Source organism: Pteronotus mesoamericanus, unplaced genomic scaffold, assembly GCF_021234165.1.
Source record: "Pteronotus mesoamericanus isolate MK-2021 breed Mesoamerican mustached bat unplaced genomic scaffold, CSHL_Meso_final contig_74, whole genome shotgun sequence".
Lineage (NCBI taxonomy): Eukaryota > Metazoa > Chordata > Mammalia > Chiroptera > Mormoopidae > Pteronotus > Pteronotus mesoamericanus.
Window position 1 is genome coordinate 13,667,456 of NW_026555247.1, and position 144,179 is coordinate 13,811,634.

Consider the following 144,179-nt stretch of genomic DNA (forward strand, 5'->3'; position numbering starts at 1 on the left):
TGTTACTCTTGTGAATTTGAATAACATGAGTTATTTCCACTACAAACTAAGTATCTCTGGGGCAGTCATAATCAAGTTGCTAACTCTATAAACTGGAAAACCAACCCTGGACTGTATTAATCTCACATGAAGCTTAAAAAACTTTAAAAAACCAACCTGAGCTGGGTTTTAAAGTGCCATCTCTTATCACATTATAACAGCTTTTTTTTTTTTTTAATAGCCAAACAGAGAAACTGGGCCCATATATTAAACTTAGAGTTTAATTTTAAAGAGTCCTTTTGTTTAAGTGGTTTTTATGTGGATTTATAATTCTCTACAGAAAAACCCCACTGAGGCAGAAAAAGGTAAGAGGCTGCCAATTGCAGATCAGTCAGAAATAAAAAATAATCATCCTTGAAATTTTTGTATAATAAATCAACAAATACTACCTCATTTAAGTGGAAACTCATTTATCACATAAAGCAACATGAAGCCTCTAGCACCAAATCACATTATATGATTTACGACCATTAAAAAAATTTTTTACGAAGTGTTCTTTAGATCTTGAACTTGTGAGAAAACAGAAGGTTAAGAAAGATCTCAGAATTACTCAGAAATACTATAGACTCTGGACCTCCACCTGGCAGTTCTGGAATCTCAATGTTCTGTCCATTCCGGGGTGATTAGGCCCATGCAAAACTGGGTCACAACATTATTGGCTCACAACATGATTGGGTCACAACATTCAGACTCAAACAGGACTAATTTGATACAGAAAGCCCATTTCAACATTACAATGAGAAATATATCTTTTCACTGGGAAACCTACTTGGAAAATGGAATTGCGACTTTAAAAGATACAGGGAATCAAAACTCAGAATGAGAGTCTAAAAGTGTGTTTTAACCCCTGGCTCATCTGGACATGCCCTCCCCATCCCCCATATTTGTGCGAAGCAATGTCAGAAAATATGCCCAGTTTCTGTCAACCTCTTTCAGTACTTTAACTTGCTATTTCTATTTCCCTGATCCTGTTTCACAGTGATAGTGCTTCACACAATACCCACTATCCTCTTGTCACTGAGAGAAGAAGGACTGCTGTCCCTACGCTGGGAACACACAGTTTAATACTAACAGAAACTTCCAGGCCCTATTTATCAATTTCTCTTAAAGCCCAAATCCTGTTGCCAGTATTTCCTTCTTTCTGTTCTACCCAGTCGTCTTCTCACAAAAGGCACTGAAGTCCCAGACTTTCCACATTAAATGCGCTTCACTCTAAAGCATGGGGGAAGGGAAGTGATCTGAAAGAGAGACAGTACACTCCTAATCTGAAGATTCCAGAGAAAAATAGAAAGGAGAGGGATCTGCCCCCTCCAGCTCAAGCTCGACATGATGAGAGTGGAGACAATAGCCCCCGGCCCCCATCCCAGCCGTACTGGCCAATTCTCTCTTCTCTCTCTTTTCCCTCCTGTCCTCTCTGATGACTGTCATTCCCATTATTAAGTTGTCCTTTGCAGCATTATTTCCATGACAGGACTGCACTCTACTCTAAGGTAAGCAATTCTTTAAAATCTCTGTGCCTCCAGGAAGAAACCATCACTGAACATCCAACATAATAAGAGGGCCTCATGGCTGCCTAATACCATCACCACCACCTCCAACAGGGCACTTCCACCGGGGCCTGTGGAACACAGCCGCTGTGGGGGAGTTCACTGCCGCTCCCGATGCAGTAACCCGCTGCCTGCTCGTAGCATCAGGGCGCCTCGGCTCCCTGGCCACCGGGCCCCACACAATTTGGTTTGCCCTTTACTAAATTACAATCACATTCAATCCTTTGTTCCAGAGTACTCTAGATTGGAGGACTGGATACTTGGAAATTTTTCAGATACATTATTCATTTACAGTTTATCCCCAAATTTTCTATCGAAGATATATCATCTTCAAAGAGATCGAGATAGGTCAATGCCATTGAAGATGAAAACCAAAAAATTCCCTTTGCTCTGATTTGACACTCTTCAAACAATATTTGGATTATAATTTGGCTTCTTTTGCAGCAAAAGAAGCCAAAGAACAGATCTGACGATGTGAGCATTCTAATCCGCTTGTTGCTGCTATTGCTTTTTGTAAACCGATAAATGGGTTTACATTGTACCTTCACCTCAATGTGTGTGTGTGTGTGTGTGCGCGCGCATACCTGTCTATACAAGTAATGAATCTCTTCCTAGTTTCTGTCAAAGGCCAATTTCTGAGACATCAAGGCTTGGGGACAGTGCCTTGAAGGCAGTGGACTGGCTGAGGTAAATGTCACCTTGGGAAGGCCCATGGGGCTGGCAGCCAGCCTTGGTGGGCAACAGACACCCTCCTGCTACTCCTAGGCTTAGAGTGAACACTCAAAATGGCAATGGTATAAGATCATACGCTTTCAGAAAAGAGAGCAGGTGATGGCGCTGGCTACATAGCTCAGTTGGATAAAGCATGGTCCCAATACACCAAGGCTGTGGGTTCGGTCCCCAAGTCAGGGCATGTACAAGAGTCAACCAGTGAGTGCATAAATGGAACAACAAATTTCTCTCTCTCTAAAATCAATTTAAAACAACTTTTTAAAAATACACAGATTAATAGGTGAAAATTTGACCTTACCTTAAATCAACAAATTAAGAGGGCTTCCTTTTGTAAAACCTCATCATCAGTTCCAACCAAATAGGGACATTGTTTTGATTTTTGCAAATAATTCTAATTTTCAAAACAGCTATTTTTATGAATCACTAACCAAATATACACATACATGTATCTTAATGTTACAAACTAGAAAGCTTCTCTCTCACGCTCACACATGATTTTCTAATTCACAAACTGGGGGATATAGAATTTTAATTTCCAAAGCCACAAACAGTTAAAAGTTAACATAAGATTTAGGGTTTAATTTGTTAAATTAGGGTAAGCTTCCCTCTTTCTATTTAAAAGCTTATCATTTTTTATTACATAAAAAATGAGTATAAAATGCTACAAAATATGAGAGCTGTGATATTTCTGTCATAAATAAGAAATTGAAGGTAAAACTACTTTACCTGGCAAGAATTAAAAATCCTCTAGAACACCATCTCATACAGGGGAAGTGTTCCGCTAAATATAGAACATCTGAATGCATGCAAAGCCAAAATGGTGAATAAGAAGGAAATAACAAGCTGTGGACCAGGTGTCAGCCTCCCCAAATAGAAAAGTTTGTGTGAATATTGGGAGCCCTGGATTTGTTAGTAGTCATCTGAGGACAAAGAGACTGCATAACAATTGTCTTTATCTGCAAAGAATTTCCAATTATCATCAAGGTGTAATACCAAGAAATAAATATCTAGCACAGGCTTTCTGTTTATGATTCACACTAGACCGTAGCCCTCGGTTTTTGGCTAGCAATCCTAACAATTTCTCAATACCACACTTCCTTTTTCCTTTAAGATTACAAGATAAAGTTCATGTTCCAGGTATAGTGAATTCTAAAAGTGTTTTGCTACACAACATTACTCAAGAAAGCACCTTAAATGTTTAAAGGTACCATCCCCTAGGGACATAACGGCCGCCTTCTATTGGGAGACAGTCCTCCACGGCGCCCTTGCATTTCTGCATGTCCTGTGAGCCTGAGCATGAACTTGGCCTTTGGTCAGACTACCTTTTCCAGGATGTGTATGTTGTGAAGAGCCTCATCTGCAGTGAAGGTCAGGCAGGTTTGCTTACATCCCATTATAAAAGACACCTTGTAAATATTTAATAAACGGCAATTTGAATCTGTGATTGCCCTCGCAGTCAGTGAAAGCCTACTGAGACAAATGGACCGATGAAGCCTGGACTTCAACCTTTTGTTTAAATCAGGAAATTTTTACCCTGTATCAAAAACAGACTCTGGTTAACAGCAAGCCTCCGGTTAACTCTTATTTCAGTGATACAGCTTAGTATCAGCTATGCTTTGGGGTGTTAAGAAAGGGCCTGGCTAGTACCAAGCAGCATGGGAGGAGCTGTAGCTACACAGAAGCCTGTCACCTGCCCAGTGGCCACAGGTGGCCCCAGAAGGCAGAGCAGCAGCTGTCCAGACAAGCACAGCCAGGATGGACTTATAGTAGGCAAGTATCCTTGGGGATGAGGAGGAGGGAACCTGGTAAAGGGACCCTTTTTTAAAGACTAGACTATAAAAAGATGGAAGGTGGAGAATTTGGGCGGGGGGTGGGGGGTTTGGTCAATTCAAGCAATGCTAAACTCAATCAAATTAACTGCTGTACTCAAAATTGATTTTAAATAACAGAATATGGCACACCAAACCAGCCTGCCTCCATAAAAATATCAAGTTGCTCCACTCATTAAACAAACATTTTTAAGCAAATATTATTGCCCTGGCCACACTGGCTGGTGTGGCTCAGTGGATTGAGCGCCTACCTGCAGATCAAAGGGTTGCTGGTTCAATTCCCAGTCAGAGCACATGCCTGGATTGCCACCAGGTCCCTACTTGGGGGTGTGCAAGGGGTAAGCACACATTAATGTTTCTCTCCCTCTCTTTCTCCCTCCTTTCCTCTCTAACAATAAATAAAAATCTTTAAAAAAAACCAAAACCCCAAATATTCTTGGCCTGTAACATGTCGCCAGCACTGTTCTAAGATCCGCGGGTATAGTGGTGAACAAGACACCTGCCCTCAAGAATGTTAACGCTTGGAGACAACGCACTTTACTGGCAATGACTATAGTTTTATTAGTTAGGGTTATGTTCAGTACAAGTACTAATAGTTTAAATAAAATCAAAGGGTTCCCCCGCCCCCACCGCCCACACAAAAGCGCAGGCAAACAGAACTCCACAGTCATTAGGACCAAGGGCTTTTATTGACTTGTTGCTCCATTCCCAACACATGGCTTCCACTTTGTGGCCAAAGGTGGCCACTCCAGTTCCAGCCACCCCCTTCTCTGCATTCTGGGCTTCAGAAAAAAAGGGAAGAAGCAAGGCCTACTCCTGCCCTTTAAGGACACTTCCCAGAAGTCACACATGACAATTCAGTTACATGCCATAGGCTGGAATTTAGACATGCGACCACCTTTACTCACTAGAGTTCCTTATCCTGACAAGGCATGTGCCAGACAATATATGGGGTTCTACTATGTGAAAGAAGGGGAGGATAGATATTGTGGGGTGACCAGCAATCACCACTGTGGCATGTATGACAGGATACAGTAGGCAATGCATTGGGAGCTGACACTTAGGCTCCAATCCTGAAGGAGAGCTAGGATAGCCCTAGGGGCATGTGTGGGAGAGTCCATTCCTGGAAGAGGGAAGAGTTTACGCAAAGACCCAGAAGTGAGAGAAAGCATGATGCACTGAAGGAACCCAAAGCTGTTTTGAAACACAGCCTGGATGACAAGGTAGAGCACGGGGAAAGACGAGTCTAAAATGAGTCTCAGGACAAAGGCTGCTGGGAGCTTAGATTTTCTAAGGAACATCAAACAAGGAAATAGTTATCAGATTTGTGCTCTACAAGGAAGGGTAAGTCGGCTGTAATTTGAGAAGCAGATTGGAGAAGGGGGTAGCTTGAGAGTTAGGCCCACTAGGTAATTGGTAGTATGGTTTGTTCATCACAGAAGGCTGGAGTCACAGAGGCGTAATGAAAAGGAGAAAAGCAAATTCATGTGACAGGAGAAAGTATGTACAGGACAGGGAAGTTCATGGGATGTGGAGGATAAGAATGAGGAGGGAGTTAGAGACAAGTCTCTGTGTATGGCTCAAGGGTAGTACAAGACAAGGAAGTTGGTAGAAGCATCACGTTGGGTAGGATGGGGCAGCTAAGAACATGCTGAGTTCAAGTGTCTGTGGGACGTGAGAGTGATGATGTCGGGGTTAAAGCTCAATGAGAAATTTTGGTTGAAAAATAGTGGATCTAAGCTTACACTGAAAAATAATTATAATTAACAAATGTGTGTCTGTGAGAAGCATCCAAGTTCCTATGTGGAAAACCTAAATTTATGTTTTAAAATAATTATAATAGGCACGAGTGTTTATATAAAGTAGTAACTTCCAAGTCCCTGTATAAAAGAACATAAGACTTATTATAGTATTACTATAGCAACAATCATTTTTTTACAAATTGTATCTGCACTGCAGCTAATCATTTTCTGGTTGATTTAATACATTAATGTAAAATATGCAGCATAAAAATTTAACTGCCAGGGAGATAGTCCTAATTTTTTAAATATTAAACTTAATAAGGAGTGTTGAATCTCCCCAAACTACCAAACTACAATTCATTTTAGACTAACAGACATTTCCTAGATTTTAATGAACTTTCCTTAAGTGTACAATTCTGTTTTTTATAATAGAAGAGCAGCTCTAAACAACAGCATTAAACTTAGCTTTTATTTATTATATAAGAATATTTCAAAGAATCATTTTATCTTATTCTGGACTGTTTTTTCTGTGGTACAGCTATTTCTTTGTTGTCTTTATTAATTCTTCTAGTCCTTGAATGCAATTAATTTTTAAATGCATAAGTATGCACCCTAAAAAGCTCGGGAGAAAAGGTACTTTCCCTATGATTTTCTGATTGTTAGCCCAGGATTCCATGGAAGCGTGGAAAGAAAAAAGAAGAGTAGAGCCAAGATCCCCCTTCTAAAGGGCACCTCCCACTGTGTGAAAACCAGTACACCCTTCAACAAACAATCCGGCCTGGCTGCGGATGGTTGAATAAAGAAAAATGAGCTTAAAAAGGAGACTCAGAAGGAGCATCAGAGGTGTTGGGTGAAAAGCAGAAGGCTGTTCTGTCCTGAAAGTCCAGATGAGAATCTCTCTTGTCTGAGTTTGAATCTGAAGAAAAGCAGAGAAGGCGGGGCTGAACAAGAAATTATACTGACAAGCAATTTTGTAAGAAAAAATCTTGCAATGAGGCAAAGTGGAGGAGACACATTCAGCAGCAACTTTTATGGCTATTAATCTTGGTTGGCTGAAAAAGAGCAAAGGCTAAAATTACTCAATAGACAGACCCATCAATCATAAGGAAAATTGCTGGAACATAACATTATCAAACATACATAACCCTCCTTACCATGAACCGCTTGTAAAAAGTTCTCCATGGAACTCATTATTTTAAAAGATGAGTTTATAAACCAGACTAGAATATACATATGTATACAAATATTACAAGAAAAACTATCTTGTAATATTGTTAAGAGCAAACAGAATACGTGGTCAAAGATATACCCATTACGCTAAAAAACCAACACTTAATGAACCAATCCTCCCTGTATAACAAGAGCACAAGGCAGAGAGAGAACATCACTAGGACACATGAATGACTTGAAAGAAGTGGAAAAAAAAAACTATAGCCAGGGTACAAATGAAATCTATATTGGAAGCAGCATGAACAGCAGACACTGCTAAAAATGCAGAAATACTGAGATCAGAACTGAGAAAATAGAGAAAACTAAAAAGGGAAATGGGTAATAGAGTGAAAATATGTAGACTAGAGAAAATAGAGAATAAAATTCCTCAAGAACCACCACAAACACTTCCATAGGTCAGTTTGGTTGTATTACCTTTTGGTATTGACACAAGGAAACCCAATTGTTCTGTCAAATAAATGGAATGAGTTGTTAAAATGGAACTCTTTTGTTTTTTCACCCTTAGTGATGCCCCAAAATCCCGAATAGTAAAACAAAAGGTGGAAAGTACTCCCCTATTCCAAAGTCAGGTGCTAATCAGCCTTCGCAGGATTCACAAAGGAGGCAGCCAGCTTCCAGGTGACTCAGCAGCCACCTCCAGGGTACAAAGAGGATTAAGTCTAGAGGCCTAGAGAGGACTTCAAAAAGGAACTTCTCCACAGTTGGAACTGCATCTCCTGGAGACTGGAGGGAAGAGAGGGAGACCCCGGCCCATGGCAGAAAAGGCCCAGAGGCAATAAGCTGTGCTTGGCTAGTTCCTCTGGTAGAAGAGTAAGGAGTATTAGCTGCATCGAGAATAGTCTGTACTTGCAGTTTGTTGGACCATGAACAAGAGAAAGCCATCTACAGCTGGATTTGAAAGGGGTTCACCCAAAGGGAACTGGCGGGAGGAAGGGAGGGGATAGAGAGGGCGCCATAAATAGCCACCCAAGGAGGTTTCGCCCACATTGGAGGAACTTCAGATGAGAAGGGATGGAAGGTCTCCCAAGAACCCACGAAGCATTCCCTGATAGCCACTTTAAAGAGCTACACAACCAGAGTGCCCAGAGAACACCAAGGCCAGATGACCACAGCACCAGCGAGGTAAAGACCTTTCTTAACCTTTGCTTCTCTTATTTGGTTTTCTTACCACATTCTGGAAGGTTTGGAAGTAGCCAGGTGGACGGGGACAGAAAAGGAGAGGGACACAATATAAAATAAAAGGTTGGCCACCTTCCTCCCCAATTTAAGGCTTCCCAGGAGAGAAGCAAAACTTCATAAAATTCAGAATTCTGGTTGTTAAAATGCTTGGCGTTTTTACACATTGACATTGAGGCTGCTCTTGGACACTGACTGGAAGTGACGGTACCCAGCCTTCCCTGCAGTGGGGCTGCGTGGTGTGCTGGGCAGGGAGAGGGGAGAGAACTGCTTCCTGCTGCACCCTACACAGTCCTGCTCTTTCCACATAATAGCTACCTGAGCCCCAACTATGAAGAAGGTCCAAAAGGGAGGGGAGAGGGAGCTTTGGGCACCAGATGATGAGAGGGAAACTAGTACAGCAGGTCAGTGGGAAATGACGCCCAGGGGCAGGGTCATCAAAGGACTTTTACCTGGACGTGTGGTTTTGTCTTCAGGTGGTGCTGGGCTATGCTTCCTTGCCACAAATCTTCACAAATCTGTTACACATGAGGTTTGGATCCTTGGTACTTCAGAGTAAAACAATTAGGCATTATATGAGGAAATGGGGACATATCGTGTCCATGAATTTTATGACTGATGGAAAATAATTCCTGGGAAACTCTATAAAAATACGCCAGTTCCTAACAAGCAAAAGAGACAAACTCATAGATGCAGAGCAGGATGACAGCTAAAGGAGGGGGTGGTGTGGGGGGCTGGCGGGTGGAAGGTACGAGCAAAAAGGAAAAAGGACTCATGGACATGGACAACGGCGTGGTGATTGCTGAGTGGCAGGGGCTAAATGGTAAGAGAAGAACAACTTTTGGGAGGAAATAAAAGAATATGCCAGTTTCTTATTATCAAGGGGGACTGAACAAAAAATGTCACTTAAAGGCAAAAATTAGATCATTATTACTATAGTTAATGTGAAAACTACAGTAATTACCAACTGGTAAATATGGACACTACGCATTCATTCAGGAGATAATTTTCAATTGTTACATTCATACACATGCCAAATTCCTGAGGAAACCTAAAGTGAGAGTTTTTGTTGTTGAATATGTAAATTAAAAACTCCCAACTGAGATCTGCTTAACTAAAATAGGGGTTAAAAATTAGCTTTTAAGTTTTTTGTTTTTAATTAATTAAAAAAATAAAGATATTTGCATAGTTTGAAATGTAAATGATGACAAAGAATGTAGAATAAAAAGGAGGGTCCCTCCTACTCCTATCCCATTATCAACTTTGCAGGCCAGAGACAATCTATTAGGTTCTCATGGAACCTTCCAGAAATATGGTCTAAAAAGCACAGTTTTCAAAATATGTAGTTAAATAATGGCAACAATCAATTCATGCTTGCTGGGAGAGTATAATCCATTCAAATTTTAGAGACTATATTATAGCCTAATTTTTTAATTGCTAGTGACATTTGCAATGCTTCAGGGAACCACTTTTTTGGGACAAAAAAAGTTTTTGAGTTGTTTTAAGATAAAACACTATATTTCAATGCAAGAAACTAAGAAATAAGAAAGCAGCATCAAACTGAGTCTGTAACGGCATAATTAGAAAATTATCTTACATGCCCCATAATATATTGCAAGACTTAAACCTCTGATAAAAATGATTTTCCTTTTAAGTAAAAAACATACAAAGAGAGCCTTCAAATATCAAGAGATGACTGGATTTACACAGCACAAGTACATTACTGACAGTGTACCCCCCAAAACATTAACAAAAATTTTCAATGTAAAAAACTTACAAATAAATTCTATGCATGCAAGTGTGTGAATTAGTTTAAAAAATTCATTTTTATTAAATACCAGGATTATGAATATTTGTAATTTATAAAGCATTAAAATCTTTTAAGAGCTGTTGTGTTAATCACAAAATTCACTCAGCTTTTAATTTACAAAATGTGATTTAATCAATTCAGTTCTTCTATTTAACTCAAGTATTTCTAGTCTGTGACCTGCACTACATTAAGTACTAAGAGATGCTATGAAGGAAGCGAATCTCACTGTCAATGTACATGCGGCCCAAGACTGCAATAAAAATCAAGTCTATAATCTTGAACAAAATTGGAAACTAAAAATAGCACAATGGTTGCTATAAGACAGAACTGATTATAGGTTTATGTTTGATACAGCCATTTGAATTACATGTAATAGAGAGGCTTATGAAAAGCATTTTCAAATGGAATTTAAGCGAACTAAGCTAAAAAATAATAGCTTTATTATTTATCACCTGTCAGTCACTGAACTAAGAAATTAATGGAATTAAGTCACTTGCTCCACACAATGTCCCTGTGGGTGGGAAACTACTGTAGCCACTCCATACAGATGAGAAAACCAAAGTGAGAGATTATTTTTTACTTTCCCAAAGTCTCATATTTGGTAAGAAGTAAAGCTGTGGTTCTAAACCTCAGTAGGAGCCACTCACACTAGATCTTCCAATACAGCCTTGTTTCCAGAGATTATAGTCTAATTGTCCACAAGTGAACTCATCAACTCCAAATCATACACCCTTACTTTATTACTTAGAAAATATCACAACCTTCCTTTAAATACCTGAAGTATTTAAGTATTACACTTGTTATCTCAACCCTGGTGTTGATTTTGAAATCAATATTTCAGTTTAAAACTGTAACTTTTATTTTAAAATATGAAAGGTTATTTTTGTCAAACTTCTAAACACTGCCCAGATTTTGACTTTTGGGTAACTGTGAGATAGTTAGAAAGCTGCCCAAATGACTGAATCAAGCTGGTAAGCTTTCCTGTTCTCCAGAACGGCCTGGAGGTCCTTCCAATTTCAACCATCTTGCTCAATAATAGCATATACCACTAGCAAGAATTCTCCAGGTACTTTGAAACATGCAGCTCACCAACACATCATTTAGCCATGATTTACTATGTATTAAGCACCATGTTCCAAGCACTTTAAAACCCATTATCTCATTTAAATACCATAAAAGAATCCTATGTTATAAAGAGATTTGTCTACAACCATCAAGTAGGGATGTAGGATCTCTTACCCATGTTTTATCACAGGTTTTATTGATTTAACAATTTTCTATTTTAGCCTCCATTTTAGACCATACTGTGACAAATTAAATGACTTTCTAATCAATAAAAATTTGTCTTAAATTATTAAAAATTTCAAGAAAACCCATCCATCTTGATTCTCTGGATGAGGTAAAGACTATTTAAAAGCCAGCAACTGTTTTAATTAAGAAGTATTTCCTCGGTTAATACCTTTAGTACCTTAGGCTGGTAATTATCATTAATTTGCCTGATTCTAATCCTCCTTAGCTTAAAAAAAAAGTTTAATGCTAACTCCAACTCCACTAAGTGCTACCTTTTGAATGTTAATTTCAACATTTTAAAGGCAAATCATAAGACAGCATTGATGCAACATTGTACTCCCGGCGCCCTCTAGTGGATGTAATTGGGTTCAGGAATCAGTTGCACGGTTTTTCTGAAACCTGCCTTAGGAAGGAATGAGGTATCACTTCACCCAATGCTCTGTCCCCTCTAGTTTCTCCTCCTTTCCTCTCTGGTCTTGTCCAGCTTGCCAAGATATGAGGACAAGGTCACTCAATGTTAAAGTGAATAAAACTTTACTTATAGGAACAGGTGTTTATTTACAAAAACAGCCATACCCACTTCTTTACGTATTGTTTGTTGGCTTTTGTGCTATAATGGAAGAGCCGAGTAGTTGCAATAGACTAAAATATTATCTGCCACTTTGCAAAAAGTTTGCCAAGCTCTAGTCTATTAGCGTATTAACACCAGTTCTGGAAAACACTTTGGCTTGGAAGGACTGGAGTCTACCAAAGGTGCTTGGGGAGACTGCATAAATGCACAGGAGCAATAAAGAAACCTCTTTTAATTCCATATTTCCCTCATTCGTTTAGGCAGGGAACTCATTTTCCACTAATACCTTTCACATCCTATTCAGCAGAACACATTTTGGGAAATATTGTTATATAATATTGTGCTTAAAGACATATGTGTTCTTACAGTTCTTATCAATCTAAGAAAAACTGTCTTAACCTACTTACATTGTGATCAAATATTATAGTGAGTATAATTTTAAGGTATTTTAGTTCCAACTCTAAAGAGCAATCATGATAGGCACCAGTGTCTGTTCTTCCTACACCCTGGTAAGAATCACCTCAGAGCTCTGAAGTACAGTAACTTGTTTCCAGACACTAATTAAAACTGCCTGGTATCAGGGGCACAGCAACACAACCTTATCTTTTCTATACATTGATTCCATTTGATGTAAAGCTGTTCCTCGTTGGATTTTATGTGCCCTACTTATAATTTCTAAGGTACCAGGTGTACCTTGGGCTTATTCCTCGGCCTATATACAGACTCCCCTCCCCCCTACTTGTTGCAAGGCTTCTTGAAGCTCGGCCCTAGGGCTGTATAGCCCCCATTCCTGCTAGTCTCACCAGCACTCCTCACCTCCCTTCTAGATACTGTTCCCGTGTCCCATTCCATTTAAAGCCTTGCTTTTACAAGCTGCTTGGCAAACCTTACATTTTAAAGATACCATAGTTTTGGGTATGCTGTTAGGGTTACCTACGTGCATTTGCAGTTTCCTGGAATGTCCTGGGTTCAGACCTAAGGGTCTGATTTTTTAATGGAAGAATTTCAGTTGGAAGTTATTTGCGCTGCACAAGCCTCAAAATACTCAATAGTCTTATAAGTAGCTGATTTATAAGGTAGCTCCTGTGAGGAGGCATTTCCTTAGCGGTGTGATGAATGGTCCCTATTCCTTGCTGCTCCTACAGGGCCCCACAGCAGAGTCTCAGATGCCTTGCCTATCATCAGAGCTCTGCTCTGTCAGCTCTCATGTTGAATACTTTTACAGGTAGGGTCAATTTTCTGTTTACAGTGATTTCAACTCACCCTTAAGCCCTCTGTTCTATCCACAATCTTGCTGAGTTCCCTTCTTCCCCTCCTCCTCTCACCACAAAAACTTAACAGTAGAGGCTTGGGATAGTCAGAATATAGTGCTAAATTTCCCATTTAGAGATAATTTGAGGTTAGTAGTAGTCTCTGTCTAGTTATGCTAAAAGCATGAGTTAGGTATGATTTCACTTGCTCTTCTTTACATAGTTACCTGGAGAATGAATGGGAATATTTCCATTTACACAGGCACCATTATCTTACCGCAACCTGAAAGAAGTAAACTCTCAGGTTTTGTCTTTAAATATCTTAGTTTCACTTCCATCCCTCAAAGGTATTATTGCTGAGCTTACAATTCTGGCTTAGCCAGTTAAGTTTCTTTGAACCCTTTGAAGCTACCCCACTATCTTTTGGCTTCCATTATCTATGATAAGAAGTCAGCTATTTGTTGAGTGCTTGTTACCATTCAAGTAAGTTTTGTCTTCCGTATTCAAGACTATTTCCTCATGTCTTTAATTTCCATCAATTTCACTATGATGCATCTGGATACACAGGTTTCTTTTTATGTTGTTTGGAATTTACTGACCTCCTTGAATCTCTAACTTGATGCCCATCTTGGAAAATTCTCAGAGATTCTCCTCAAATACTTTTGCCCTATCCTCTCTTCTCTTTTGAGGACTCCAAACAGATAGGACTTTCCCACTGAACCCAGAAGGTCTCTGACCCTTTTTTCACCTATTTTCTATCCTTTTCCACTCCTTGCTTCAGATTAGATTATTTCTTCTACCTATACTTCTTGCTTCAAAGTATGTCAAATATAAGGCTCTGCCTCTCAGCTGCTGCTGCTTAAGTGGTCAAACGCTGCAAGGCAAAGTAGTCCCAAATGCTGGTTTCATCTCTCTCAATTTCTAGATTTTGGTCCTTTAATAACTGACTATATTGGTAGCACTTTGTTTTTAGTAAGATGTTTTCTCCTATTTTGTTTCAATTTTTTACTTTTCTTCAGCATAAAAGCTAAATTACCTGGTCTTCCATAACCAGGACCAGAGGCTTCAATGTGGTCATTTTTAATAGATTCAATAAGCATTGATCTTCCTTTCTCCCAGGATATACAAGGATGTCCAAATTTGTAACTGGGCATCAGACACGACACATTTAAAGACAATATTCATTTGCTCATGTATAACAAGGCCACAAGGACTGTCCGAGCAAAGACTACTTCACTTTTGGAAACAAAGACAATAATGCTTTCTCAGGAAATTGGTCAGGTACCTGCCATAATATGATTGGCACTCATTTTAAATAAAGGATGTATTAGTCATCAGAATAAAAAAAAGAGCATCTAATAATTCTATACAGTGAATAGCATGTCTTTATTCTATTTACAGTACATTTGTTATAAATATAATACACTTTTGAAAAGCTTATTTTTAACTTGAGATTTATATTTTAAACAGATCAACTCAATTGTTAAAGTTACATAATAAAGAATGATAATTTAAATGACAAAAATCTTATACTGTGAATAGTGCACACTATGCTGAAGTGAAGAAAAAAAGTCAAACTCCTTTCAAAACTATATTCAAAGCATTGGAAAAATTTTTTTCTTTTTACAAAGTTATGTATAAGCCATAAGAACCACCAGATACTGACATATGATGATTCTATAACCAAAGTTCAAAACTGATTTTAGAGAACTGTGTGAAGCAAGATACGAAAATTTTTATTTAATACTCTATTAAACTTCACAGTAAAGCTGGAATTTGACTAATGGCTTAACCGGAGTATTGCCAACAAGGCCTCTCCTTCAAAATCATCTCCTAATATTCGTATACCATTGGTAAGTTGTAACAGCAGACTCAGACACTGGTTTTTAAGATGGGGCTTAATAAGGTGCATGGGTATGTTGAAATTCTGTATTATGAGCATGTATATTATTACCAGGTTTAAAGAAATACAAAAAAAGAATATAAGTGTTCTCAGTCCGACGTGCTTTTGAATCATCAACAAACTGACAAGTATTTTGCAGTGATTTGATACCAATCTCCAGAACAAGTTAGGTATTTCAAATACCGCTGTAAAACCCAGTCAGTAAAATAAAACTAATTCTTGTGGATTGCAGTACAACTTTACAGTTGTCACACATTGTTAATGATGATGAGGGCAGGCATGGAGTTCTGCTGGCTTGTTTCAAACACTGTAACTTGGTCCGATAACTTGGCAAATACCCTGAAAGTTCCAAGGTTATAAACACCTGTATGGACAAAGCATGCTTTCAGCTGCAAACTGTGAATCTCCTCACTTTTGAGTTGAAGTTTATATTGTGTTTGCCCAAGCCATGTAAATGATCCGTGGATTTCCAATGATTCTGGACTAGGGAAGGAGGAAAAGGGTAAATTGGAGGGGGTTTTTCTTTAAAATGTTTCCCCAAAGTCCCAATAACACATCCCTTTCATCTAGCAATTTTATTTTTAGAAATCATTTTATGAAGCTAACTGCTTATTAATGGTAACAATAATGGCAATGCTATTACTATTGCTATAATAGCTAACATTTATTAACAGTTACTATGTTCTTGGTATAAGGCTAGGAGTAAATTATTTAACCCTCAAAACCAGCAGCTGGTAAATGATGGAACCTGATTTCAAACCTGAGCTTTTAACTACTGCTTGGTTATCCATACATACAAATAAATGTTTATACAAGAATGCTTGTAATATTAAAACTGTTTATAATACTGAAAAATGGAAAGCAACCCAGTATCTACAATAAGGCATTAGTTACTTAATTTATAATACACAGAATGTGTTTGGATTTCAGGGAGTTGCTTCAGATTCTCTTTGGGGTGTTACACAATAACCAGTATACATTTCACATTACTTTTCTAAAAACCCAAAAATTTCTGAATTCCAAAAACCATCTGGCTCTTAGACTATCAGATATGGGAGAATGGACCTGCATTTTAAAAAATTAAATATTATTCATAATCAAGAAAATAAAGACTAAAAAATTAACCCTTCTATCACAAACTTGCTGGTTTTCAAATTTTGAATTCTCTCTCACAAAGTTTTATAAGAACTTTCGGCTATGGCCAAATCGGTTTGTTGCTTTTGGAAATGCTTTCCATTTTGTCACTATTATAATATTACTCCATATCTCTTCTCCAACACATCTGTAATACCAAATACCACCACCACCACCACCACCAAAAAAAAAAAAAAAAATCAGGCCTGAATAAATTTTCTCTGTTAGCAATTATTTGCATAATTTCCAAATATTCAATTCTTCCCAAATCAATCTTAAACTATAAATAATCTTGTACTAAATAAATCTTTACCTTGTTGTTTTATGCCGAAGATCAACTATTACATCGACATCAGCCTTAGAACAATTGGAAAGTAAAAGGGTGACTGGTACTACACAAAGACTATGGAAGAAAAATAAACAAGCAAAAAAATTAGCCATGTGTTTTTAAAAACCCCCAAGAAGCAACCTTCAGGAAAGTAATACTTAACATTACCCAATAGTGCACAAGTCCCCTGAAAACAGATTCAAAGAAAGAAAAAAAAATTGAGTTCCAAAATCAATGAAGACAACGTGTGTAAATAAAAAGCAAAACATTAATACAATGCTGAATAAATATCAGAGTACATACATCCACAAAACCATTCTAGTTCAATTTATTATAGCTGATCTTAAAAATCTAAAATATTTCTTGGTGGTTATATCCCAAAATGAAAAACAAAAGTAAATAATCTCAACTACAAAAGGTCAATGGAGAAAAAAAAATAAATCATGAAAATGCCAACAACTAACCCTCTTCTCTCTTCAAAATTATTTTAAGAACTTAGCCCAGAATGATACTTGATTTTCTATCCAATTTGCCTAAAAGTCATCACATTTTGGAGAATGTGAGAATTGTTTCTAAGTTATAAGAAAAGTCCCTTTCGAATAGACACATCTGAGCAGGTAAAGTAGTTTCTCGTATCACTTAATATTAAACAAATTACCAAAGCATAAGAGAAAGATCATGCACTGTCAGAAGAGGGCATATGAACAAACTGGTGTAGATTTCCAAACAAGAACATAATAAACGAACATAACCTGTGAATAAATGAAGCTGGGTTACCTACTATTATTTACAGTTTATCTTATAAACACAAAGGACAAAGAGCAAAAAATAAAAAATAGTAACCTTATAAGCACTCACAAAAATAACTAAAATTCTGCTCCCATGTTTCATGCTCTCAAAAATTTAAATAACAGCTTTCCCTAAACAAAACCTTAGATAATTCAAAAACATATCCTTAGGTTATTCTGGTGCTATGCTCGTACCTCCCCCACAAACTTCACACAAGGAGAAAAAGACAGCAAGGCTACTGAGTACATTTCCGGTCTGAAGGCACCTCATTAAAAAATTATGTAATTTGGAACTCAAAGCATAACCTCAGGAACTTTTACTCTTTTATTCCCATTTGATCTTCAAATATCAGGTTCTCCATGCCTTACCTAAATGCTTCTAGTGAAAGAAGAAACGTGAACATGTGGATGTTTCCTAGCTCCAAACCAAACATTATCTTCGTTCCTCCTCTTCCTCCATTCATAGCGTTAGTGAACAGCACCCCTATTCACCCCAGCAGGCCTTAGGCAAGATACTAAGTGCTCTGCATTGCGACTGGGGGCTACTGCCTTGCTAGCCCCCATCCCCATTCCTTATTTTCTGTTATTCTTCATTAATTCCTGTCCATTTTCTCTCCCACACATCTCCAGAACCTGGTTACTTCACTCCATCTTCATTTTCCTCACAAATTCGAGCCACCATGCCTCTTGGTTTATTGTAACAGACTGTGAATTAGTCCCCTGACACAATTCATTCTTCACACCATGTAGTTCTCATATCTGACTTGTTTCTCACACTTGAGCATGCTCCAGAATCACCTGTAGGGCTTGCTAAAAACACTTCTGGGCCCTGCTCCTAGAGTTTCTGATTCACTAGGTCTAGAGTGTGGCCCTAGATCTGCATTTCTAACAAGTTCCCATATGATAATGATGACGTTGGTTTGCGACCACATTTTGAAAACCACTGCGTTATACAACAGCCTTTCTAAAATCTCAGGAGCCACAAACAGTGGCTAGGGATGAAACTGCTGACAACTATTCCCCCATCACTAAAATCTGGCATTATTAAGGGCATGAGGTCTAGAGTCAGGCTGCTAATGGTCAAGTATCAGCTCAACTCTACCTCAGTTTTCTCAACTGTAAACTGGGAATAGCTGTGCCTACCTTTTAGGTTGTGGTGCTTAGGTAAGATCAAATATGTTAAGTGCTGAGGATAAGGCTTAGCACATTCCAAACCTCCATAAACATTATCTAATATAACTTTGTATTCTGAAAATCTGTGGCAGCTAAACCCAGTATGCTTCATATCTTAGTTATCTCTGGTCACCTATTCTATTTCAAAGTCTCATCTTCCACTGCTCTGTGGGCCACTGCCATGTCGAAACCTCCTACTGGCCCATTCCACGCCACTCCATTTCTACATTACATTACGAACACTTCTCTAGATCCTCAATCTCTTCATGTATGTCTGTTTCTTTAACTGAAACTTGGTGGAGTATGCAGCTTCTTCAATAGCCTTCTCAATAACAGATGATGTTTTCCTTCTTTTACATTTCGGGTCAGAATATATCATTAATGTAGTTCTCAATGCTACTTCTTGATTTCTTCTTCCTCTCTTTTCCATAAAAACAACTCCATCATTGTCATGAAGTACTCCAAGGTTTTCATTATTTCTTTTTTTAGTCCCATACCGACAAACTAAAGCCAGTGACAGGAACTCAGTACAGGCAAGGATCCTTTGAAGGGGGGGGAGGGGGTGTAAGTATTTTGAAATAGCTGAGGTAATGATGAGGGAAACACTCATGTATTATGTCTGTCAAGCAAAGGCATACCACCGAGAGGGGAAACATCGCTGTAGGCTTCTCTTGCCCATCAGCCATTGGCTTCATTTATTTAAAGCTTCAGCATGAGTTTGCTTTCTTCCTTGCAATCCCAAATCTTGTCATCCTTTTGTACAATTTCATTTGTCTAGGTGGACAGTTTATTTAACTCTTTCTTAAGTCCTTGACCTGTCACCTCCATAACCATAAGTAGGATTCCAAATTCGGCCATTTAACTGCCATGACCATGCTGTGCACCTTTTGTCACCTAGAAGAGCTTCCTTCTAAGTAACAGTCACTCACTCTCTGACCACTACCTCTCCTCTCTCTAGCTCTCTCACTAAATTACACATCTGTTCTTTAGTTTCTCAAAAATGCCAGTCACTCAGTGATTCTCTATCTTGGTCACCATGGTAACTGTAGTTATTGTTTAGCCATTACTTACTCCCCTCATCTTCCCACTGTGGGACTGTGGATCATCCTTGTTGATTGTGAAGGTGAGGCTATCTGGCTGATGGATTATTAATCGCTTTGATGCAAACAGAAGCCTTAAATGTGCTATGCGATATAGCTTACTTTTTGTACCACAGAGATATGCCATTTGAATATATCCCAGGTAGTTGCTGTCCATTTGGACAGAGCCCCAAATATGTGTGGTTGCAGACATGAACCCAACCCACCCACAGCCTGAAGTAAAGCTTCAGCCAAATCGTAACTGTGAGCGGGGAATAGATGCTTTGCAAGCGACTGAATTTTGGACTGGTTTGTTATGAAGCATTACTGTAGCAACCATGAATGGTACAGACACATTCTGGTGTCACCTGAGGGCATTTTTAAAAATACAAATGCCTGGGTCCTACTCCCAGACACTCTGATTCAAATGGCCTGAGCATCAGGATTTTCAAAAATTACCCAGATGATTCTACTGTGCAGCCAATTTTGTGGGTAGGGGGTGGGGGTGTGGGGGGCAAATGGGACTGATAAATTTTAACCTTATTGAACCCGTCTTGTTTTCACATACTTGATGCAATTTTGATTCTGTGATACTTAATGTTAACCTACTGCTCTACTTTAGTTTGATCAAACTTGTCCTGCTTCAATACTTCCTGCACTGCCTAGAATCTATGACACTTTTAAACCCTAACAGAATCACGTGGAGAATGCTTAAATATTCTAGCCTCTAAAGTGCAGCCAAGGATTTAACCACTAAATCCTAAGATATTCATGAAGTGAAGAACAAAGTAAACAAGGGGTTAAAATGAAACATCTTGAAATCAAAACTCATGCAACTATATGAAATAAAGACAGGTTCAATAGGGATAAAACATAATCTCCCTCCCCTCAACGCTGGCTGCACGCTAGAATCACCTGGAGACCTTCAGGAACTCTGGATGTCCAGCCCGCACCCCAGGCCAACCAAACTGGAATCTCTGGGAGGAGGCCTAAAGCGCAACTCCCCAGGTGACCAGTGTGCATCTGTTAGTCAAAGGCACACAGAATGAGGACTGAGCAGCATTACGATCTAGAAAAAAATTTAAAACCAAAAGTATTTCTAAAACAACTTAAATAGCTAACATTTTAAAAAATCCAAAAGGAATTAAGTGTTGATGAAAATATAGAGCAGAGGGAATTCCCACATACTACTAGTGGGCTATACAAATTGGTAAAAACTACTTTGGGAAAATTCCTAGATAAATAAGCACACATGCACCAGGAGATAGATACAAGAATGTTCACAGTAGTAGAATTAAAAATAGTTCAAATATGAAAACAAAAAGTCCCTCAGCAGCAGAGTAGATAAACTAATCCTGGTATGTTCAAGCATATTCATATGGCAATGAGAATTCTACAGCTTCAAGCAATGATTGATAATTACTAACATACTATTACATGAAAGAGGCTGGGCAGAAAAACTCACAAAAATCAAAATATCAGATGTATACTTAGTTGTAAAAATTATAAGGGCAAGCAAAGATATGACTACCAATTTGGACGTGGAGTAGGAGGGGAATTCTGAGATGCTGGCAATATTCTGTTTCCTGAATAGAGATGATTATGTGGCGGTTAGTTTTGTGGGGGGAAGAAATCACTGCAGCCATCCATTTTTGTTTTTGAGCAGTTTTCACAATGAAAGTGTTTAAAAATGGGTCGCACAATCAAGTTACTTTTCAAGTATTTCTGAAGTTAGGTCTCTGTCAAGGTTTCAATTTGCCCAGCACTCTCTCCTTGTGCCCTTAGCCAGCTTCTTATTCCCCTCAGAAGTTATCCTCAAATTTCACTTTTTAAAAATTCTCTACCCTGTATTCTCTTATCTCCTAATTACTTTGAGTAGTTAACCTTGCGCCTATGGACACTCCAAAACGTGTCAAGTAGTTCAAGTTTCTCCCTTTTTTCTGTCTCAACAGTGAGGAGGACACTCCTTCAGCCCAAAGCTGACCCCATCATTCTCTGGTGTGTGTACCTTACCATCTACGAAAGATTCTACTGCTCTCCTTGTAACCCATCATTTCCTCAAGACCATGCACACATCCATATATTAACTAGTAAGAAAACAACAATATTGAATGGATACTTCCTGATCACTGCTAACAGACCAGCTTCTTGGAAGGGTGGTCTACACCAAGGATCTTTACTTACTTAACTTCCTCTTCTCTCCTCAACCTACTATATCATGCTTCCACCCCTACTACCTGTCTAATAACATTCTTCTCAAAAATCATCGGCGACCTCTTTATTGTCAGATCCAACGAACAACTTTTTGGTCCATTTACTATTTGACATTTCTGCAGCATTATCAATCGCTAAGCACTTCTCTCTCCTTGAACTGTTTCTACTTAACCTTTGAGATACCACTTTCTCCCTCACTGGTCTCTTTTTTTCCCTAATTATTTGACTGCTACTTCTCAACCAGTCTTCTTCATGGACCCCTTCTTTTTCCTATGTCCTCTCTCAGATGCCATTGTTCCACAGGTCACTGTTCTCTTTTTGTTCTATCCCACCCATCCCCACGCTTACCCAGAGGGACCTCCAAAATTCATACCTTCAATTATCCCTTATAGGCTGGTCTTACCAGACGTCTCTCCACATTTTCTTATACCTGTAAACCAGCAACTGTTTCAAGTGTCATCTGATTTAGAAATTTTTTATTTTCAGAATCTTAAGTTTATGTAATTAAGCTATTTACCAAAATTATAAATATATCATTCCTCAGGAAGTTTACCACTTAATAAACCTTAAGTAAAGAATGCTGACAAAATTTGAACTGTTTGATGTGTCTTTGTGTAATCTTGTCTTACGTATACTTTCTGGGTCTAAAACAAACAAAATGATAGAATAATTTCTCCTTGTTTTTCATTTAATGATAAACCTGCTCAACAGAAGGAAGAGCTTGGCAACTGAGGTGGCTGAGGCAATATCCATCTTTAATCACAGCAGCAGCATATAATAATTGTAGTGAAGGATAAATTACTTAAGATCAATATCTATACACGGTATTATTCTAAATTTCTTCTTCAATATTTGGGTTAATGCCATTGTCTAAATAAATAAGAGAGAGAGACAGAGAGAGAGAGAGAGAGAGAGAGAGAGTGTGTCTACTGTATAAAAATTTTTAACAAAAAACCCTTCAAACCTTTTTTGATGAAATGGATGATTAAATGATTCTGGATAATGAAGACTTGTTTTAATGAGATTAGAAAGCTGCTCTACTGATGGTCTAGAAGAAACTGTAGTGTTTTCTGGCCTGAAAAATTTTAATAGTTCCATTTCTGGCGGCTCCTGAGAAAAGAATAGAAAAAAAAAATATGATAATTAAAAACACTGTCTTGTTATAACAAAATATAATGTATACTTTAATAAAACAAGTTAAAAATCAGTAAAGCATGAACAATATTATTTCTGCTGTTATTTAAACAAACAGTTGGAATCATTTGCAATACAATCTAGGATAAAGAAATTATGATCTGGCCCTGGCTGAGTGGCTCAGTCCTTTGGAGCATCACCCCATGCACCAAGAAGATTGTGGGTTCAGTTCCTGGTCAGGGCACACACTTAGGTGGTAAGTTCAAACCCCGGTCAGGGCACATACAGAGGTGGGGAGTGGGCAACCAACGTCTTTCTCTGTCTCTCTCCTTTCCTCTCTCTCTAAAATCAATAAACATAGTTGGGTAAGGATTAAAATAAAATAGGAACAAGGATCTGGAATTACTTATTCATTCCCTATGTGCAGGAGTTAGACATGAATTCCAGCAACTTCATGTATTAGCTCTATGATCTAATATAAGTTATTTAATACATTAAGACAATTTCCTCATATGTAAAAAGGGGTTCTTAATAATTTCAAAAGCTGCTGTGGTTCTCATCTAGTAAAACTACTAGTACTTAGTCTATAGCTATTCAACTATATTGCATCTGTTTTAATAGTTGAAATAAAATTGCCTTAAAATTTTACTTTGAAAATATATTGCTGTGTCATATATTACAGTGCTTCAACTATTAACTAAAGAATAATATGCATGTAAAAGTATTAACACTGATGGTGTTAGGCACATTGTATACATTTCAATAAATATGATTATCATCTAAATGAAAATATAGAATGATATTCCATTTCTAGTATTTTTTCCCTTGGTTACTTCTTCTCCATTTTCATTCACCATCCATGAACATTTTGATTTTTAACTTCCTGCTAGCCAAGTTGAACTCTGATCTATACCAGGGATTGGCAAACTGCAGCTCATGGGTCAAATCCAGCTTCCTCCTGTTTTTGTGAAGAACTTTTTGTTGAAACATAGCCAACAGCCTATCTATGTTTGCTTTTGTTGCTTTTGGTCCCCAACAACAGAGAAGAGTAATTATGATAAAGACCTTTATTATCAGGCTTTTTTTCAGAAAAAGTCTGCAGGTCCCTGATCTATACAGTAGCAAAATCAAGAACTAAATTTGCTTTTTCCATATAAGTCAGAAAAAAGTGACTAGAGTTCTGACTGGAAGAAAGCAGGAGCATACTTCTGGGGTGCTGATTATATTTTATTTCTTAAGTTGGGTCCTAGCTATATTGGAGTGTTCTTCAATTTGTAAAATTCAGTGAGCCATATTCATTATTGTCTGTTTATGTTACACTTTACTAAAAGTTCAAAACATGTATTATTGTTTAATGTATTCTAATCATCAAAGAAAACAATCTATTGTTTGATACTCTAAAATTATACTGAAGAAATTCCCATATAATACCTATCAGGAGAACAACACGTGAACAACAGCCATAAAGAGAGACTAAAAACCAGAAGCTAATTTACTGACAGGACATTCTCAGTTTATCTCTCTTAACAGCTTAAGAGAGGCAAGGAGTATATTTACAATCAATGCTAAAGAATTTGTACCAGTAGTTTCATAATACGGATTTGATTCTACCTTATGACAGTTCAGCCACAAGAGAGGAGGCTGTGAAAGTATTATAATCCTTGTTTTCTAAGTGTGTAGTAAGCTAAAATTCATCAAGTTATGCAAGTAATTTACACTAGATCATCAATCTGAAAATCTTTGAGCTTCAAATCTATTATTCATAGCATAATGAAACCATCGTATCACCTAAACTCAAGTTATATAAAGAAACTATAAAACACTTCAAAGGTGAAATGCAAAGAAATAAAAAGGATATATTATATGTAGTATATAAAATGGGAATATAACAAGGTTAAATTTTATAGAAATCACTTTGTTTCATTTTCTAAGTGGCAATCTTACCATTGTTTGAGATGTTCCAAATTATCAAAAGTTTATGGCATCTACACCTAAAACTCAGGATTTTTGAATTAATCAAAAGGGGAGAAATTATTTTCTTAAAATTAGGAATAGATTTGGGGTTAAATTCGATATATTCATTAAACCTAATGGAAAATTACCATTAATAATTATCAAAATAAAAAATGATTCAAATTATAGAACCACCAATGGGAGCTAAAACTGGTGGATCCATGCTTGATGAGAAATCAGACATTTACAGTCTTAAATTATCTCTCTACAAATTACTTATTATTACAAAAGGAAAAATAGTAACTTTACTGTGGAGAAACACAGTAAACACTATTTTAATCAACTGATCCATCACTGATAATGGGATAAACTAATATCATGTGCTTTCTAAGGTAATACACTGACCAGGCTGTAACATCACTTATGTAGTATTTCTGCCATAAAATTCATAACTTTAATATAATCATGAGGAAGCACAAAAGAAAAAATACAAAGAGGTATTATTGTGCATTAAAATAACTGGCCCATGTTCTTAAAAGAATTTTTAAAGTCAAAAGCGACAAAGACACAAGAAATTATTCCAGATTTTAAAAGAGGCCGAAGAGACAAGACAACTAGATACAATGCCCGATCATGAACTGGACCCTGGATAGGAAAAAACAAACAGCTATAAAAACATTGAGAACTTTGATGACATTTGAATATGGGCTGTGTATTAAAGAGTATTGCATCAATATTAAACTTCCTGATTTTAATCATGGTCTTTGTGCTTTTGTGTAAGAAATTATCTTTGTTCTTAGGAATACTGGAGGAACAGGCTGCCTGCATTTTCCTAGGAAGTACATAATCAAGAAAAAGAATTAGTATGTATGTATATACATACAAATGACAAAGCAAATGAGGTAAAATGCTAACCATTTGAGAACTTGGGTGAAAGGTATAGAGTCCCTTCTACTATTCTTGCATCTTTTCTGTAAGTTAGAAAATTATTTCAAAATAAAAGTAGTCAAAAGTAATGGGAAGAAAACCTTGAAAATAAATATCTATTCCTTATAAATATAATGTAAGGTAAGTATTTGAATTACTGAACCAAATGTGCTTAAATTTTGTTCACAGCAGTATGAGAACTTTTTGGTAAGAGTAAACAGTATTTGAAGAGAAATGAGAAAGCATATTAAACACTATCGCCAGCTGCTGCACAACTCCGTCCTTAATTTTAGGGTAGGCCCCCTGGAATTCTGCAACAGTCTGGGCCTGTTAGAGCAAATAATATAGAGAACACTGTTCTCTCAAGCAAGTCAATTCTTTATATAATATGAATTCTAGATTCAATAGGAGTGTAGCTTAGGAAACCTCAAGATCACAAATGCATCTCAATACCCTTATAAGTGCTAATGAATTTTAAAAGCAATTTATGTTCATTTTTTATTTTAATCAGTCTTATGCCACCAACCCCCAACTCAGGTCCCAATATAAAAGGTCATACAAACCAGATCTCATCAAAAATACAAAACGAAACAAACAAAACCCCCCACAGGTTTACAGGAAACCCCAAAGCAAACTGTTTATTACCTGTTTCTGAGGATATGAAAAGGCTTCTTTTCCAATAGTGTGAAGAATAACATGATGCTGACCTTCCAAAATAAGCTGCTTACTGTCTTCCACTACGTAAGCCTACAAATCACAAAAATATTATCCTGCTTAGCAGTGGCCTCAAAAGCAACCAACAGGCTCTTTACCAGCCACAGTGGAGTTGTGTGAAGGTGGAAGCTGAAGGTTGGGAGCATTCAACATTTGGCTCCACCAGTAACCCACCATTATAGCCAAGGAAGGCACTGCTGCTGGAGATGTAATGGACATTAATACTGCTTTTATAAGAGGTGCTAAACACCCCCCTCATCCACAATGGCTTAGCATGTGAATTTGTGAAGCTGCCAAAGCAATAGGCAAGTGCCAAGACCATCTTCGCGTGCTTGCATCCAACTGCGATGAGCCTGCGTATGTTATGTTGGCAGAAGCCCTTCATACTGAACACCAAGTCAACCCAATTATGGCTGATGACAAGGAGAAACTAGGGGCATGGACTAGCCAATGTTGAACTGATGGAGAAGCAAGGCCCCATAAAGTGGTTGGTTGCAACTGTGTAGTGGTTAGGGACTATGGCAGAACCTCAAGCCAAGGATGACATCAAGGAGTACTTCAAATGCAAGAAATGAACAAATAAACCTGGCTTTTGTTTCTTTAAAAAAAAAAAAAAGGTTAAGAAAGAAATGCTTGGGGGGGAAAAAAAAAGGTAACCAACACAGTATCCTATGGAAGGCAGACATATTATGGCTAGTATCTATCAATTACCAAATCTCATGGTCGTGGCAGCATTTCTACTTTTGTGTATTTGCTGAATCTATAAAGTATTTGTCAAAATCTGTTTTGCATCAATACAACACAGTGTTGGCTTGGATATTTCAGAGATATATCTTGAATTCTTTTCCAATTTTCTCTAGAGCTCTTAAGAAACTAGTCAAAAATAACAGTGTCCAACACAAACTTTTTTCTTTACTGGAATGTCAACATAAAGACAAAAGTTTCTTATATGCTTGCTTCTGAAACACCCCAGGGTTTAATCACACAGTAGAGTAAAATCTGTGAGTACAAACATAAATACAGAAATGGAAATGTCATACCCTTAGAGATCTTAAATGTAAGTACATGTGCTTTTAAAAGAGGCTTTTTATTTCCTGTAAAATAAACTGATTTCATCTGTATCAAAGTATTTGTTACAGCATATAACTCTTCTCCTACCTGAATTGCTTCTGTCCCAGAAAAAATATAATCTGTAAATGGCTGGTACATCATTATCATCACATTATGCAAAGACAAAGGCTTAATTTTTTTGACAAACTCAACTTTTTTACTATTAGATTCAACAGAAGAATTACTCACTCAACCAAAATGCTACAAAAGTTCTAAATGTTTGTTTTCAATTTCTGTACTTAGAGTCATGCTGCACAAAGGCACAGCACAGCCCAGTATCTGCTCAGAATTTGTCCATGCTCAACCCAGAAATGCAGGAGGGGTTAGTCACCTGATGGGGTGACCTTTAATCAAGTCAAGAGAGGTTGACAGCTGACAGACAAGGTCTTCAAACATGTCATACTTCTTCTCCAATAGTCCGATGAGATTGAGTAAAAATGACCCACAGACACGTTAATTCTGAAATGTATTCTCCCTGCACAAAGGCTTAACTTTTTAAAACAAACCTTTATTTTTAGTTAAGATTGGTTAGGAGTTGTAACATACTGCATTTTCAATTTTTTTCCACAAAAATGTTGTCCGAGCTCTGAAGTATTCTCCTAAATCATGTTTTATTGAAGAATCCTATGCTTTCTCTGCATCCCACTCCGCAACTTAGAACTCTTCAAGTTTTTTTCCATTCAATGGTCATTTTTGCATAATCTAGTGGCCTCATAAAGAAAACCTACCACTTTTTCAAATGAGTAAGTAATAAACATATCACAGATACTAGCCACTACCAAACTTCACATCTCCTTCTTTAATCTCTTCAAACTTCCATTTTCTATAGGCATAGAGCATCACAATCTTCAATAGGTTTCTTCTTCATGTGATCAGCAATACTAATAGTGGGCTTTTATTCAGGGCCATTTTTAAAAAGGTAACAATTTTCCCCCCGGCCAAGGTTACTATGGACTTAACAATGAGTATAGAGTACAAAGAATACATTACTCAGAATGCCATCTCAGAAATACTACAAACTGTTAAATGGCAGCAATCTGTGGAATGACAGCCACAAATGCCAACGGTCTATTATACATTCATTTAATGATGGGCAGTTGATTTACATTAGGGATAATACTGCTGAGACTGAAAATAGGATTTTCTTGATTCTAAACTTCAAGAACATCTGATTTCAAGCTAATAATGTGTAACTAATACTGTTAATATCAACACCTTCTATAATCAATAAAAGCACTGATTTACTTAAAAGTAGATTAATTGAAACATGAAAATAAAAACACTCATGCCAGCTTGGTTTCAAAAATGGTTACCAAACGTGTGATTTAGTAAAAAGAACACTCTAGAACATCTAAATCCATTTAAAATACATGTATTGATCATCTACTATGGGCATATCTTTATGTGAGACCTTTTATCAAACAGCACAAAATCAAACCTCACACAGTTCAGGTGAATACCACTGGTCAGGATCCTTCATTTCACTGTAAAATCATTATATATACATACATATGGCAAACTGTGATGTAACACGACAACAGATAAGGTGGATATTACATTCACCTCCTCCTAGAACCAAACTGGAATTGCAACTAAAATACAGAACAATCAACCTGAAAAACCAAGTGAAGAATAGCTGAACAGAAGTCTTAAAATATAGGATTTACAGAAGCCACATCAAGACTGGAAGGAAGGGCAGACATGTGAAAGGGGCCGGCCTCACTCCCGTGGGCTGCGGCTGAGATTTCAGCAGGCCACCTCAGATGCTAAGGTGCCCCTCTCCGCCAGCCGGCCCCCACAGGAGCCAGCCGCGGTTGAGACCCCATGCCGGGCTACTCAGCCCAGAGAAACAGAGTTGGGAGGGGGTGCCCACATAATACCTGGCTGTAAATCAGCGGGGGTTCTGTCTGCCAGAGAGGGACATGAGTCTGCTAGAGACACAAGTGCCCCCCTACAGGGCCAACACACAAAATCTCTTTTGCAGCCACACATCTGCTATCTGGCAGAGGGAAGGTATAGGGGAATGAAGTGTGTGAGGAGAGGCTGGGGTTTGAGGCTCTAGAGAGAGAGCTCAGAGGACAGCCACCAGGACCCCTGTGCTGAGTCACTCTGCACCACAGAGGCCATCTTCCTTAGCTGGAGCAATCTCATACTTATGGCACCCCTCTGGGGGAAGAGAAAAGCTCCCACCCTTTAGACTCCCTGTCACACCATCCTGCAGCGCACACCCTGCTGAGGAATCACCTGCCTGTGCTGGAGCATACAGGTCTGGACATACTCAGGGGGTGTCAGTGACTGAGAGATGTGGCTTTGGGGCAAGGGCCATTCCACCTACCTTCCCATGAATGTGACTAGCGTCATCTCCCCCTTACAGAGTTCTGCTAACCCTACACCCCAGGCTCCTGGTGGCCAACACTCTCTGCTTGTGGGCCCACCCTGCCAAGGGGCAGGGCAGAATCTGGGACAGGCTGAGTTGTGTAGCTCTGGGGCAGGGACCACTCTTCCCACCTCCCCCTACAGGAAATCCACTAGTCCCACCTCACAACTCGCAGTGGCCCCGCCCTGCTGAGATCAGGCTCCTGAGAGAATCTTAAATAGACTGGGTTGGGTGGCTCTAGGTCAGGGACCATTTTTTCCCTCAGACCCTGACCAGTGCAGAGCCCTCCCTTCAGGTGGACAAATCTTGGTAAACTCTGCTGGGCCTCACCCTGATGACTCCCTGAGATCCCACCCCATGATAAAGGTCTGTGGGGACCCAACAGGTGGCAGCTTGACTTTGCATACCAGGGACATTTGCCAAGTGGCCTCAGACCTAGCACTGGTACTGTGTTTGAACCTGTATCAATCTGGTTAACACCACTCACCACTAACTGGTAACTCACTAAGAGCCAACCTCATACAACTAGAGTACCACCAGAGGCTCTTTCAGTGATTGAGCCTATCACAGGACACTGAGAGGTAGAGGCAAGCAGAGGCAGACTTTAGGGTGCCCTGGGATGTTTTCTTAACCTGCCCCTGGACCTGGTGCTACTAAAAACCAGCCTTGGTGAGCACTCTGGTCCTTCCCACATGCACCCAGGCACAGTGAAGGAAGCCACAAACTATGGATTACTTTGTAGCTCCAAACAGACCAGTCACAGGCAGCATTTGATATTAGTCTGCACCAGAGTGCCTCCCAAGGGGCCTCAGAACCAACACATCTCACTGCCAGCTTCAGACAGCATCAGAGCAGGATCCCATTAGCTTCACAAGCAGCATACTCAAAGGGAGATCTCGGCAGGCACCAGACCCTGCTGAGGTGAATACCACTGTGTATGGACAGTACCTGCACAGCAGCTTGTACACTATGGTTGGGGTAGATCCTGGGAGTCAACCAGCCTGAAGGTTGACCCTACACACAAACAAGCTAAAAGCAATCAAGACTCAATTACAACAGGAGGACCCTCGTAACATACACAAGATCTATTCCAGGAGTGCCCAGATCAAGTGATCAAGAAAACTGTACCACTGGGTCCTACAGAGTACCTACTATATAAGGCCATGCTACCAAAACTGGGAGTCACAGCAGACTGACTTAATACATAGAAACAAACACAAAGAGGCAGCCAAAATGTGAAGACAAAGAAACATGCCCCAAATGAAAGAACAGGAAAAATTTCCAGAAAAAGAACTAAAGAAATGAAGGCAAGCAACTTACCAGATATACAGTTCAAATCAATGATTATAAAGATGCTTAAGGAACTTAGTGAGAACTTCAACAAAGAGATAGCAAGCATAAAAAGACCACAAAAACCATAAAAAAGAACCAGTCAGAAATAAAGAATATAATACAGTGGTACCTCAGTACTCATTCATCCTGGGACTCATGAGAAGTGCTGAAACCAGTGAGTACGGAATGCAATGGATGATGGAAGCATTTTCTCTTGCAGGGTGGTATTGTGACTCATACAAGTTCTAGCAAGTATAATGAGTCCATAGCAAGCACTGAGTGCTGAAACATTTTTTTCCTGTCCAAATGTGATGAGTACAGGGTTTGATGAGTTCTAAAGCCAATAAGTACTAAGGTATGACTGTATCTGAAATAAATACACTAAAGCGAATAAACAGTAGTTGGATGAAGCAGATGATCCACCAGAGCTCTGGAAGACAAGGTAGCAAAAAATACCCAATCAGAGTACCGTACTCTCCTCCAAAAAAAGGAGTTAAAAAAAATGGGGATAGTACAAGGGACCTTTAGGATAATATGAAGCATAACAGTGTCTTCATCATAGGGGTATCAGAAGAAGCAGAGAGAGAAAAAAGGATCAAGAAAAAATAATGGTGCAAAACTTCCCTAACCTAGTGGAATAAAAAGTCACACAAGTTCAGGAATGGCAGAGTCCCAAACTATATTACAAGGCCATAGTAGTTAAAACAGCATGGTATTGGCAGAAAAAGAGACATACAGAGCCCTTTATGGTCAATTAATATTTGACAAAGGGGCAATAACATACAGTGGGGTAAAGACAGTCTATTCGATAAGTGGTGTTTGGAAAATTGGACAGATATATGCAAAAAATAAATAAATAAAACAAACCAGACTACCTTCTTACACCATACACAAGAATAAACTGAAAATGGATTAAAGACTTAAATGTAAGGTTCAAAACCATAAAAATCCCTTAAGAAAGTATAAGCAGTAAACTCTCGGACATTTCTCATAGCAATATTTTTCTGATCTTAGGCAAGGGGAAATAAATAAACAAACAAACAAATGGGACCTCATCAAACTAAAAAGTTTTTGCACAGCAAAGGAAACCATCAACAAAATAGAAAAAAAATAACCCACTGAAATGGAAAAACATTCGCCAGTGATACATCTGACAAGGGGTTTTTAATATCCAAAATTTTTATAAATTTTATAAAGAATTTATACAACACCAAAAACACCCCAAACAATTCAATTTAAAAAATGAGCAAAGGACCTGAAGAGGCATTTCTCCAAAGAGGGTGCACATGGCCAAAGACATGAAAAGATGCTCAAGGTTACTGTAATCAGAGAAATACAAATTAAAACCACAATGAGATGTCACCTCACACCTGTCAAAAATGGTTATCATCAATAAATCAACAAACAGCAAGTGTTGGCAAGGATATGGAGAAAAGGGAACCCTAAGTGCACTGTTGGTGGGAATGCAGACTGGTGCAGCCACTGTGGAAAACAGTGTGGAATTACCTCAAAAAACTAAAAATGGAACTGCCTTATGACCCAGCAATTCCACTTTTAGGAATATATCCAAAGAAACCCCAACCACTGACTTAAAAGAATGCAGGCACCCTTATGTTCACTGTAGCATTATCTGCAATAGCCAAGATCTGGAAGTAGCTCAAGTGCCCATTTGTAAATGAATGGATAAAAAAGATGTGGTACATTTACACAATGCAATATGCCTATGCTATAAAAAAAGGAAATCTTACCTTTTGTGACACCGTGGATGTACCTAGAGAGTACTATGCTAAGTGACATAAGCCAGTCAGAGAAAGACAAATAGCATATAATTTCACTTACATGTGCAATCTAATGAACAAAATAAACAAATAGAAACAGACTTATAGATACAGAAAACAGACTGACAACTGTTACAGGGGAGGGGCATTTGGAGACTGAGTGAAAAGGAAAGGGGTTGGGTGGAGGCTGAAGAGGGTTAAGGGGGGACAAATAGTGATAGAAGGAGACTTGATTTTGGGTTGTAAACACACGATATAGAGATGATGCATTATAGAATTGTACCCTGAAATCTATACAATTTTATTAACCAATGTCACCTGAATAAATTTAATAAAAGTAAAACATGCATACACAACATATATGTAGTGTATGTTGCACCCACATGTATACATACATACCATATATAGTCATAAATTTAATCAAAGTAACACATGCATACACGTGTATAATGCATATGTTGTGCACATGTGCACACATGTATACATATATGCCATATATAGGCATAGGTGTGTCTATATATACATATATGTATGTGCCTAGATACAATAGGGTATACCATGAAAAGCAAGCCTCCTCTGTATTACAGTTCAGGTAACTTTAGGGAAGACTAATGCCTAAACAATCTCATTCTGATCTGCCATGAATAAATTTTATTTGGACATGATTTTCGAAAAAATTAAAATATTTTCAAATAATCTGGAAAACCTGAATACAGACCAACAATTAGATAATTATTAAGAATTATTGTTCTTTTGGTTCAGATAATAATATTGTGATACTGAATTAAACAAGAAATACCTCATGTGCTAGAAATACATACAGAAGCATTTACAGATAAAATGTCATTTTAAAAAAACATGCTACAGAGCAAAAAATAAAAGGTGATAAAAATAAAACAAAGGAGAGAGGGAAATGGAATAGATGAAAAATGAATAGCAGCAAATGAGTAATGTGTACCAAGAGGTACCATGGTGCAACGTTTCCTTTTTCAGTGCTTGAAAATGCCCATAATAAAGAGTTTAATAATACTTGCTTTCCCAAAGCTTATCATGTCTACAGTATTCTCAGCACCACTTAGAACTAACAAGAACAGAGAGAAAAGTGATCTAATTTGAATGAATTCTTCCTTTATGCAAAAAAGTCAATATAGGACTGTTAAACTATAAAACAACTTTAATACTGAAACTGTAACATTTAAGCAGGAAAACATAAAGGGCAAGTTATGTTTGTTCTTCAGTTTAAGAGTCAAGTATCTATAAGTAAGGTTTGCTCAAATAATGTAATAACACATACCTTCCATAATATGACCACATTCAAATCCACCTCACTGCACTTCTGAATTAATCTCACAGCATCCTCTATTGACTGTTTTTCGGTATGCACTGACGGCTGGGCTTGTGATTTTCTTAATTCAGAGGATAAACTTCGATAAAAGAAATCTGCACACGGGCTTGCTGAACTTACTATCTGTTAAAAGAAAAATCACTTGTCTACACAATTGTTTTCCATTAAATACACCCTACGAAGTTTGTATTTCTATAACTTACACACATAAAGCCTTATTCAATAATTTCTTGTCTATTTGTTGAATATAGGGGGGTCACGCTAAGACTTCACCACCTAAAATATCTCTTACAAATTACCCTGAATCTTAAAGACATTACTTCAAAATAATCTACACTGCTATGACATTAGGTCTGGCCTTTAAGCATCCAGGAAGGATGAATGGGTAGCTCTAAGAAAAGGAATAAAAAATAAACTGTAGAAAATAAAGTTGTTTTTTTTTCCCACTATTAAAATAACAGAAATATTTATCATTCAAACATTTAGAACACCAGGCAACATCCAATCAAACAGAATGCATATGGAGTCACTGGTATTAATTGGCTTTTATACTTGAAGGGAGAGAATATGAGAAAAGAATTTTAAATGGGCTCAGAACTATGGGATTTTGTGTTTCATCATAATTAAGGGAATATTGTGTTTCATCATGAAATCTGTGACTTATGATTTTCCTGCATTATAGGCTATGTTATGTAGATGTTATGCTTTGAGTTAATTATTAATAAATATATACATTTTCCGCATTAAGAGTAATTTTTTCCCCACAGTTTTCTCATTTGTCTATATTGCTTGGTTAAGTTTTATTTACTCATCCAGATTCATCAAAAGGGAGAAATGCTTTTGTTTCTGTCTTCAAAAGTATTTAGCAACAAATACAATAAAAATTACAACCTGAATATAATTTAAGGTTCTGATGATGTTTCCAGGGATGTTAAATTTAGAAATATATGAACAAAACAAACAAATGAAATCCTGAAAACTAAATTCAACCATTCAAGAAGGACAGTATGCACAAAAGTCATATTTGTTTTGGAATTAATGGACTTTTGGTCCTCTGAGCTATTTCTGAATAGCTGCTTCCCCAAAATATCAAAAAACAGTCACAGAGAGTAAGTCAGATGAAGGCAAATGATAACAGAAATACGAAAGTATAAGGATGTTTGGAATTATCAAGAAAAAGAACAGGAGGAAGAAATAACAATAATAGTGCACAACTACATGGAATTTTACTACCCTAGTCCAGTTTTTTTCTAAGCAGATCCCCAAATCACCCCTTCAGGCTATCTGTAGGGCTAGTTGAAATGCAAATTCCCAACTCCACCCAAGATGTAATGATAAGAGGTTTTGCATATTTCTGAAAGTTTGAAAACCACTGCTCTACGGGATTCTTATAAATAATGAAGTTGAGAGTATCGCTGCTCTAGACAGTAATACATTTAAAATAACACAACAGCTTATTATTTGGGTCTCAGAAGCATATAATATACCAAAATTCAAAGGATTATCACCTATATGTGCCACTGTGGCCACTTTCTCTAACAGTTTCCTTCATATAATGCTGCCGCTTTTTTTTTAATCCCAAGGATTATACTTATTTCAAGTGATCAAAAGAAAGTTAACTTTAACTAATGAAAATGGTCTAAATCTTTTTTTTTAATATTTTAATTTTTAGAGAGAGGAGAAAGGAAGGAAAAAGAGAGGAAAACATCAACATGTGGTTCCCTCCTGTGTACCCCCAACTGGGGACCTAGTCCACAAGCCAGGCCTGTGCCCTGACTGGGAATCGAACTGGTGACCCTTTGGTTCACAGTCCAGCACTAAATCCATTGAGCCACACCAGCCAGGGCAAAACAGTATAAATCTATGAAGCATTTTTGGTCTGTTTTGGGGCATGAAGTCAAGTGTCAAAACCCAACAAAGTTCATCCACCAAATAATCTGGGGATTACTAAAGCAACGGTTTTGCCAAAATAGATATTCCAAAACTGTGACTTTTAAAATCAAATGCTACTGTGCTTATTTGCATACCTGTTCATTTCCAAAGATGATATCTGCAAAGGTGTATTTTTCTGAGGACTGTGTGGCAACTAAAAAAAGGGGAAAACACACTAATCATATCACTGGCATGAAATATAAAATGACCATTAAGAAAGTGTTAAAGTAAAATAAATTTACCTTCTTTTTCCTTACATCGTATTGCCTTGAAGCAAAATTTTCCCTTTTCCCTACTGCCAAGTTTGGCATCTAGGAAAAAAAGAGAAAATTTCAAAAACCTTTCTTAGCTTATAATATGGTAAAAGCAACTCAGAATTACTCAGAATTCCTCAAACTGGAAAATAATTCATAATTATAAATAATTAATGAAAAACACCTTTGTTTTCATTACAATGAAATAAATCTGTTCTTAAAAAGGATAAAATTAAATTTTCTTAAAATACATGTTCATATGTATCTTATGTATCTATCTGACAGTACAAATAAACAGAAAGTGTTGAAAGGTAAGAACTAGGAGGCAGAGTCCCATCATTCTACTATTTCTTCATTTCTTTTCACCATTTCTTCATAATATGCATGATTTTACCAATACTGTTATATGCATATACTGTGCTATGATGTATTTTTCCACCATTGTAAATGCCTCTAAAATGTTAACATATTTTAATGACCACAAAATAGTCTTGGTTAAAGCGAAACTTACATTAAAGCCACACTAATTTTTCCCTAGTAAGCATAATCTTGCAATAATTCCTTTGACTACATGGATTTTCCCATATTTAAGTTAATTCCTTTGTATAAATTCCAAAAATAAGAATAGCCACAAGGCTAAGGATTTAAACATTTTTATATCTTTTTGAATATATATCATACTTTTCCAGAAAGAGCAAATACCATTTTGCTGGCTTCACTTCACTCTACATTACTAAATAATTTCTTATTACTGGCAGGATAATAAACTGATAGAAATATTCTGGAAAACAATTTGTCAACATATATCACAAGTATGCATATTTTTTTTTCCAGTATGGAAACACAGAGAAGAGCCAGTGAATACATAGGTATGGTTATACACAAAAAATTCAGCTTTCTAATGTCAAAGGAAACAAAGAGAAACTTCCGTATTTTAGTCTATATGTTCCTGCACTGTTTGAAATTTTGAAAGTGATCATCTATTCAGGCACCAATTTTACAACTGAATAAAAAAAGAAAAAATGAAAATAGGGAGATGTGGAAAGGAGTAAAAAAATAGAAAAGAATCAATTAAAATAAGTAATTTGATTTAGTCACATCAACTAACGAAGGCACAATTTAATGCTTAATAATGCTAATTTTAAGAAAGGCACCAATAATCTTGGATTATGGAACTACTCTGAAAAAAAAATCAAGCAATAAAGGTATGTCAGAATTACTATGAGGAGGGAAAAAGATACAAACCTTTGTTTTCAGAGAGATTTACAGACTTCTGTAACTTCCAGTGTTTGCTACTGCTTGATACTTGTACTATATGGAATTCCTTTACACCTGCTTCACTCTATCAAAAAGAAATGAAAGAATCACTCAGGATTTAGGAACATCAACAGAGTACTCCAATTAAAACAATATTCAGACACTGGTACTGAAGTCAGTATCGATTAACATAAGAGGAAAATTTTATTTTAAAATAAATTAACAATGTACATTTCCTAAAATTTAAGTTATTTAAATCTCCCTTTTAATATTCTTAAAACAGCGAAGCCAACATTTCATCTGAGAAATATGTTTGGCCCTGGCTGGTATAGCTCAATTGGTTAGAGTGTCATCCATGGACTGAAAGGTCACAGGTTCGATCCCCTGTCGGAGCACATGCAAGAGGGTGACCAATCAGTTTCTCTCTCACACTGATGTTTCTCCCCCCACATCCCCCACTTCCCCTTTCTCTAAAAGCAATGAAAAAATATCCTCAGGCAAGGATAAAAAAAATTAAGAAATATGTTTATAATGCATTCCTGGTGGCAAACTTTAAAACAGTAAAAGTATTCAGTTATTAGATCTACCACAAGTTACTGGCAGCGTTTAATAGATGAAAAATTATTTGTCGTCAATTTTAATCAAAACTGTATCATTTTCTTTTTATATCTTCTAATCTTTCTGAGATATCCCATTCCCATTAAGGCAAAAAAAAAAAAAAAAAAAACCCTCACAATACAGAATCCTAATACACTGCCAATACACACACTAAAAAGTTATTTAAACTGCATATAATTTTTTATTCTTCTGAATAAGAGAAAATTTGAAATTAAAACTTTCTTACTCTTACAAATAATGATTATTTTGGAAAGATTATCAAAGTATTAGTGCATTAATCCTAAATATCCTAAAAAGTAACCTTATATTATCTATGAAGCTAAAAGCAAAGTACATTATAGAATTAATAACATTTCAAATCAGTATCTGAACCAAAACAATCTGAAGTTAAGATTCTATTTTAATTATGAGATTACATTCCCTTCGTCAAGAATTTTTTTTTTGTTTCAAAGACATAAACAGGGATGGTAAAATGTTTGAAATATTTTATATAAAGAAAACAGTACTCTCAGAAATGTATGTGAAGGGTTATCAAATTAATACTGAATGTGAAATCCTAATAGAACTCCATAAATTTAATTACAAGAGATTCTCAATGGTAAGACTAGAAAATACTTTATGAGATCTCTTTTGGGATAAATTACTGGCATATGGGGCTATATATCATATGAATACGTACCGTATTTATGCCACCAGGTCCTTTCACTTAAAAGAGATATTTCAAATTACAAAGCTAATAGAAAATTAGAATGGTTTCACACGCTATTCTACAAAAACATTCATAAATTCCTAGCTTATGCCATATTGTGAACAAAGAAAAAAAATCCATTAGTAAAAACAAATACTTCTTATAGAATTTAAAACAAAATTTAGTTTTAAACCCAACTTACAGTATTGATATTTTCCACATCCACAAAGACTAGCATATTGCCTCCTCTGCCCTCTTCATCCTCGAGAGAATTACTTCTGCAGACAGTGGCTCGGACATTCAAAGATCGACTGGTACAAATAACTGCTGTGTGTCTTAATATTCTGTGACTGAAAAAATAAAGGACTGCAAATTTAATCTAAAAACCTCTCCCTGTGTTACGATTCTCTAATTTCAAACAAAGCTTTTAAAATCTCATCACTCTCAGGATCAAACAAACCAACAAACAAAAAGAATACAGTAAAGTAAAATTATCTTGTTGGCTTAAGTTCAATTAATTCTTCTCAATTTGGAAGGATACTTACTATTAGTCTCCCTGACTCTAGGCACTTTTTCTGCTCATCACATTCGCCTGTACAGCACATGAAAGTAATCTTCATGCAGTAATGTCCAGATTATGCCTCTTCTCTGACAGTGGTTCCAAAGTAACTGAACATCTAAGTTAACTACAAACTTTCTCCTGGCATTCAAGGCTCTCCACAATACTTTACACATTTCAAGGTTCATTCTCCTTTACTTCCTTTACATATATTTTACACTGTGGCCAAACTAACTCATTCAGGTTGGGAATCTTGTAAATCTTCATTCATATATACAGCTTCATGAAGACTCACTATTCTCTTGTCTGAAGCTTATCTCACCTCGAATACATTCTATACAGCCTTTCCTAATTACCTTGGCCAGAGTACTATCTATAATCTTGAGGAAAACTAGCACCTACTGATGATGTAAAATGTACTTACACTTAGAAATACTATATCATTTCTCTTCAAAGTCTGAAGAAAATTTGAACATTCCATTATATAAAAGTGTAGCACAATCACTTCATTAATTTTGTAAAAATGACAATGTCATTATCACAACTAAAATATTCTGCTATGTAATATAATAGTCTACAGTCCTTGTGAGAGCCAGTTAGGTTTGATTTCTTCAGTGATCCCTATTATAACACCACCCTAGTTATCTATCTGTTCAGCAAATACATACTTTTCTTTTTCATGCATTCTCATGCGGCAGGGGAGGGCACAAGGGAAAAAGAAAGGTAAAATAATTTTCTTAAAACAGGATGACTGTAGGCAGGTTGTCTTCATATACAAATGATACTAGTGAATTTCATTATCATGTAGTTAACTCTTTCCAGAATATTCAGTTGTATGAGAGAGTCACGAAGTTTATAGATAGAGAATCCGCTAATAAAAGATTATTGTAGCTTTTTTTCACTTTTGGCCTCTTAGAACTTACAGCTATCTATATTAGGAACAACTTCAAATATAAACATCATGTAAAATTTGGGAGTAATTTCTTAATGAACAATGACATGTTAACAAATATCCAAATGTTTATTTGAATTTGTGCACATATATTAAACATAGAAGTTAAATTTTTAAAAAGATTTATAATACTCACCGTACTTTAGACTGCGTTTTAACACCTTCATAATAAAACAGAAAGTTAATTTCATGGACACCTTCTTCATCTGGCCCACGTAACCACATTGGTAGCTGAACTGAAGCTCCAGGTAGAAGAACAGTGTCAGGAAGGGGAACAGGAATCACCTCTGGGTGACTTCCTGTGCCAATGCCAAAGTCCGTAGAAGAAGCTGATGATGTGAGTGCTGTACACACAGAGGTAGAATCTGTCACAACAGTCTTGTAAGCACTACAGTTCTCAGAAGCTGAAGGACTTAGTGGTGTTAGAACAGCCGTGTTACCACCAAAAGTAAAAAACTCTGGACGTTTACAAACAACCTTCAATCCAGTAAGAGGACATTTGCTGACATTGACAAATTCTACATATGCTTTTCGGATTTCTCCACAGAGGAGCCCTGTAGGAAAATGTATAAAGAACACCTGCATTGGAGGGAAAAAATAATATTATATTGTCTGTTAAAAATTCTGACCCCCTAATGAATGACACTTTAAGATGTTCTATTCTTTACTAAAAGTTAGTAAATATTTTATTTATTCTCTTCGATGTCTCCCTGAATATGTGGTAATTAACAACTCCATTTAAGAAAAGGGGATGATACAGGAACCAATGTTATTCACTGGCAGATTTCAGAGATGTGAATTAAAGGTAAAATGTCAATAACGAGAGGGTTACTGGCAAAACTTTCACAACCATATGGATGATGGACAGGAGAGATATAAGTAATTTAACACGGTTATATGAATAATTATCAGTCTAAAAGTCCTTATCCATGTCAACTTGAAAAGTAGCTCAATTATTTTTTTATTTATCATTAAAATGAAAAGATACACTATAGGTCTTAAAAGGGAAGAATACGTATCCATAATCCCATAACCCCATAACCAAAATTTGAAAACCCCAAAAGCTCCAAAGAACCTTAAGCTTTTAGTAATTCACGTGGAATCAGAAACTGACTCAATTAATGTGGGCTTTTTATAGCTTTTCCCAGCTAGCGTGATACTCATATGGTTCACAACTCCTCTGTGACTGCCAGCCATAACTTCATTAGAACATTTTCCCTCATACTGTTAATATTCCTCCATTTTTAGATGTTGTCAGTATACTTCTGACATTTACACTTAAGGATCCTTTAAATGCAAATAATTTACTGGGTGATTTTGTTATCCCATTATTTCTACCTCTTTAGGTGCACAATTCTGAGACCAGATGTGTTCTAGCAATAACTTTTTGTCTTAATTTTTAGAAATTGTGTGTGTATATTCATGTTTATGTCTACAGTGTTATGTAACTCTGTTGGATTTGTTTTGATAAATACATAAGAGATTATTTGACCAGACACTGTGGATGTGTAATGTCTTTCACTACTCCCTTAAACTGTTCAAATTCCATAAAATATTTCTGACATAAGATATTAAGAATAGAAATAGGCTATGATTTCTTTTTAGAAAATCAGTATTAATGTCTACCACTGTTTATTCAAGCATAATAAGAGGTCTCTTAACTGACCACCATCATGACATGTTTGAAAATAGTGACTGATGTTTACAGGACTGAACAAGCTTCAAGTTCATAGGCTTAACCTTTCTACTATGTTGCTTCCTACTCATTTTTAAGAGTCACTATTTGTTCCCAAACCTATTCAAACAAATTAAGTATTATGTAAACTGTTTCCATCTATACCTGAAAGTGTCAATTTTCTCTGTAGATAAAATCTAGACAGATATTTTACTTAGACTATTTGACAATTATCTTTAGATTCCCACTCTGAATCAACCAGAATTAGAAACTTAAAATGACAACTTATAAATGTGGCTGAATAAAAGAAAAACAAAATGAAACTCTTATTAGAAAACCTGTACTAACATAAAGAATTCATAGAAAAAACTTCTGACCTAAATCCACTCCCCTTAAAACAGTGAATCAATGTGCATTTGTATGTTTTCAATTAAAATAAAATGTCTATGATATGGATCTATTGTGGTTTTTTGTTTTTGTTTAATCAACCAAATACCAGTTGTTGTTATGTAGAATAAGATGCCCTGTGCTAAAATACCCTCTTCAAGAAAAACTACATCAATATCCATTAAATTTTTAAAAAACCACTATGGTACATAAGAAGAAAAGTACAGAACTACCAGTATCAAAACCAAGATGAATGTAAATTTAAAGACTGTTGAGTTAAACAGTATTTAAAATGAAACACTATCTAATTCAACCTTCCTCATTTTATAAATGAAGAAAATTTCCAAGGTCAGCTAATTGGAGATGGGACTTAGGCAGAAGACTAAAAGTAAAACTCTATCCATAACAATAGATTATCTAAGAAGTACTGCATTTAAAAACCATCTGTACATTTAACAATCATAACTGAAGAACATTTAATTGATACAATGTAATGACAGTTATAACCTAGCATAATCAATAAAAACTGAGTATTTGCTGTGCTCTACTGACTGATGTCAACTTTAACCAGAGGACAGAATCTTCCCTTTTGAAAGTAAGCCCTAGCAAATTCTTATGTGTATAATTCCAAGCAAAATGTTTTAGCAGTGACTTCTAAACTATAAGGGTGAATAGCCCTAAAATAACATTTGGATCCCAATTCATTTCAATCCATTTTCAGTCTTAGAACTCCTAGCTATAGCAATGTAATCCGAATAAAAATCCAATACATTACTGTGGCACTCTGACAAGCTTGGACAATAATGGCACAAGTATAAGAAAGAAGAAAAATAAATAAAAGATTCTAAAAAGGACTGAGATTGCCAGATTTAAAAAAAAAAGATGATAAAGCAAGAATATGGTATTGACACAGAAAGGGAGAGGGAACTGAACAAGTTTCAAGTTCACAGGCTTAACCTTTCTACTATGTTGCTTCCTACTCATTGGTATCACCCAAAACAAAAACAAAATAAAACAAAAATAAAAGTGGGTATGGGTACTTTCAGAATACTAGTATATTAGAAAGAAGATATAATCAGTTGCCAATATTCAATTAATGGTAATTGGTACTAGAAACAAAGTTTGATTCCTACTCCTTGACATTCAGAAGATTATAGTCCCTTGAACTAAAATTTTTTAAAAACCCTTAGAAAATGAAGCTGTAGTTTTGACTGAAGTCTGTGTAATTATAAAACTTAGAAGCAATAAAGTAAGACTATCAGATATGACTTTATATATGAGAAACCTTAACATAGCAAAGACACCAAATTAAAGTTAAAATATTTGCAAAATAGGAATCAACAAAAACTAGCACTGAAATCACTCTTAAGCTTTTATTTGTCCTACACAACTCTAAATGCAACATAATTAAGCAAGTGTAAAACTTGGGAAGAATATACACAGCTCAACAATATACCTACCTTCAATACACACACGTCACCATTTTCATGAATATGTTACCTATACCACCACGATAGGTACAGAATTAGTACCAAGAAAAATCATCCAATGTAAGAAGAGAAATAATAGCCAATTATAAGGCTATCTATAGGTAATTATATGGACATATAGAAGAAAAAAATCATATGAACAAAAACCTGAAAATACCCAGTATTGCACAGGTACGAGGCAATGCGCACTCCCACTCTGAAGAAAAGTGCAAATTACTATAGCCTTGCTGAAGGTAGTTTTATAACAGATTGCAAAATTTTAAATTTATATACCCTATGACTCGGCAATTCCATTTCTAAAGTTTCATCTAAACCAGAACATGGACAAAATATATAATGATGTTTACTGAAAAACTGTCAGTAATGATGAAAACTAGAACCACACCCATCAATAGATAAATGGTTAAAATATATTACAATATAACTAGTAAAGGAGTAGCGTATCTAGCTGTAAAAAAGTCTTTCTACTGAATGGAAAAAAATTATGTTGTGAAAGACAAATAGCAAGTCAAGTCACAGGGTCAAATGTGCAGTATGATTCTAATTATAATTACCAAAACCAAATATAAGTATATAATGAAAAGTCTGAGAAAAGAAACAATACTTTGGTATCACTGGCACTTTTTGAAGGTAAATGGCTAAGATCATAACTTCCCTTATTAGGAAAACTTGAGGATGTAGGCACAAGGACCGCCCTTAAGTGTTCATGCTTATGCTTCATAAATCTGCCTTTGGTCTGCCTCTCAGGTAGATACCTGATCCAAAGTAGGCCAGGAGTCTTTCCCAGAAACCTGAAATTTGTATTAAAGCAGCACAGAAACTGGCAGTTGTGAGACTAAGGTCATATCAAAAGCAATTACCTTTAAAGTCTTAAAGCATTTACACTACATTCTCTGGAGTTGCTGAGTACTTATTTTTCTCTGAAACTTATTATAATAGTTTATATTTTAGCTGCCATGAGGTATTCCAATGTCCTTCAACTAAGTAACATATGTTCTCTTTTTTGGCTTCCGCAAACTAGCATCAGTTTGTCTTCTGCAAAGACCTTGAATTCATATGGCATGAAAAGTAGGGGTGGGATACAAAGAAAGTGAAGGAAAGACTGCTTTTTGTTCATTTTGCTTAAGTTTTTTACATTAATTCCTACATTCTTCTTATATCTTACCAAACAAAATTTTTAAAGGCCACTGATTTTATTAATAATGAAAGTGTTCGATGTTGGGAAACGCCCTGTCTGGTTTCAGGGACTGCAGTCCTGCCGACAGGCAAGAGGGCCACAAGGCTGGAAATAATCAAGGAGGCCTTGGGAAAACAGGCCACTGAGGAGATGCGCCCTTGGCAGGGGCGCAGCCCCTGCCTCCCTCACTTCACCCTGCTTGGCCCTGTGACGGCTGGCAGTCAATGATGGGTAAGATTCCTCAAGAGGAGGACCGACCTAAATCAGACACAGCTGGTATGGGCAGCAGGACAAGGACTTGGGGGACACAGACAAAGGGGAAAAAGGCCCGCACCCCTCAGCTCGGCTCGGACATGGCCGGGGCCCTCATTCTATCTGAAAGATGTCTCCTTGTCTCTTGGCGGCTCCCCCCTCAAACCTGGCTCAGGTTTGAAACAATACTGGAGACAGTCCTAAACTGGTTCTGGCAGTTCCCAGGGGAAATTAGGCCTAGAAGTAAATTCTTTAAAGCATGCTTTGTTTTTCTCTCAAAAGCTATGAAAGCCAGCTCATGCTGGGAAGGAAATTTACATTATTCACAGACCCTAACCCTAAACCCTTTGGCGCTCTCATGTTTACACTCTTATGTTTACTAGTCTCCTTTCGAACCCAAGTAAATCGCTGTGTTCCTGCCATTTGTTTTCTTCAAAACATCACCCATTCCCTGTGAACATTAACATACTGATGTAATGAGATAACCTGCACATTCCTATTACCTGGCCCCACTGATAACCCTTTCAATAAAAGCCTTTGGACAAAGGAGCTTGGGGCCTTCCCCACTAGAGGGAAGAGCCATGCCCCTCTCCTGGCAAACAAAGTGTTTGACAACCTGTGTTTACTCCCCCATCCGTGACACCTCCCGGACGGGCTCTGCGGGATTCAGAGTCCGGCATCCCACCTCAGCTGGCCTGACAGTGACCCTCAGACCCAGGGAAGCCCCACGCTACCCGTGAAAGTTCTTTAAAAAGTGTTTTCCCAATTTCCATTTATATTTTGAGGGTCATGTTTTATAAGTAGGCTGTGACTTACTGCCAAGTTGCGTTACCTTAGCTTTGTGAATTAGTGTTAACACTAGCTTAATAATAATTTTTAAGTACAGTACAATGTAATGTCAATAACCTCAAAGTCTAAAATTAATTTACTCAAAGTATCATCTGAACTTATAAATTATTAAACCCACAAAATTTTAAAAAGTGAAATACCTCCAACAGTGGCATTTCCTCAGTGATTATGGGATCTAATCTTCGATCAGGACCATATTTAATAGATGTTTTCTCTTCTTTTGTGTTGTTAAGTCGAGGACCTTGAATTTCTAAATCTTGTCTCCCTCGGACTGACATACTCAAGGAATGTTTTCCTGAAATAAAAAACAATTAATGCCCTAACATAACTTGGTATGTTAACTGGTATCAATTTAGCCTGAATATATGAATACTCTAAGCTTCAGATTAGTTCTAGAAAAATTCTAGACTAGTATTGATTAGCTTCATTAATCAGAGAATTGTGCATATTTTATTTTCATGCTTAACCATACATATTTTATGCTCCTTAATTTCTCATTTTGTTAGGATCTACTTACTTTGCAAAAAGACTACTTATCACTAAATAGGAAGTGTTTTGAAACCTGTATTTAACCATAATGGCTATTAACCAAAAAGATCTATCTGAGATATCAGCTGTGTTGGAACAAACAATTTCATTCAGACTATGAAAAAATATCTATTTTCAAAGGGAAAGAAATCCAAAATATTAAACAGATCAGCTTTTCACTTGTACTCATATTCAAATATAATATCTTAATATATATGTTGATCATAGTAATGTATACTAATATCTGTGGATAACTTCATTTTTACTCATATTCAAATATATGTATTAATATACATATATACTGATAGTAAATATATACTAATATTTCTGGGTAATTACATCTTCTCAGTAGACTACACAAAGAAAATTAAAGTCATTTAATATTCATGTGAGATTTCCCCCGAAACTTCCACATAGTATGTGTAGGTGTGAAAAAATAAATCAAGGGTAAACAACGATCTTTCCTGCAGGATTACTCAGAGCCTTTAATGTTCAATGGTCACCATGATATTCCCAGACCAGACTCATAATGTAGCATTTCCCACACTTTGTTTGATACAGATCCCTATTAGTATGTTACATAATAAGAAACTACACTAAATCATGAAAATTCTGCTTATGGGATGCAACTTATTTTAATAGTTAATTCAAGGTTTGCTCCCACTAACATCTTAAAATAACATATAAATTTGCATATTAATAAATATATTTGGTACCTTAAATAAAATAATGATCTATATTTTATTGACAACCGTAACTTTAGTGTTAGATTAAGATCCTAGGTATGTACAAGCAGGAAAGGATCTTCACAGAGTACTGAACACCCAGTCAACTTACTTAAAATATGCAATAAATTAGCAAGATTATTTATAAATGTTGCTTCTCTGTTGCTTGTTAATCAAGAATTACACTGTTAGGATTATACCCTAAGAATCCCAAAACACCAGTTCAAAAGAACCTATGTACCCCAATGTTCACAGCAGCACAATTTATAATAGCCAAGTGCTGGAAGCAACCTAAGTGCCCATCAGTAAATGAGTGGATCAAATCAAGGAACACGTATAAAGGACCCATGGACAAAGCCAAAGTGGGGAAAGTGGTGGCAAGAAAATGGAGACAAATGTTTGTGAAAAATTAAAAAATTTTTTAAATAAATTTTTTAAAAAAATTTACAAATATAGTACTAAAATGTAGAATAGCATACATACTCAACTTCAATGTAAATCTTTTGTTTTTAATTTTTGAAATCTTATGGAGTTACTGTTTGCTTTGAAAAGAATTTTTGTATCAAATCATCCTTGATAAGCAGACAAGTAGAAATACTGAACTGAAGGTTAAAAGGACCAATAAACTTTCCAAGGGTTCCCCAAAAGATTTCCCAAGATTAATAATCAGCTTTCATAAACGCTAAATGCAATTTTGTCAAGACTATTAATTTGTTTGTTTGTTTTTTAAAGAAAGGCTTAGCTACTAAAATAAAGGGCTGGAAGTAAGGGATTTTATAGTAAATTGTCTGGCATCTAGTCACCTTAAACTCAACTAACTAATATAACAATGATAAGACAATATTAGATCTAGAAGGGTTCCCTGAATTTAAAGGAAGAAAAAGTAAACTATGTTAAATATGTATCTTGTAGTTTACCCTTATAAAATTTGTAAAACATGTCATCGGAGGCACCAAAAATATCATCTTAACACTAAAATCCTACTCTCTTCACAGGATAGACAGAATTTAAGGTGTTTATTAATACCCAATGTAATTTGCTCTATGTTTTATAAAAAAGACAGTATTCAAAAGCAGAATATGCTAAGATGGTTCTTATACTGGCCACAGAAATCTCCATCAATGGTTAGAATATATTTGATTAGAGTTTATTTATTAAGCTTAAATCAGTAATAGAAAATAAAAATACACAGGGCAGAAACAAAGAATTATTTTAAAAAAATTAGAAGGGAATAGAGTTGTTTAATTCTAAAGCACAGTTTAAAGTAATCCAAATTATTCATTGTTCCATCTGACTGAATGCCTTTATTAAAGGTACGTTAAATCTATATTAAAAATACCTCATTTTCATTCATTTTATTCTATGGAGAGTGAATTAAGTATTAGTTTTCTAATTGTTTAGCAATGTTATAGCTTTACCTGTGTGACATCCAGGGAGAGCACCAATGCCATCTACTGTCATGGAGCCCTGAATAGTGCCAAGATTATAAACAACTCCCAGAACATGCAGCTCCCCTATGTGATGGGGAAAGAGCTTTAGTCTTGCCTGTGGAGATATTTAAGTCACTCTTATTATCTGTTTTCATAATATCTTAAATAGTATAATTCCTAAATGCTGTAATGTTACAGAAATATAAACTCATGACTTAAAACTTTTTAAATTATCAATTAGTACCTCTTACTGGAAAGCATTTTCTACAAAAGAAAATCTCTAAATTGAACAGAGGCCTGGATCTTCATCAATACTTTTATAAAAATCAAAATATTCTGGTCAACCAAATATCATACTGACACTAAGAGAAAAGCAGAACTCTTCACCAGGCTTCTCAGGAAATTAACCAACCAAGACCAATGCAAACCTACTTTTCCTACCAATTTCCTCCTGTATAATCTTAATCTTCCAAATTATAGTTTTTAAGTAAACTAAGATATAAAACAAACTGAATTAACTGATTTTTGAAATGTTTTCATCTTACTTTTAGAAAGGCTTAAGACAGGAAAAAAAAGAAAACAATTACCACTTTAGATTCTTCACTATTAATTAAGAATTCTGAAATAACTTCAGTTCCAATCATTTCAGGTTCACTTGTTACCTAAAAAATGAATTATCTTGTAAAATATACATTCTAATGAATAAAGTATCAGATTAACATTCCTATATATCAAGACTTAAGAACAATAATTATAGTTAGCATTTACTAGGTTCTTAGTATGTGCTACGCAAAATGCAGAGTTTTATTTTTAAAGCTACTGTAAAAGCATGCAGCAGCAGGTGCTTGATTCTTTTTTTTCCCATTTAATTTAGTCCAACTCAACTGAGGAAGGTAAGTCATCTACTCAAAGTTGTAGCCACCAAGAGGATAAAAATCTCAAGGGATAAAGTTCAGCTGTTTATTATCAACAGTGGCCAAAATGGCCATTTAATTTAATCTTGCAGTAAGAGCAAATTTCTCACCTATTACTTCAACCAGCCTCTTTTTCCAAATTGGTTAACTACACATAGGAAAAGCAATGAAGCCTAAGCAGGATATATAAAAGACTGGCAACCCTGGCCAGTGTGTGTCAGTTGGCTGGAGTGTCATCCCATAGATCTAAGGGTCTCAGATTTCATTTCCAGTCAGGTACATGTTGGGTTGCAGGTCCAACCCCCAGTGGGGGCTCGTACCTCAATAGGGGTGCATACAAGAAGGCAGTCAGTATATGTTTTTCTCTCTCTTCCTCTCTCTCTAAAAATGCAATGAAAAAAATATCCTCACGTGAAGATAAAAAAAGTATTGGTGGACAATAAGGGCTGTAGGGAGGGCGAAAAAGGCCTATCCACTCCAAATCAATGACCTACGTAAGAGACTATAGTGTCTGGTCATGTACCAAAGCAGAATTAACTGGCTCACTCAAAGTAAACCTGATCCTCATGACCACTGTTTTACTTTTACCATGAGATGAGTTATCTGACAAAGAAATATGGACTGCATTTCCCTAAATTCCAATTCAGCATCTTAGTACATAACTAGTAGAAATCCATGAAGAAATCCAGAGCTTTAAATTTATAAGAAAAAGTGTACCTTCAATATACACAATAAAAATGTTCACTCAACTTTAATAAGCATCCTATAAAATCTATTATTGAACAGGCGAATATACTTAAAAATCTAAAAGATATTTTTAAAAAAGATTTTCCAAGAGTAAAGTGTTTACAGTGTTCTAATTTTTATTCCAGGCATCCATAAAACATTAGAAAAATGACTGAGGTTGCTAAGATTCAAGTCAGATAGAGCCTGGTAAATCTCAATCTTTCCAACTACTCACAATCAGTGTAAATAATCACAAAATGTCTTCAGTTAAATAACAAGATTTTAAGTAAGGCAATCTTTAAAATAAATCAAAACACTTCAAAAGAAAAGTTTAAACAGTTTAGTTAGTACAACAGACATCCTTCAAGTTCTTCCTTCATAAATAAGCATGAAAATGCTGGACATTTCCCAGTTCCAAAATAACTTTTACCACATTATTCAAGTGCATAGCAAGGTAGTATAAAGGAGTAAAATTTATATATCAGATATAGGTGAATAAACTAATAACTAGGTAAAAAATGTATTTGTCCAAGTTATTTCTGTTACAATCAGCTGGGTAACAAAAATTCTTTGTTCAAGTCATTCCTGCTTCAAAAATACACCTTAAATCTATAAAGAGTTTACTACAAACATGAGTTAAGAAAAAAATAAATAGATATAAAGGGTATAAACAGATAATTCACAAAAAAAGATATACACATATAAGAACTTCACTAGAAATCATTAAGATGAAAAATAAGATAGTAAGATGGTATTTTTTAACCTATCAAGAAGACTTTTTTTAATAAATAAGAATACTTAATGTTTCAAAGATGAGCTACCCAACCCTATAGTCTGCCGATGAGAAGCTCATTAGTATAATTTGAGAAGCCAATGGAATATTAAAATATTTATTCCCTAAAATGTTCTAACATCATGCCCAGGAAACTTTCTTACAGAAATAATCACCATAAAAAACTAGGCACCCATATTTTCACCACTGAATGATTATAAGAGTAAACAAACGGGAACTTCCACCATAATTACCAATAGAGATATAGAATAGCTTATAGATCATCCATATGATGGAATATTATGCAAAAATGAAATAGACATTTTAAAATCAAATATGCATATAAATCAAGAGAATTAAAAACTATATCACAACATGAGAAAATCCCATATATGAGGGAAAAATACAAATGGAAATGACTGGATATACATCAAAGTGTTAAAACGGTTATTTCTAAATACTAAAAAGATAGTTTTATTTTTACTCCTTATGTTCATCTGTATTTTCAATTTTCAACAATAAGCATACAACATACATTTTATAACTAGGAAAAAGCATAAAAAAGAGTAAGTATAGCCCACTAAACAGAAAAGTTGAAATGTTATTACAGCATCTGTTAGGCTATCACTGAAACAGGCTTATTACAAATACCTTTTAATAACTTACTAGTTCTTTAACGTCTTCATTATTCTTTCCACTGAAATCTTTAGGTTGAAATTTCCAGAGCAATGACAAATCAGTCAACAAAAGTGGAACCTTCAAAGGGTTTCTAAAAGCCACTTCCACTGTTATTGGTTCTATAAAAGAAATGCCTAAATTAGTAACATTAATAAACTCCACACTTCATCTTACACTTGAATTCTCTAAATACATCTTACTTTCATAGTTCAGAATTTCTGCCTAAACAATCCTTTACCAACTTGTAAATGTCTATTTATTCAGGATTCAGTTTTAAAACTACCTCCTTGAAAAAATCTCCCCAATTTCTCTGTACGAAAGAATGGCATTCTCTCTTTTATATTCCAACAGCACTTTGCATCTACCTGCATTAGAACCCCCAGTGCGTCTATAAATGTGGCTCGCTAAAGTTTGGGTTCCTAATTTATTTTTGCATACCAGCTCCCAGTGATTTTAGACATACAGGAAATTATCTTGAATCTATGGTAAGTAAAATAAACAAACAAAAATCCATGTGTAAAAATTCAAGTATGTCACCTTCCACCACTGCAAGTGGAAATCTCGAGTTATCTGAATAACTGTTCAAACAGTATTGCGTGGGATGGAAACTGGACGGAATTACTCCTTTGTTAACCAAGGCCACAACTTGTTCCTCAAGTTCTCGCCACTGCTGAGAGGATTCGTAGTCATATTCTTGATCAAGACTGACATGAGTAGCTGCTTGCTTTTCACCTAAAAAATGTGTCAAAATTAAATACACATTTATTAACACCTGCCCTCAAATGAAACATTTTAAATAAAAACCTAAGTTATCTAAAGAAATAAATATGCCTGCTCACTCTTGCCTATTTCCAATTACATGAGAGAAAAATTAACCTCAGCCTAGCTGAAATTCTGCTTATAATACTGATGCTCCCTTCCTCCTGACTCTAAAAGAATATATTTTCTCTAGTCTTCCACATGCAATTTTATGTAAAATACCTCAAACATACAACAAAAGCATGGAGAATAATTTAAAAAATAATTGTATATCAAAATTTAACAAAAGTCACCACCTCTACCACATAATCCCAAATATTTTTTATAAGATAAATGTTACAGAGTTGATGTGCTTCACTGTGGAACCCTCCCCAACCCTTCATCTCCACTGACACCACTTCGTCCCGGAGCTCGTTCAAAGCTGAAGTATAGCATTCTCATCCACCTTATTTTTTAACTTTACCACATATGAGTATATACATAAATAGTGCATAGGATTGGTTTGTATATTTAAAATATATAAATGAAATTCTATTTAATCTGGAACTTTTCTCACTCAACATTATGGTGTAAGTATTATCCATGTTGAAACATGGAGAATTAAGTCACTTGTGTCCTAGTGCATGCCTCCCTTATATGAATATACCAAAATTTGTCAACTCATATGCTATTACCTCATGTTTTTTGCTGTAAAAAACAATGCTGCTATAAACATCCTGATAAATACTTCTTAAATAAATTAGTCGAGAAACATATTAAGCTCAAATATAAGACTGCTTAGAGTTACTTAAACATGCATCCAGGTCTTAATGTATTTATATTTTTAACCTAGCACTGTCATTCTAAGTCTCAATTCTAAGGGAAAAAACCCTGTATTTTAAAAAGTCTTACAAGAACAACAGAATATTGGCAACTCTTCTCTCCTTCTATGTATGTTTGAAAACTTCCATGAAAAATTAAGAGAACTATCCACAAAGATTTTTCCTACAACATGGTTTTACATATATGTGTATAAAAGACAGAAACAATCCAACTATGTAACAAGCAAATGTGAAAATAAAGTACTTTGTATGCACTGAATATTATATCTTACAGCCATTAAAAATGCTTATCAAGTCCTGGCCAGATGGCTCAGTTGGTTGGAGCATCATCTCATGTACCAGATTGTTGTGGGTTCAATTCCTGGTCAGGGCACATACCTAGGTTGCAGGTTTAATCCCCAGCTGGGGCACGTATAAGGGGCAACCAATTGATGTTTCTCTCTCACATCAATGTTTCTCTTTCTCTCCCTTCCTCTCTAAAAATCAATAAACATATCCTTGGGTAAGGATAAAAAAGTTTATCTAGATTATATAATAAACATGAGCATTCTTTTTTCTATTTTAAGAAAATTAAAACTCAGTTTATTCTAATGACTTTTTTTTTTTACTTTATTTTTACTGTTGGCACTGTTACAGACGTCCCCATTCCTCCCCTCTTTGCCCACATTCACCCAGCTCCCTCTCGCCTTTCCTCTGGCCATCACCACAATGTTGTCTTTGTCTATGGGTTATGCATATATGTATGAGCTTTTTTTATATTATGTAAGAAAAGCCATTATATTATAGTTGTTTTCTTGTTAGTTTTTAATTTAAGTCTAAGGAAGAACAATGCAATAGCGGTTATCTTAAAGTGGCAGGGAGATAGGTGATATGGTATGGAAGTATTTATTTTTCAAATATTCATTAACAAATTACACATCATTTTTGAAACGGATAAAGAAAAAAAAAACCTTAGGAAAAAAAAGTCACTAGGTAACAAGACTAAAAAAACCTTTACTAACCATCTGCTGGTCGTCTGTCATGGCCAAAGAAAACCCGTGTTGCTGAGCTGTTAATATATGGTAAAGGAAGCTGTGGTAAGGGACCATCTGGTGACAGCTGACTTACATTCTAGGAGAAATACAAAAGAAAAAAAAAGAATTTCTGAGAAGACTCCACTTTCTTTATATTCGCTTTCTCCTTTTTTAACACACAAGGTATTAAAAATATGCTAAGCAAAAACATCAAGATAAATTACTAGTTTTACTAATACATCAGAGTCATAAAATTTTACAGCTGAGAACTTTAGAGATTGTTTATTCTGGCACAAGGAAGGCTTTCTAAGGTAACTGAGTGAGTTAGCTCTCTTCGGATATTAAACTTCCAAACATTATTTTGGTATGCATTTTACTTCCTGATTCATTATCTAATCCTATCTGCCAAAATTCTAATCCACCCGATTTCAAATTAATAAAGCATAAGGGCAGCTATTTTCTACCAGACAGAAATACAATACAGAGTAGGCAAAAGGAGATTTACAGTTGTTCATAAGGAAAAATACATAATACAAGAACAGTAATACAAGAATTAACTGTGTTTTATGTATCACAACTATAAACCTACTTTTCCTACCCCATATTCACTATCCTTAGGAATTCATGAAAAAATTACAACTTCCAGTTTTCCCCAAAAAACAATGCTTTACATTTCTTATTCTCCTGTCTCAGAAATGTTTTTCCTTCCTTTAATTTTTCTAGGTAATATCAAAATAATTTGTCCACTTCCCACAGATCCATACCTCCTCATATTTCATAGTGAAAATAGAGGAACATACTTTCCAAAGGGTGGGAAGAGGACCCAATATACTGTAAAATCAACTATGATTTTTAAAAAAACTCAAAAATAATAAAAGAGTCCAGATAGCATCTAATTTCTTTACAATTTCAAAAACAGCCACAAATCAAATATTTACTAGAATAAAAAAATTCTCTATTAAAGAACTGTGAAAGGGCAATGCAACTTAGATGTATGACTAAAAATCCAAGCCTCCTACCCTTTATTATGACAGATAATTATATATATTCTAATAAAATCATTTTATTAGACTCCAAAATAAGCACTAAATAAGCTCTTTTTTTGCTGAAAATAATGACTTAAATATAATTTTATTATCTATTCCTGAAACTAAGTGCTCACCTTGTAAACATAAAGATATTCTCTGAGGAAGGCCCCTTGTTGAGCTGCCGATTGTTTACTTTCATTGATTAAAATATGCCTAAAAGCAGACACTGCATTGTCCAGTTGTCTAAGAGTATAGGATTGGCGCCCAATAGTGAAGTTAATATGATCCTCCGCAAGAGACCAGCCTTTTCCTTTGTAAACTTGCATGGCTTGACAATAGCAACGTAAAGCATGCTTTTTCTGTAAGGAAATAAACAAAACAAAGTATTACAATCCAAACTTCCCTGGGACTGAAAAAAATAAATACACACACAAACACACAATCGATCAATTAAGTAACTACTAACTGGTTCTTTCAAGACTGGAATAATAAGGAAAATGAAACTAACATTTTGGAAAACCTCTTAACAATTATTACTAAAAACCAAGAGGTCCTGAAGCAAGCCGCTGCTTTGTCCAAGCACAAGAAGTCTAAAAGGCAGGAATAATAATGACTTCATGAAAAACCATCTGGCTTTCCAAGGAAGTAACACATGGAGTCATGGGTTAGTTAGAGGCTTGGTTGTTATAATGCTTGTTAATGAGAACTATCTTATGAAGTCTCAATTTTGTTATGGTCATCTCCCTTTATACCACTGAATTGGGTCAAATTGAAATACCCCATGTGTGCTAAAACTGCATGTGTAAGTAAACACACACGCACACACTTTAAAACTACTGTTTTGTTTGGTATTCCTTTCTTTTGCCCACTGCTGGCTGCATCCCACCACACCCATGAGCATATATTTGGCGTTAATCACATATCACTGCCACCCACTGAACTCAGACAACTTCCATCTTAAAACTGGAATTTGGTACAAAGGAAGAAGTCTCCCTCCACTAAACCTTTTGCTTCAGAGTATACTCTTATATCCACTCCCCTCTCCAGGGTAGACTACAAACTTTGTACCATGTATAACCAGAATTATTTGTTTTTTTTAAGAAATGTTTTCTTGATAAAGAGATAATGAAAATAAATAAAAATATTCTACCACTTGACAGCACGCAATCATAGGAACATAGTCTCTTTTTTGTGACATTCCTATAGAGATACCCAATTTGAATCTCATCATGAGGAAACATCAGAGAAACCTAAATTAAAGGACAATCTACAAAATAATTGGCCTTTAATCTTCAAAAGTGTCAAGCTCATAAAAGTCAAAGGATCCTTCTGCTATAATACGGAGGACATTTATGGGACCACTGTCAAAAGCAGAATAATGTCTGACAGTGGTACTTACTGCCTTAGGACTAAGTTCTTGACTTTGATTGTTGTATTACTGTCATACAAGAGTACAGGTCTTGTTTCTAGGAGATAGGAAATATGCCCTATCTTGAGGGTAATGAGGCACTAGGTAGACAACTCTCAAATGGCTCAGATAAACAAAAGTATTTGTAACTATTCTTTCAATCTGAGCCTGTTTCAAAATAATTTTTAAGGGACATTTCTTGGGGGGAAAAATTCTCAACTCCATTTTGCATTTAGTAAAAAAAAAAGCAAACACTGAATCTTAAAAACTGATACAGAGATATAATCGAATGTGTAAAGTGTTAAGATCAAGTGCACTTTTGAGGATTTCATGGAAAAGCATCTAAAGAGATTTGAAAGGTAACAAAGACCTAAAGTCTGCCAAACACAAACACATACACTCTCCCCGGCACTTTTCTACTATTTTTTTTTTTTTACTGATTTTAATATTTTACAATGCCAATTCTATTTTTAAATGCCTTTTACTTGTTCATATTCTTAATGAAAAAACTGAACTATAAAATACGGGGACAAGATAAGCAATTCAGCATGAACTCTCAATGAGAAAAGACTGAGAGAAAGGGCATTACTATATAATCTCCTCTGCCATCCTCACTCATCCCTGTGAACACACAACCTGTTTTTAATGGCAATGTCAGGAAAAGTTGGTCCTTCTCAGAAATAACAGCCTCAGAATTCTGTGTGCTTTATGTGCCCTATTTTCACAGGAAGATACTGTTCTTGACCAACTTCAGTAACACATATTTGCTTTCCCTATAGATCTACATTTCTAATCATACTTTCAGGTTCCTACATATTGTTTGAGAAAGAGACTTCCTAGGATCGAGGTTTATAGAGTGTGGTCACAAAATGGCAAAACCAGCTCCCTTAAAATCATTTAACTCCATGAAATAACTTAACTACAATTAGAGATTATTAGGCCTGATAAGTGTATCTAAACCTACCAACAAGTGTAGGATTTTTAACTTGCTATATACATTTGCTACGTGCCATATAATTTCAGAAAGTAAATATAAAAGCAGCTATTTCCAGTTCCAATGACATTATCATTCTCATAAATGAAACCATTCACAAAAGATGTGGGGGAAAATGATTTTTTAAAAAATGACACAAAAGATCATTCCTGATAGGGTATATAATTTTCCATTTAGGCAAAGGAAACCATCTGTTAAATACATCCTATAAATTTCAGAACAGAACACATCATGCAAGACAAACAATGGGATAACATGTTTCAGATGCATTTGTACTTACTCTGGAAAAAAGATCTGTTAAAAATGCTGGTTTTTAATTTTTTTCCACTTTAGAGCTTGAGAAATTCTAACTCATGGAGTGTATCAATTATGATAAAAAATACATTTAATTTTATATTTTTACAGTTTGTATTTAATATACAGCAAATTCACTTATTTTCTAATGTGGCAGTTTCCAAAAATAGAGGCTGAAACCCAATCTTCAAATGCTGATTTTTAAAAAACATGGCATTTGTACATGAAATTTCAAGTAATTTTTGAACACCTTTATTTCTTTGTACCTTTAATATATAAAAACACTAGCATGTTTTGGTTAGCACAGAGTTTAAAAAGTGTATGCCTTAAAAATTCGTATTAACTACATTAAAAAAATACTCATCCCCCCTCCCCACTAGTTAAAAAGCTCCCATACAGACCTTGTTGGTCTTATGGGTGTATGCTCAGTTCCTAGTACGATCCCTGAAAGACAGAAATGATTGAATCCACACTTCCGTGTGTATTTCCAGTAAACCACCACCTCACTGGTGATACCACTCTCTACTTCCAGCAAAGCTCCAAGAAAGCTCTCTAATTTAATAAAGCTCTCTCCAACCCAACTGCTTCCAGGGACAAAGACAGAAAATTTCTACCTATTTAATATTTAGTAAGTGCCACCATAAAGTACACTTAAGAGACAGCAGAAGACCAAAGCTGAAGTAGGGACAGTTCAACCTCTACCAAAAAGTTAAAATTGTTTGAATGCATTCATTATATCAGGACCTTCACATGTGAGATTTGGTTTAACTTTACAAAAATTGGGGCAAAATTCCCAATTTCATAAATTTTTAAAAAAATTTTAATGGAGGCTCAGAGAAGTAACTTGACCAAAATCAAGGTGTAAGCAGAAGACTACGCTTTAAACCCAGATTTCTCTAAATCCAAATCTCATGTCCTTACCCATATAAAACATAATACATTACCTTGAAACAAAATTTGTAACCATTTTTAGGATTAAGTCATAAAAAATTAACAAATGACATACATTTATAAAATAAGTAACAAATTATAATAAAAATTAAAATAACAAATTAATTTCTTTTAAAAGAAAATGCACTCACCTGTCCTGCTTTACTAAACCGATGGCCTGCCAATATCATATGAAATGCATATTTTCTAACCATGGGACTCTTCATGTTTATAAAGCAATGTGCTGCCTGTTCCAGAAGAAGTGCACTTCGAAGATCAGAATCCTATTGAATGTTTTAAAAGAAAAGGTTAGTTTCACAAAATTAAAAGTAAAAATACAACTGGTGAAAAACATTTACTTTCTTATAATATATAACATATTCAGTGTTTAACTTAAGAGTATCTGAGGGCAGAAATCAAGAGGTAATCCAATCCTAACGATTCTTCCAATAAGCACTTAAAAATTCCTTCAAAAAATTCTCTACCATGAAATGTGTGTGTGTTTTACTTTTCATAAAGCCAAATATCTGGTTATGATATGTACCATGTAAAAAGTCTCTGAAGAAATGCAATCCTTTTTCAAATGGCAAAGAAGTATATAAACTGAGAACTTAAAACAGGTATATTGATTAAAGATAAACCAGAAAACAGAACCCCAAAACAAAACAGATTCACACCAATCTAATTCCTTCTGGAAACTGATTTGTGACATCCAGTAGTGTATTTCCATTCATCCAAGAAAAAAATGAAAGATACAACAGAACTTGTGTAAATTATAAACTAATTTTACCTATTATTTTATCCTATGTAAAGCTGTACTGTTTTTGAAAGGAATTCTCAATTTTTGCTTTAATTCAAGAGAGCCAAAATGGCTATTTCATTAAAAAGTCCAGAAGGCTTTCCCTCCAAAGATTATCACCTGCTGTTGGTATATTAATACATGGTACAACTCAAATTATTTCTACCTCAACTGATTCTGACAACACTGTCCACAAAAAACACATACTATATTTACATCCTCATTCACAAGGACAACCTTCCAACTGAAAGAGCCATCATTACTTTAAAAATAATTGAGAAAGTACTGAAGGTTGCTGATCAAGTATCAACAACATTTTCACCAAAACTTTCTCTAGGTTTTTCAGCTGTTCTCAAACTGAACTTACCATGCCCTTCCATGTGTTCTGCTGCCATTATTTTCCCCAGGGAAAGTTGAAAACAGAAAACATTGACTTTAAATGAAATAATTTCAACAGATTATAGTTACATCAAAAGTGTTATAGATCATTATTATAACTATATCTGTAGCAATTATAAATTATATTAGAGCTGGAACAGATCTAAGGGAACACTCTAGAAAGCATTCATATAAATGGCAGATATTATCTATTTCAACCCCCTCATGACAAAAAGTAAATAATAAGATAATTTTTCTGGTAACTAAGATCCAAAAGCTAGTAAGTGGGAAAAGTCAGGACTATACAATTAACAAACAGCTCTACAACAATTCATCAGATTTATTTGGGGGAGCTAGGGAGCTTCCATCTTTTAATTTTTTAAAAGAAGCGTTTTTATTAAGATTTTATTTTTAGAGAGAGGGGAAGGAAGGGAGGAAAGAGGGAGAAAAACATCAATGCATAAGAGAAACATCAACTGGTTGCCTCTCAAAGGCCCCTCAACCCAGGACCTGGTGGCCCACAACCCAGGAATGCGCCCTGACCCAGAACTGAATCAGCAACCTTTCAGTTTGCAGAATGATGCCCAACCCACTGAGCCACACCAGTCAGGGCAACATCCTTATCATTTCAGGAAATTACTTTCTTTTTAAAAATTTAATACAAACTCTTTTTCTCTTAAAGACTACATGGTTGAAGGAAAAAAAAGTCAACATCTTTCTTTCCTATCCCATGCCTCATCCGATTTGCCAGCTTAGTATATATTACATATACACACACATATCATGTATGTAGTATATATACACATTATCATGAGTGCTTATGTTAGTTTTTCTGAAAATATATATACTTTTTTATGCATTATACATAGTATCCTTTATTTTGCTTTTTAAACTTAGGATCCTGGACATCTTTCCAAAACCTCTTCATCTCTCATTTCTTTTAAAGCTACATTGTATTCCATTATAAAATATACCACAATTTTTATAGTCTCCAACTGATTAATACTACTTCAAACTTTTCTAACTACAGAGGAAGTGCTTCAATAAACATCTTTCTAAACACAGCTAATTATAAAAATATTTTTATTAGACAAATTTCAGGAAGTAGAACTGCATTAATGAAAGCTATACAAATACTTCAAATTTTTGAATAGTCAAATAGCCAAATATTTTGAGTAGTCAAAATAGCCAAACTGCTACAAAAAAATACTATCAACATATATTCTCATCAGCATAGAATGAGTATATATATATATATTTTTTTCTATTCTACTCAGCCCAAGATCGTTTTTTAAATGTCTACTTCTTTAATAGAAGGAAAAAAAAAATAACTTTTTTCATAAAGAAACACACATTTCTTTAATAGTAAGCCTGTTATATCTTTTACAATGTTTAAAGCCTTTGTCCTTTTTTTGTGAATTGCCTGTTTATACCCTTTTGTGAATGGGTTTTAGTGATTATATGTTTTATAAGAGCCCTTTGTACACTTAAGCAATATCAGGCCTTTGTCATATATTTGCAAATATTATTTCCCAGTTTCGACATTAAAGAATTTATCCTTTCATAGTCAAGCATACTATCTTTGCCTTTACGACTTCAGGATACGGCATCAAACTAGGAAAGGATGTTATTATTACTAGATTTTTTAAAAATGTGCTCCTATATTTTCTTCTAGAGTTTTTTCTTCAGGTTTTATTTTTCACATTATAATTAATCCAGCTATAATCATTGGGTTGGCCAAAAAGTTTGTCTGCTTTTTTTTCTATAAGATGCCTCTAGTAGCACTTAGTTATCTTTAACTTCATTTGAAATAATTTTGTTAGATTGTACTGTGACAGCTGTCACAACAGTGTGCATTTAAAAAAAAAAACCTTATCAAAATTGGTGAATTTTCGTATAGCAGTTTTAATATTGAAGATAGAAGAAAAACAGCAACATTTTTGGCATATTATGCTTTATTATTTCAAGAAAGGTAAAAAAGCAACTGAAAACAGAACAAAAGACTTGAGCAGTGTATGGAGAAGGTGCTGTGACTCATCAAACATGTCAAAAGTGGTTTGTGAAGTCTCGTGCTGGAGATTTCTCGTGGCACAATGCTTCGCAGTTGGGTAGACCAGCTGAAGTTGACAGCAATCACATCAAGTCAATAATTGAGAACAATCAATGTTATATTATGCAGGAGATAGCCAACACAATCAAAACTTCCAAATCAATAAAGTTATTGTTCAAAGTAAAAAATGTGTCTTTTACCCTGGCTGGTGTGACTCAGTGGATTGAGAGCTGGCCTGTGAACTGCAAGGTCGCCGGTCAGATTCCAAGTCAGGGTACGTGCCTGGGTTGAGAGCCAGGTCCCCAGTTAGGGGCATGCGAAAGGCAACTGATCACTGTATCTCTCGCACATTGATTTTGTTTCTCCCTCTCATTCTCCCTCCCTCCCCTTTCTCAATCAATCAATAAACTGTCTTTTACATTACAGAAAAAAATTAAACGGACTTTTTGGCCAGCCCAATAATATTATCATGTAATGAGTAAGACAGGAATCCAACCCCAAACAGCTAATTAGATGTCACAGTACCATTCAGTGAATTACCTAACACATCTCACTACATTAAGTGACACCTAATCACATGTAGTATTGAAATTATCGCTGTTACTTTGTCTATTCTTATCACTGTAAACAGTTTAATTTCTATAGCCTTAGAATACATTGTAATATACAGAACAGGTACTTATCTCTAGTTACTTCTTCAATTTTGGAATTTTATTTAGACTTCTTAATAAAGTTTCACAATTTTTTTTTCAGTCCTATAAATTTTTTGTTTATTCCTAGTATATATGCACACATAACACACACACAGCATAAATACTTTTCTTTTTAAATTGCCAATGAAGCTTCATTAAATTGCAGAACTTGGATGGGAAGCAAAACCCGGACATTCCAATTAACACACAGTATAAAGGATATGCCATAGATGCCTTTGATGGTGTGTACAATCCAGTTGAGAACCAGCACAGTAAACGTTCAGCAATCTCAAACTTAACACTGAAGGACTGACCAATTCAGGACAGACCTGGAAGTCCCTGGCACAGAGTACTTTAGCTAAAACAAAATCTGAATCTTGCACTCAGTAAAGTGTTGTCTGAGAAAGAATCGATTTGCAGATCTGAACACCTTACATCCGTATCTCACTGCAGCTTAGTTCTTTGTTAGTCCCTGTCTCTTACAGTGACATCTAAAGCAGAAAAAACACTGTTTTGAAACAACAAACAAAAAAAGGCCCTGGGACTTCAGGTTGAGATGGAGGCACAGGTAAACACAGCTTGCCTCATCATACAACCACATTGAAATTACAACTAAGCCATAGAATAACCATCACACAGAAACGTCAGAAACTGAATTGAATGAAGTCCTACAACTACACAATTAAAGAAGCCACATCCATCCAGACCAATAGGAGGGGCAGAGATATGGAGAGGCTGAATGGGCTGGTCCCATACCCATATGCAGTGGATAAAAATTCAGGAGGGACATCTCAGGGGTGAGGTGTCCCAGAGCAACACCAGATCCCTCAGCCCAGGGTTCCAGTGCCAGGAAGATAAGTTCCCGTAACTTCTGGCTGCAAAAGTCAGTGGGGATTCAGTTGGTAGAAGAAACTGCTGGACTCCCGAGCAGCTCTTCTTAAAGAATTCACACATAGACTTACTCAGACTCACTCCCTCTGAGCTCCAGCACTGGGGTAGCAGCTTGAAAGGGACCAGAGGCACATCGTGAGGAACTGAAGTGTTTGGCATCAAGGGGAGTGCTGGGGGACAGCTTTCTCCCAGACAGAAATGAAGGTAAAGGCCACTGTTCCTTACCTTAACCCTCCCCCTAGAAGGCCACAGAGCTGGCAGACAGGTGCCATATCTGAGACTCCATCAACCTGGCTAACACTGTTTGACCCTCCTCTGAAGACCCCCAGAGACTCCGCCCCACCCAACTTAGGCCCACCCAAGCTGTTAACAGTGGCTTTTCCATACGAATGGCTAGACCTGGCTCACACTTCACAACTTCCTAAATTCTCTCAAACAAGCAACAACTGGCCTGATCAAGCCCCTAACCCCTCAGTGGCCCCAAGCCCGACACTAGGAGCAGCAAGCCCAAGTTCACAGCATGGCTTTGCCTGGGAATTTCCAAGCCCAGCATAAGTAGCAGGCATCTGCAGATTGCTCTGTAGCTCATGCAGGGTGGCCGTAGACAGAACACAGGGAAGAGGCCGGGGAGGGGGTTCGGCTGACCTTGGCCTGTACCACCCAGGAAACCCCAGAGCCTATGAACAAAGTGGAAAGCTAGAGATCACACTGGAGCACCATCACCCTGCCCCTGCACAGCTGATCCTACACAGAGGGTGGAAGTTGGTGGTCAGTGGTCACAACCAGTCCTTGCAGCTGAATGGCCTAGTTAAATCCCTCTTAACTACAAGAAGGAGGTGTACTCAGCTCACACAGAGGACATACCTCAAGTGCATAGCTTGGGTGATAGGGGAGGCTGTGTTACTGGGCCCTAAAGAACAGCTATTACATTGGGCCAGGCTACCAAGACAGGGAGGCTGCAAAAATGAGGAGACAAAGAAACATGGCCCAAATGAAAGAACAGATCAAAACTCCAGGAAAAAAGCTAAATTAAATGGAGATAAGCAATCTATCAGATGCACAGTTCAAAACACTTGTTATAAGGATGCTCAAGGAACTCAGGGAGGACCTCAACAGCATAAAAAGACCCAGTTAGAAACAAAGGATACACTAATTGAAATAAAGAATGATTTACAGGGAAACAACAGTACAGTGGATGAATCTATCAAATCAATGATTTGGAATATAAGGAAGCAGAAAACAACCAATTAGAACAAGAAGAAGAAAAAAGAATCCAAAAAAATGAGGATATTGTATCCAGCCTCTGGGACAATTTCAAGTATTCCAACATTCACATCACAGGGGTGCCAGAATGAAAAGAGAAAGAGCAAGAAAATGGAAATCTATTTAAAAAAAATAATGAAAGAAAACTTCCCTAATTTGATGAAGGAAATAGATATGCAAGTCCAGGAAGCACAGAAAGTCCCAAACAAGACAAATGCAAAGAGATGCACTCAAAATGACAAAGGTTAAAGATAAAGAGAGAAGCTTAAAAGCAGCAAGAGAAAAGCAGTCAGTTACCTACAGGGGAGTTCCCATGAAACTGTCAGCTGATTTCTCAAAAGAAACTCTGCAGGCTAGAAGGGACTGGCAAGAAATATTCAAAGTCATGGAAAGCGGGGATCTAGAGCCAAGATTGCTCTATCCAACAAAGCTATCATTTAGGTCAAAGGGCAGATAAAGAGCTTCACAGGCAAAAAAAAACTGAAGGAGTTCATCATCAGCAAATCTTTATTATAAGAAATGTTAAAGGGACTTAACATAAGAAAAAGATCAAAACTCTGAAAAATAAAATGGCAATAAATATGTATCTATCAACAATTGAATCTAAAAAACAAACTAAGCAAACAAGAAGAACAGACAGAATCACGGATACAGAGTGGGTTTTGATGGTTGCCAGATGTAAGGGGATTGTGGGGGAATAGGTGAAGAGGTTTAAGATAGGATTAAGAAATACAAATACGTAGTTACAGAATAGCCATGGGCATATAAAGTAGAGTATAGGAAATGGAGTAGACAAAGAACTTATATCATGACCAATGGACATGAAAAGGTGTGAGAACTACCTGAGGAAGTGGGTGGTGCTGTGTGGAGGGGAGCAAAGAGGGAAAAATTGGGATGACTACAATATCATAATCAATAAACTATAATTCTAAAAAAATAGAAAAAGAAAATACCACAGAGAGGAACCTAATATCACAGATAAAAGGAAAAAAAAAGGCGGCCCTGAAAAGAATAACAACTGCCATCAGTGTTGATGAAAGAATAACAAAAGAATTTCATAGGGTAGTTTTATGCAGAAAGCAGAGGCTATATATTCTATTTTCTGGTAGTTCATATCTATGCTATGAGAGGTCTATTATACATACTCTATAAGGAACTAAGAAAAAACCTGTGATATATGACTTTAACAAGAACTCCAGCCTATGAACTCTGTCCCACAACCAAGAGATAATTTTAACAGAAGCTGAAAAGGCAAACATTAACTTAAATTATGAGGATAAATATAGGGGGGGAAAACATCTAAGCTAGAGGCTTCAATAACCACGTCCATAAAAACATAGCTGATAAAGGCAGTTGCAAAAACTTAACTAAATAAAATCTCAAGGATGGTTGTAAGATTTTTTTCTTTGCACAATTGTGAGATAAACAGGAACGGTGTTATCAGCTGATCAATTTAAAACAGAAGCAGTTTCCCCCAAGCTGGAGAAATTGATAAAAATGGCTGCTATTACTATCGCTGAGAAACTGATTCAAGGTATTTAATTCAAGAACAAACCAAAAGGGCTGTAAGGCAAGAATAAATGTCCAACACAGAAACAGACACAAGTAGAGGAACAGTATCATGTCTTAAACACCAAATTCAGACATACTATCCTATGGGGTGGTGAACGTGGCATGCTTTGTCATTAAGGTGGGACTGCTCTGCCATGTGAGAATCCCAAGGAATAACATAGATCCACTTGCCCGTAAGTTTGCAATCCAAAACATAAAGTCAAAGTACAACTCTTTCCACCCAGGCCTCAGAGCTGTTTTTTGCTATAATGGTATTAGCAAAAATCTAGGAAACACAATTCATGAATGTCAAAAATATGTAACTCAGTTCCTTGTCCTCATGATGAAGTGAACTTTCCATGATACTATATAGCCTTTCTAGTTAATATTCATACAATACATACAAATTATCAGTTAAAATTTAACATAATTTTATACAAATTATGCCTAGAAATCTTCACTTTCAAGTTATCTCAAAGATGTACTAGGAATGTACAGAAGAAAAGGCCACTAAGAATCACAATTTCTGGGGAAATAGACCCCACATAGCCCCAAAGCAGTAAATAAGAATAATTTGCTAGAATTTCATGACAAAATAAATCATTCAGGTTTGAAAAAGAAAGGTAAAAACAAAGAGTTGAAAAGGAAAGAAAACAATGACAGAAAATTACAAGATTACAATGCAGACAAAAGAATTTGCTCTAAAGAAATTTTTTTACTCAAGCTCCCAAACCATAAATTTCTTTCCATTCACTGATAATCCCTAGGATGAAAAACACAGCAACATATTCAGACTCAAGATTACTTATTATAATACAAACCATCAACACACCCAAGAGCCTATATTCAGCTCTATCAAAGAGCTTACGTTTGGCAACTGTTCATATGGGTCAGTGATCATGCAACATCAGTCATTAAACACTGTTATCAGCTCTTAACCTAATTAGTTATATCTTACAGAAACCCTTTTAGAATTAATGGTTCAGTTCAAAAAACATTTGTAAATCATATACCATGTGACAATCCCTGTGTTAGGTACTAGGAATAAAAATATAGAGGGCAACAAAGTCTCCTACTCTCAAAGCTAATAGCTTAAATGTAATTTCCAATCTACTATGACAAGTCAGGTCTTACAGCAATTATATCATGGCATGATAGAGACACTTAGGACAATGTGGTGTATTACGGATGACTATATGAAGGACATAACTAATATCAGGACTGGTAAATTAGGTGAAGAAAGAGGGAAAGGGCCAGGATAAGGATATTAAGGACATGAACCAGGGCAGTAGCAAGAAGGATTTTTTTAAAAGAGAGAGAAAAGTATAATACTTGGAAATACAAAAAGAATACATATTTAAGAAGTTCACCAGCACCCTCCAATTGTGTTACTGACAGGAAAGAGAATATGGGAGTTTTCTGCCTTGAGCAAATGAGGGGCTAGATGGTTATGACAATTTAAGATCACAATCTATAAAGGTAAGAAAGCTGATGATGCTAGTAATTGATATGTCAACTTCAAGGTGCACTGGAAACACCCAAGTAGGTAAGTCTAAATGGCAGTTGGCCATGCAAATCTAAAACTCAGGAAGTTAGGGCTGGACACAGATCTGAGAGTAAAAATCATGACTGTGAACACATCACCCCCCAAAAATGTATAGAGTGAAAAGTACAGAGTGATCCAAGGACTGAAACCATAGTGTACATTACATTAACATTTAAGGTGCAAAAAAGGAGGGATTTGATTTTGTTCTTTTGTTCTTAAGCATTCATCTAAAAATGTGTCTTTAACCACACTTGTAAAGCAATTACTATCATTCTTTACAAGGCTGTATAAGTAATGCAACTTAATAATGTGTTATAAACCTTTAATAACAACTATAAATGGACTGCTCTTTCTCCCTTTTTAAATATTCATAATATAGATTTCTTAATGCTTAGGTGATTTTTTTTTAAGTTCATGCTGGTGAAATAAGATTAAAAATTCCTGAGTGACTATTCTTTTTAAGTATCAATTTTACATCAGGAATGATGCACATGCTTGTTACTTTAATACTGTTGTGCATAATTCACAGATGTACAACACATTTGTGGTTAATAGTAATGCATACTTAAATCTGTAAGTAAAATAAAATCAGTTTATAAAATAATGCATTTAAAATTAATTCAACAAATAACTAAAGTAGCCATGTTAAAAATTCTGATTCCCCTCTAATTTTGTTTTGCACATCCTCTCAAAAAAGAAAAGGAAAAAAAGAAACACTTTCTAAAAATTATGAGGTAACACTAATTAAAACAAATACTATGCAGTTTCAGTACCTCACTGGTCAGCCGTATTAAAAGAGCTGCGGCCTCTGAATATTTGCTTTGGCTTTTTAAGATTTCAGCACTAAGCAATACACATCTTTCAGCCAATACTATATTCCTAAAAAAATAAGACAAGAAAAATATAATTAGCACTACAATATTATCGTAATACATCACAGTAACCATTTGTTCAACACAAGTTTTCAACTCTAATTTTCAAGTAAAAAGAAATCCATGTCCTTGTTTTCCATTTACCAAGAAGGTTTAAAAAACAAAACTAATAATTCTCATAACTCATCAAAACATTTCATCATATAATTTTGTGGTAAGAATACAATGCAAAGTCACATTTCCTATATGCAAAAAGCTAAAACTTAACTGGTATGTCTAAACTAGTGGCTATTTAACAAATAAAACTTGCTCTGAACAAAAATGAATACAAACATTTCACTCATATTTCTTCTCCTTCCTTGTTGCAAACTCTTGGTTATGTGCGTTTCATTTTACTGGCTAGTTGTAGAAATATTTAGACTTTTTTCCTCTGGTAGTACCACTGAGAAGTTTCAATTACAGATGGCACGGGGCCAATGTTACCTGATTGATTCCTGAGCAAAATCTTTGTGAAAACCCAATTTTGATTTTTTTTTTTTTGTGGACTACTACCATCAATAATCTACATTTGGATTATTTATTCTTGAAAATAATATAAATGAAAACAATCTTACTGCGAAATTACAAGATGGGGCCCTTTTGTTGGGAAATAGCAAAGTTTTTCTTTTCACTTTCTAATCCTGATATTAAAACACCACTTGACCTTAAAATTACAACCAAAAATTACTACCTTGAAGGTCATTCTGAAGAGTGATATTCTTAAAACAATTTACTACTTTCAAAAATTACAAAAAATACTGTAGGTCTGCCATAAACTTCCTACAAAACATGGTTTTCTCGGGGAGTATTTATGCATATCTAAGAATGTTTTAATGAACACAAAAGACTAACTCCTACTCATATATAATATGCTCAAATATGCCTCAGTTCTAAATCTTAACACTATCATTCCACTAACTATATTTTGCTATGTATAATGTGCACCCATGTTTTTGGCCCAAACTTTCAGGAAAAAAAATCTTTTGTTTTAATTCAATTTTTAATTTATTTATATTTAGATGTTTGCTTTTTTGTATTTCTAAAGGAATTTTTGCATTTATTTTTTAACATATTATGGTACAAGAAATTTTATGTAACAAATGAGTACAAAACACAGGAACAGATACAAGGTATTTCAGGTACTACCCATGGATAAAGCGCATCTTATTTTTCCCTCAATAATTTGGGTAAAAAAGTGTGAATTATACGTAGCAAAATACAGTATTTATGTTTGATTCTGCACAAATTTCCCCATGTTGTCAGTTATTAAGTCACAAGGCTACCAAATCCAGGACTTCAGTAATTTCTTAATTCAAGCAACATTTTAAAAAAATCATTTGTGTCAGAGACAGTGGAAATGCTGAGGATGCAACTATTTCTATGATACAGACCCTGTCTACAAGCATAGAATAAATAGGATCTCTCATTAATTAAAAAGTGGAACCTGACATTTGAAGAAGAGGGCACTGCAAAAGTAATATATTTCCTGTATTTTACGAAAACTTATTTACATCTTAATATTCTCTGAAACGGGGAGCTTCTTAAAATTGACTTATATAATTAATGTAGTGTTTCTAGTTATCCCAAAATATCTATCAAATTCATGATACATCTTACCAATTATGGTAACTTAAAATGGAGATTATTAGGTAAATGCATAACAGTGTTTATTTAGACAACAACACAGTCTGTTGTGGACAAAAAGACTGAACTGGATTGCCAAGGCTATTTTGGCTAAGTCACTAGGTATTATCCCTTTTCTTTTGCATCATTCCATGTGCATCTCTGCAAATGTTCTGTGCTTCATGAAGACCAAAAAACAAAAACAAACCAACCAAAAAAAAATCTTTTCAAGAAAGAATGAAGATCAAACTTCTTGAAATCTTTTCCTAATCTGGCTTCCTTTGGTATCTCACTCTCCTAGTTCTTCTACCTTTTGAATCTCCTCTTTCAAAGGAGGCTGTATCTCCTGCCAGAATCTCCAAATGTATTCTCAAATAGATTACATAAAGTATGACAGGTAGAATTCAATACTGGCTCCATCATTTATTAGCTGCGTGCCTTGTGCAAGTTAAACTCTAAATTTCAGTCTCCTCATCTGTAAAGTACGCATAATAACACTACCCACCATTTTATAGGCTTAAGATTAAACGAGCATGTAAATTTCTTTGGCATAGTAGCAAATGCTGAACACTCAATAAATGTTAATTATTAGTGTTGTGGTGTAAATATAACATCATGACTAGTACTACTACACTTCAACATTATAAAAGACAAAATTGCAACTCATCTTCCAACCCATGAATGCTACATAGGAAAGTCAGATTAATCTTCCTAAAAAGCAACTTTTATTATGTCAAGATTGTACTCAAATATTCAGTGACTCCCCATTTACCACTACATAACTCTTAAGTACAGCTTAAAAATAGGAACAACAGAGTGCTAAGACTCCCCACAAGGATTTCTTTCAAACCATCTTTCCAAATTTACCACTCAATACTTTCCATACTCTCAAACCCCCTAACCTAGCCAAGGGCTCTATTCCCTTTCTCTAGTAATGCTGCATCCAAACCATTATTCTTTCCAATCACAATTTCTGAATTGTCTTTAATGTCTATCAAATCCCAACCATCTTTCTTTCAAGGTCTATTCCCGAACATCCCATGAAACTTCCTGACTACTTCTGGACCAGTTCATGGTCTCCTTATAGGTAATGGGTTCTAATAGAACTCACTATGTGTACAAAACACTTCTCATTTTCTTCTCTGGACTATTATTTAACTGTTTGTGTTTTGCCTATTTAACAAAGAAAGTTCAAAATGGCTAACTCCTGGTTTAACAGTGTTAAGGTTAGGTGTTTCCACAATACAAATCACCCTCAATGTAACACGCAGTCTCAACATTACATACAACACAAATTCCTAACCGCGTATCGAAATAAAATAGGAAAGGAGAATGTATGTAATAAAACACTAGTTTTATAAGATTACCTCATTTTGTCTGTCTATATTAACTTGATTTGGGAGCTTGTAAGAAAAACAAAGAACCATTTATATCCAATAACAATATAAATGCCAAATTTACTTCTAAGTGGAAAGACCATAAAATATTCTAGTCACCTACTTGCAGATATCCCTGTACGTCTGGATTGCTGTATCCATGTAATGTGCAGGGTATGGCCTAGGTGCACCCGGCTGAAGAAAAGCCGACACTGCCGCCATTTCCTAAAGGAAAAGACCTTATTTATATTATTTCAAAAGGAGAGAAATATTCTTGTGGTTTAGCATTCAGGAAACCTAAAAGCTGCAATGAAATCTGCTGGGGTTTTTTGTACATGTATAAATTTCATAGCCTAATGCAGACTTAAAATACATTTATATGCTCTTAATTTTTAAATTATCTAGTCAAATTCCAGTCTGTCATTCAGTATTTAAATGAGATTTTCAAGAAGACCTAGTAAACGCTTTGAGTTAGGGCATATATAACTACCAAGTAAGTCTAGTTTAAGATTTCTGCTACCAGCTTCTCCCTCAGTCAGTAGAGAACAGACCCATGATAGGAGCACAGGGAGAGAGACAAAATAAAATACATCTCTTTCCAATTGTTGCCATCAAAATGTGAAAACAAAGTTCACAACAGCCTGCACTATATTTAGTTTCAATTATTTTCACACTCTAGTTTATGCTCTGTACCATAACAAAAGACACAAAAACCATTTCACAGGCCTATATTAACTGTCTATTTTCTAGGTCTTTTTATTTCATTTTCAAAATCCATTTTCTTGTCAAAGTCTGTAACTTTCATTAATAATTCAAATAATAAATGACGGTACTAAAAGACTTAGAAGATTAAAATACAGGTTTGGTTTTCTTAGTAAAATATCCTATGTCTATACTTGTGCTCTCATACAAACCAAGTTTTAATGAAAATTTAACTAGAACTAGAACCAAATTTAACAAGAAAAAAATGAAATCTTCATAAATTAAGAGAAAAAAACTGTTAATGACAATCTACTTTGAGGATGAATACATGTATTTCTCTGCAACATGTTTTAAAACACACACACATAATATATATATAAAAAATTTAATTATCTAAAAATTGGGATATGATTAAATAACTTTTTAAAACACAGAAAATACATACATATAAAAAAATTTAATTATCTAAAAATTGGGATATGATTAAAGCCATTAACCTGATACACTGAGAGTTCCATGACAACATGAACCATAGCTGTTTGAGAGTACCTCTGCATCCTCAGCACCTAGCAGTGTCTGCTCCAAAATTTATTAAATAAACCTAATGTAACTGTGTCATATCCTTGTGACAAAATATTCTATAGCTGAAACACATTTTCTTAACTAGTCTGTATTTTAAAATACAAAATAAATTTACATATGGTTCTACTTTACATAAAAAAATCAAATACATTGACTATATAATACTATACGGGGTGAGGCAAATGTAGATTACAGTTGTTTGTATGGAACAAATACAACAATTAATAAATAATAATACAAGAATAAACTGTGTTTTGTGTACTCACAACTGTAAACCTACTTTTGCCCCACCCTGCAGTGCACAAAAAAATACATTATTTACTATTTATGTTTTTGTTTGTGTTCTGGTTACAAAGATGAGATTTTATTTTTCCCCAAGGCCTATTATTATTACAAAGATTTTCTCGCATTTGTATATTATGTTTAGCAGACATGTCTTCATTTCCCAGTACTATACTATTTTCCCTCTCAGAGCTGCTACTAATATCTTCATCTAAATGGCTTAAATGTAGTATTTATCATATTGTAGATAAAAATGAAAAAGCTTAAGTGCCATAAAATCATAGAAATTTTCTTCCATACTTTTAGAAGATTTTACCCATATACAAACATTCAATTTGTAGGTGTATTTAAATAATTGTAAATTTATACTTATAAGGTATGAAAGAAACAACATTAAGTATATGCGATTTCACATTATCTTACATTTAATGAGTAAAGACCCGAGCATGCCTAACCAAGAACAATTCATATAATTTTTCAAACACTTGAACACAGTATATTTTCCATTCCTGAACAAGATACTTAAAAAGTTAGTTGACTTTTTCACTGAAAATATAGAAATAAAAAAGAAGAGTAATATAATTTTGCTATTTTAGCTTCACACTTTTAAGTTACCATTTTAGTTGTATATATACACAGTATTAAAAAATGCAAACAGAGAAATCAAAAAAAATACCTACATGATAACCACCCAATGGAGTACTTAGAATTCTTATACATTTTGTTCTTCATACTTCTGTTTATAAGTTTACATGTTTTAAAGATTAAGTAGGAAGTTACAGTACTAGTTTTACTTTTTTCTAAGCACAGAAAGCAGATTATACATATATTTACAACTTTTCAAAACAACTAAAAGTTTGTATCAACAAGTATAGAAAATTCTGAAACACTCAGGTTTACACATCAATTATAAAAACCAACACAGCCAATTCTTACAGACAGTTTATTACTTACAAGGCAGTATGCTAAGCACCTTATATGCCTTATACCTTATCTAATCCTATGCCATTAGGATTCACATTTTACAGACAAGAAAATGGAGCTTAGAAATATTCAGTAATTTGCATAAGAGAACAGTCTCTCTTACACCAAAGTACATGTTCTTAACCAATATACAGTCTTACATCAGGAAAAAAACAAAACATTTCAAAAAATTTTAAAAGGCTTTTCAAGCCTTGGCTGGTATGGTTCAATGCATTGAGCACTGGCCTGTGAACCAAAAGGTCACCAGCTGGATTCTGGGTGGAGCACATGCCAGGGTTGTGGGCCAGGTTCCCAGCTGGGGGCATATGACAGGCAACCAATGTTTCTCTAGCACACTGATGTTTCTCTCCCTCTTTCTCTTTCCCTTCCCCTCTCTCTAAAAATAAATAAATAAAATCTTAAAAAATATATATATGGGCAGATTAAAAAAATGTAAAAAAAAACTTTTCAAGAAGTACAAAAGCATATTCTAAAAAAACTTTACATTTTGAATATAGTAATTGAAATTAAATTTTGAAAACATACACAAAAATTGGAAGGTACTAATAAAGCTAAGAAATCAACACATATATTCCATGTTTAAATGCACTAGTTTGAGGAAAATCCATCAATTAAGCTAACCTAATTCAAAACTATAAAGCATTGTACGCTCTTTGAATACAACTTTATCCATAGGTATTTTGCTTGTCATTTCATTAACAGAAATTTCTACATCATCTTATGGTAGCAGAAATAAATTATAATATATAGAATACCGACCAAGGCACCAGCTGCATAAAGCATTGCTTGATCATTAAGAAAATCCTTCTTTGCAGTGTGATAACAACTGTAAGCCAGATCGTAATGCTGCACCAAGAAACATAAGTCGGCCATTTTCCTGATTTGAAGCTCTGGTGCTTCTGGTGGATACCTATAAATACAACATGAGTTAAGAAAGGAATTTGTAATTTATGAGCCCCAAATCATTATACATTATAAAATGTTTAACAGCTGCTTAACTGCCCAGAACATGAGGAAAACTGATCCTGTTTTACAAAAATTCTACCTCCAAAGAGATGTCTCAAAGATATCTGGAAAAATAGTTATATCTATATTTATATAATTTATTTACCTACATTGAGAACTTCTCAGCAACAAGGGAAGCACTTTATCCATGGTCAAATTGTGAAGTAAATGGTTAATTCCATTTTTATATACAACCAGAAAAAACAAAGTGGGCTACTTTTACTTTTTCTTAAATGAGGATTTTATATTAAAGAAGATTTTCTAAATACAGGCTGTTTTGGAATCATAAGTCCACAGATTTAACATAGAAGAGTCATTAATGAAAACCTACTGTAACTCCACAGTTTTACAAATAGGGAAACAGAACCAAAGTAAATTGACTTTTCCTGTTGTCTTTATTTTTGGATATCATTTTAATTTTTTTTTAATTATTATAATTCACCTATAGTCACTGTTCTTATCTGAGTTCTGACCAATATGTAAGTAAGAAAGTGAACAGTCATTTTTTACAGGACATCAAGTAGTCAAACACTTAAGCATAGTGGGGGAAAAAAGATAATATTTCACTCACAGCAATCCAGATGTATTTTTCAGCTCATTAATGCTCTTTTCTGGAACTTTACTGCCACTAAACCATTTTTTAGTTGCAGAAAATAGAGATCGACTCAAACCTTTTCTTGATATTAGCTAAAAGATTAAATGCGGACAAATACGAGAATTTAATATTTTTATTTCACATACAAAAGAAAAAATTTTTAGTAAGTAAAAAGCTTTAACAGTGAGCAAAGGTTCATTTTAACAGCACTGATTTTTTTTAACTGTCCAATATGCTGGCAAAACTGCCAGTGAAAACATATAAGCCTCTTTTAAGATTTATTAGAATCTCATTAGAGATAGTGATGTTAGTAAAATCTAACACTTGTCTAATCTTTTAAAAAAACTTCAAATACTTTGAATAACTTATACTACTATATTCTCAAGTTTACTATTTACTGAAGTTTTAAAAATACTAATCTAAAATATTAAATCTTACCTGGTCATTTAATTGCCGAATTGTTTTCTCTATATGTGGCAAAAGGCCCCGAAATGTGAATTCTTGTATAAACTGTCGAATCCTATCATGATCAGTGAGGGTTAAACATGCACCATGAATTATTCCAGTATTTGCTTTCTTTGTTTCATGTAATGATGAAGCAGATTTTACATGATCTGGACCATCAATGCTGTTAGAAGGGTCACTGGATGGGTCCAACTGAAGTGGGTGAGCTCTAAAGTTATTTGGTAAGCCATCTACTAAAAAAAAGATCTTTCTTTTACTCTGAGAATGCAACAATACTACCATTACAGAAAAAAAAGAATGTTAGAATCTTGTATTTTTCTGTATATTTATATCATAGATGTCTATGATACAATCACATTAATCTTTTCTCCTTTAAAATTACAGGCTTTGGGTTAATACTTGTTATACATAATAGAAATTTTAAAGTGCATATACATAAATCAAAAAAAACAATTTTTAAATATAAAGACTTACTTTCAAATAGCACGAGGCAATAAGAAAAATTATAATAAAAAATTTTTAAGCTACCCCTAATATCAAAACCATAATTTAAAATACAAAAATTAAATCATGTGAAATCTAGAAATAATCCACACTGTATATCATATCTTCCCTTGGTTTATACAAAAAAATGTTTAGATGTATTATTCATATAAAACAAATTAAGTGTCAAATAAAGCTAACCTGCTCATTATCTCTTTTATTATGAAAATTTCCCCCATCTTTAATCTATAAAAGTTTAGCATGCCTTGACAACAGTGCATATTTTCAATCAAGAGAAATTTAAAGAAAGTATATCAAGACCTTTGACTTCGTTATCTAATCCATCCAATGAAAGCAAGTTACTATCAGAATTCTTATTTGAAGTTACGGTACAAGGGCCATCTTCATATGACTCCTATCAAAACAAAATAAAAAGCATTAGCACTTATATTTAATCATGTTTAAGATAACACTAAATCCATCAATAAGTATGGTTGCTCTGCTAACTCTAAGTCTCATTTATTTGCTTCAGCAAGGCTCTTTTCTTCCAATCCTCCAAATTCTTAACATTTTCCATGCATCTTTTTCTAGCACTCCATTCCATACCTGCTATATCCTTAAATTCCCTTTCACATTCAATCTACTACTGTAATTCTTCTGAATTCAAATTATCTCTCAGTTCATCTGTTCATATGTCATAGATATATGCCAATTATGAGTATCTGTATATATGCCTAATTAAGGGATAATGGTACGAGAGAGAAACTACTAGAGTCAAGCTGGGGGCGGGGGGAAAGATAGATAGTATGGAACCTCGTGGTCATAACTCCAGTGTTAATATGTTGGAGTGCATACTGAATATATTAAAATGTTTTAGAAAAATATACAATGCAATGCTTATTTGTACAAAAGAACTGGTTTCTTCAGTCAACAAAGAAAAGCTAAAAATACTTAAGACTTGTCCATGAGGCCAAGAAGTACGAGGTATTATTCCAAGTGCCATACTTTAAGGGAAATACATAAAGAATTTAGTAAGAGGAAAGTGATCATGACAAGAAACGGTCGAAAACCACCATTTAAAATTTTTTTGAAAAAATTGGGTATATTTAGCCTGGAAAAATATAAAGAGAGACATGAGTGCCATCCTCCTATATTGTAAAAGTTGTCTTAACAGAAAATTGATACAGTTCTCCTCCCAGGACTAATAAGTACAAACAAAGAAAGAAAATTTTTGGTTGCTCCTCAAGCTGTTCAAACACAGAAAGTGTCACCTGAGAAGGTAATGTGTACTGCCACTAGAGGTCACTCAAAGGTTCAAAGGAAATTAAAGCATTAAAAAACAGCGGCTAGATTTGATAACCTTTCAACTAGGATTCTAGGGTTATAAGCTATACAGTTGTAAATACCTCTTGTCTTCTGTTAAAAAATTCTCAAATTGAACACTCTGACTCATGCTGCCCTTCCTAACCTTAGACAGCTGGGCTCTAAACAGTATTTCAATACTGTTCCTATTGAGTGTGGCCCTGAAGGACCATTTTAAAAACAGAGCCCCTTCACAAACAACTGCTTCTTTTCTTCCTCAGATATTTTCCCCTAGCATTATCTTAAAGGTTAGCAATCATCTCAATATTAAAATGTCAGTAGAGCACTATTTATGCTCTACTGATACATAAGATAGAAAACTAAGGCAAATAAACAGACTATGAAATATTTATAGAACATCAAAAGTTATATAAAATAGCCCTGGCTGGTACGGTTCAATGGAATGAGTGCTGGTCAGCACACCAAAGGGTTACCAGTTCGATTCCCAGTCAAGGCACATGCCTGGGTTGCAGGCAGGTACCCAGTAGCTGGCACTTGAGAAGCAACCACACATTGATGTTTCTCTCCTTCTCTTTCTCCCTCCTTTACCCTGTCTCTAAAAAAAATATTTTTTAATGTTATATAAACTATATGATAATTGATATTTTTAAAAAATATTACAAAAGCTTACATAATGTAGTTTAATTGTACAAAATGTAAATATTAGTTTCCATGGACTTAAGAAATTCTACTTCTAAACAAAAAGTCAACTCTTGATTATCTGAACTAATCTTAGGAATTTGACATCTGACTACTACTAAGTGGCTGGCACACAATGCTATCTTAAAAGTTTAACAGTGTGAAACCATACACCAACCCATTTCAGCCAACAGTTAACATTAGTCTAGAACTCTAGATTAAGAAAATAAATTAGGAAGACACAACACTTCCTGAAAATTCAGAAGGAAAGGAAATCGGAGGCGGGGAAAAAAAAGCTCCGGAAAAAAGCTAACAAAGTATGAGCTCCCCAAGGTGGCCGTAAGAAGAGCACGGTTGAAACAGGCAAGCCCAGAGATGTAAATAATAACGACTGACTGTGGGCATTCATAATGAACTGAATGTACGAGACAAAAATGCTATCCTCTACATGTCTAGCCAAAATAATTTAATTCTAAATGTGTAACTCACTTTTCATTTTTTAAGAAAAAAGATTAAACACTGGTATTATATATCTGAAAGGAGTACACATAAGGATTATTAGTTAAAAACAGCTTCTGAATCACTGAATTAAAAGCTCCTATGGTAATGAAAACCAGCCAGATTCCAAAATAAATACTATTAATTCTGTTAGTTAAACCAAAATATTAAAAATTCCACAGTGATGACATTATGTTATAGAACTAAAATACAGCTTTTGAGGTTTGCTTCATTGTTGTTTTTTACATATACCTGGTTTTGAATACTATTTTTCTGTAGATACTGACTCCAAGGATCTGGTATCTGTTCATCTGATGCTCGATTAGATGTTCGAGAATTAATTTTAAGTAAATAGCAACCCTGAGTTCCATATTTCTGTTTCATTTCTTCATAAATGGATTCAGCTCTAAATTTAAAAATGAAAAAAAAAGTTTGTAGTAAATGGAGGGCAGACCTTAGGCAATAAAAGATACTAATACAAAAATAATGCAAAAATTATCCCTTCAAAAGACAAAACAGAAAATTAGAATAATTTTAAAATGAAAACAAAGACCATGATCTTAACTGAAATTTTGCTAGCTTGGATAAAGCAGTTTCCAAAGTGTGTTTCATGGAATAAAATTTTGCAAGCTATTCCTGTTACTCAAAGACAGTTCTGGTGGTCATATTAGTTTGGGGAATTACAGTAAAGAAAGTCAGTTTCTTTGCAGCAAACCATCACTGACTCTTTCATTTGCTACTGTAAACTACGAATTTCCAAAAAGCTGCTGCAAATTTATAAATCAGTAACTCTTTCAACTGTGAGGATTTCAGGACATATGACTGGGAAATTCTGTCTTAGAGAACAGACATTTTCGAAAAGAAGTGCTAAAACAGAAAAGTATAGCACCCAAAAACTTACAAAACATTTTTTCCACCAGTTTACTCTTCATTTAGCTGCCTCCAAAGAAACACAGCACAGAAGAGAAAACTTAAGAACAGCCAGAGTATTTATTACATAAAATCCATCCAGTTTTCTTGCAAAATGTATAATAGCTATATCCATGAGCTACATATCAGATAAACAAAAAGCATTTTGATTTCTATACTTTAACTTTCTAGTTGGTAGGAAATACCATAATTCAAGTGATAAAAGAGCCAAAGATGCAAACAGTACATGTTGATGGAAAATGAAATTTTGGTACTTAGAGCTAATCTAGTTTAAATAGGGATTTTTAAAATCAATCAGCAATCTAGTGCAAAAATAAAAAATTAAAAAAACCTGTAAAACCTTATATTCACATTGCTGGCACTATATAAATAACAAGCCCAGCCCAGCACATAATTAGGTCATATTACATACTATAAAATTAAGGCTAGATATGTAAAGTAATTATGAATTTGTTTACACACAGATATAGTATATATGTATGTATATACACTCAAGTACAATAAACTAAACTTCTGCTCACTTTCCAGTGATACTGCTAAACATATGAATCACCGATCTAATACTTGAATTAAGTACCTTAGAAGATACATAACATATTCAACTGATAAAACTTAATCTCAATAGCCAGTTCAAATTATTTCTATTCATTATCCTACAGGCTACAGACTGATTATGATTGCAAAAATTCCTAAAGATTAGTAATCCTCAAAATAATTCTTTGATTTTAGAGAGGAAAATTTACTAAAAACATGGTTTGTGCTCAAAACAAGGGCAAGAGTTATTTAACTGCATATTGTAAATGTCACTGAGACATCAGAAAAGTGTGAAACAGATTAATTTGATACACATCTTGAACCAAAGTCAAAGTAAACTCTATAGCCTTTTGGAGTAAAATTGCTTTAATGTTATCTTATTTTTCAAGAATTTATTTTTAAAGTAAGTTATTCACTTATCCAAAAATAAAAGAACTACAGCAAATTATTAATAAGATTAAAGGGTACAGAAAAAAGAAATGTTTGGATTTTTCCGAGGTTGTAAAAAACATCAAGATTAAAAATTCAAAGTGACAAAGGAGTGAATGAAAAATGAAGTGCCTCTAAAGCTTTAAACAACAGCCAGAAAGTGAAAAGTTAAAAGGTAAACTGAGAAAGGGAACAGAGAAAAAGAAAGAATTTTTTTATGAAGTAGGATATAACACTTTAGACCTGTAGGTGTAAAATGGCAAGCACTTTTGTACAAAGACTGTACTAATAGATTTATAGTAAAAGAGAAGTTTGGGTAAGCATATGAAATCTAACTTAAAATGACTCAGGTTTTATAACTCTGAAATAAAAAATATAGTTAAATGTTTTATTAGTAAGTTTTTACTTTCAGCCCTGGCTGGTGTGGCTCAGTGGACTGAGTGCCGGCCTGTGAACCAAAAGGTTGCAGGTTCAATTCTCAGTCAGGGCACATGCCTGGGTTGCAGGCCAGGTACTCATTTGAGGTGGGGGGTGAGAGGCAACCACACATTGATGTTTCGCTCCTCCTATTTCTTCCTCCCTTCCCCTCTGTCTGAAAATAAATCTTTTTTAAAAAATAAAATTTTACTTTGAGATAAAAAGTGTATCTAAAATTTAAACAAGCCATGCCCAAATTACAGTTAAATCATTTAATTTAAAAAAGTTCTTAATTAAAAATGGAAAGCTTACCTCTGTTCATCTCCTGCACTTACATCATGTAAAAGTACATAATATTTAAGTGTATTTGGTATAAACCACTTGGGGTAGGAATAGTCACTGTTGTGCTGAATTCGATGCTGTTCTTGCGACAACTTTGAAAACTGTTCCACAGGGTCAGCTTCGCTAGACGATGCTACCAACATACCTTGTAAACCATATTATTAAGGTAATTATCATATCACATGATAAAATTATCCTATTAAAATAAACTTAGGACGGTATTTTCTGAGCTAAAAATATTCTGATTTCATAGGTTTTCACAGCAAGCACAAAATAATTTCTCCAGCACTTCTAATTAAGTCAAGGTTCTAAGTCTTAAAGAATTTTTTGTTGACGGTTTTAGGCCATTTACATATCAATATGGAGATCCAAGAAAATAAAAACAGACAACACCAAAACTGTACAACTATTAACGTTTCTAACAGTTCTGCTGAATCCTGTTCCCCTCTATTCCATTTCCCCGCAGTTTCATACTCTATCCCCTCTCTTTTCTGTTAACCTCATTAAAAATATCATTAACTGTCAAGAGGTTAACAGCTATAAACAGGTTACTAAAAAACTAGGAAACTGTTTTTAAACATGAGCTTTTATAAAAGCAATTAATTTTGAGGCAATCATCACAAACAGTTAACACTGGCAGTCTATATTTTCTCTTTCTAAAACAGCTTAAAAAGTTTTTAAGCACAAACTACTCAAGTTGGAGCATACAAAAAAGGAAACAATAAGCCAGCCCTCAGTTTTCTTAATTTGTAATCAGACATCCTGTATCAAGGATGCCACTTTAACAAATAATGAAAACTTGAAGAATCATCAATAAAAAAATTTCTCCATTCTCTATCTTTTCAACAATTTTGCCTTCATGTAACTATTTCTGAAATTAGTAACTTTTGACACATTTGATTTTAAGAGAACATAAATATCAAAGGATACATGCTAAATAGTGGTTCAGAAATTCATGATCTGATGCTGGCATCGACTGAAGAAAGGTCTCTCTGTAAGACTCAAACCACGGAGTAGTAGCTAAAATTAACCATATATGAAAGTTCAAATTTCTCAAAAGAATCAGTTTACAACAGACAAAATTTCAAGCCCATACTCCTTAAAGGTGTAAGATAGTAATTTCTAGCAATAAACAGCATTTTTAACTTGTGCCTAAAGATATAAAGAAGCATTTTCACTTGTGCTTTAATACATATATAACATGTGTATTAAATAAAGCCATATATACAAATATATTCATACATGGAGTATATATATTTGCAAAAATAAAACATTTATTCCCAAACCTATACAATAATCCCACAATTTACCTATTGATGCTTTAAGTATTACCTACATGAGTAAAGAGATTTTAGAATTAAAGTTTTGTGTCCCTGCCACTAGTCACGTTGTCTTAAGTAGCTCCTTTTCATAAATGATTTCATTTCAGAACACTGGTTCTCAAGTGACAGCGATTTTGACCCCCAGGAAACACTCAACACTGTCTGGAGATGCTCTGGGTTGTAACTAGTTGGGGTGAGGAGTAGGTACTACTGGCATCAAGGCAAAGAGGTTAGAAAAGATGCAAAATATCCTTCAATAAACAAAACAAGACAGCCCCCCACAACAAAGAATTATTTGGCTCAAATGTCAATAGTGGCAAGGCTGACAAACACCATACAATTTGATTGCTTGAGTGTGACACTAACAAAACCTCTTTAAAGAGAATTTAAAAGCATACTTACCTTATAATCAAATATAAAGATGCACATTTTCACTTTTTGTATACATGTATATCACACATTTCTTAAAAGCTCTCTCGCTCCATGCTAATCATTTTACATTACAATTATTCTAACATTAATTTGAACTTAAACTTAGTCATTTCACTGGGTCTAAGCATATTATCTAAGTCACAGTTTTACTAAAAGGACATTCTATTCCTAGCTACTTAGCCTGATTACCAAAGTCATATGTCCTTCTTGTTTTCGTATTAATCACTAAACATGGCAAATAGATTTTGTTTATATTATATTACTTTAAATGACTGGGAAGGTTAAAGGAAAAAAACTATTCAGTTTGACCAAATAGCATATCTAACGTGGTACCATATACACACAAAATTTTAATTCCAACAAATGCTGTACAAGAATAGCATTTTCACCTGTGCTTTAATATATACATACACTGTTTAGAAGGGCTATGAGTGTAACAATTTCATGTTCATTGCTATAGAAGAAAAACATACCTAGAAATATTATCATCTATATGGAAAATGGCGAAAATTAGAGAATAAATGATAAAGACTAGTCTGTTCCCTACCACGCAAAATCAGTTTTCTTATCAACCAATAAATATCTTTCCCCCAACCAGTCAAAATTAGTCTCTGTGTAGAAAATTAATGTATATTTTCATTTAGCACCAGTGACAAGAAAAGAATAGATAAGGAATTTGTTTCATGGTGTGCTGGGGGAGTTCTACATAAACAAATCAGATCTTCCAAAACAGCTATTTGCTGCAACACGATCTGTAATAAAAGACTAGAAAACCAATTAAGTCCATCAAGAGAGGACATTCATTAAGTGGATATACTATGCATCTGTAACAGAAAGGCGACAACCTCTAGATATTACAATGAAGTGCTCTCTGGAATACAGTGTTAGGTGAAAAAAAAAGGCACAGCAGAAAACTATACATTTTTGTGTAAGAAAGAGAATAGAAGAACCACACAGGTAGTATTTGATTATATTGTCATGAAAGTAATAAATAGAAGAACAAATCTAATTAGAGGTGAGAAAGAGGGCGAGGGGCATTGACAGAAGCTGGACCTCACTGAATGTAACTTGTTTTATAGTTCTGACTTTGGAACTATAAAAATGTCTACATAATTAAAAATAAAATTAAATCAAAAAGAAAATGCAAGTATACACACATATGTGTTCTTAAATTGAAATAATACTTTCTAAATAGTGGTACAAGACACAGGTCCTCAATTAAGAATATGAAGAAAAAAGGAAAAATTTTAAAATATATATGGCATAAGTAGGTTTTATCTTTCAGGCTAGTCACATTAAGATTCATAAGGCAAGCTTTCCCTTCTGCCTCTTATTTTCTTAAGGGGCTAATTAGGAAGTCCTCCTTCAGTTATTTTATATTCCAATAAATCAAGAGCATCCTTCTATTTTTTGTCTTTTCAAATGACACTCTTGCAGGAAGCTGAAAAATAGTCTTTAAATGTTTTATATTAACAAAAGGTCTCAATATTTAGTGACAACTCTCTTCCTGTAGAAATTCTCTTGCACTTATTTTGGGATGAAATCAGTATTTTGTCCATACCTCTTTCCATCTCTACATATTCTTTCTTTGGAACTGAAACAGCAACCATGTATCCTACCAGTTTCTCTATGCAGAATGTATTCTGTCTAGGTAAGGAAGGGTAAGGAAAGCTGAGAGTCAAAAAACAACATAATCTCTATCCTCCAACCCCCCCTTCTTTGTTCCCTTCTTAGTGCCAGTAATTTGGTACACAAATTATTAATGTTCCCAAAAAATATCTAACAAGGGCTACAGCAGTGAGCTAAACCTAGAACAACTTTGGTCTTCATCCTACTGAAGCCAAAGTACTTAGTAACCCCAAATCTGCAGGTGAGAAAGACTGAATATCCTAAATATAAACATCACCTGTAAATCACATATTTTCCCTTCCTAATCATTCACAAAAGTTCAAAGTGCCAGAAAATCACTGTCAGACTAAGAACTATTAACATAATGCAAATAATGTTGGTACTTATTACTATGCAACTTAAAATAGTAGTAGATATACTAAAACTTAATACAGAGTGGGACAAAAGTAGGTTTACAGTTTTGAGTATGCAAAACAGTTTACACTTGTATTATTTATTATTGTATTATTTTCCATACAAACTGTAAACCTACTTTGCCTCACCCTGTATATATTCAGAATAAAAATATCCAAGTAAAGCAATTAAATAATTTAATGTATATTAACTTAGATAAATGTACAGCCTCAAAGTAAAAAATATTCGACACTAAATTCTGTGATTACCAGAAAATGTTTTAATACAGAGGATCTTAGAATACAAAAGCTACACCAAACTCAAATCAAAACTCACTAAAATTTAACATTTTGCAAATTATAAAAGAACTTAGATAATATGAAAAACTAAGAAGTACTAACTTTGTATTTTAACAACACCATAATGACTATTCTTGAGGGGACTATTTCTAATCAAGTATTTTCAGAAAAATCAGCAAAACCAAAGTATTCCAAAGAGATGACAGTCACAGTTACTTATGCCCAATTTTTAAATTTCTCAGACACCACAGAAGATTTTTAAACATAAATTGTCCTCTTTTCAAACTATATGCCTTTTAACCCTCAATATATCAAAGGAAAAATTAATCACTGTCATTTAACCATCTGAATCTAACTGGCCCTTGGTATTTTATTGTATTTTTAATTCACCTTTACAATTACTAACAGAATTAAGAATAAAGGAACAGGTAAAAAAAAAAAAAGTTTAAAAAAATTTTAGTAAGAATTTAAACATGGCAAACTCCAATTTATTCCATATTTTCCTGGTTTTAAAGGTATCTGCCTTAATTAGGCAACATTCTTTGAATACAACTAACTGTCCATGGATGCATGTCCAACTGTCATGCATGAACCTGGAACACATCCATCGCATAAATACTGATTCCATATTCGAATACCTCTCTAATAAATTCTAGTTTATTATTACTTCTGGGTCTTCTTGCACTTGCATAGTCAAGGTACGACATTTTGGAAAACTTTGATGGCTTATAATTTTGCTGAAGAAAAAAATGTCATCTTATTTGCTCCATCACTACAAAAACATTTTATTGTTTTTGGACTTAATATCAAATAGTACATTCAATCCAGTAATTTTCTCTTTCTACATCATCAAATTCCTTCCAGTCATCTTCATACACATGCCTGCCTTCAGCATCTGTCACTTACAAACTGTATCAAGTAAATTGTCAAGAAGATCTCCATAAGATTCAAGTTACATGTCCTTTGACAAAATGAAATGGTCTAGGTTCTTGTCTCAAAATATTATGTTTAGTCCTTGTTAAATTGCTGACTAGCTTGATGAAAATATTTACCTTTTGTTCTTAGAAATACATTGCTCAGTTATTAATTTTTGAGCTTGAGAAAATTTGGATTAGATATTGTCATCTGAAAACTCATAAAGTAGAATTTCTGTACATGATCAATTTTATTATCAATTTCCCCACTAGAACTAGGTTGTCAAATAGGTATGTAGCCACTAAGGCCCTTGAAATGCGGCTTATCTGAATGGAGATGTTATCTAGGTGTAACACACACGAGATTTCAAATAGAGTACAAAAAATAAAATTTTCTATTGATCACATGTTGAAAGGACAATATTCTGTATAGTCTGGGTTGAATAAAATAGTATTAAAATTAATTTCACCTCTAGTATTTTTACTGTAGCTACAAAACATTAAAAACTATGTAAGTGGCTCACATATTTCATCTGGACAGTGCTAATCTAGAATGCTACTGTTTCACTGTATTCATTGTCTTATTTGTCTAAAATCATGAAAAATTGCATCTTCCACTGTAAAATTTCTTTGCCAATGTGGACTAAAAATAAAAAGCTCTATTCTCAATTGTGTTCAATAAAAGAAAAAAAAGGAAAACAAAGATATTGGTTACAAATATGGTATCTCCAGTCTTCTTTTACAATTTCTTCAGCATTACAAAGAATGCTGAGACCACTGTTGAAAAGTATCACCTATACACCCCAAAACTTTCAATATGCTCCCAATATGCTTTTTTCTGCCCCACTTTAACGTTTAAGCAGAAAACCATAAACTGGCAAAAATTATCGGAAAGCAACTGTTATGAAGTGACAGAGATCAAAACATAGAAGGAGCTAGAAGAAACAGATTCTTGGATAAGAATTTTAAGAGGCCATCAATAATATCCTCAATTTTGGTGTGTAAAAAAAAAGACAACAATAAATTTCAGACAACACAAATTTAAAACTGAAGGACGGTGTAAAAGTGATGACTTATTTCAGCACTATATCACCCTTCTACCTTCTAGGCAATTTCATCATTTCTTCCACTTTCTTATAGTTCAAAGTAATTGGTAATTAATATGTAGGATGGTGAAAAATAGCAAAATACTTCAAAATACTGGAAAAATAAGAACACTAAGTTCCTGTATTGCACTAACCACATTTTAAATAATTATCACTTTCTAAAGGGTTCTTTATGCTTTTTTACTCTTACATGAAAATTAAGGAAAAAATATTAAAGAATATTTAAACAACCCTCTAAAATACTGTTTACACATGACTGCTCTCAAAAGTATCATGGTATTTTACAGAGTAATAGCAATTAATATAAAAGCAATCAGAAAGAGTATACTACACATTTAAAGGGGGGAAAATAATGTTCTTCCTTATCTAAACAAGGTGCAGCCCAAATTATAATATTCAAAAACAATACCTAGATTTAGTAGAAAACGTAAGTCAAGAGTAAACACAGTAAACAAGAGATGATAGGCTAGATAACGTAAGTTGAACAAGCATCACCAGACTGCCTCTGTTTTGGAAAAATCAGACATATTAACTGGGACAAATACAAAAAAAGCAGTAGCTGAGTAGAGAAAAGATAATAGGCAAGGAGTAGAGTGAGAACATCTGGAAAACCATGACTACCATAGAAAATACCTGTATATAACAAGGATTCTTTCAATTCCATCAATGTGTCTTTCCAATCATGGCACCAAGGAACACTAGCTATAATTGACTGATCGGATGAAAAAAACAGGGCACTGATAAACTAGTCTTATGAGGTAAACATCTAACATGTATTTCTTAAACAGAATGGGTAAAAAGTATCATGACTCACATTAATGGCAAAAATTAGAAGTGTGTTTCTAGATATATAAAGCCTATCACACTTGAAATGGATAAAACCACTCATCAATCTCCAAACAATATTATCATTATCATGGAATTTTATTACAATGCATTCAGTGCTTCAGCATATCACATTCCCAGTCTTATGTTAAGACCAACATAACAATAAAGCTGAAGAGAGATGTCTTAAAGTAGCAGGGAAAGAAGCTGAAGAAACTGTTTAATTTTGGTATGTATTTTGTCTGAACCACTTGGGATTCTTTTTAAAATATGCCTAAATGATTCAGCTAATACGGTAGTGTCTCCACCTGCATTTAAAGACAAATAGCACTCACTCCATCCTCATGTGGAGATGTTGGCAGAGGCCTGAGAATATAGTACACCTGGATAAGGTAATTTCTCACAACCAAATCATGACCACATCATTCCTATAAACCAGCTACCAAACAACTTAAATACACCGTTTAAACAAATAACAAGCCCACCCCCAGTATACAGATAGCCAGACATCAGATGTGAAAAACTCACTCTGGAGAAACTAAATGACCCCATGTAAAAGAACTGTAAGTGACAAAAACTGGGCAAACTTCAAGCCTATCATAGTCTCACTGCCCAACAGACAAGACCACTAGCTGGCAAGTTTTGTTATGCCCAGTCAGGGTGTTAGTGCTTCAATTAGAAAAGAAAATAATGGCAAGGGCTCATCAGACATTTGAGGTAAGTTTCCAGTATGAAAAAGAGACTAAAACAAACTGAAAAATAAATGAGAGAAAATCACAAAACTGAAAACTTAAAAACAATTGATGCATATCATCAGAGTTACAATACCACAACAGGAAACAAGAACTATATGCTACAAAAAGGAAAATCAAGAGAGCAAAGGTAGTTTTTTAAAAAAAAGACAGTGAATATTAAAATTTCAATAGAAGAGTGAGAAAATAAAGCCAAGACCATCTCCCAGAAAATAAAACAAAAAGACAGAGTAAGAGATAGATATGGACAATATTAGAAAATGAGGACATTAGAGGAGCAACACTTCTAACCACCACCACAGATACACTATGTATCTATTTATGTACCACAGTCCTTTGGAGAGCCACAAACCATTGTTACGATCTAGATTTTTGTCCCCCAAATTTCCCTCCCACTGAAAGATGACATCATCCCCACTGAGAATGCATGGAGTAGAAAGGGAAGACTTCAGGAAGGAGATCTTGAGAAATGGATTATTTGATGAACTAATCTGTGTGAGATAACAGAAAATGTGTGTTGGTCTCTGCCCCCAGTTGCTGGTACAGAGCTCCTGAAACCTTTTTCTTCTTGACAGGTTGTAGTGGAGAAAAACTTCAGTCTTTGACTTTCTGCATAAGGAAAAACCCAACTCTCCCCTAATATGTCTTCCCTGTGAGTCTCCTTTACTATTCACACAAAACATTTCACTTCTGGTCATCAAACATGTGGAGGTTTCTCCCCACAACACCAAGCAATTCTCGGACACCAGCAGGTAACTTCCTGGATAATGAGTGCCTTTTGTTCCAATGAGGGGACTGAGTGGACTCCTAGATGGTACAGGTTCATCACTAACTTGGGCTCACCTCTAATATCTGAAGTGGGGCAGGGGAATCAGTTGGTAGGACTGAACACTCAACCTACGGATTCTGATGCTACTGTATGTAGGTAGTGTCAGAATGAATTCTTGTCCAAGAATTGCTTGGTGATGTGGGGAAAAACCTGCACACATTTGGCAACCAAAAATGAAATGTTTTTTTTTGTGTGTGAGTAATAAAGGAGACTCACAGAAAAGAAAGACATAGGAAAGAGGATTTTTCCCTACACAGCTGGTGGAAGACTGAGGTTTCTCCACTACAATTTGTCAAGTAGAAAATCTCACCAAGAGGCTAATGGAAGTTTGAGACTAAATCAGGAGATACAAAGAACTCTGAGCAATTACAAGTCTTAAAAAAGAGAAGTACAGCACTGGCTGGTGTGGCTCACTGGCTTGAGCGCAGGCCTGCAAAATGAAAGGTCACTGGTTCAATTCCAGGTCAGGACAAATGCCTGGGTTGTGGGTCAGGTCCCCAATTGGAGGCATGCAAGAGGCAACCAGTGGATGTATCTCTTGCACATCGATGTTTCTCTCCCTCTCTTCCCATCTCTCAATGAAGGAAGGAAGGAAGGAAGGAAGGAAGGAAGGAAGGAAGGAAGGAAGGAAGGAAGGAAGGAAGGAAGGAAGGAAGGAAGGAAGGAAGGAAGGAGGGAGGGGGAAGAGGGGAGGGAAAGAATGTACTAAGAGTCCAATACTTGGTTCAGCAATAAAAAGGTAAAACTTAATCATAATGTTGAAGATAGTGACTAGTAACTTCAAACTTCAAATTCAAAAAAATTATCAAAACTACATGAGAGAGATGGGGAAAGGAGGAAGAGGAATAATTAAGCTAAATCTTCATCAATTAAAATAAGAAAATAATGAATAAATTTAAAATTGATTAAGCCATAGATAGCCATATAAAACTATTGCTTAGAAACACAAAATAAGTATCAGAGGAAACCACTAAAAGAGTGGGCAGGGCAGGGGCACAGGCTGCAGATCACTGTTGTTATTTCTTCATAGTCTTTTCAGCATTATGTCTATGTGCATGTATCATTTTAATAAATTAAATGTTTTAAAATAAAAGGTATTATGGGCTTTGGAAGTTAGGAAGATATTTGCATTATAAAATTTTTTTAAATTTATTTTTAAAATATGATAGTTTATCCCTCTTTGTGCCCATTTAGCACTTTGGCATATTGGATATGCCATATCCCTATTACAATGTACTGTGATTAAAAGGTATTGTAAATAAGAATGTACCGTGATTATTGATTTACACGTTTGTCTCCCCACTAGGTTATAAACTCATACAACATGTTTTATTCATCTCTATATCTCAGTTCAAAGCACATAGTAGGAAATCAATAAATATTTGTTACATGAATAACAAGAATGTTAAAGACCCTATCTATAAAAAAGAATCACAGGAATTAAAGGTCTAGGAGAGGACTTGACAAAGAATCAAGCCAAATTTTCTGGTTTCCAAAGAATGAAACCAAGTCGGAATAAGTGACTTATTCAAGTTACCCAATTAACTAATGGCTATGGTAGCATAAAAACTTGGGAAACTCTGGCATTTGTTCACTGCTGTTCACACTTCAACATTAATTTCCTATTGATGACAAGAAAATAATAGTTCAAATACATCACTTTCTCCCAGAAAATCCAAATTTTGCCTTGTCTTTAAAACATGTTATGCCAAGATCTGTTCAAAATATGTATCCTGAATTTCATATTCTTTTGATGTGAAAAGATAATCATAATATTCTAAACTTAAAATTATCATGTTAACTTACCTTGCTGGAATTAAAATTAATAACACAGAAAGAAGAAAAATTATGAACATTTGAAACAAAACAATTCTACACATATTACTAACTATATAAGTACAACCAGCTAACTTTGTGACTTATATCATTAAATATGCAATTGTTTTAAATCTTTTAAAATATTAGATTATAAATTATACTGACCTAAAAAGCTTATTTCATTAGGCTGCTGAAATATCCTGATTAGATGATGTACTTTTAATCTTTTCCCTCTAAAAATCTATCCCATGTCCCTCAGTTAAGTCTTTTTCATACCACACAAAATACTGCTAACTTGCTATATATATTAACGTATTATTTCACCTACCAATCTTATCATGAAAATATTTATTATTCAAATTAGATTAAGCACTCAGAAAAGATTAAAAATTTACTCATATAGTATAAACATTTCCTCCACTTAACACTAACATAAAAAATACAATAAAACTTTTTAAACTTAATTATAGTATTACTTATGTCACAAAAGAATGTTTTTTTAATGTTAGATCTTTCATTCAAGAAATATTTTTATATACATGTTCTAGGCATTACTCTAGATACTAGAAATAAAATGAAGAGCCAAAGTTCCTGCCCTCATGCAGAGTCTATTTGCTTTACAAGTAGAACTATAAAAACAATTTTATTATGAAAAAATAAAATGAAATCATGTAATTCATAGTCCGAATGCCTACTCACTTGATTATAACCTCCTTAAAAGCAGTAACTATTTTTTTCAACATGTGTTCCCAATCTATCATTCAGTAAGCACTTATGTTACGTGATTTCCAAGTCACAGAATTATTTTTCCTAAAAAAAAAAAAAAATTCATTTAAAAAGTAGTAGTAAACCTTAATACCTACCACTGATGTTGAGGTCATAATCTCCTGCTGTAATCACATTAGCTACTAATCCTTCTGCAGGCTGACTGCCAGAAACAACATCACTCAAAAGCTTCCGAATGGCTCCAGGCTGAGGTGGTTGGGTGACAATGTTGCTTACTGCTATCTTCAAATTTTTAATTATGTGAAGCTGATTATTAGGATCTCTCATATGAACTTGAAAAAAAAAGGGAAAAAAAAAAACCTTGAAATTAATTCTGCACAATTCATGATAATCCAACTATAACAATAATAAAAAACTGGTTTACCTATTTACTAACAAAAAAGACCACATCAGAAACCAGAAATTCCAACTGGAACAGTCTTCCATAAATACAAATGACTGACAATATCCCCTTATAATCAAAAGGGCTAGCCAGACAGTCTAAACTTCTCCCACAATGCCACTGTTCATGTCCCTACAAGTATGTATTTTCCTTCCTCCTGTTCAGAGTTGCCAGGCACCAACCACCATCCATACCACATCTCTACTTCTCACCTCACCCTAAAGCTGGGCGAAGGCTGGAGTATCAACACTGAAAATAGTAAAAGGGAAGAAAGGGGAATTAAATGCTGAATTAAGGATTCCTCTACTTCCCCTAGTGTGCTGCCTGCATTCTCAGACACTACTATTCCCCTATCATAAAAATCAATGCCCACTCTGATATGGGACGTTGACAGTGGGAACGTAGTAGAACCAAAGGTGTACAGAAACTCTCTGTACTTTCTGCTCAATTTTGCTGTGAACCTAAAACTGCCCTTAAAAAATAAGGACTATTAAAAAGGAAATCAACACCCAAATCCCTTCTCCCATCCCAGCATCTCTTGCATCTTCTACCCTGTTACAGGCATTGCCTCAAGTCTATAGGATTTAACAACAGTGGTTCAGAGCTTCAGGCCAAGAAAGAGGTTCTTAGGAAATTTTAACAAGACGACAGTATCCACAGGGCACAGTAGGAAATATGAGCATATTTTTTCATATAAATATAATCAGGCAGTTTCCATAGTAGTATTAGAACAGCCCATCATAGTAAGGACCCAATTTTGGAGTCAAACTGTATTTTAAGTTCCAACCCACCACTTATTAACTGTGTTATCCTAAATAACTTTTTAACTTTTCCATTCTTCAATTTCCTCACCTATAACATGTGATTAATACCTATTTCATAGGGTTATTTTACAGATTTAGGTGAGATACTGTTATACAAGATAGTGTAAAGCACTGACCACCATGACTGATACTCACATAACTACATAGTTAAGTGCTCAAGAGGTGTTGGAGGCAGCAGGTATTTAACACATACTATTTCAAGGACATAATGGATAATCATCTACAAATGAGAGGCAACTCTGAAAAACTGGCTTTGGGTACCCATCCATAAAAAAATGACACTTTTATTCCCAGTGGAAAATGCTTTATACCAAACTTTTAAGGTCAGGCCTGCCTATATTTAAATAAAGTTACATCTGTAAAAACTGTCTTCCTAAATTTCCTGTATGTTCTCTGTTGATTTCTAAATTTTTAATTTAAACACATAAAGTAGTTGTAAAAAACTATGTAAGAAATGAGTATGTTCATTTGTATTATAAATATATGCACAAAAGTACAAACAAAATACATGCAAATTCCATTATAATAGTTGCCTATGAAAGAAAGAAGTTGGCCTAAGAAATGGTAGAAAGGTGATGTCAACTGTATCTATGATGTTTCACTTCTTTTTAAAGGACAGAAAAAGATACAAAGCAAATATGACAAGGTTAGTATTTGTTGGTTCTGGGTAGAAACATAATACAATGTTTCTTGTATTATCTGCATTCTTCTACAATTGTTTATTTTTTCTAATTTACATAAAGGTACGCAGAACTCTTTCCCTAAGTAAACTTCTCCCCTAGTCTAACTATGCAACAGAGAAACCAAAGAACATGAAAATACTATGGTCCATTTCTGATATGTTTAGAAACAAGCATTTTCCTTAAAGTTGGTCCTTAACTGCTGAATAACATAAGTAGCCATTTGTGTATTAAACGTCTCTCAAAATTTTAAATTGGCCAGTTATCTTTCAGTATTCATAAATGTTAACACAAAAAAGGATATTCTGGTTTTTCCCTATATTCAGAGTGGGCTTATCAGTTGGGTAATCCAACTAATAAATCCAGAAATGAGTTCAGAAGTGTGCCAGTCGGCCTCTGAAATGCCCCCCCACCCCCGCCAGTGATCCCACTATTTTCTGTAACACACACTCTTGTGTAGCCTCCTCCCATATCCCAGGGTTAGTGTGTGTGACCAACAGAACACAGCAAAAACAATGGTATGTCACTTATGATATAAAGCTATAAAAGAGTACAGCTTCCATTCTGGGTTCTCTCTGGTCATTCCCTCTGGAAGAAGCTAACTGCCACGCCATGGGGATACCCAGGGAGCCTACAGACAGGCCCACATGGCACAGTACTGAGGTCTCAGGCCAACATCCAGTGAGGAAGTGAGACTTGCCATATGAGTGAGCTTGGAAGAGGATCCTCAAGCCCCAGATGACTGTAGCTCTTGCTGACAGCTCCACTGCAACCCCAACACAGACCCTGAGCCAGAAGCTTCCAGCTAAGCCACTCCCAGATTCCTGAGAAACTGAGAGATAATAAATGCTTTTAAGGTGCTAAATTTTGGGGTCATTTGTTACACAACAATAGAATAACAATAAACTGGAGGATAATTAAGAGAAATGTTCTTAAATCACATGCAAAAAATTCAAAATCTTCAGAACTAAACAGCACAAAAGGTGACTATATATCATGTAACATCTCAATTTCAAATGAAATTCAAATCTACCATTATCTTACTTTCACAAGTTACCATAAGAGTTCTTGCATGCTGTATTATCAATATTTCCCAGCACATGCAGCTCCATGTAATACTGTTTCCTCAATAAAGTTAAAAGTTGCTTCTGAAAAATTGATTCAATGTTTAAATAAACTTGGGAAACACTGGATTAAGTTTTTAAATAGCCTCTTTATAACAGATCTTCCCCAAGCTTTTCATATGCTAAATGACATTGTGATTCTAACACATGCTATATTAAGCAAACTTATTTGGTCACAACATTCATTTTTATGGAACATATAACACATCTGGTGTTCAAGGGAACACATTTTGAAGAATGAAAAATATCTTTCATGCTTTTACCCACCCTAAAACTTTATAAAGAAAACCTCGATTGCTGAAAAAAATCACACTTGTACAAAAATGACACAAACAGCATATATATCTAAACTTTGTAAAGCTGACAAATTTTATTCAAAGTTCAATACTTGAAACACATGGAGATTAATTACCTAGTTAAACCAACACGGTGAAGACTGATGAACTATTTCTAACTTTTTAAAAGAAACTTAAAACCACAGACATTAAGTATCCTTTAAAGGTCATTTCCTAGTCTACTTTGCCACTTTTGATAGCTCATTCAGAAAATATTCAAGATTTACATAAAAACTGCCTTCTATTCCTCTCTTTTTTAATCCCTTCAAAGTATTTCACAATTTTAAAAGTTTTCTAAAATGAAACCCAAGTACTTTAAAAGTTAGCATTGAAGTGAAATTTTCTTAAATCTTATAAATGCCAGATTTCTAATGCCACCGCCCATGGTCCATATCCTAACGATCTTAAACTTTAAAATTTATACCAACTCTTACTTCTCTCAAAATTTCAAACCCTTGCTCAGGAATCTAAGATTGCCCCACATTTACTATTCGATATGAAAGCCAAAATCCTTTCCCAAGAATTCAAGATCCTCCCTTACCTAGGCATTCTCCCTTACTCTTCTGCACTCCGATAAGAGTAGTTTCCTCACTGTTCCCTGACCACTCATAACTCATAATTTACACCTTTGCCCCATACAATTCTAACCTCACCCCCCCCCCCAACAGGGAGCACTGGCTATCTTTCCACCAACTCTCTACTAAGCAATAAAAGTCCAACTCATTATACTCCTTTCCTAAATCTTTCGTCTACAGAAGGAAATCAGAATTGAGCCTTTAGTGACTGGACTGTCCAGTACAGGAGGCTCCAGCCACACGTGGCTAACTAAGCACCTGAAAAGTCTAGCCCAAACTGAGATGTAATAGAAGTGCAAAAGCACACCAAACTTCAAAGATTTAGCAGCAAAAAATGTAAAATATCTAATTAAGAGTTTTAATACTGATTACATATTGAAATGATAACATTTTGAAAATACTGGGTTAAATAAATCAATCATTAAAACGAATTTCACTTGGTTTTTTTCACTTCTTAATCACATGACTACTAAATAATTTTAAATGATATGTGACTCACATTACATTTCTACTAGATAGCACTGCTGGTCTAGTGTGAATAAGTAATTCTAAATATTGCCAGGAGATGGCTTAATTAAGTCACATGGCCCGTTTTTAAATCTTTCCTACATTTAGCACTGCCCACAAATTAACATCTCTTTGCCTCGACGTCCTCAACATAAAACGATAACAACTATCTTCCTCATAGAATTCAATAAGGATTAACAGAAAAGCTACATAAAACAGGTATCAGGTATTAGCATTATTATTAACAAAGGAGGAAAGAGCAGACATCTTTCAAAGAATTTAAGAATGTAGGGTACTTAGTTGTCTTGTTGACTTAGTTCAGCACTGGAGGAGTTGGTTATGGTACAGGCTGAAGAAAATCCAGGGGTTCCCAAACTGTGTTTTTTTGGACAGCTTCCTCTCTCCTCTAAATACTAAAGTGAACTTATAATGGAACTCCTTTCCCAAAGAATACACACCTGTGGCATGTAAACTCATAAATTTATGGCGCGGCTCTGTTTTGTGCAGAAGTCATCATAACCAAGTATCACAGTCATTCACGTGACACAGCTTTATTGAAACCCTTCATTTTACACAGACCTTAAAAACATGTATTTACCTATGCTATGTTCTGTTTGCAAAGTACAGGTAAAACATATTGCTCAAATCATACTTAAGAGTTTTATTACGCCTATTTTTTCTTAAAAAAGATTCTAAAGCTAGAAAAAAAAAACAGGTAGTTCATCAATAAAAGATACATTCCTACCGTTGATTTAATTTTAATCTGAAAAACCAATATTTAGGACTCTTCCTTTCCCATAAATCTAAACAACTCCATGTAACTTGTTCTTTCTTGTCCATTAGGCAAAGCTGTTTCAGGTTTTAGTCTTCAATATCATTTTTATTTTCTTGAGAGATCAAGTAAAATATTGTAAACCTCAGAAAATGTTCAAAAAAATTTTAAGTGAAATAACTACACAGAAACTCAGAAAGAGATGAACCTCACTGACTGAAGAATGTAATGTTCCAAACAACTCGGAAAGTCCAGTTTAACACCCAGAGGATAATGACTCGTATTCTTTACCAAGACCTCATCGTTCTAAGGGGCACCATCTACCTATCTTTACCTGTAACACAACTTCCTACCTCTGTCCCTGTGACTATTGAGAAGTCTCTTCGCCCTTTCCTGGGGCTCACGTTTTTCGTTATAGTAATTAACAGTTCGACTTCGGAGATAGAGGTAAATGCCAACAGAAACTGGAGATTAGGACCGCGCGGTCTTGACAACCTCACTTATGCCCCTCCGCCTACGGCCACCGGAGCCACCGCCGCGCCCCGGCCTCAAACGACACTCCACCCGCTCCGTTTTGTAAACATCGCCCCCACCTTGCCTGCCCGCCCCCAACTTACTCCCCCAACCCCGATTTGCGGACGCTCGGTGAAAAGAGGAGATGACCACATACCCTCGGAAGTGAGGCGAGAGAAGGGCTTAAGCAACTCCGCGAAGCTAAGGTGATTGAGACGAGTGAGCCGTTCGGCTTCGTCGCTGCACAGCGCGGCGACACAGGGGACGAAGGAATCCGGGATTAGTTCTTGCACTGATTGTACACACTGGGCCATCGCCGAGGCAGAGGCGGCGGCGGCGCCCGCTCTCCGGCCCGCTCTCAGAGACGGATCGGATCCTGCAGCTGCTGCAGCCACTGCCGCCGCCCGCCGGCCTAGCCCGGCCGGGCGGGGCCCCGCGATGAAGCCTCGAGACCAATATAAGGGACAGACTCCGTCGCTTCGGCTCCCAGGGCACACAGCACTGACCCCTCCCCGTCACCGCCGCTCCTCGGCGCCTGCCACGGCGTCCTCACATTCCACCCATCAGGTGGAGACGCCGACAATCTCCACTTAATCCTTCCGAAGGCAAATCCTCGGTCACTGCCCGACAGGAACCGCCATATTGAGGCCGAACCCTGACCCACCGGCAGTACTGGTCCCGGCAGCCCCAGCGCTTGTTCCTCACGTGACGGTATTAAGGGAGGCGATAGGGGCACTGAAAGGGAGCGACGGCGAGGGAAGTGAAGAGCGACGGAGGCCGGTGGGTAGGCAAGCGCCGGAAATGGTGCGACGGTAACCCCACCCACCGGGCGGCCCCTCCCCGCTGGGCGGGACTACAAGTGTGGTGGGCGGGGCCAGGTGAGGGAGACACGCGGCGATACGCGTAGTTTTCAGGCAGCTCTTAAGCAAAACCGAGAGAGGTGTGAGGGGTAGCCGGCATGCTCGCGCTCGAGATGAATGCTGTCATAGTAGGAAGGGCGCCCGGTCGCCTTCCACGCTGACCTGGCCCCCTCAATACCCTAAAGGACAAATGATGTGGCTATTCGCGCTGCTTCGTGCCTGCTCTTCTCTCCCTGCCATTCCCGTGCTCTCGGTGGAGCAACGAGGAAGCACCTGCTCACTGGCGAGAGTGTGCTGCACCTCCCTTCACACACACAATGCCCTGGTACTTGGGGGCCCCTCTGGAGCTGGCCTAAACAGGCCATGTATCGTTGGAACACAGACTGCCTCTTAAAACAGACTGACACGAATGTGGACTCAACCAGAGAACAGCAATGAGCGCTCCTGTGTGTCCTGCAATTAACCCGAGTGTTAGGGAAACGCCTACCCTACTGCATTTTTTGTTGGTCTCAAGGAAAGGGTGTGCCTGCAAACGTCGGAGTCGGGAGTCGTTTGTCCACAACCGCTTCCTTCTTACCCTCTGCTCCAATGTTTACTTGATATTGAGGGGGGTGCAGGAAGCCAGTAATTATTACCTGCTGAGTCCTGAACTGGCTTCCATTCCTAGAAGTGAATGAAATGAATTTTACTGTAGTGTCACTAAATTGAATTCCTTCTGAATTGTATGCCAAAAGTATAAGGCAAGGAAAAATGAAATGCTCCTCGATGTGAAGGAAGTTTCCCCAATACCAGTAACTCAAATTGTCAGATTGTTTGGCACTCCTGAGGTTCTTACCATGGTAAGAATTTATGACAGATGAGAGGTGTGACTTTTGAGAAATGGGAGGTAGGAAAGATCTATAGGACATAATGACGTGGCAGCTTTAGCTACAGATCAATTTAGAAAAGATAATACCAGCATGTTGAAGATTGGAAATTAAGATTGGAAATTAATTTTCTTAAAATCAGCTGTATCTGAACACCTCTTGGAAATTTTTCTTGTAACCCCAGGAGTTCATATATTTCTGATGTCAGTCCCTTGCATTTTATAATGTAAGAATCTTATACAAGTAATTATGACTCGAGTTATATTTTTGGTAACAGAGTTCCTAAGTGCAAGCATACTATCTTATCTAGTACTCAACTAAAAATTAAAAAGGCAGCTTATTTTCTACACTAAAGGTAAAACTAGCCGTATTAGAGTCTTTAAGAAAGATTTTCAAGGGCAATTTAGCTTAAATGGATTTTTTGAGATATAATTCACATACCATAAAATTCACCGTTTTTAGTGTACAATGCAGTGGTTTTTAGTATATTCAGAAAGTTGTACAACCATTACTACTGTCTAATTCCAGAACATTTTCATCACCACCAAGGAAGCCTGGTACCCATTACCAGTCACTCTCTACCCCACACCACTTCCAGCCCCTGATAATCGCTAATTTACTATCTCTATAGATTCACCTATTCTGGACTTTTAGTACCATCCAATATATGACTTTGTGTTTGATCCCTTTCACTTAGCATAATGCATTGAAATTACCTCTGTGTTGTAACATGAATCAGTACTTCATTCCTTTTTATGGCTGAGCTTAAATGGAGTTCTGTTTTCTGTGTTGACTTTAAAATCCAACAGCACATTCACACACAGTGTACCAGTGGATGATGTCCACTGTAAAAATCTATTTCTTTCCTAATTTATCTAAGGTGTTCATTTTCTAAGGTAGTGTTCTCACCTAAAGATTAAAGCTGAGTCACTGACACATTTGCTTTCCAGGAATAGAAAAAGACAATGGAGAAGCACATGACCAATGGTTTAAGATCAAGTTGTAGAAGTGTTTTTCAACAATTTCACTCTCATCCCACTGTCCTTGGGGAGTCTTTTGGTCACACCTATCTCCAAAGGAGAATGGAAAATGTAGGTATGTGGGTTCTCTTGCTAACGAAAAGGAGGAAAATGAATATGGGATAACAATCAATGGCCTCCAACAAGCTTTATTAAAAATAAGGTACTCTGCAGAAGGTATTGCGTGGGATGAAAGATACCACACTTCTCTCTTTTCTCTGACTTCTCCAGATACTGGCTCTTTCTGCATCACATGTCTTCTGAACCATTCACTGTGTCCAGAAAAAATGAGGTGCTGAGATTGGCCAGGTGGATACCCTCCCGGCTAATAGGAGAGTCCGTCACCAAAAGAAAGGAAGCTTGCCAGACAAGATAATACAAGAAATGAAGGATCTGTTTTCCAAGTACTAAAGATGAGACACAGCTTTCTTCTTTCCCCCAAATTGAAGAATTCCACAGAACTTATGCTATGCCAATGGGCTTATATTTGATACACTGTTATCAAATGTTCATGAATTGTTTTATTGTGTATGTATAATATAGCCAGTCTCTTCTCCTGCCTGGTGTAGTGAAGTTTAAAGAACACAAACATTGAAATCAGAAACATCTGGATTCAAAAACAGTTCCACCACTCATGAATAAAAATCATGTCCTCAGTACAGTACTGATCACCATATATCAAGCATGGTACTTTATATACATTGTCTGTTCTGTTTCTCACACGAACCCCAAAAAGGACGTGTCACCAACTTTCAGATATAGAAATAGAAGCACAGCAGAGCAGTTAATTAACTTGCCCCAAAATAATCAGCAATAGAGCTGTAAAAAAAGCCATCTTGGTTTTTAACCCTAGAGGTTTGATCACTAGATAAATTGCCTTTCCATGTTTCCTAGCTTTGAAAACACCTACAAAAATTTTAGTCTACAATAGTATATATCATTTTAGCAAGAAATCTGTGACTTTTGGAAAGTTACTTATCTTTTCTGAACCTCACATTCTTTATCTATAAGCTTAGAAAGTTGGCACTAGTATATTCCTTGTATTAATTTGAACGTGAAGATCTGAGAATCTAACATTCTTTCCACTATTATTAAATTTCACTATGTTACCGATAGGTGGTGCTATTAAGTACTGGCTTTAAAACCCAATAAAAGAAATTCTGATTACTGAGTACATAGTCCTCACAAAGGAGATACCTACCTGCATATCAGAGGATTGGAGGGCAGGGCATGCCCAGAAAATCTGCACATTCAAAGACTCTTAAGATGAAAAATTTTATTTTATGTTACTTTAAAACACTAAAAAATGGAAAGGTTTAAATATATAATCTGCACATTGGCCGACACTTTTTATTTCATTTACTGTATTGAAAGTTTTAAGACAACTTATTAACATTTACATTATGACTACAACAGATGGCATCCATTTCTCAATTATTTCGAGGATAAGTCAGGACCATAATTTTGCATTGAGCTCTTAATTCTATTTTATACTTGTAGGTATTTAAGCTCCATATATGTCTTTCTTTAATTTAATCTGCAGCAAGTAAAAATCTTACATAAATATTTTTTCCTTTATGCTTCTCCATTAGGAGAGGTGGCATGGAAATACTGAACATTTCAATTCCCAACAAATTTTATAAATGTTTTATTCCTCAAAATTGAGTCTAAAAATAAATAAAGTAACACGCCATATTGTAAATTGACAGCATAGATCCATAATTTCCTATTTAGGAAAAATTGCAATGTCATTTTATATGTGAGAAAACAATCCAAAGTGGTAAAGTAATTTTCTAAACGTTATATGCGTGCAAGTTAGACACACTGCTAATAAAGCTTCCCAATTTTCTGACTTCCAGTCTCAAGCACTTGTCATTATACTTCCACAGTTTGTATATTAACTAAAATTTGTTTCTATTTATTTGTCTCTTCTGATTTCAGAAGTTACTTAGAGTAATAGGTATTTTTTAAATCCTCTCCTTAGGACATTTTTTTCGTTGCTTTTAGAGAGTGGATGGGAGAGAGGAAGGAAGAGAAACATCCATGCAAGAGATAAGTACAGATTGGTTGCCTCCTGTACATGTCCAGACTAGAATCTTAGAGGTCTGAAATGGGGGTCCCATGCACCAGCACCCAGACCAAGATCAAACCTGTAACCTAGGTATGTCCCTGACCAGGAATTAAAGCTCCAACCTTTTGCTTATGGGATGATGCTCCAACCAACTGTCCAACACCCATCTGTAGATATATCTGTAGATATAGATGTTGATTATATCTACATAAAAATAAAAGGAATAATTCTAGCTGCTAAGCAGTTCCCAAAAGCTATGTACTTTTTCTTTTAGCTTACTAGCTACACAAGTTAAAGATGTATATATTTAATTCAAAAAAAAAATTTAAAAGACCTAAGCACATGGAATGATATCTCATATTCATAGATCAGAAGACTCAACATTATTAAGATAACAATACTCTCCAAATTCATCTACAGATTCATATTAAAATCCCAGCTGGCTTATTTGTAGAAATTGACAAGCTGATCCTAAATCTATGTCAAAATTCAAGGAACCTAGAATAACCAAAACAATATTTAAAAGAAACAAGGTTGGAGGACTCACACTAATTACAAACTTACTACAAAACTACAACAACCAAGAACAGTGTGGTACTAATATCAGGATAGATGTAAAGATGTGTGGACTAGAACTGAGAGTCCAAAAATAAACCCTCACATTTAAGGGCAATTGGTTTTTGAAAGGGTAGCAAGACAATTAGAGGAGGAAAAAATAGTCTCTTCAACAAATGGTGCTGTGTCAACTGGATATCTACATTAGAAGGATAAATTTAGGCCCTTACCTCACACCATATGCAAAAATTAATTCAAAATTAGCCCACCACCTAAGTGCAAGAGCTAAAAATATAAAACTCTTAGAATAAAACATAGGTGTAAATGTTCATGACCTGGAATTAGGCAATGGTTTCTCATATATAACAACAAAAGCACAAGCAACAACAATAAAAAAAAGAGATAAACTGGACATAATCAAATTTTAAAGACTGTACTTCAAAGGGTACCATTAAGAAACTGAAAACACAACCTACAGAATTGAAGAAAACATTTATAAATCATTTTTCTAATATGATTCCATAAAAATGTTATAAATGCTGCCAAAAAAAACTAAACTTGAATGTCAAAAATGTAGATACACAAGGGAGAAAAACTAGTATATGTGAAAAACGATTACAACTCAAAGATAAAAAGGACAAATAACCCAATTAAAAATAGGCACATTCTAGTTAACATCCAATACTGTACATAGCTATAATTTTTTTCTTGTGATAAGAATTTTAAGATCTACTTTCTTAGCAACTTCCAAATATTAACTAGATGTATTGCGGTGATCATTTCAACATATATACAAATACTGAATCATTTAGACACATGAAACAGATATGTTGTTATATATCAATTATACCTCAAAAAAAATAAATACAAATGAAAGGAAACTCTTACCCAGATAAAGGTTATGTAGTAAAATACATATTATATCTAATGGTAAAACGTAGGAATAATTCCCTTTAAAATCACAATGATACAAGGATGTCCTTTATCATGGTTTCTATTTAATACTTTTCTAGCTTCTCAAACCAACAGAGACAAGAGGGAAGGGGGAGCGGGGAAAAGGAAGGGAAGGGGAAAGTCAAGGAACATATAGCAAGGACTCATGGACAAAACCAAAGGGGAAGAGCTGAGGGAGGGAGGGAAGGAGGGGGCAAGGGAAAGTGGTGGGGGGTAGGCAGAGACAAATGTATTTGAAAAAATTAATTAAAAAAAAAGAAACAAAATGTGTAGGATTTCAAAAGGAAGAAACAAAACTACGATAGTACCCCCTTACCAGTAAAAAATATGTTTCAAGAACCCCAATAGATGCCTGAAACCACAGATAGTACTGAACCCTATATATGCTATGTTTTTTCCTTATACACACATATCTATGATAAAGTTTAATATATAAATTGGGCACAGTAAAAGATTAACAGTAACTAATGATAAAGCATTGTTAATGATTATAACAATGTACTAATAAAAGTTATGGAAATGTGGTCTCTCAAAGTACCTTATTGTACTGTACCTACCGTCTTCTTGTGATGATGTGAGATTCCTGCAATGCCTATGTGACAAGATGAAATGAGGTGAATGACACAAACATTGTGATATACTTTCAGGTCACCATAAGGGTTACTTGAACACAAGCATTGCAATATTGGGACAGTTGAAGCAATAACCAAGAGGGCTACTAAATGACTAATGCTGGACAAAGGGATAATCCACGTCCCAAGCAGGGTGGAGTGGGACAGAGAGAAATTTTAACACACTACTCATAAAGGGCACAACTGAAAACTTATGAATGTTTGTTTCTGAAATTTTACATTTAATATTTTTGGACTACAGTTGACTGTAGTCCATGTAGTTCATGTAGTTTCATGAAAAGTGAAAGCACAGATAAGAAGGGACTACTATAAACTTACTTAGAAATTATATAATGGGCTTAATATATAATGCACCTTCATCCTATTTATGTGGCTGTCCACCTTCTGCTCAATTGCCCTCCCAAAAGTAGAGAGCAGAATTCAAAATTTCAATTTCTAGCTAAAACATCATTATTTGACTGGGATTTTGTAGGCTAGACATATAAATGCAAGAATCCTAACTAAAAGTGGCAGTGACACCATTAAAAGGATGATAATTCCACCAAAATTAATCTAAAGATTCAGTGCAATTCCAATCAAATTACTCAGAGATTTTACAGAATTTGACAAACTAATTCTGAAAACCATATTTAAGAGCAAATGTTTAAGAATAGTTAAGGTAATTTTGAAGATTTAAAAAGTAGAGGGATTTAGTTTACTAGCAAGCAAGATATATGAACTTTATAATACAGTTATTAAAAGACAGAGTAGACAAAAATGGGCTAATACAATAGAAGAGAGGGGTGTGGGATAGACCAACTTGAAACATAAACAAAGCAACGTAGGAAGGTCAGATTATTCAGTAAATTGTGGTTTAATACTTAGTCATCTGTATGGAACTCCAATTAGTATTTCATTTTACAACATACAAAAAATCAGGCCAGGTAAAATAAAAGATGCAAATAGCAAATGCTTGAAATTTATTGTGTGCCCAGTATGGTTTTAAACATTTTACAGATGCAAATTATTTTATGACTCATGACAACACTGTAAAGTAGGTAATATTAATATCATTCCCATTTTATAGATGAAGAACCTGGGGAAAAGACGTTCATTAATCACAGGCCACAGAGCCACTGTGATCTGAACTCAGGTGATCTGCCTCGAATCCTTTTTTTTAAAACACTACACTATACTGCCTCTTTTTCTCAAAGAAAGTAGGAATTTCTTCAACAAGATTGAAAAGACACAAACCATAAAAAGCAAAAGAAAAAAGAAAGAAAAAGAAAAAATAGGCAAGAAACACAAAGTCATTTCACAAAAGAAGAAACTTTGAATGGCCAATAAACATTTACATATACTAAAAGAAAAAAAAATGGGCAAAGGATATGACCAAATTGTCCTCCAAATAGGCAATAAGATGAAAAAGAAGCTCATGAAAAAGATGTTCAAAATCATTAACCATCAGGGAAATGAAAATCAAAACCATGATAAAATACCACTTCGCACTCACTAGGATGACTATAATCGAAAAGACAATAAATAGCAAGTGTGACAAGGACATGGAGAAGTGTGGACCTGCATAGACTGCTAGTGGGAATGTAAAGTGGTGTAGCTGGTTTGGGGAAAAAGATGTTCTAAACCATTAAACATGGATTTACCATATGATGCAGCAATTTTATTCCTAAGAGAATGAAAACATATATCCACACAAAAATGTATACATAAATGTTCATAACAATATTATTCATAACAGCCAAAAACGAAACAATCCAAATGTTCACTAACTGATGAATGAATAAATAAAATGTGATATAGCCATGCAATGGAATATTATCTGGCAATAACAAAAAATTAAGTATTGATACATGCTACAATATGGATGAAACTTAAAAATATGCTAAGTGAAAGAAGCCGGTCACAAAGAAACATGTATTGATTCCATTAACATGAAAAACTGTATTTGAAACACTTGAATTTTCTTAAATCCCTCTATCAATTCCTTTTAATTAGAACACATTTTCCTTAAGGCTTTAGTTACAGAAAAATTGAGACCCACTCAAAATAACTCAAGAATAATACAGGGGGAATTTTTACAACATAAACTTTTTATAAAATTCTAGGGCAGAGACTGAAATACAGCTGGGCTTGATACAAACAAGAAATGCTAGAGCCAAAGCTCCTTCCTCAGTCAGGGTTCTTACTGTTTTTTTCACCTCAGCCTCTTTTCTGTTATGGAAGCTGGACTTTTTTTGTATGCCTCTCTCTTTCTCCTTTTCCTTCTTCTCTTTCTTACACACACACACACACACACACACACACACACACTTTTCTCTCTTTACTCATTTTGCACCATACTTAACATGATTGTCCAAACCTCAATTATACAAGATGTAATAAACAATTTCCTCTCTTTCCCTGGTTCAACTTATTAAGATAGATAAAAGGATTAGTTGCTTTTAAGAGTCCATCCTTGCTTCGATGGTCAGTGAGAAACAGTCATGTACTATAAAAAGTATTATGGGAGCTCAGGCTACGAAACCTGTAAAAAACTTTCCTTTAATCCCAACACCACTTCTGCGTCATCCTCTTTTCACCCGATTACTTCTTATTCTTTCAATATTCAGTTCAAATATTACCTTTTCATAAGATAGAGTTCACTGATCTTCCAGTTTACTAGTAAGATGTTCTTCTACATGTCTCATAGCATACCTTAGTATAGAACTTATACCATTGTAATATAATTGTTTTCTCATTTGTTCCCCATCTAAATTTTAAATTTTTTGAGAGCAGGTAGACATTCAGTTTATCAGCCATAAAAGATAAATGACTAAAGCAGAAGACACTTCAAAAAATTAAAAATATAACTACCATCTGATCCAGTATTTCCACTTCTTGGTATTTATTCAAAGAAAACAAAAACACTAAGTTGAAAAGACATATGCATCCCCATGTTCATTGCAGCATTATTTACAATAGCTAAGATATGGAAGCAACCTAACTGTGCATTGACAGATAAATGGATGATGAAGAGGTGGTATAGGTATACAATGGAATATTAACCAGCCATAAAAAAGAATGAAATCTTGCCATCTCTGACAATATGGATGGACCTAGAGGGTATTATAGTAAGCCAGAAAAAGACAAACACTGCATGATTTCACTTAAATGTGTAATAAAAACAAATAAACAAAATAAAACAGAAACAGACTTATAGATACAGAAAAAAACTGATTGTTGCCAGAGGGAAGGGAGATGGTGGAGTGGATAAAGAAGGTAAAAGGGAATAAGAGGTATAAACCAGCAGTTATTAAAAAATAAATAAAAGTCACATGGATGTAATGTACAGCATTGTAAAAGTAGTTGATATTATAATAATTCTGTACAGTGACAGTTGGTTATTAGAATCACTGTGGTGATCACATTATAGGGAATATGAATGTCAAATCACTATGTTGCACCTCTGAAACTAATATAATATTGTATTCAAATATACTTAAAAGATAAATGAGTGAAGGATATAAAGAGAAAATCAAATATGTCCTGGCTGGTGTGGCTCAGTGGATTGAGTGCTGGCCTGAGAACCAAAGGGTTGCCAGTTTGATTCCTAGTCAGGGCACATGCCTTGGTTGTGGGCAGGTCCCCAGTAGGGGGTGCACGAGAGGCAACCACCCATTGATGTTTCTCTCGCTCTCTTTCTCCCTCCCTTCCCCTCTCTATAAAAATAAATAAATAAAACTTTTTTAAAAAACAAATAAGTTTTACTTGGTGGCGGTGTAAATTAATGTCCCACTTTTGAAAAGTAATTTTGTGGCATGTATCAAGAACTATAAAAATGTTCGTAGTCCTGCACAAATTGATTCCACTATGGAGAATTCATGTCATTTTATTTCATTCAAGAAATATTTATTGACTACTTTTTATATGTTAAGTATTGCTCTAAACTCTGGGGTTTAGAACAGGGCCATCAAAGACCTGCCAATATCAGATCATGACTGTTAGAAGTTTGAGCCATGTGGGCTGCTCTCCATGGTTCTGAACCATACTTAACATCCACAAAGACACAGATCGACTTCATTAATATCTCCTATGTATCTTTCCCCAGAATTGTGAAGTAGAGTAGGAAAGACAGAGTAGTAAGAGAAAATGTGAAATAAAGAGGACGAGAAACCATTGCAAAGGCATATCCACTGAGATATTCAGGCAGAAAAAGGATATTTCTTTTGAGATTATTTTCAAATAGTTTCAGCTGCAAAGTTCCACAATAAAAAAAAAAAATCAATGGAGTAAAAAGGCAACATATGGAAGTGATAAAATATTTTCAAACTCTTTATTTGATAAAGGGTTAACCACCAAAATATATAAGGAACTCCTACAACTCAATAGCAAAAAACTAGTAACTAATAAAAGAGGCTAAGGGCATTTCTCAAAAAAAAAAAAAAATACAAATGATCAAATGGCATATGAAAAAAATGCTAAACATCATGAGATCATCAGGAAAATCAAATGGAAACCACAATGAGATAACACTTCACACCTGTCAGGGTGGCTATTATCAGAAAAACAAAAGATGAATGTTGGGAATGATGTGGAGAAAATAGAACATTTGTACATTGTTTATGGGGGTGCAAAATGGTACAGTTACTATATAAAACAGTATGGAAGTTCCTCAAAAATTTACAAGTAGAATTGCCATATAATACAACAAGCCTGTTCTGGGGAATTTATTAAAAAAAATTTAAATCAGCATCTTAAAGAAATATTAGCATTTCAAGTTCATTACAACACTATTCACAATAGCCAAGATGTGGAAACTACCTAAGTGTCCACAGAGAAATGGATAAAGAAAATGTGGTATAATCATACAATGGAATATGATTCAGCTTTAAAGAGAAGGAAATTATGGCCCCAGGGAAGGCAGGGCTGCCAACCCAGCAAGGCAGAGACCTGTGCTAAGCCACACCGGAGGCCAGTGCCCTAACTTTGTTTTACTTGGAGAGCTGCTTCACCCTGACCCACTTCCCCTACTTCACCACCTACAAGTACAGCGGCCTGTCCAAGTACAATGCCTTCTGGAAGTGCATCCAGGCTGGGGTCCCCTACCTCTTTGTGTAGCTGTGCAAGTTGCTATTCCTAGCCATTTTCTTTCTTACCAGGCAAGGTGGCATCTATGACCTCCCTGGGATCCATTACATCATCCCATCCATCCAGGTGTGGATGACAACACGCTATGGCCTTTACCACACTTTCCTGCCCACCGTCCTCCTTGCTGGCTGATGTTCCTCAGTGTCTACAAGGCCTTTATCAAATAGGCCTTCATCCATCTTTGTCCCCTGGGCTGCTGGATGGCACTTCTGGCCCAAGCAGTGGTGACCGGGCTGCTGGCCCTCAGCACCCTGACCTTGTATGTCACCATTGTCAATATGCACTGATAGGCTTGGTATCCCAGGCATACCTTTTCCTTTCCTCCAGGTTTTAGTGAAGTGAAAAGTGTTTGAGGTGGCCAGAGGAGGAGAAAGAAATTATGCAATATACAACAACATGGATGAACCCTCAGGGCATTGTTAAGTGAAATAAACCAATCACAGAAAGACAAATACCACTTGATTCTACTTACATGATATATCTAAAATTGTCAAATTTATAGGATCAAAGAGTAGAATGGCATGGGCTGAGAGGGGGAAGAAATGGGGAGTTGCTAATCAATGGGCATAAAGTTCCAGTCAAGCAAGATGAATATGCTCTAGAGGTCTGCTGTACAACATGTACCTACACTTAGAAATAAAATAAAATAACAATGAAGTTGTTTGCTTAATAACATAAAAAGCTAAAACTAGACATTTAAACATTTTTTTAAATGGACAAATCTTTTTAATACTTGATAAAACAAGCAGAAAAAGATAGTCATAAAGGTATTTAATATTTGAATATCACAATAAAACTGACCTAATTGTTATAGAAAATATAATACATCCAACAAGTGCAGAATACATATTATTTTCAAATGCATGTGAAACAGTTAATCAAATTAATCATATGTCAGATCATACATCAAGAATAACCAAATGTCAAAGATTGTGATTATAGAGACTATGTTATCTGACCATAAAAAAATTGAGCCAGAAATAAATAACAGAAAGGTCACTAGAAAATTCATGAGTACATGAAAACTAAGCATCATGCTTCTAAATAACTCTTGGCCAAATAAGGAACCAGAATTTAGTTAGAAAAATTCTGAACTGGATGCTAATGAAAAAATATATTTCCAAGTTATGGGACTCAACTAAGTAGTGCTTAGAGTGAATTTATAAACTTATATTAATATTTAAGAATAAAAAGAGTCCTGGCTGGGTAGCTCAGTTGGTTAGAGCATTGTTTTGATACACCAAGTTTCCAGTTTCAATCCCCAGTCAGGACACATACAAGAATCAACCAATGAATGCATAAATAATTGGAACACAAATTGATCTCTCGCTCTCTCTCTTTCTCTACTCCCCCTCCCTTCCACTTTAAAATCAATACATTTAAAACAAAAAAAGGAATAAAAAGAATTGCCAAAATTCAATTATTTATGAATCCACCTAAAGAAATTAAAAGAAAATTAACAAATTAAATCTAAAGAAAATAAGAATGAGCCCTGGCTACTGTGGCTCAGTTGGTTGGTTGTCATCCTGCACATTGAAAGTTCTCAGGTTCAATTCCCAGTCAGGGCACATGCATGGGTTGTGGATTTGTTCCCCAGTTGGTCGGGGCACGTTTAGGCGCATACCAAAAGGCAATCAATGCTTCACTCTCGCATCAATATTTCCCTCCCTCTCTTTTCCCTCCCTTCCCCTTTCTCTAAAAAGTAATGAAAAAATGTCCTCAGGGAGATTAAAAATATTTAATAATAATAATAATAATAAGTTTTAAAAAATAAAATAGAAAGGATACAATACAGAAAAGTTCAGAAACCAAAAAATAGGAAATAAATGTAAAATGAATCAAGATAACAACAAGCAAAATGTTTTTTCTTTGAAATTTTTAATAAAATTAGCCCTTTGCAAGATTTAATAATAAAAAAATAGTAAGTGCAAATACAGGTGTGAAAAAGAAGACATAAGATGCTAGAGACATTAAAAGGGTAACAAGAAAATGAACTGCTTTATGTCAGTATATTTGAATATTTAGCATCTTTGTGGAAAATCAATTTACTATATATGTAAAGGTCTACTTCTGGGTTCTTTATTGTGTTACTTTGTTTTCTGTCTATCCTTATGCCAGTACTACACCATTGGATTGTTATAGTTTTATAGTAAATCTTAAAATCAGTTTGTCTAAGTCCTTCAAGTTTATTCTTCTTGTTTTAAAATTTCTTCATCCCATAGAACATATCTATGAATATTTCTTGAATTAACAACATTAAAAAATTACTTTGTTTACTCTAGGTCATTTTTAAAGTAATATTTAGATTCAGCTGATCAATTTCTGCAAAAACAACCTCATTAGAAAGATAATTGAGATTGTGTTGTATCTATAGATCAGTATGGGAGAATTGAGATCTTAATAATATTGAGTGTTCTAATCCATGAACATAGCGAATTTCACCATTTATGTACAACTTTAATTTTTCTTAGCAATGTTCTATACTTTTCAGTAAATAGGTATTGCACATCTTTTGTTAAAATTTATTCCTAGGTATTTAATGTTTTGTAGTAATGTTGTAAATTGGGTCTTTTTTCAATATCCAGTTGTTTTGCTAGTAGGATATAAAAATATAATTGGCTTTTATATATTGACCTGTACCTTATGATCTTGCTAATTTTATTCATTATTTCTAGCAGTTGTTTTCTAGCATTTTATAAATAAATGATCTACATCATCTACAGATAGAGATAGCATTGGTCCTTTCTGATTTTTATGCTTTATTTTTCTTTCCTTATTGCAACAACTAAGACCTTCATTGTAAGATTGAATAAAAGTAATCAAATAGGATGTCCTCTATTTAGTCCTGAACTTTGAGAAAATATTCACTATTTCACCATTGATTGTGTTCATGAGCCAGGTGTTAACTGAATGATGAATGGGTACTGAAGTTTGTCTGGCTTCTGCTTTTATTGAAATGACATTACGTTTATTCTTTATTCAGTTACTATGGTGAATTATACTGATGGATTTTCAAATGTTTCATCAATTTGCATTCCAGGGTAAAACCCTATTTGATCATGATATTATCCATTATATATAGTTGGATTTGATTTACTAATATTTTATTAAGAATTTTTGTGTATTTCATGAGGAATATCAGTATATAATTTTATTTTTATATTTGTTATATGCAATTTTATAATATACTTGTTATATTATAAAAGTAACATAATGTTGACCACATAAAACAGATTAATTGTTCTTTCCTTCCTATTTCTGAAAAAGTTAATCTAAGATTGGTTATTTCTCCTTTGAATATTTGAAGATTTACCATTGAAACTGGAGTTTTCTTCATGGAAAAGTTTTTGATTTAAAAGTCAATTTGTTGAATACATACAGGCTATTCAGATACTGTTTCATCTTCGCCAATTTTGGTAAATTACATTTGTTGGGAACTGTCCTGCCTGGCTTCAGGAACTGTAGCTTCACCAATGGGCAAGAGGGCCCCAGGGCTGGTGCTGAGCAAGGAGGCCTTGGGAGAAAAGGCCACTGAGGAGACTAAACCTGTCCCCTCACATCACCCTGCTTGGCCCCAGATGATGGCTGGTTAGTCAATGATGGGTAAGATCCTTCGATGGCAGGGGCAACCTAAGACAGACACAGTCACATAGAGGCCATCAGGAAAGGACTTGGGGGACATGGAGAAGGGGAAAAAGACCCTTGCCCCTCGGCTTTGTCATGGCCAGAGTCCTCAGTCTATCTGAAAGAAGTCTCCTCATCGCTTGGCTGCTCTGCTCCCCCAGCCTGACTCAGGCTTGAACCAATGCTAGAGGCAGGTATAGCCTTAAATTAGATCAGACAGTTCCTGAGGGCAATTAGGACTGGAAAAGGAATGCATTAAATCCTATGAAACCTGCTTTGCTAAGCATGCCCTCCAGTTAATGAGTACTGGTGTTTGGGGTCTGAGCATAGGATGAGTTTATTTTCCCAGGTTTTAGGGCCAAATAGGCATGTCACTCTGTCTACCTGACCCAGACTCAGAAAGACTCTTGTAATCCCTTTACTGTTATCCATAAACCATATCTCCTTCCTTTAATCATGACTGTTTAACATTGATTGATGAGTTTTACCTGCATGCTTGGTATCCCTACCTGAGCTATAAGCTAAAGTCGATAAAAGCCCAAGGAGAAAGGTACTCAGGGCTCTTCTCCTCTAAGAGATTAGCTACCCTTTCCTCCCCAAGCAGATCTTGCATTGGGCATTTTCATTTCATCCGCGATGCTGAGGGACACCATGGGACAGAGTTCCACCTTCATATATTTTTCTAAAAACTTTTCCATTTCATCTAATTTTTCAGATTTATTGGTGAATGTTTTAATAATACCTTCTTATTATTTTAATTTCTGCTGGGTCTGTGGTGATAACTCTATCATTCCTGTTATTGAAAACATGTTAGTTCTTTTTCTTCCTTGATTAGTTTTCTAAAGTTTGACTAATTATGTTAGCCTTTTTAGCATAATTAGTGAATAATGTAAAATCACCTTTTACATTTATTAATTGTCCTTATTTTTTGATGTTTCCTATTACATTGATTTATGCTCTTCGCTCTATTTCCTGCTTGCCTTCTAAAATTTGGGGGTTTACTTTGCTCTTTTTTTAAGCTTATTAAGGTAAAATCTTAGATAATTGATCTTAGACCTTTCTTCTATTTAACTATGTAAGAATTTAAAGCTATAAATTTTTCTCTGAGCTCTGCCTTAGTTGCATTTCCTTCCCCTCACCCAATGAATATCTTATATTTTCATTGTCAGTTTGAAATATTTTCCAGTTTCTCCAGTTTGTTTGTTTTTTTTTTATTTGACCTATGGATTACTTAAAAGTTTGTTGTCTAACTTCTAAATATTTGAGGTTTTTCAAGTATTATGAACTTAATGTTTATGTCCCCAAAAATTCATATGTTGAAACCCCAATCCTAGCATATCTGTATTTGAAGATGGGGGCTCTAAGGAAAGATTTAAGGTTAACTAGGATTCTAAGGGTGAGGCCTTGATCTAAGAGAATTAGTGTTCTTATAACAAAAGACGCAAGAGAGCTCTCTTTCTTTCTCTCTTATTTACTCTCCTCGTGCATCTAGTGGGGAAAGACCAAAGACCATAGGAGGACATAGTATAAAGGTGGTGATCTACAAACCAGGAGAAAGTACTCACCAGAAACCAAAGTTGCTGGCACCTTGATTTTAAAATTACAGCCTCCAGAACTGGGAGAAAATAAATTTCTCTTGTTTAGCCCACCTACTCTGTGGTATTTTGTTGCAGCAGCCCAAGAAACGTAGTACACGAAGATACCTTGCTTGTGACTTCTATTTTAATGCTTTCATAGTCAGATAACATGAGTATGATTTTTTCCTTAGATATTTTTTAATGAGAGTCAACATCTTTGAATCAACATTCATGAGTCAACATGAATTTGAAAAGGAACTTGAAAATTTGAATGGTGCAATTGAAGAGAACAACTCTGAAGGCGTGAGGTGTAGTGTTTTGTCAATATCAAATAAGGGAGTTAATAGTTTAGTTCACATCAAATATGGTGACAAATACATTCAAGAGTTTCTCATATTTTCAAGAAGTGAAAACTAGTATTTAATTTTGTTCCAGCAACTTCATTTCTATACATAAGAACTCACTTATAATTGTTTTATTTCAAGTAATAGTGGTCCATGCACCTTATTTGTTGAATAAGCCTTCTTTTACTCATTGATTTGAAATATCAGTTTAATCATATATTACATTGTTATACGGATATATACATATATATGTTTGTTTCTAGAATGCTCATTATATTTCATTGATCTACTTGATTATTTCTGTGCTGGTGTCATGTTGTTTTAATTGCTGAGACTTTATAATGGTTTTAAATTTTTTAATATTTTATAATTGACTTTGACATTTAAAAAAAAATCAATCTGCATTTAAGAAATAAAGAAGGAAGGAAAAAAGAAAAAAAAGAAAGAAAGAAAGATGTAACTCCTACCTTTTGTGACAACATGGATAGAACTGGAGAATATTATGCTAAAGGAAATAAGCCAGTTGGTGAGAGACAAATACCATATAATCTCACCTATAATTGGAATCTATTCAACAAAATAAACTAACAAACAAAATAAACCACAGGCATGGAAACATGGAGAAGAGAGAAAGTGATCTGAGGGGATGGTGAAAGAGGACAATGGTGGAGAGAAGGGGAAGGGACTAAACAAAGAACATGTATGAATGACATATGAACATGGACAACAGAGTGGGAATTGACTGTGGGAGTAGGGGGTGGGGCGGGATGGGTGGAGGGAAGTAAAGGGGGAAAAATTGAGACAACTGTAATAGAATAAACATGATTTAAAAATTTAATTAAGTAATTAATTATTTTTTTTAAAAGAACTCACTTAATTAGTTTCATATTGATTGGTGATTCTTTGGTTTACATTTTATACTGAATCCAAGTCATGCACAGAAGAATATGGGGTCCACCCCGCACCAAACTTTTGGACCTACCCAAGCTGTTGCCAGTGCCTTCACCATATTAATGGCCTGTCTTGGCTCATGGTTCATACCCTCCTAAAACCTCTCAAACAAGTACCATCTGGCCTCAGCCTAACACGTACTTCTCACTAAGTGGCCCCAGGCTGGACAATAGCAGCAGCTGGCCACGGTTTGCAGCTTGGCCTCTTCTGGGCACCTCCAAGCCCTGCAAACATAGCAGGCAGCTGAAGATCACTTTGTAACTCAAGCAGGGTCGCCTGGGTAGAATACAGGTGGCAGCTGGCCTTGTCCTGCAACTCCCAGGAGATCCAAAAGCCAACACACCCAGTGGACAGCCTCAGGCCATGTCAAAACACTACCCAACCAACTTCACATGTGACACATTCAAGGGAGGTACTCAGCGGGCACCGGAGTCCTGCTGCAGTAAGTCCTGCTCTGTGGGACCACCCCCCCACAGCTGATCCTCCAGGGTGGTGGTGGTTTTGGCCAGTCCTTGCAGCAGATCAGCTTAGGGGTAAATCCCTCTGATTTACAAGCCAACAGCAATCAAGACTCAATTACAACAGGACAGAGTACGCAGCCTACATGACGGGGGACACAACTGGAATGATTGGGGAGGGTGCATCACTAGCCTCTACAGAACACCTACTATATTAGGCTGCTTTGCTCTTCCAAGCCCAGGAGATGTACCACCTCTACCTATTACATAGAAACAAAAACAGGGAAGCTGTCAAAATCAGGAGACAAAGAAACACATCCCAAATGAAAGAACAGAACAAAACTCTAGAAACTATTAAACAAAATGGAGACAAGCAATTTACTAGATGCAGAGTTCAGAGTACTGGTTATAAGGATCCTCAATAAACTTAGGGGAGGAGTAGTTGAACTTAGAGAGAACTTCAACAGCATAAAAAAAGGACATGGAAACCATAAAGAAGAATCATTCAGAAATGAAGTATACACTAAAATGAAGAATAATTTACAGGGAATCAATGGTAGAGTAGATGAAGCTGAGAATCAAAATAGTGATTTGGAATATAAGGAAGCAAAAACAAACAAACAAACAAACCCAAAAAACAGCCAATCAGAACAACAACAACAACAAAAAAAGAATTTTTAAGAAATGAAAATAGTAAAAGGAGCCTCCTGGACAACTTCAAGTGTATCAATATTTGTATCATGGGAATGCTAGAAGGAAAAGAGAGGTAGCAAGAAATTGAAAACTTATTTGAAAAAATAATGACAGAAAATATCCCCAACTTGGTGAAGGAAATAGACATACAAGTCCAGGAAGTGCAGAAACCCCCAACAAGATGAACCCAAAGAGGCCCACACCAAGACACATCATAATTAAAATGCAAAGTTTAAGTACAAAGATAGTATCTTAAAAACAAGAGAAAAGCAATTAGTTATCTACAAAGACACTCCCATAAGACTGTCAGCTGATTTCTCAACAGAAATTTTGCAGGCCAGAAGGGATTGGCAAGAAATATTCAAAGTGATAAAAAGCCAGGACTACAACCAACATTACCCAGTAAAGCTATTATTTAGAATTGAAGAACATAAAAAGACCTTCCCAAATAAGAAAAAACTAAAGGAGTTCGTCACCACCAAATCAGTGTTACATTAAATGTTTTAAAAGGTCTCCTTTAAGAAGAAGGAGAAAAGATCAAAAATACCAACAATAAAATGACAATAAATACGTATCTATCAACAAAATGAATCTTAAAAAAAGTAAACAAAGAAGCAGAACAGAAACTGACTCACAGATACAGAGAATATCTTGATGGTTGCCAGATGAGAGGGAGTTTGGGGGGATGGGTGAAAATATTGAAAGGATTAAGAAGTACAAATTGGCTGTGACAGAATAGTCATGGGGACATAAAGTACAGGATAGGGAATATAGTCAATAATATTCTAATAACTATGTATAGTGTTAGGTGGGTACTAGATTTATTGGGATGATCATTTAGTAAGTTATATAATGTCTCATCACTGTCAAAATCAAATACGAGACCTGAAGCTAACATAATATTGTATGTCAACTATCATTGAAAAATAAAAAATAATTTAAATTAAAAAATAAATTTCAATCAATCAATAAATGTCAAAAGTGTCATTAACTAAAAGAAAAGGAAAAAAAAGTCTAATGTGTCCTCTCTCACATCTCTTGTTTGGGCCCTTTTTCTCCTTCTAGACAAACATTTAGAAATTAATGTGCTAGCTTTGCTTTTTGCTGACAGGCAGTAGAGACACTGCAAATACAGGTTTCGGTGGACTAGCTTAAAGTAAACATCTGAATAGTATCAATATTTTTAAAACAAAATTTAAATAGATTGTATGCTAGAACAGTGAACTGACAGGAACAATGGTTCTTGTTTTTAGGCAAAACACACATCACTTCATATTATCTATTTTAAGGGTCAATACTGACTGTCACTGGGTAGAAAATTGAGACAACTGTTTGGATAATTTATTTCTTTCTTCATGTACTTTTCCTACTAATCCCACAGTTTCTAAGAGGAAGCAAACAAAATAAAACAAAGAACAACCACTTTAGTCATGTTTATTTGGATAGTTCAGACCAAAGGCAGTCATTTGGTTTGAATTGTATGGTTTTCTTTCCCCAGTTAATCATTCTACCTTGCCTATGTATAAATACTGTCTTAATGTTGCTGGCATGGAAAAGCAAATGAGTACATTTTCCAGAAGGTAAGATGACTCAACTCACCCATGCAAATTCACTCTGGACTTTGACCTTACCTTTAAAGCTGTATTTATAAAAACACCAAAAGGTACAAAAGTGTAAATAATATCTATGATCCAAAGTTGGCTGTGGGTTTATTTATTTTTGTTTGCAGATTATAGTTCACATGTTTAAGCAATACTTGAGAGATTATCAGAAAACAAAATCCCTTAGTATAGCCTTCTTTCCATCTCCAGCAAGTCCCTTAATCTACATACACCTAAATTTTCTCACTTTTTTAAATGAAATTCTTTCATTTTAAATAAACAAACATTATTATGTTTATATTTGTCCATTGGTTTGAAATTCTGAAACAGTAAATGTACAATTTCTAAAAAGGTTTAAGATCTGAAATTCTTTCCTGATGCTTCAAAATATATGGTAAGGCTAAGGAAATGTTTCCTTAATTCTTAAAACTCCAAGTAGAAATCCTTGAATAATGATAGCGGGCACTTACAGAGCATTTACCAAAGATTGGACATTGTTCAAAGTGTTCTACATGTATTAATTAATTGAAAATGCACAACAACTCTAAGAAGTGGGTCCTATTATTATCTCCACTTCACAAGTAAGAAAGCCAAGGCAGAAAGAAATTAACTAACTCCCCTACAACATCCATTGTAGTAAGCGGTAAAGTTAGAATTTAAACTCTGGCAGTAAGTCTCCGACTCCATAGTGTTATCTGTTATATGCTATGTCCCTTCTGTTGACTCTATAGTGTCATGACTTGTATTTCTTTCTCCTTGATATATACTTCCTAAATGGATCTCAATCAAAGTCTTAACATTGTATTTGAGAAATAATAGAATTGATGTTTTCTGAGAAATACCACTAGTATAAAGAATATTAATTCAAAAAATAGTACTTGGCCCTGGCCAGGGAGCTCAGTTTATTAGCACGTCCTCTGAATACATACACCAAGGTTGCAGTTTCAATCCCCAGTTAAGGCACATACAAGAATCAACCAGTGAATGCAAAAGCAGGTGAAACAACAAATTAGTGTCTCTCTCATCAATTAAAAAAAATAATGTAGTTTCTTTTTTAAAAAAAGAAAAATAGTACTCAACTTTTCTGCTTTAGTTTGAGGATTCATTGGCACAGGCCCAAAAACAATAAAATTTATTAGAATAAACTAGGATAAACTTATAAAATGCATCCTGGACCTGCTCTTTGTGCTTTTGACTGATTGTATCAATTACCTGGTCAAATTTCCCTCTGGACGATATTACGTACCACAGAACTAACTCTAACCTTCCAAACTATACAGCTGGCCAAAATGTGAAATACGGGAAGTGATCTTTGTATTAGTTACTGCAAAAATAAAATGAAGAGATCATCACTGATACCCACTAAATTCACTGGCCTTACAAAACTTTTGATACCCTGAATTTGGCAGTCGTTAAGCAGGTTTGGGGCTCCAAACATTTCAAGAGTATTTTGAAGTTTTTACAGTGTTATACTTGGTCCCATAACATGTAAAGGAACTTAGAAAACCTTAAGATAGTATTAACTATAAAGTAGTGTTTTCTATCATCATCAGAATCTGTAGACCTCTCTGTTCTCCAACACCAATCGATTGAAATCTGAGAATATGCAGTTCTCCTGTCATACATCTAAGTGCCCTCTGGAAGGGAAAGGAGACTCTCTTTGCACAGCCTCCTTGCATGCATATGCGCATAATCTGAAGTGCTCTGCTGAATGCTGTAACCGCTGCTGGCAGGGACACTGCTAGTCATTCTCCTCCCTTCGGTGGAGCTCCACCCCGTGTCATGTATTTCCCTCCTCCCCCTCCTCCCCCTACACGCATGATCGGCTCTGTCCTGTCACCCACACACCCATCTCTCACTCAGAGCGATGCATCCATGAGTGATACGCTAAAGAAGCACCCTACCCACACACAGGATGTGACATAAACGAGGTGTGATTTTCATCCTACTTCTGAACGTCAGAGAGCACTTCCTGGGATGATTCTCTGACAATTGATAACAGGTTTTCTTCCAGAAAATTGCAGGGCAAGTTGAGCTCTGTCTATTTTAAGAAAATACTCCTGAAATTTCAGTTTTTGAAAAGCTGAAAGGCTACATTTCTGGCTCTGCCACTTATTCATGTCTTCAAATTATGTCCTTGAGGTCATAATATGAGCTATTTTATACTACTTATGCTTGAAATATACATCAGAAGTATGAATGACATCAGGCACAACTTGGCAGTCGGGTTGCAGCTGAGAGGAAAGTGGTTCCAAAGACCTTGGTTCTATATCACATTGTACCAGCTAAAGTTTTCAAATGGATTGGAGAATTATACAATGTGACAATTTTTCATCAAATAAAGGGTTTCGCATTGACCAAAGGGCAAAGAGGGATATAAAATCTAATATTCAAAGTAGAAGAAAAAGCTACAATATTCAAACCAAGTGGTAGTCTAGCCTCTGCTTGTTTACCTCTGGTGATCAACTACCAAAGCAAAGATTTGATCCATACCGTGGGTTGAGCTGATTCATGCCTCTGCATGACTTCAACCTTTTGTCTGCACTTTGCTTTCCAGAGCAATATATAACAAGAATACTACCTGTTTTTACATATTTGAAGAGAGATACCTAGCTATTGAGTATCCTTCTAATCTGCTCTTTTCTGGTCTAAAAATACATACCCTCTTTAGCAGTTCCGTTTTTGTATGGTTTTAAGTTCCCTCTTCATTTTTCCCTCATTTCTCTGAAAATACTTTCATTTGCCTGTGTTCCTCTAAAAATGCACTGTTTAGAATTGAACGCAGTGTTTCAGATGTGATTTGACCAGTGCAAAGAACAATACAACTATTATCTTCCATAATCTGGAGAGTATACTTTTTCAAGGTCACTTAAACAGAAATTAAAAAACAAAAAACAAGTTTGCCACGTATGTAGCAGACACTCAAAAAATATGTCTGGATGTTGTTAAATGAAAAACCAGCATGTTTTGCTTGTTTTGTTTATTTGTTTGTTTGCTTGTTTGTATGTATGTGTTTTTAACAGTATGTACAGTTAAAAGTTTATGGGACATTTAATTTCATATCCACCTTCTCAGCATATTGGATATTTAGGTTTAACATGGATATTCAACTCTTTTATAGGAATAACTATATTATATCAATAACCACTTTCATTTAATTCGATTTTAAAGCAGTCTATCGACTGCTCGCCTCAACAGAGAATTCCACCATAAAGGGCTTATTCAGAGCATGAATATAATGTGGACCTTAGCCAACTGTAGCGGTATGGGGGCAGCACTTAATATCATGGTTCTCCTCCAAGGGAACAAAAAGGGGTATTATTTGTAGAAGCATCCCAAACAGGAAACTGGAATTATCTATTTTCTAATATAAATATGAGTCACATATTTATTTTTTGAGCACAGTGGATGTTTCTGTGAAATGAAAAAAATGTTTCCTGGAGCTTCCGTTCAAGGTGGTGATGGAGGCAGACATGGCTCCCCTCTTTGCACAACCATATCGAAATTACAATTAAAATATAGAGCACCCTCACTCAGGAATATCAGAAATCGAGTTGAATGGAAGTCTGACAAATACAAAATTTAGTTGAATGAAAGTCTGACAGCTACAGAATTGAAGAAACCATATCCATCCAGACTGGTATGAGGGGTGCAGACATGGCATGGGCTGGCCCCACACCCACATGGATAAAAATTCAGGAGGGATATCTCAGGAGCAAGGAGTCCCAGACCCACACCAGGACCCCCAGCCCGGGGTTCCAGTGCCAGGAAGATAAGTCCCCACAACTTCTGGCTGTGAAAACCAGCAGGGATTGAGTTAATGGAAGAGGCTGCTGGAGCCCTAAGCATTTCCCCCTGGGGAACCCACACATGGACTCAGCACTCAGAGCTACTCCCTCTGAGCTCCAGCACTGGGGTGGCAGCCTGGAGGGCACCAGTGGTATATAGGGAGAGACTGAAGTGTCTGGGATTGGGGCCAGAAGAGGACTTTCCCCACAAAGCTGGTAGGCTGGTGCCATATCTGAGGCTCCATCAGCCTGGCTAACACTATGTGACCCACCTTGGAGATCCACAGAGGCTCTACCCCAACTTATGGGCCCGCCCAAGCTGCTTTTCCATAAGAATGGCTGGTCTTGGCTCCTAAATCCTATCAAACAAGCAAGAACTGGCTTCATTGAGCCCCAGGGGCAGTCAGATTAGAGTCACAGCTTGGTGTCACCTGAGACTCTCCAAGCCCAGCACAAGAAACCCCAGGGCCAACACACCCAGTGGGCAGCTAGAGACCATGTTGGAACACCAGTACCCTGTCCCTGCACAGCCGATCCTCCACAGAGTGTGGAGGTTGGTGGTCAGTGATCACAGCCAGTTCTTGCAGCTGTCAGGCCTTGGTAAATCCCTCCCATTGATCTGCCAAATAGCAACCAAGGCTCAACTACAAGAGGAAGGTGCATTCAGCCCAAACAGAGGGCATACCTCGAGTATTTAGTTTGGGTGATGGGGAGGCTGTGTTACTGGGCCCTAAAGGATAGCTACTACATTGGATCATACTACCAAAACACGGAGTCAAAGCAGCTCTACCTAATACATACAAACAAACACAAGGAGGCTGCCAAAACAGAGACAAAGAAACATGGCCCAAATGAAAGAGCAGATCAAGACTCTAGAAAAAGCACTAAGCCAAAAAGAGATAAGCAATCTATCAGATGCAGAGTTCAAAACACTGTTTATAAGGATGCTCAAGGAACTTTGTGAGGACCTCAGCAACATAAAAAAGACCCAGTCAGAAACAAAGGATACACTATTTGAAATAAAGAACAATTTACAGGGAAACAACAATGGAATGGATGAAGCTGAGAATCAAATCAATAATTTGAAACATAAGGAACCAAAAAACAACCATGCAGAACAACAAGAAGAAAAAAGAATCCAAAGAATGAGGATAGTATAAACAGCCTCTGGTACAACTTTAAGAGGTCCAACATTTGCCTCATAGAGGTGCCAGAAGGATATGAGAAAGTGCAAAAAATTGGAAATCTATCTAAAAACAGTGAAGGAAAACTTCCTTAATTTGGTGAAGGAAATAGACATGCAAGTCCAAGAAGCACAGAAAGTTTCAATTATGATGGATGCAAAGAGGCCCACTCCAAGACACATCATAATTAAAAAGCCCAAGGTTAAAGATAAAGAGAGGATTGAGGGTGGGAGGTGGAGGTGGGTGGGGCAGGGGAAAGTGGTGGAGGGAAAACAGAGATAAATGTATTTGAACAACAAAAAAAAAGTTTAAAAAAAATGTCTTTAAAAGCTACTCAACATTTGTTTGCACTTATCCATAAAATTATGTACAATCTTTTTCCTACACTATAATCAAGGAGTAAATTTATGACTCCTTTATGTTCAGAAGCTTGTGGAAATTAGCAGTTATGCATAGCTTCCTGTCCTTGGGTTAATTTTAATAAAGTATGCTAATGATTTTGAAAAAAGGAAAAGAGAGAGAGACTCTTAAAAGCAGGGGAAAAGAAGTTAGTTACCTGAAGGTTTCCAGAAGGGAGGAGGGAAGGAGAGAGTGGATGAAGAGGTGAGGGGATTAAGGACAAATAGGTAGTGACAGAATAGTCATGAAGATGTAAAGTACAGTATAGGAAATAGAGTAGCCAAAGATCCTACACATGACCCATGGACATGAAAAATGGTGGTGGGATTGTCTGGGGGAGTGGGGGATGCTGGGTGGAGGGGGGCAAAGGGGAAAACTCAGGACAAGTGTAATAGCATAATCATTAAAATATAATTTTTTTTAAAAAAAGAAATGTTTTCCGCAGTAATGACAGTGATCGGGGCAAAGACTGTCCTTATCAAAATGCTCTTAGGCCACGATCAGACAAAGTTTGAGATCACCACTTTGTCCAAGCAAGTGATTGCTGGGTACAAGATGTAAGAATTATTTGTTCACCATCATTTCTCCTGAAGTTGATACAATGCTTGGCAAAGAGCAGACCCTCAAAAAAACTTGGAGACTAAGTCGAGAAAGGAGAAAGGGAGAAAAAGCTAAGGGAAAAAAATTCTCAGGATTACTTCAAAATCAAGAACACCAGGTTAAAGACCCAAATATTGATACAGTAGAGATCTCCAAAATCAGTATTCAAACTCCTTATTGTAGATATGGTAACTGGAGACACAGAAGATTAAGTAACTTGTCCGGTGTTACAATATCTCAGCCTTGTTGGTTACCGAGTCATTCCTAGATGTCAAGGCTCTTAATTTGGGCCTCCTTATGTAATATTTGGAGCTGCAGAAGGAATTGTCAGGGAAGGCCCTGGGCTCTCTCACTCTGGCCCCAGGTTACCTACCACCGTATGCCTGGATTGGAGGAAGCTTGAAAAGAGATCTTAGCCAAAGACCTGGAAGAAACCCTGGGATTTACAGAAGTGATCGAAAGCCAAGTATAGTGGAGCAATTTGATCCTGACAGACTGAACAATTGGCATCTGCTCTGTTTCCTTACTGTCAGTGGTCTGCGCTTCTCTCCACCTACAACCATCGTCCTCTCTTTGTAATAGTCTGGATTAGACTGAAGTAGATCAAATTTGGGGACAGGAGTTAGCACACCCAGAAATGACAGTTTACCAGTAGAAATCAGGGCCCATGCAGTACGGTACAGATAACGTACTTCTCCCAACACCAGTGTTGGAAAATGTTAATAGATGTTGTGTTCGGAATACAGAAAAAAGGTCTGCAGCCCATCTTTGGGAAATGTTTAAACAGGTTTCTTTATTGTAAGACTTTACAGGGTTTTTAAACACTAATGTCAGCTTTGAATCTCCAAAAGGCAAATTGGTTCTCAGATTCTGACAAACATAATTGACCATTATTAAATTAACTAGCCCTAGCTGGTATGGCTCAGTGAATTGAGTGCCAACCTGCAATCCAAAGGGTCGCTGGGTTTGATTCCCAGTCAGGGCACATGCCTGGGTTGCGGGCCAGATCCCCAGTCGGGGGCACGTGAGAGGCAACCACACATTGATGCTTCTGTCCCTTTCTTCCTCCCTTCTCCTCTGTCTAAAAATAAAGAAATAAAATCTTTAAACTAATTACACAAGGATGCTGTTAGACGGGTGAGCCTAACCCTTGTGAGAAAGATAAGCAAAACTAATCTCAGCTTGTAAATGCCTCAAAGTTAAAAAATTGAAATTTAAGGACAAGAAATTACAAACAGCCACCTAGGCTTTAAGCTATAGCTAACCAATTTCCTTTTTTTGCTTCCTCACTTTCTCTACATGAGTCTTTCCCCGGCTCCTGTCCGATGAGCGCTCTTAACCACTTCCTACGTGGCTCTGTTTCAATCAATTTTTACTCTTCAAATTTTCAATATACCCCAGTTATCTTTTAACACCATAAACCTCCTACATCTTTTAAGATATAAAGGACTTATTTTTCTGAGGAGTACACTTGCAGACAATGTTTTTCAAATTTGTTTTTGTGGTGACTTCACATCAGAAACCAGTACACGCATACTTGTAAAACCAAAACAAATGTTTCATAAAACAATACTCACCTTTTCTATATGTGCTACCCATATCTTCTATTTTAGTTTCCTTTTTGTCTAATGTATGCTGGATTTTAAACCCACTAAATTGATTTCACAATCTACCTATAAGTCACAACCTGCAGTTAGCAAATATTATCCCTTTAATCTTTCTTTTACCTGTGAGCTGTGCAGCATTATTGACTGAACCTAAGATCTGACCTAGGTTGAATTCAAATAATAGAATGGTATTAAATAATCCTCAGCTCTTTTATTGCAGTTATGTTGGAGCATACTTTGAAAGGAGCGTAGCTGAGAAAGCCTGGATCAGTGATCACAGTAATCAAGGAGATCTCAGTGTCTTTGCAAGATACCTTTCAACCCATGAAGTGAAAAAAAGGGCAATCAGAACTACATTATAGATAATATAGTGGGTATACTGTTAACAAGAATGAGGTACTAAATTGCAACAATTGGAAGGTCTATTGTTTAAGGAATAAAGCAAGATATACAATGACGTGGACGGTGTTCTCCCATTTGTATACAAAAAGGGGATTATATATACATTTGTATGCTTGATGTGCATAGAATATCTCTGGAGTATACATTGGCCACAGTGGTGTGTCATTGGTTGGAGCTTCTGTGAGAGGAACTTTATTTTTCACTTTTTATCCTTTTATGCTATTTTAATTCTTCATCATAAACATATATTACTTTTTCAGATATAATAATATACTATGAGATGGAGAAATAAGCATATTTTATGAGAGGTGGGAAAATCAAGAGACTTCCAGTGTTGGTTTTGTAAATCACTGGTAGTGATGATATCTGCAAGAAATAAAATTGTCTAGGTTTAGCTCTTGAAGACATAGGTATGTGCTCTAATGATTGTTAGACATTCTGTTTCTTTCATCAGACACTTGACCTTATTAACAGAAAGCCTCTATGCCTAGGCTGCGCTCTATCTTATCTCTTCCACAACATATGGTTTTAAAACACATACTCACACAGAGAGGGCTCTAAATATGTTTTCTCAGGATGATGATTCAAGTTTTCCATTTTACCTGCAACTACGTAGAAATGCCGGGGGCACAGTGAAAGGAGAAAAAAACAAGAGCAAAGCCCTGAGAGGGGCAGGACTCCAAAAGGAGAAAGCAGCAGGGGGCTACCAGTACTTTGGGCAATTCAAGATGGATCACAGCATTGGTTTTCAACCTTCAGTACTGATAAAATTACCAGGGATACTCGTTAAAAATTGAATCTCCTAGGCTCTGCCCCAGAGATTCTGTTACAGTAGGTCTTAGGGGTCTTAGTTAAATTCTTTTTTCTGAAGTTTCTGGGATTAGACTCAAGTAAAGTGAAGTGTGACAAACCCCTTGAGAAACACACACACACACACACACACACACACATACACACACAAGGACAAAATTTAAAAACAAACAAAACCAAAGACCATGTCTCCTACACATTTCACTGACACAAGGACTGTTTATGTAAGAAAAAGACTTGTTCTTTAATTTTTTCACCTCTAAGCAGATTTTGTTAAGTTAATACATGTGAAAAACAATGCCTGCGCAGAATACAGATTTAGTAAATGCAAACTATTCCTATGATTTTTAAAGGATACATAAAAAGAAAGCATACATAAAGAAACAGCTGTTATATAGATGAACCAACTCTATAAATGAGACAGGGATGGGTTGTTAACAACTTGTGTTGTGAGAATATTTCTTTATAAATTAGAGTTCTGGGTCTGAGAATGCTAGTGTTCCAGACAATAAGCCAAGTAACGGCTTGAGAGGCTGTACAGTATCCAAACATCTTTTGAAATTAACGATACAGTCCTGTTTAAAGCACTTGTGAAGAAAATGTTTAGTTGGTTTCAAACTTGCATCCAAATTGTCAACAATGGCACAGTACAAACAACAACTTAGTAAAGTACATCTTCACAAACATGTAAATGTACTTATGACTCTTTTCCTTACTTCATCTCAACAAATTGTTTTCAATTTTACTTTGTTTTCCTTTGCAAAGTTGATGAATACCCAGGCACTGGTCCCAGTTTGGGTTTAAACTTTGTTCTAAATGGTTGAATAATGTCCCAGTTTCTCTTTCTTAAAGCCACAGTGTTGCAGCCTAAAATGAGTCACTCTTCAAACAGATGAGAGTTTTCTAAGTAGGCAAAACCTGTCGACCCAATCAGCAATCCTAGAGTTAATACCTCCTTGTGAGTTTGCAAATCTGGGTAATTACATGTGTGATGTTGTGTTTTATAGAGTTCCTTCCAGTCTGGAGAGAAAGAGGTTCATTCAGTGAACATTTCACAGTAGGTCTTTTATTTTACTTTTTCATACTCAGTATTCTAGAGGACAGCAAAAAAAAAAAAAAAAAAAAAAAAAAGGAGGTCTTCAAAGGATTCATTGGGGTTCATACTGGCCCAGCATCTTTCAGGGGGCCCCTTCCTTCCTTGAGTATAGGCCATAGATGCTCTGTAAGAAATAGATAGGTATCTTCATCTTTATAGCACCCATTTCAAGAGGTTGTTTATCTTCAGCCTTGTTTAAAGCTAGTAAGAATTCACTACCTGCCAAGGCAGCCCATTCTATTTTTAGGAAACTTAGTAATTAGAAGGCTCATGCTGATGTTCCTTCTAAATCTGCCCATGGGTGCTTACCCAGACTCATGTGCCCTTTGAAGAAAACAGAGTGAGTGCATCTGTCACGCAGGTGGAAGCTTTTCAGCTTCCTGAAGACTGCTGTGATACTCTATACTACTATCTTTGTCTTTTCTCTGGCTTCTAAAAGAGGTAGGAGAGAATTACGCAGTGGGACTTACTAAAATGTGAATCTAGTGGCGCTTAGGTTACTTTATACAGACTCAAAAACCTAAAGAATGTCTAGAAGACATAGAGAATTGGCATGCACTTGCAATCTACTGAGAAATTTTCCTTGAAAGAGGCATGTATAATTTATTCTTTTTCAGTATGTATATTGGGGTGGTAGATCATTTTTAGCATGACTCATTTTTCTAATCGTGCGTGCGTGTATAATTTTTAAATGAAATAAAAACAACTTGTGGGGGCTGAACTTTTGAATGAGTGGGGCCAGAGAACAAGTTCTGTGAAATATATAATTTTTTCTTGAGTGGCCCACCAAATCCAGGATTATGTCTTATTCTTCTTGGTATCACCAGTGCCTAGTACAACATATGCACAAAGCTTGCCTCAATAAATGCTTATTGAATTGAATTTACCTGAATTTCCAAAAGAAGAGCTACAAACCAGGAAAAGGGAACTGAATTTACTTCAAGGAAGATTTTTTTTTTAATTGGGTTCTTATAATCTTGTCCTCCTACTTACCAGAAATACTCTCAAGGAGAGGAAATTACACCAATAACCCTTTGGCAAATGCTGTCTAGTGACCACCACCTTAAAGTGCTGGCTTTTGAAGTTATCAGTATTGTGATGACCCAAAAGCAGTGACATTGTATGTGTCACAATTGGCATTCTTTCCCTTCAAGTCAATGTGCATTTTTAACATGGCATTCTACGGAGAGTGATTTTAACTAAAGGATAAATTATAACAATAGGCAGAAATGTCTTGGGACATATTCTGGTGCCAAGTGGTGCCTCAGACTAGTAGTTGGAGAAACCAAAGTCAAGGACTTGGCAGAGAGATTGAGACCCCCCAGGAGATAAACTAGGGTGGGAGGAAAGCTGCTTGGGAGTCACCGCCAAGGCGGCAATGTGATTTGCTGGAATTTGGAAAAATATTCTGACCCAATGACCCACTTTGTGCTGGGCTGGGAGTGCTGCAGATTACAACACAAGTGAAATTGGCAAACTTCTGGGAATGCAAAGTACCCTGTATCTCTCTCCCCTTATTTGAGGACTGCTTGTACTTTAACCAGATAATTGGATTAACAGCAGCACTTGCCCTGTGGCAGGAAGCCTGGCTGTTTTCTTAGAATAAAACAGGCACTAATCTTGGGAATTGGCCAAATTCACTATCCTCGGAAGGGGTGGGGATCTGGTTCAACTGACAAGAGAAGTCCAGCCAGGAGGGCAAAGAACAGGGTCCTTAGGTGAAGTGATCAGTGTCTGGGAGGTCTGGTGTTTGGCGGTAACCTTCACTCACCAACCGGCTGGGTTTCACAGGCTCTCGGTCCTCAGTGAGAACACAGGCAAATCAAGACAAAGCTCCAGTACCAGGAAAAGTATTGAGAGTGGAACAGTACCGTGTGGTGCTTTGGTCTTGATGTAAGCATAGATAACATCCCCTTTCATGCTCAACAGAGCTTGGATTAGAATCATAAATTAGACCATTCTTGATGTGAAATGTTTGAATACCAGAAAATCCTGAAATACCAGGAAAACAGCTTTTGCAACAGGAACCAAGGCAAAAGTCATCTTTATAAATTGGGGTAAAAGGACCTTAAAATGGGAGCAGTGGTCCAGGACCACCTGGAGCGTGGGGGCTAAGCAGGATGCTCTCTCATTCACTGGGAACCTCAGAGACAGGAGTAGCCACATCTATGCCAGAATAGCATTAAAGGTTTGTGTCCTTATTCATAATGACCCCTACAAGCCTTTGGAATGCAGGGTTATATAATCTTCCTATCAAGAGCCTCCTGGTTGAGAATGACTACTATTCCTTTAGCATGTTAAAGTAGTGCTAACTATCCCTAAAGAAGAGAAAGTTCTGCACTGGGTATTCTTTTTAAACCTGTGGGCAACACTGCTACATAATTCAGATTGCAAGTTGCTTATAACCTCACTGGAAAGTGAAATATTTAAGTGTTTTTAAATAGCCCAAGCCAGCAACAGAAGAGTTATCACAACACAGTACTTGGCTAATAATCAAACCAATTGTGTTAGCTGTGGTTTTTATGACAGTTCAGAGAAAGAATAACCACTTCAGTTTAGGATGATAAAAGAAAGCTTATGAAGGAAGTGGGACTTGAAGGACTTCCCATTTATTAAGTACTTTTTACTTGTCAGGTATGGTCACATATGGATTCTGATTTCTCAGAATAACTCTGTGAAATAGGTATTAGTATCCCCAGTCTACAAAAGAGGAAACTGAAGTGGAGAGGGTTTAAGCAATTTGCCCTAAGTCACTCAACCTGGAAATAGCAGGATGAACTTAAACGCTTTTTGTAAAAAAACAAAACAAAACAAAACAAAACAAAAACACCACACTCCTGTGTGTCTCCCCTACTCTCAATACTCTGACAACACGGCCTCACCTCTGATACCAGATTTCCACACATCTAGCAACCTGGGACACCATTTATTCAAAGGACACTTATTCAAGATCACTTCAAGTTTGATTAATTTACCAGAGCATCTCACAAGACTCAGGAGAAGAGTACTTACTAGATTACCGTAGATTATAAGTGGATGTAACTCAGGAAGAGCCAGATGAAAAAGATGCATAGAGCAAAGAGTATTGGAAAGGGTTCAAATCTCCCGTGTTCCCTCTGGGCACACCACCATCCCAGCACCTCCACATGATAACCAACCCGGAAGCTCTCCAAAACCCTCTTTTGGAGTTTTATGGGGGACACATTACATTGGCAGGATTAGTTAAATCATTGGACATTGGTAATTGATTCAACCTTTAGCCCCTCTCTCCTTCCTGGAGGTTTAGTATAGAGGATCCTGAAAGTTCCATGCTAATCCTGGTTGGTTGCCCTGGCAACCAGTCCTCATTCTTAGAAGCTTTCCAAAAGTCATCTCAGTAACATCAACTCAGGTGTGGTTGAAAGGGGCTTGCTTTGAATAACGAGACTTTCCTTTCACTTTAATGGCTCTGGAGCTATTTCAGGAACCCACGATAAAAAAAACCAAATACTATTATAGCAAAAGATGCTCCTAGTGCTCCCATCACTTAAGAAATTCCAAGAGTTTTAGGAGTTCTATGAAACAGAAACAAGGATAAAGACCAAATATATATTTCTTATTATAAATCACAATATAATATTATCTTATTTAAAAGTTTCTTTTTTCTTCTTCTTTTTTTCACTAGGAGGGTCACAAAATCCAATCAGAGACCTCCAGTCAGGTTGAACAGGGTAACAATTTCAGGGAGAGCTAATGATGGAAGGAATGTTCGGAGTTCTGCAAGCAGCTGGATTTGACAGGAGTGGAGGTTTCAGGAAAGTAAAAGGGTGATATTCCACCAGTGAAGTGAAATGGGAAGTACTTAAAAGGTCTTTAAAAGGTAAGGACTGTGCTTTAAAAGGTCTTAAATAGTAGTCCAGGAGCAGCGGGGAATTATTTATGTTTGGGCCTGGAGCCCAACATGGGGCAGAAATCTCAGGATCTTGGGATGTCCACTTAGGCTGCAAGGTCCAGGGCAGTGTATCTGTTATCACAAGAGAAAACTAACCTAAACTAGGAAGGATAGATAAACTACAAAGTGAAAAAGCAAACAAGAGTCACTAGAGTCACGTAATTCAAAGAACAAGGGCTTTAGAATCAGCTGAGCCCTGGCTAGAGTGGCTCAGCAGATTGAGCGCCAGCCCATGAACCGAAAGGCCACTGGTTTGATTCCCAGTTGGCATACATGCCTGGGTTGCAGGCCAGGTCCCCAGTTGGGGCTGTACAAGAGGCAGTCAATTGATGTTTTCCTCCCTCTTTTCCCCTCTCTCTAAAAGTAAATAAATGAAATGTTTTTAAAAAATCAGTTGCATTTACATCTTGGTTTTCCCACTCATTATAATTATGACCTTGGCTGCTTACTTAACCTGTCTCAGATTGTTTCCTCATTTGTGAAATGTACTTATTTTACTGTAGACTTTGTGGTTGATTCCCTCAAATTCTTTTCACCTCAGCTGATCCATCTAAGCCAATCACCAGAATAAAATTCTCTTCACAAATAATTGGTCTAGGGATGGGTGGGAAGATATGAAGAAGGATGCTATGGACTGACTTGTGTCTCCACAGAATTCATATGTTGAAGAACCCCCCAAAGTCATGGCATTTGTATTTACAGATGGGGCCTTTGGAAGGTGATTAGAGTTATATGAGGTCATGAAGGCGGGGCCCTCATGATGGGATTAGTGTTTTCAGTGGAAGAAACACCAGAGAGCTCGTAAACTCTGCTCTCAATCTCCTCCTCCCCCTCCCCATCCTCTCTTCTCCCTTTTTCCTCTCCTCCTCCCTCTCTAACGTGAAGACACAAAGAGAAGTTAGGCATCTACTAGCCAGGAAGAGAGTATTCACCAGAACCCCACCCGCCACGCTGGCACTCTGATCTTGGACTTCTGGCGTCTAGACTGTGAGAAAATAAATCTCTTTTGTTTAAACCACCTAGTCTGTGGTATTTAGTTATGGCGGCACGATCTAATACAAAGGATTTAATCGAGGCTTCTGGGAGACGTTTTCCATGCTCTGCTAGACAAACCACAGGAAGTTTCTTTCTCACTCCACATGTCAAAAAGCACATAAGTAGCCCCAACTGCCTTCAGCACCCATTCCACACCACCAGGGAAATCAGCTTTAGAACACAGCTGACTAGAACTGAAGAGTATTGAAAGGAAATGGAGCCAGAAATTATGCCCAAAGCCAATACTACTTTTGAACTTCCTGCTATATGAGCCAGTACGATTTCTTATTATTCAAACAGGTTTGAATCAGGTTTCTGTTACTTGCAGATTACAGCAACCTAGGGCCATTGTGAGGATAATGAAAGCAAATCTAATAATAAAATAATAAGGACCTTACTCCAGTGCATGGTATATACCAATGATAACTATAATATTGTTATTTTAGGCAGTAAACTAATTTGTATGTTTCTCAATTTAGTGGTCATGACTGAGAGATCTTTCTGGATTTAGAGGAATTTCCTGTCAGTAAGTAAAGTTTATGGTGAGCAGAACCAGTCTCTGAAAAAAAATAAATGGCTCTGGATAGGTAGTTCAGTTGGTTAGAACATCGTTCCTATACACCAAGCTTGCGGATTCAATCCCTGGTCAGGGCACGTACAAGAATCAACCAATGAATGGATAAATAAGTGGAACAATGAATCAATATTTGATATTTCTCTCTCTCTCTCTTCTTTTCTCTCTCTAAAATCAATAAATTTTTTTAAAAAAGAAAAGAAAAACAATGAAGACTGGGTAAACCATGTAGAGAATTGACCCGGGATTGCCCCTGGCAAACCAGATTTATGGCAGTTACAGTTGACAGAGAAGAAACCAACAGAAGAAACAAAGCAGAACTAACATAAATGTTGAGAACTGCAGCCTTCTTCCTGATTTTCATTTTTCAGCTGGTAGTTTTCCTATGGTCCTCGCAAATCAAACAGCCAGCTCTGCTCTAGAAACTTCCTTAAATCTTTTCTTTGCTCCTATTGGAGCTCCCATTTATTAGTTTCTCTGGCATGTGCTTTCATATAAACTCTACTTCTGCTGTTTAAATGTTTATACTACTTAACATGTAAAAAATAGTAAAATTAAAGAAAGTTGATTTAGTTCTCCTTTAGTTGTACTTTTCTTTAGATTCAAATGAATTAATTACATATTTAAGGCAAAGCAATAAAACATCTGAAAAGTATTCCAAAACCACATTGTTTACTTGATGGTGAGCAGTTTCTAAACAAAACCAACATAGTCAGGAAGATAGTCTCTCTAGGCCACTGAACAGCTCTTCCTTGAATTGTTGTAGCTGGTAATTAAGCTGGTATACATGGTATGATTGTTAGAGTTTTCTATTTTTATCAGTTGCTCTTCTACATTCTGAAAAACTATTCAGTCCTTGAACTACTTGTAAAATCATTTCCTTGTTTTTAAGAAACATGTAAGCTGTTAAATTAACTCTTATGATTCTACAGCAAATATTAAGGACTGTTCAGTGTTTGACTGCAAGGATGTTCATTGCAGCATTGTTTATAGTAGCAAAAAATAAAATAATCAAATGTTCAAATATAAAAAATTGGTTAAATCGATTATAATACAATACATAAAATGCCATTAGAATATATAATAAAATTATATAAAATATGTATTTATATGTATAAATAAATAATATGAACCATGAAAATTATTTTTTATAATTGTATTTATTACTATGGAAATATACTTCTATCAGTGGTAATAACCAACAGAGACAGTGGTGCCTGTTGGAATTGTAGACGTATGCAGGCAAGCAGCCCTGAATTAGGCAAAGAATGGGAGCATGTTGCCGTACTATGCAGCAGCCTCCAGCAAAGTGTGATGGAATCTGGTGAAGGAGTTACTATGAGTCAGTGATAGTGCCCAATGGGAACAACTTCTTTTATAAGCATATGCAGGATACCTCTCATAGCCCCCAGAAATACGTATGGTCAAACTGGAGGAGGGTAAAGGAAGCCCTGCATCAGTGTTGTGGGGCTGAGAATCCATGAAATTTAAATACTGATTGTTAATAGGTTTCTGTGTTCTATAAGCAAATATAGCCTTGGAAAACTGGCTCATTTTTACATTTCCCATAAACATTATTTATCGCTACATAACAATAGATGACATATTTATACATCTTAAACAAATAGTTTTTAACTAGTTTCAAATAATTTAGACTCTGTTTGCTTATAAAATTATGTTGACATTAATATAATTTTATTTCCCAAGAACACTCTATATTTCCTCATTTTATGTTAGTTATGTAGATAGATGAGAGAAGTAAAAGTCTCTTTCCAAGCAGAGCTTATTTCAAAATTATGAGGAAATGTTAAGTAACTTTGAGTGGCTAGTTACAAGGAACTTCCACTAGCAATTAAATAAACTCTCATCATGTCCCTATAACATTTAAGACTGTACGCTACATTTTAGGTCTATGAGGTTAAATGAGATCAGGCCCCTAACTGAGAAAACAGACAAGACCATCATTTACTATATTTTTAGTTAACCCTTGACATTAACGATTCTAAAACTAGAACATCTAACTTAAAATGAACAATAAGCCAATAGCAGTACAAGTGAGGGCAAATAAATTTACTTGCCCAGTGTTCTCTGCTGCAGACATAATCCCATTAAGCCTTTACCTCAGCGATATTCTAGAATCGATCATCTTCCTTAAGCAACTCTTCAGACTGAAAGTACAGTTTGGGATTCTTGAGTGTGATTGGGCAAAAATCAGACTACAAAATGTTCAAAATTCATTAGTGATTTATATATTTTGCTTGTTCAACCAGTTCATCGAGTTGAATTACTAAAGGGGCAGTGTCTGGATCACTGCCACACGTCAATTACTTGCTTCCTCATTGCACAGCAGCCAAATGGTTGAGAAACTGATGACAGCTGTAAGCGTATGACACAACCTGGTAAACCTGCCCCCTTCCACAGTTATTACTTCAGGATCCCAGACCTAAAGTATTCAGACCATTCTTATTTTGAGAATGGATATGACTTAATTCAGGCCAGTACGAGACGTTTGTTGAGGATTTTTGAAAGTATCCTCACTTTCGACGTCTCACAACCATACAATTCCCAAATAACCCCATGATCTGGCAAGCCTACCATCAAGAAATACGTTGCGGAATAGATGTTGCCCTTAGCAGAGGATTTTGCACTGATGCTCACCCCAAATGTGACAAAAAAGGACTTTGGATAGAGGAAATAGATCATCCCAAAGGACAGTACTAGGGCTCAACTAGGGCAACAAAAAAGCAATCCCCTCAGGGGATAGCCTCAACCTCGTTAACCAAGTCTCTCTGTATGGCAGAGAGCTCTTGCTATTCCTGTCCAACAGGATATGATGTGTTTTGAACTGTATGTTGTTGCCCTGCCTCCCATTTCCAACATTTTAATAAGTTCTCTGTATATTGGGGTGTTGGGAGTGCTTTATCATTCAGACATAGGCCTCCTGAGGAACTATAGCTAGAATTGACAAAGATAACATAACACGCAGACTGCTGAGCTTGGCACCAATACCACAACTGGATGTCTTTAGGTTGACTCCTGGGTGAATGCAGCGCATACTAGAGGGGTCATGCATGAAGATATACGTAGTGGGTGCTGCAGTGCACCACCTAGCGTTCCCCTCCACAGCCAAGGCACTCATTCCTGCCAGCTGCCAAGAGTGATGTCTGCTAGTGGCTCATGGGCACTAGAAATTGTTCCACCTCTGAATGACACTTGTCCTCAGGAGAAGCCTGCATCCAAAATTACAGGAAGGCAGGGATGTGATGTTTCACCCAATCATTTTTTTGTACCTAAATGCCTATCTCAGAGTCTATTCCCTGGGAATTTGACCTAAAATGATAAATGATGATAATAATAATGTCAGTAAAAGCTTAGAGAGGGCTTATTATGTTTCAGCCATTCTGCAAAGTGCTTCACATACATTAAGTTATTTAATTTTCACAAACCCTATGTGGTAGATGCCATTACTAACCCTGTTTTACAGATGAAGCAAATGAAGCATAGAGAGGTTAAGTAAGCTATTCAAGGTCACACAGCTGGTGAGTGCCAAAGCTGGAATCTAAGCCTAGGCATTCTGTTTTGAGAGTTCTGTGCGCTTAACTATGCTGCCTCTTAGCCAATTGCATAATACTTACTATGTGCCAGCCATCTCCAAATCTAGTACCACTGCTGAGAAATAAAAGGCCAAGAAAAATATCAACTTGCTACAGAAGCAGATGCATCCCAAATAAAATTTGGCTCAGCCTGCCCATGGCCAAGAGGATCACCCACTGCAGGAACTTCTTGGCTCACTCCTGGCCTTCCTCACTGTCTCAGAAGGGGCAGTCGTCAGCCGTATTGAGGTGCAGACAAAGACTCCAGTGCCTTCTTGAAGCGAAGAGTGTGATGGGGTAGCTGCTGCTGAGCACAAGGAGACTCAGAGGAAAACCAAGAATCTGAAAAATCTTAGGCAGTCTGGCTCCACAGCAGTGCGGTTCATCCTGTACCTACTGCTTCTCAGCAGGGAGGAGGAGGGGGCATGTGCAAGGACGCTAGCGAGCCCAAAGGGAAGGGCAAGAGCACACTCCACCATCTGACCCACCCCCTCCCTTAGGAGCAGTTGTGTTCCTCAGGAAAGGGACCCTGATGAATCTCCATCCTGCTTTCATTAGTTCAAGAACTCAGGCCTTACCTCAGTACCTGACATTACCCTGGCCAGGAATTGTAGCAAGAATTAAGGGCTACAAAATGTGTTGGGGACACTAGGAAAGTTACCTTGAACTCATAGGTGGCAGTTATCTCACCTCTTCCCTAAGAAGGAGGTGGGCACGGAGAACACAGGATAATGGGAAGTGGTGCTAGCGTCCCTGAGCAAAGTCAGCCCAGAAGCCTGCACTTCCTCTGGGTTCATAGCTGCATGAGCCAGGAAGTCTCCTGACAGGTTAAGTCAGCGTGAGTTGGATTGTCTGGTAGCAGCTGATGGCAGGGGCATCTCCAGACTTAAGTCACACCACCTCCCCTCTAGACCTATCAATGTTCTTGTGAGACAGACAGCTGAAAAAAATGCTGAGCATTTAAAAAAATGTTTAAATAAATTATCAGTTCAGATTCTTTCAGTTACAAGTGACAAGAGCCAACTTTAGCTATCTTAAGCAAAAGGGAGAACTTCTTAGAAAATTGAGACTTTCCATAGAATCCAAGGACAGAGTCCCAGCTAGAGCTCAGGAAAAACCAAAGCCTGAAACACTGTAGAGAATCCAAGGGCCCTCATTCTCTATATCACTCTGGTGCTTCTTCCTTTTTCTCACTGCCAAAGGCTGTCTCTATTCTGCAGGGCACTACGAAGAACACGACTACACAAGGGTTCTGAATTTTATATGCTACAGCTAATGTCGAGAGGAACTGATTCTTTTACTCTCCCTCCCTCCGTTTCTTTCCTTTATATTTTGAAATCTCTCTGTCCGGATTTCAAAATTCATAGGAACAGCCTTCGCACCCAGCTTGGTTCAGGTAGCCACCGCTGAACTAATAAACAGTGGCTGGTGGCTGGGGGAGGGGTTTTGGGTACAAAGTCACTTCTAGGAGAGTGGTTACTCTTGCTGAACTGAAAAGAGAATGAGTGGGAGAGCGATAAACAGAAAAGAACTTCTAGCCATGTTGCTATAAACAACAATGAAGGGGAATACCAAAAAATGAAAGCAGTTTTACCAAGGTTAGGGGGTTATTTGTAAAGTTCTTTTCAATTTTGTAATTTTAGAACAGAATATAGAGTGTGGCTGTTAGAAACTGAAACTGGTGTCATACAGCTCCACCACTTAGATGTTGCATGACCTGGTGCCAGGGGTGTAGCTTCAAAATGGGATGCTAATGCCAGTGCCAGAGTTTAGGGTGGATATGAGTGAACGTATGTAATGTACTTCGCACTTCACTTGCACATAGTAAGTGCCTTGTAAGTAGGAGCTACTACTATTTATGCATTTTCTTTAACTGGCTAAAATACCATTTCGACTCAAATAAAAAGTAGAAAAAGAGGGGAAATGTCCACTGCTTTGTCTAAATCAAGTCATAAATCATTGATATCGTGAGAAGCGTTCTTTGCTGGGCCTGTGGGTAAGACTGAGCCAGGCAGCCTCCTCCAACCATGGAGGTCAATGGTTCATGAGATATAAAGTCTGCAGCACTTGCACTGCTGTATTGATTAACTGTGAAGAAATTTTTTTCTACGGGGAACTTGACAATAACAGAACCATTAGCAGCATCTCCTTGAGAGCCATCTGGCATTGATTTTTCCACTGTTTCCTGAAGGAGAACTCTCAAGAGCCTGAAAGGGAAAGAAACAACAATTCTTCTCTTACCTTTGCAACTGCTGACTTAGATTCACCTGATTTTTTATATTCACTTGAACACAGAGATAAGTTAGAAAGAGGGCACCGCTATGCCATAGAAAAGTCATCATTTCTATGTTAGGCCTCGTATGTGCCAGGGGCACAGTGGTTTGGTTTAAAATTTTTGTTCAGTTTTTATTCCTGCAAGTTTTATGTTCAGAGTAGAACAAACCCACAGCTAATGTTAATTTCATTTTACTCCAACATAAAAATGGTTTGATTTGAAGTCTGCTTGTCCTTTTTTTACTGCTATCTACAAATCACTATTAATAACTTCATTTTTTGACCAACCTTTTGGCTATTCATCCTCATTCAGTAATTCTCTGAAACAAATTTAATAAAGTAACATCATTAAATCTTTTGAGTTTGTTAGTTTATATATTATGGCTAGCAATTATAAATATAAAGAAATAGTTGTAATTATAAATATAAAGAATACTTACAAATACTACTAAGTATAATTCAACATTTAATTACAAATAAAAGGAAATAAAAATAGCGATTATAAATATAAACAATGGTTAAATCTAAGCAAATTTAGAGCTGCTTATGTTTCAACTACAAACATCTTTGACTAGACTCATATGTTTAAAAAAATTAATAGCTTCAAATATGACAGACTGTATTATGCATATCTAATCATGAAGTTGTTTACCTCACCCATACTGGCATTTTAATAGAACCAGTTTAATATATTGCAAGGGAAGTTAGTTTTATACTGGGATCAAAAGAAGAAGAAATATGCCAATACAAGTTATTAGTGTAATATACATGCACTAAAAAACAACTGTGGTTCCCTGACCAGTGCGTGGCTCAGTTGGTTGGATGTCGTTCCACAGAGCAAAAGACCATTGGTTCAATTCCCAGACAGGGTATATGCCTGTGTTTGTTCCTCCAGTCGCAGTTGATGTTTTTCTTTGTCCCTCACCTCCCTTCTCTCTAAAAGTAAATAAATAAAATCTTATGGTGAGAAAAAACAACAACAACTGTGTCATGTTCTTAACATGCTGGATCCAATTGCCCAGCGCCTTGAAGAAGGATTTCCAGGTTTAAATTAATTCCCTTTGTGTGATGTGTATATACTCTTGAATAGTGTGCCTTTTAATAAATTTTTATTGCCAGTGATGACATGTTGTTTTGGTCTACTACCCAGAAGTTGGAGAAATGTTATACTTTTAATAATCTCAGTTGAAGTCTTAAAATTAATAAACTTAATTCCAGTGTCTGTTGATCCATAACATCTCTTCCTTTAACATCTGTTGCCAATTGCAAAGGATCAGAGAGTGACCCCATCCAGCCATCACACCACGTAACCTGGCTGGGCGGCAGTTGTGAGAAGGCTTTATATACCTAACATGGCATCTGCTGAGCTGCCACACAGCATGTGATAATCCCATCTGGCCCATGAGTGCGTGCCTTCTTTTGTCTGAGGCTCCTAATTCCTACATGGACCATGACTTGGTGCCCTGTGCCACTTTCCCTGTTAGCTTATACAAAGGACCAAAAGAGCCCCATATATAAATGGGGAGGAGAGTGACGGGGAGGGAGGGGAACACAAACAATGCACAAAGTGTGTGATCTATAGCACTTTCTTAAAGATAATTGCTTATTTCAGCATCTGAAGTCACCACAACACTTTCACCTGGTTCAGCTGATACGGATTTTGATATAATGTCAAAAAACAATGCCCAAAACTCTTACTGCTATGCTATTTTTTAAGAGGAGAAATCACTCTCTTAGTTTCAGGCACAGAAGAATAACTCTTAGCAATAATATTCCCAGAAATTTATGCCTAAAAT

General features: G+C 36.0%; 1 protein-coding gene across 1 annotated transcript; it reads right to left on the reverse strand.

Moving 5' to 3' along the window:
- Nucleotides 1-14,578: 14,578 nt before the first annotated feature.
- On the reverse strand, nt 14,579-100,517 carry TRAPPC8 (trafficking protein particle complex subunit 8). Its single transcript, XM_054583503.1, has 29 exons — nt 99,919-100,517; nt 94,127-94,321; nt 83,875-83,964; nt 82,915-83,089; nt 80,545-80,698; nt 78,115-78,208; nt 77,284-77,540; nt 76,822-76,937; nt 76,005-76,155; nt 72,820-72,920; nt 69,559-69,664; nt 59,768-59,899; nt 56,124-56,348; nt 54,950-55,058; nt 52,906-53,100; nt 52,357-52,487; nt 49,866-49,940; nt 49,267-49,393; nt 46,736-46,890; nt 40,902-41,344; nt 39,457-39,604; nt 37,937-38,033; nt 36,680-36,748; nt 36,533-36,591; nt 34,455-34,628; nt 26,495-26,596; nt 22,800-22,945; nt 16,567-16,656; nt 14,579-15,602 (listed from the first exon to the last, which is right to left on the reverse strand). Exons 1-29 carry the CDS (start codon nt 100,073-100,075, stop codon nt 15,368-15,370), a joined length of 4,308 nt encoding a protein of 1,435 aa, XP_054439478.1. The 5' UTR covers nt 100,076-100,517; the 3' UTR covers nt 14,579-15,367.
- Between the last annotated feature and the right edge of the window lie 43,662 nt (nt 100,518-144,179).

What these genes read in the sequence shown, in the direction of transcription:
- TRAPPC8 (XM_054583503.1), bottom strand. Translation starts at nt 100,075, where the DNA reads ATGGCCCAGTGTGTACAATCAGTGCAAGAACTAATCCCGGATTCCTTC. An exon ending in TCTGAACCACTATTTAGCAT is followed by an intron (nt 83,090 to 83,874) that starts GTATCCTTTGAT and finishes ATGGTTTACAAG; the next exon opens with GTATGTTGGTAGCATCGTCT. An exon ending in TTCGGCAATTAAATGACCAG is followed by an intron (nt 76,938 to 77,283) that starts GTAAGATTTAAT and finishes TTAATCTTTTAG; the next exon opens with CTAATATCAAGAAAAGGTTT.